Raw genomic sequence first — 140,028 nt, 5'->3', positions numbered from 1 at the left:
TTTTGCTGCTGTTTCGTTTTTAATGGTATTGCCACATGTATAAAAAATTTTTTCTTTAAATGAAATCTCTCCGAACATTGACATAATTGTCAGTTTCCCACACACAGTGGTCACCAGCCCTCCTTGTGATACTGCAGGGAGGAGCGGGGATGTGGGTCCCTTTTTGAGGTTTAGTCTCATTAATAAAAAAGAATTTAAGAAGGGACTGAATGAACACACTAGGATAATGTTATTAGAGTTTAAAAGAAGAGCCCCAGGGCAGACAAACTGTAACGCCTCAGCCGCTGCCCAGCGGAGGAGAGAAGGGAAAAGCCATGCTGGCGGAGAGGGGAACTTTAAAGAAAGACCAAAGAAGCCTAAAGTGTTGGGGGACAAGACAGCCCAGAGCGTTAAGGAAAACACTCAGAGGAAAAGATACAAAAAAAAAAAAAAAAAAAAAGGGCAAAGCAGACAGGGGCACGGATTCTGGGAAGGAAAATCGCAGTGTCTCATTAAAAGACTGTTCTGCCCACCTCTTCAGCATGGCTTAAGGTGAGCCTGCCTCTCTAAGATAGTCTTGACAGCAAAATGACTGAACCAGCCCACCCAGGAGGCTTGGCTACCCCTGCCCCACCCCACCCCCACCCCTGCTCCGGGGGCCAGAGGTTCTGGTCTCATGACCAGGAGCTGTCTGCTCCAACACTGGCTTCCCTTCCCGACCCTGGCAGCTATGAGTACCCTAAAGCTCTACAGCTGAGGATGGGTCTTCTCTTTGTGCCCACCTCCCACCCTCTGTGCTGGAATTTTGTCTGGCTTGAGCTTGCCCAGGTGTTGTGCGCGCTGCCACAACCCCTGTGGGTTCATATGTAAGGCTGCTCTGTTTGCTTGTTTGAGACAGGGTTTCTCCGTGTAGCCCTGGCTATCCTAGAGCTCACTCCATAGACCAGGTTGGCCTCTAACTCAAAGATCCACCTGCCTCTGACTCCCGAGTGCTGGGATTAAAGGCGTGTGCCACCACTGCCCAGAGAAAAAAGTCTTATAACAAACAAACTCTTTTAAACCCAGTGCTCTCTGCCTACAGAGTGAGCCTTCTGGGGCATCCCCAATCAGATCTCCTGGGATGGGGCAGTGGAACTCCCAGCCTATGGTCACCAGGAACTCAGCGTAGGAGACCTCAAGGATGAAGGATCTGCTCTCAGCTCAATGACATACCAAAGCACTGGAAGAAAATCGCCCATAGCCCATGAGGAAAAGCTGTCCTGCGTTCCTTCACTTCCAGGCTGAGCCCTGAGGACCAGTACATAGAGACTGTCTGGAAACATACACACCACTACTTTTTTTTTTTTTCTTTTTTGGTTTTTTGAGACAGGGTTTCTCTGTGTGACAGCTCTACCTGTCCTGGAACCCCGCTCTGTAGACCAGGCTGGCCTCGAACTCACAGAGATCCACCTGCCTCTGCCTCCCAAGTGCTGAGATTAAAGGCATATGCCGGCCGCCACCACCTGCCTACACACCACTACTTTTAAGAGCAGTATAGCAGGCGGGGCAGTGGTGGCGCATGCCTTTAAAATCAGCACTCGGGAGGCTAGGGCAGGTGGATCTCTATGAGTTCAAGGCCAGCCTGGTCTATAAAGTGATTCCAGGACAGCCAGGGCTACACAGAGAATCTGTGTCTCCAAAAACAAAAATAAAAGCAACAACAAAAGAGCAATATAGCAGAAGCGCAATGACATTTTAAGGATAAAGTGTGCAGTTTTCAGTATTAAAATCATCTTTTCATCCAGAGGCGGCTGAAATCACTGGAATCTGAAAATAGCGCATGAGACCCACGCTGCATTCACATGGAAATGTGCTGGCCTGTGGCTCCCACTCAGGTCTGCAAACAGTCCCTGTGTGGCAGGACTGCAGGCAAACACAGGGCAGCCAGGGAGCTGAGGCCAGCAGGGAAGAGCGTTTGACCAAGATCCCTGGCCAGCCCCCAGCCATGAACCAAAGGTACTGGTGGGCTGCGCACTTCAGATTGTGCACAGCAGGGGCCAGAGCCAGCCCTGCAGGCACTGGCCTGGAAAATCTAGTCACTATAGGCCTGGGGATGTAGCTCGTTTGGTAGAGTGATTGCCTGGCATTCACGAAGCCCTGGGTTCCCTCCCTAACACGCATTAAATAAGATGTAGTGGTACATGCCTATAATCTCAGCGCTCTGGAGCTAGACAGGGGATCAGACAAAGTCAAGGTCAGGCTGGGCCACAAAATGAATTCAAGGACAGCCTGGACTACATGACAAAAAGCTAATTCTACTCAAAATAAGTTGTTCCTATTGTGGCCTGTTGTCATATGTATGTGTATGTCCATGTGTCGGTGTGTATACATCTCTCTCTCTCTCTCTCTCTCTCTCTCTCTCTCTCTCTCTCTGTGTGTGTGTGTGTGTGTGTGTGTGTGTGTGTGTGTGTGTGTGTGTGTGTTAAGGGATTGCAAGTAAAAGAGTATCTTCTACTTCCGACCACATACATCTTTCTGTGGGACTCCTGCCCTCTAGCCCTGGGTGATGGTCATGTAGTCAGCTCTTCTGGTCTTCTGAGATAGGTCGCCCACAGCCATTCTGCAAAAGCAAGGCTGGTTCAGGATCCATCGCATCGTGCTGATGAAGGCGTGGAGGCAGGGTCAGGAGGATGGTCATACTGTGTCTGCGTTTAGGGAGCAGGGAGGGGCAAAGCTGGTGTCCCAGCCTGTGGAATGGTGGCCCCCAAAGTAGGTGAGTCTTCCCTCTGCTCCTAAATCTTTTAGGAAATCCTTTTTTTTTTTTTTTTGGTTTTTCAAGACAGGGTTTCTCTGTGTAGCCTTGGCTGTCCTGGACTCGCTTTGTAGACCAGGCTGGCCTCGAACTACAGCGATCCACCTGCCTCTGCCTCCCGAGTGCTGGGGGGAAATCCTCTCATAGACACTCACAGAGGTGTTTTTCTGTGGTGATTCAAAATCCAGCCAAGTTGAGAGTCAAGATGAACTAACACAGGACAAGTGACAGGAGTCCTCTGACGTATGGGCAGGGCTACTACCTGTCTCCTTCTATCATGGTGACTGGTGACATTGGAGAAGACTGCTCATTTTTCTGGCCCAGAATACAGGATATGAGGCAAGAACCCCTGGGACCGTCGAGGCAGGAGAGCCATGAGGAAAGGCAGCTCGTTAAGCCCAATTGTCAGTCTGTGGGGGATTGTGGTGATACCTTCTTACTGCAGCGTCATGATAGGAGTGAGAGATCCTTCCTGAGCCTCTTTTATTGGGGTCCTAATCTCATTCATGAGGGATCCTGACAGGCACCCCCCAACAATGCACATGACAGGCACCCCTGACTAGGACCCACGGCTCCTGCCCCAGTCTCACCCCACCGCCTTCACAGGCAGGATCGAGTATTGACAGCTGAATGCGTTTCTCTGATTGGATTCTATTTTTCGGACCAACCGCAGGACAACACCAATCTCTTCCTCTGAGAAGGTAGCCAGCACTGTCTCTCAGCCTCCAGGGAAGCTACCCTTGACAGCCTCCCACACACAGGAAATCACCATGGGTGTCTCCGCTCAGCTCAGCTCTGATGACGCCCTCACAGGACATAACTTCCCAGCACATCTTGTGATACAATTGTGAACATTTTCTGAAAATGTCACCTCCTGAAAAACTTTTACAAAGAATACTGAAGGACTTTTAGTGGCTCTTTGAAGTGTGTTTTCAGCCAAGATTCTATTTGGAAAACAAAACAAAACAAAACAAAATTAAAAAAAAGAAAAACTAGTTAGAATTCCATTTCATCCAGGGCATGGGCATTTACATATACAGTGATTTGCTGCATGTAAAATGCCATCTTCACCCATGCTTCTAAAATGGAAAATCTGTTCAGGAGCCCTAGGAAGATGGAGCTCTCACACTGTGTCTGTGACCTAAGGAAGCGCACAGTTGTTCTCTCAATGATCAGGGTAGACCTGTTGTCACAGTCAGGTGAGCTGTGAGGAGATGGCTGTGAGGCATCTTTTTTGTTTCTTTGTTTTGTCTGGAGACTGGATCTCTCCCTATGACCCTGGGTTGGCTCTTCTAGATTAAAGAAGTATGCTCCGTGCCAGCCACCTTAACTCTTTAACTCAGTTACCTGGAGTGGGTGGTTTAAGTCGCCGTTCACTGGTTCACTGAGTGTGGCAGCCACCTGAGCTGAGGTAAGGATCATGGACGGCCATGTACCAGTGAGATGATTGAGTCAAGTAACCTCTGGCGTAGTTTTACATTCCTCGCGATGCAAATGAAGAACCTGCTGTTCAACCCAGCCCCGGAAAGATTGTAAGGCAGACTCTGGCAAAGGAAGCCGGCTAGAAAGGACAGACTTCCGGGATAAGTGTAAACACCTGCTGCACGGCGGCTGCCTCCATCTGGGCGAGCAGGAGCACGTCCCACACTTAAACCGTCTTCCTCTGTATTAATAGTCTAATGACCGTAACTGAAGGCTAAAAATAAGAACAGCATCTACCATTAAACTACAGACGTTCACAAGCAGCATCTGTGCCCATCACGGGGCACAGCATGTGTGTGCTGGGGATGAGCTTCTGGCCAGAGCCAGTGCTTTACTGAGAATCACCATAAAAAGCTGAGTTAGACGTGGTGACTAACTGGTACTGAACATCGGATCTCGACTAGCTCTTACTACAGGTGACCAGTGGGTACCAAGACAGGTCCTCCTCCTCTTGTCACAGAACACTTGGAGTTAGTGACATCTGCGTGCTGCTGTGGAGGCCACATGTTTAAGCCTACCATGCCATGAGCCAAGACCGTAGATTCGTCAACAGTCCTGTTCCGTCCTCCACTCTTTCCAGCCGGGATTTCTCCCTCCTCTCTGAAGTCAAGACCACTTGGCCAGTAAAGTGATCCCAGTGTCAGAAAGCAGAAGGCTACCTTTGCTGCTGCCCTGACTCCTCAGGACTGAGATGGCCCAGTGTGGCTGCACCCTTCCTTGGACAGGGTCTGTGCCCCTCTTCAAAGTCCCAGAGCTTCTCATGGCACCATCTTTTTTTTTTTTTAAGATTTATTTCTTTATTATTATTATGTATACAATGTTCTGCCTGCATGTACGCCTCCACACCTGGAGAGGAACCCACATCTCATTATAGGTGGTTGTGAGCCACCATGTGGTTGCTGGGATTTGAACTCAGGACCTTTGGAAGAACAATCAGTATTCTTAACCTCTGAGCCATCTCTCCAGCCCCTCATGCACCATCTTAACCTCACACACAGAGCTGGAATGTTTCACCCGGAGTAGACAGTAACGCAGATTGTTACATAGTTTTCAACTATGTTACAAGGGTACTTAGTTCTCAACACACTGCCGGATACTGTGACAGTCCAAACATACTGCTGATATCAGAGGGGCCTTGATGAGTCTGCTTTCTTCCTTCAAAGGGGCTTGGCATGAAAATCTTACTTTCAAGGCAGTCGTTACCATGCGTTTCCTCCAGCTGAACTTAAAGACACGCCTCCCTTCCTTGTCCTAGTTCCTGACTGCCAGAGATTGAACTCAGAAGAGGACAGTTTTCTCTTCACTTCTCACCCGAGTCTCCCAGAGCAACAGGAGGAGCCTCTCAGTAGCTAATGGCCCATGCCTCTCGTTAGCCTCAAGTTGTAGCTTCTAATACCCAGCGTGGCTGCTTCCTTCATCTTTCCTGAAAAGCTGACCAGGTGAATTCTATGTCTTGCATCCTGCTGGGTGCGTGGCAACCTCAGGGATGTATGGAACTGTCACTGCAGCACTCCAGGACCTCACAGTCCAGTGTGGGGTCAGTGGTGAGCCTAGACTGTTGTACCAGCAGTGAAATGCCTAGCTCCTCAGCTCTGCTGAGCCATCCCACTGCAGCCCCCCTGGCTCAAGGCCACTCGGCTTCTTCTCTTGCCCAAACTGGGCTTCTCTCGTGAGGTTAAAGAAAAAAAAAATCCCTGTGCTATTTTACAGGCAGCTTCTGTCATCTGCATTTCCATTTTGGGACAAGCTGTCAGTCACTGCTTCCCTGACATGCATATGGCTATGCACAGGCTAATTTAGGGATGGCTGTACAAGTGACTAATATGGAGGAGGAGCCTGTGAGAATTTGTCTGCTTTGAGATGCTATCGAAATGGGATCCACCCAGTCAGTGCTCCTTGACCTTAGGACTCACTCTATGGAAATCTGTATTGGGGTCATCAGGAGGTCATATTCTCCTAATCAGAAGCAAAAATGAACATGTCACTCCTCAGCTGAGGGGCCTGGGGACCCATTCCTAGTGGGCTCCACTCCTTAGCTGAAGCCTCACCACAACCCAGCCACAAAAATCTTGGCACCAATTGGATTCTGGGTTCTGGAGTCGTGACCTTGGTGCCACACCAGTGCTCTTAACAGTTCAGGTCCCTCCCCGCTCAGAGTCTGACTCTTTTGGTGCAGGTTAGGCCCAGGCATCAGTCTTTTTTTTTTTTTTTTTAGACAAAGGTCTCACTGTGCAGCCCTGGCTAACCTAGGAACTCACTATATAGGCTCGATGTTACTACTACTATAGCCAACAATAATACCTGGGTGTTGTAGTGCACGCCTTTAACCCCAGCGCTGGGGAAGATATTCATAGACAAGTGAATCTTTTGAGTTTAAGGCCAGCTTAATCTACAAAGAGTTCTAGGACAGCTAGCCAGGGCTACACAGAGAGACCCCTGTCTCAAACAAAATAATAATAATAATAATAATAATAATAATAATAGTAGTAGTAGTAGTAGTAATAGTAATAATAATACTTTTTAAAGAAACAATGGGACAGAGCCCTCTTTCTGTCTCTTGCTTGAAAGGCCATGGTCAGAAAGAGACACTTGAGGCCAAGGACAGAGACTCTCACCAGGAACTGATGAGGCGGCACTGTCACCTTCACTTCCAGAACCGAGCGCAGTGAGCAGTAAGTGCCTGTGGGCAGTGGCTGTATTCTGACCCTGACACGGTCCTTGCCCCACCCCCTTAGATCTCCTATTACTTTGCAATGAAGAACACTACAGGTCTTCCAGCTGTGACCTTCCAGTATTGGCATAAACCTCAGCTTTAGAACCCTGAGCTCTGAACATGCTGCCAGGTAGCAGATCACTGAAGCAATGTCAGGCAGCTCTGAGTACCTACTTACAAGATGCCAGGAGAACCTGGCTCAAAAAATAGGTGGAGGCAAAGCCAGTTAGCTGCTACCACTGTGTCTGTGGCTGCTGCCGCCGCTGCCAGCTTTTTTTTTTTTTTTTTTTTTTTTTTTTTTTTTTTTGGTGTTGTTGAGACAGGGTTTCTCTGTGTAGTCTTAGACGGCTGTCCTAGACTCACTTTGTAGACCAGGCTGGCCTCGAAGTCACAGCAATCCACCTGCCTCTGCCTCCCAAGTGCTGGACTACTAAGCCCACCACTGCCCTGAGGCCCTCCTGATGGGTCTCTGCCCCTGTTATCTCCATTGAAGGAGTATCTTGCTCATCAACAGGGCATAAATGGAAGGCCCTGCTGAGCCAACATCCATACAGACTAGGCTCTTTGGAATGTGAGCTAAGATGAATGGCTCGCCCCTTAAATTCTTTCAGTTTGGGCACAGTGTCAGGGCCAGACTAGCCATTCAGGATAAGCTGGATTTCTTATAAGCCCCCTTGAAGTACCCTGTGTTTCCAGTGGCTTCCATACCAAAGCATCACGTGCCAGGTACTGTTAAACAACACAATAGGTTCTTTCACCTTTCTGAAGACCAGACACCCAGCACAGTGGCGGCAAGGCCGGTCTTTCGGAGAGCTCTGAGGAGAGTCTCCGTGACTCCCGAGGGTCACCTACAGTTCTAAGTGTCTCTGGGCTTGTAGACGCATGGCTCCAGGTTCTCCATCTGATGAACAGAACCATGCTTCAAACCAAACAGCCGCCATCTTCGCTTCTCCTGGGACTGCTCACAAAAGCGCCTCACAGCCCAGCCTGTTGACTTCACTCACAGGAGGGGAGGGGCGGGGAAGACCGGTAGACCCTCCCCTGAGTATCCAGCCGCCTCTCTCAACCAGTTGTATGCAATTCTGCCCTGATCAGGAAGGAGGTTCCAAGCCAAGAGATTCAGCCACAGGAAGAGGTAGGTGCAAGAGAGATGAAAAATATTCAGCTGGAGCAATGAAGGAACTAAAAAGCAAGTAACTTGGGGATCATGACAAAGATGGTGTCGGGATAACATGGAGGGTTAAGAACTTAAACTGCTCAAGGTTGTGTTATGAAGCTTTCCTTTTTTTTGTTTTTTTTTTTGTTTTTTTTTTTGTTTTTCGAGACAGGGTCTCTCTGTGTTAACCTTGGCTGTCCTGGACTCGCTTTGTAGACCAGGCTGGCCTCGAACTCACCACGATCCACTTGCCTCTGCCTCCCGAGTGCTGGGATTAAAGGTGTGCACCACCACCGCCCAGCTGTGTGAAGCTTATTTTTTTTTTAAAGATTTATTTATTATGTACGTATACAGTGTTCTGTATACATGTACACCTGCACGCCAGAAGAGGGCATCAGATCACATTATAGATGGCTGAGAGCCGCCATGTGGTTGCTGGGAATTGAACTCAGGACCTTTGGAAGAGCAGCCAGTGCTCTTAACCGCTGAGCCATCTCTCCAGCCCCGTGAAGCTTATTTTTAAAGTAAATAGGAATCCTAAGTATTTGTGTGATGGCTGCGTTAAGAAAGAAGCTATGAAATACAGTTTCATACAAATGACTTCTACTGTGGCTGCTTGAAGATCACCCATGTTCCTGCTCTGACCCCTAACCCATTGTTCTGTGAGGAAGCCTGCTGAGCTCATTGGCTCCCCAGGGTGACCGCTAGGACCTCAGGAGGAGGGATAGATACTGTTTACATCTTCCCAGGGAATGAATTTTAACAACAGTGCCCATTGTCCTCACATCCCTCCCTCTTGGACTTTGGAGTCCTCTCCTTTCTTTAGGGACATCTGTCAGTTGCATTTAGGTCTTATTTAAGGCTGGGGTAAGCTCGGTTCAACAGCCCTTAGTTTTGTTTTGTTTTTTCTTTTTGGTTTTTTGAGACAGGGTTTCTCTGTGTAGACTTGGCTGTCCTGGACTCGCTTTGTAGACCAGGCTGGCCTCGAACTCACAGCAACCCGCCTACCTCTGCCTCCCGAGTGCTGGGATTAAAGGCGGGCGCCACCACACCCCGCTCAGCATCCCCTAGTTTTAAATTGTCAACTTGACATGCAGCCTTAGCTCACCTGGGAAGAGCGCATCAATGAGAGGTTGTCTAGGCCTGTGGGCGTGTCTGTGGGGGTTGTCTTAATTCCTGTGGGGAAACGAGGCAAAGTGGGAGGCTCAGCTGCTGAGTTTGGGACCTGTGCGCTGAGCACAGGTGCGCATGCGTGCCCATCCATTCACTCCGGAGTGTGGATTTCGCATGACCAGCTGCTCGAAGTTTCTGCCTCTTTGACTCCCCATAATAATGAACTGGAACCCAAAACTGTTACCCGAAACAAACCCTTTCTCCCCAAGTGGCTTTCTTCTACGTGTTTTATCACAGGGACAGATATGAAGCTAGGGCATTAATGTACCCAATCTGCCAAGACCCTTTCTCTAAAAATCATCCCAGTCCTGGGCCAGATGGACACAGGAGGCTACGGTTCCTCCTACTGTACATGTGGCACATTATCCTTGGCACCAGCTCTTCTCGCTGTGTGGCAGTGGCCCCTGGGAGAGCTGGGTCCACAAGGGAGTTTGACTTTCCCTGTGTGGTCAGCAGGTTGCCACAGACTCCCAGGGGCAGGACCTGTCTCATCCACAATATGTCCCTGGCCCGGCCTTTTCATCCTGCCATCTGGGACCAATTTATAAAATCAGAAAGGAGAATTTTTTTTTTATGCCTCCTTTAGGAACTTAGCCGAGAATCGGCTTAAAGGTGAAAGCTATTCAGATTACAGCACTGCCCACGCTCTTATTTAAAACCTTCTGTCTCCCTCCCTCATGGCCCTGGCTATCACGGATGGCTGTGTGGCCCACCAAGCACCATGTGGAATCTGATGGGCAGCCGCATCTGTCTTCACAAGCCCCCAAAGCCTCGGCCACCGTAACATTCCAATGCTGTTCCAAGATACCAAAGCGAGAAGCCTTTTCCAGAAGTTGCTGTGCCAGGGAAGACGGGAGAGGCTGCCAGAGCCCTAGGACTTATAAAAACTGAATTCCTCTCCAACCCAAACTCCAACTGTGGGCAGTCACCATGGTGGAGGGTCTTGAGAGACCCTTCCCTGTATCCCTCAGGACCACTATCTGGATGTCCTGTCGCCTGTACCTACAAACCTACGAGTTGACACCTGGGCAAGAGGGAAAAAAAGAGGTCAGTAATTTACTCTCTACGTGTATCTTGAGTTTTGTTAATTTTCCCAGTTCTAGGGCTAGAACCCATGCACTGCTATGGAGGCCCAGCCTTGCCCTGCATATTTTAACAGTGGTTTTTTTGTTTTGTTTTGTTTGTTTGTTTGTTGTTTTTTGAAACAAGGTTTTTCCAGTAACAGCCTTGGCTGTCCTAGAGCTCACTTTGCAGACCAGGCTGGCCTCAAACTCACAGAGATCCACCTGCCTCTGCCTCCTGAGTGCTGGGATTAAAGGTGCGCGCCACCACACCTGGCTAACAGTGTTTTGTTTTGTTTTGTTTTGTTTACCAGATTATTCAAACAGAGAAAAGGGAAATTCTGGTTATTTATCAAAACATTTGAAAAGGTTTTTCATGTATTTGTCAGTGTCTTAGGTCTGACACAGAGGAGACAAGGACTGGCTATTTAGCGGACTAAAGACAGCCCACAATAGACTATACTTAGGATCTGGACCCATGACGTTCTAAACTCTCTGGAGCCACTGAAATTTCTATCAGTCAATCAATTTGCTTCTGAAGACACAGCTTCTTTCCAAGAATTCTTCATAACAGACCATGGTCAAAAGAAAGCATCTTTCTCAGAGGAAGTCATCTTCCTCAGAGGAGGTTTCCCCTTCTTAGGACTGGGCTGCAGCGTGCCCAGCTCCCCTTCACTATCTTCCTGTGAGACTGAGGTACAGCTCTGAGTGTGTGAGAGCTTTTCCAGAGAAGATTTCCTAAGACCCACCCCCAGTGTGGCTTGAGATGCCACATAAAAGAGTGGGGGGGGGGAAGCCAATTACCACAGACTTCTCTCTCACTCTCTCTCTTCTCCTCTGCCACCATGATCTGAGGTCCTCTTTCCATCACTCTCCCTGGACAATAAGTAAGCTTTTCTTTCCCATAAGTTGTTTCTGTCAGGTTTGGGGCCAGTGATACAAAAAGCAATATCCACCTTAACTGCTTGGTGGGCAGAGCCCTGGCATCCTGCCTGGCACAGGGACAAGGAGCTCAAAGGTCTCCATGCCATATGCTCGGGTCCCACTCTTCATTGTCACTGCCCTGACCTAGGCACTGCTGACATGTAAGCCAGGCTATATCCCCTCTCTCTCTCTCTCTCTCTCTTTTTCTCCTCTCTCTCTCTCTCTCTCTCTCCCCCTGTGTGTGTGTGTGTGTGTGTGCCCTGTGCACTGAGTGCAATTAGCAGCAGCACTCCACCCAGGAGTGTCCCTCCCAGCTGTGACAACTGATGTAATCCCAGCAATCCACCCGCCCATCCCCCACCCCCCATTCCTCACCCCCCATCCCCCAACTCCCAACCCCCAACCCCCCATCCCCCACCCCCACCTTGGCTTAGCCACCCCTTCAAAGCTGCCCCTTCGTGTCTTAAATGTGTGACCATTGGGTTTCATTTTTCCTTTTCCTGTGTGTATAAACTCACCTCAATCACAAACATTGCCATAGCAACACCAGCATCTCCCCGGGCCTTCACCCTCCCCTCTCCTCCTTCCACGCTGACACTGGTAACGATCTCAGTCATTGAGATGCCACCGCACCCGTGTTTACCCACATGCCATTGCTCCAGCGAAGAGATCCTCCTGCCTGCGCCTATAAACGACACCCCACCCCAGTCCACATCGAGGACCTGTTTCCTGGTCAAGGTCTTGATAGACCATCACTCAGTGTCCTCACAGGACACAAAGCTCAAACTAAAACAATTGAGGTGCGCGATGTGGGAAAGGGCTGTGATAAATGATAAAGGCATAGGCAGCCCAGAGGACGGTGTGGTCACCGAGGGTCAAGCATAGTAGATGTAGGACCACCCTCAGTCATACGGGCCAGAGCTTGAGTGTACAACAAGCCCCAGAGGCCTCCAGTCATAAGCAGGAGGCTTCTTTGAACCGTGGATGACCCTCGCTCACCAGCCAGAAGCCAAGGACCTGATCCCACCCCCATCTCCTAACTCCTGGTGGGGCTCCCCACTGTCTGACCCAGCCATGGTTTGCTGTACCTGTGTGGATCAGTCTCAGAGTACATGAAGAAGACAGAAAGCAAACCTGGAGGCATCTTATTGTGTCCTGTGTTCCTGGGGCATGTTGTAGACTACCGTGTCGAGGAATGTTAATTTAGGACCATGGCTGTTCTGGCAAGAGATCACATCCAAAGACCTTCTAAGGTTGTGTGATCCTGTTGGAATACAAGGAGACCGAGGCAAGCAGATTTGAGTTCAAGGCCAGCCTGGTATAGAGCAAGCATCAGGGAAAGAAGGTCCAGGTGTGGTGGTACATCCCTTCAATCCCAAACAATGGAGGTAAAGTTAGTTTGTAGAAGGAAACACCCATGTTTGAAAGTGATGTCTAATTGACTGGCAGAAAAGGTGATGAATCAGGGGGGATTTGACAGAATAGATACGCCCAACTCTCAAGAGAAGAGAGAGGAGAGGGAAGCTACTTAAGAGGCAGTTTTACCAGGACAGTAATAGAGAGATGAGTTGCAGAGAGAGAGAACTTAGGTGAAGATAGAACAAGCCAGAATATGAGAAGGAGCCAGAAGATTAGAGCAGACTGCTGAGCTAGTTTGAAGCCAAGCAAAACAATTCCAGGCCAAGAGAAGAGAGAAGCCAGACTGAATAAGTCAGCTGGGAGAAGAGTTTGAGCCAGAACAGCTGAGATGAACCAGCCAACCCAGAGCTCAGAAAGAACAAGTAAGGGTGAGCTCATTAAGCAGTAAGTCTCAGAGACTGAAAACATTCTAGGCCTGGGTTAGATGGTACAGAGGCTAGAAGCTTCCAGGACTAGGCCTCGGTTAGCAGAAGGAGGCATAAGCTTCTCAGATAAGAATTGAACCAGGAGTTACTTTTACACTACCGCATGGTAATTGCCACTCAGTGGCAGGGTCTGTCATTATCTCTCTGGCAACACACTCTGCCTTGTACAAAGCTGGCCCCTTCCTCAGAGGGATCTTTTACCAGAGGTAGTGGTCCTTCCCTCTTAAAAGGGATGTCTTAAGTAGACAGAAATCTTTTTTTTTTTTTTTTGGTTTTTTTTTTTGGTTTTTTGAGACAGGGTCTCTCTGTGTAACCTTGGCTGTCCTGGACTCACTTTGTAGACCAGGCTGGCCTTGAACTCACAGCGATCTGCCTGCCTCTGCCTCCTGAGTGCTGGGATTAAAGGTCTGCGCCACCACTGCCCGGCGCAGACACTACACACCAAAACCTGCTTCATAGTAAGTACTCAGACCACACATGTCTGCCTATGCTTGGGCTTCTGTGAATGAAGGTTTTGACATTTACCTGACATAGACCAGACATCTTTACTTTCTCGTTCATCCACACATACATGTACACGTCTAGGAATCCATCCAAGCCTCTATCCATCCACCCATAGACACACAGATCGAAGCATCTGTGCATGCATCCATTCAACACCCACATGTCACCCACCCACTTGTATATTCATGACTCTATTTACCTATCGACTCTGTCTACCCACCCATCTCTATCCACCAACCCATCTATCTAGCCACCCAGCTGTCCGCCATCCATACATCCACCTTTGTCCATCATCCGTACACCCAACCATTTATCCACCATGTATCCATCCATCCACCCACCTACTTGTCCATGATCATCCATCCCCAAAACCTAGCTCCCCTTTCCTTTCAGCACAGCATCATTCCAAACAAGCCTATAACACAAACATCAGTCTTACCTTTCTCCCCTCCTCTGGCTTCTTTGTATTTCAGTTGCACACAGAAGCACACCAATGCTATGAAAAAAAAAAAAAAAAGAAGAAGAAGGGGGAGGGTAGCCTTGCCTTTTTAAAATCTTTTATTTTATTACTTTATTCATATTACATCTCAATTGTTAGCCCATCCCTTGAATCCTCCTATTCCTCTCTTCCTCCTGCTTCCTCCCACTCCCCTCCCCTATGACTGTGACTGAGGAGGACCTCCTCCCCCTGTATATGCTCTTAGGGTATGGAGTCTGTTCTTGGTAACTTGCTATCCTTCCTCTGAGTGCCACCAGGCCTCCTCATCAAGGGGACATGGTCAAATGCGGGGCACCAGAGTTCATGTGAAAGTCAGATCTTGTTCTCCACTCAGCAGTGGAGAATGTCCTGTCCATCGGCTAGGTCTGGGTAGGGGTTCGAAGTTTACTGCCTATATTTTCCTTGGCTGGTGCCATAGTTTGAGGAGGACCCCAAGCCTTGCCTTTTTAAAAGTCAGCACAGGCTGTCTCTGCTGCTTGGGTTTTGTAAACCTGACACAAGCCAGGGTCACCTTGAGAAGAGGAAGATTGAGAAAGTGCCTCCATCAGATTGGCCTGTGAGAGGGCACAGCCCACTGCGGGCAGCCACTCCTAGGTAAGTGGTCAGGCTGAGCAAACCGTGCAGAGCAAGCCTGTAGGCAGCACTCCCCACAGTCTGTGTTTTAGTCCCTGCTCTGACTTCTCTGCATCACGGACTGTGACATAGACGTGGAAGCTAAATGAACCCTTCTCTCCCCGAGTCATGGTGCTTACCACAGCAACAGAAAGCAAACTGGGACAGTGCCTCACCTCCACGACAACATAATAGGCATGGTGCAGTGGATATTTCTCACTCAGAAGGCAGAAGTAGCCTTGCTTCTCGTTTGCACATGAGTTAGAAGCCAGGGCGCCTTGGTGTGTGCACCCTGATATTCGAAAGCAGAAATGCCTCGGAGTATGCACACCCTGATGGCATTCATCTTATTTCCAAACAGCACAGCTTTTCCTCCCTAAGTAGCTTTACCAACCATGCAGTAAAACTGCAGAACCTCAGCTGGGCGTGGTGGTGCAAGCCTTCAATCCCAGCACTTGGGAGGCAGAGGCAGGCGGATCGCTGTGAGTTCGAGGCCAGCCTGGTCTACAAAGTGAGTCCAGGACAGCCAAGGCTAACACAGAGAAACCCTGTCTGGAAAAAACAAAAACAAAAGAAAACAAAACAAAAAAACAAAAACTGCAGAACCTCAAGTCAGCCATGTACAGGTTTAAACGCACTCAGCTACCCAGACTGGTACTCCAGAGTGACAGGTCCTCAATCCGTCAGAAGCGAGGCTGTTCTCTGCCAGGTGTACTGCTGTGTGACATGTTAATCTCACCGCTTGCACACCTCAACTCTAAAGCCGAGGAGCTTTTTCCAAACAAGCCTGGCCTGTTTCCCAAAGAAGTTTGCGCTTCCAATTTGATGTCACTTCTTGTGTCATTGTCTTTCCTCTTTAAGTGAACAGGAGGCCAGCGCTCAGGCCAGCCTAAGAAGCAAGGCAGGCTGCTGCGTTCGATGAGGGAATGGGCTGTGTGAATTTTTTTCCCCGGCTGCATAGCTGCACCACCAACTCATGCCAGTGACTACAGAATCTCTTCAAAGAGGCCCAAGGCGCTGTGGGGCGGAAGCAGCTGCGAGAAGGTTGCAAGTGTTCTTACACAAAGAAATGGGAAGAGTCTGAGATGGTGGGGAAACGGCTGATCAATGCACAGTGTCGCCGCGTACCCACACTCACATCATGCCCTAGAAAGGTGTCATGCTGGGAGCACAAAGGTCTTTAGGCCCACAGAGCACTAGGGAAAGCAAGAATGTTAATCACACAGGGGCATCTTCTCAAAGGAGGAGTTAAAATATCTCTTTTCCTGTCCAGAAGGCTGGGGGTGGATTTTGTGAATAGCCAGGTGTCTTGGTTAGGGTTTTATTGCTGTGGAGAGATACCGTGACCAAGGCAGCTCTTTTTTATTTTTTATTCTTTATTTTTTTATTTTTGGTTTTTCGAGACAGGGTCTCTCCGTGTAGCTTTGGCTGTCCTGGACTCATTTTGCAGACCAGGCTGGCCTCAAACTTACAGGGATCCACCTGCCTCTGCTTCCCAGGTGCTGGGATTAAAGGCGTGCACTACCATGCCTGGATAACCAAGGCAGCTTTTATAAAAGAAAATATTTAAATTGGGGCCTGGCTTACAGTTTCAGAGATTCAGTCCTTTGCCAACGTAGTGGGAAGCATAGCAGCATCCAGGCTGATCTGTGCTGGAGAAGAAGCGAGAGTTTTACATCTTGATTCACAGGCCGCAAGGAGGAGACTGGATGTATTCCATGCAGGGTGTAGCTTGAACATTTAAGACCTCAAGCCTCACCTCCACACTGACACACTTCCTTCAATAAGGCCACACCTCCTCCAACAAGGCCACACCTCCTAATAATACCATTCCTTATGGCCAAGTATTCAAACACATGAATGTATGGGGGCCGCACCTATGCAAGCCACCACACCTGTGGGTGGCTCTCTGTGGAGGCAGACCTCACCCCAATGCCCCAGAATGATAGTCCTAGACTCTTCCCACCCTAGACCATTACCCATCCTTAGGGAAGATGTCACATATAGGACCTGTTGATGTGTATGTTATCTCAGGCAGGGACCATATTAGATTCTAGGACTGCTAGCTATAGAACCCACCCTTGTGGTCACGTGCACTTAAGCTTTATTGTATACCTGGAATTGGAATGATTGACATCTAGAGACCTTTTCCCAAATTGTACTGTGTTTTAGATGTGCTGACAACAAACCTCAAATTAGATACCCCAGAAGTCTGATCCAGATTGATGAAGTCAGTCTGAACTGGGTTTCCATTTTCCTGTCTTTAAAGGTTCACTTCCCTGCCTGGATGCTTGCAGGGTTCCCTTCACTGTGAGGTTATCAACTATCAGTCAGTCCGAGGCCCTGGAGAGGATTGCTCAGTGGTTAAGAGCACTTACTGCTCTTGCAGGGGACCTGGATTCAGTTCCTAGCACCCACACACATGGCAGCTCACAATCATCTGTAACATAGCTCCAGGGACCCACTGCCCTCATTTGGCTCCCAAGAGCTCTTACACACATGTTGTACACACAAACCCAGCAAACTACACACAGTAGTATCCAGCACTCTGTCATAGCAACGGGACAAGCAGCGAATGCAGTGGTAGTCTACCAATCGGCCTTCACCAAAAGTCACCCTGCCCTGCTCTCGCTAGTGCCAAGCAGACTCACAGATGGGATTTTAGCGCTGCCTCTGGGGCAATGCCGCCTTCCCAGAACAGCTCTGAGCTCTGCTCTCCCTGGGAATTCTAATGAGAAACAGCATTTCTGAGAGAGAGATGGAAGGACCATAAAACCATCATGTAGAGCAGTATTCCTGTTGCATCCAGAGTGCACTTGGCTACAAAGGATGGGCAGACTGCTTTTCTCTCCTAACATGCCTTGTGTAACCATAGGCCTGGCACTCCAAGGCAAGTGACACAGATGGTCCCTTGATGGCCACCAGTGTTGCCTATAAGCCCCACTGTAGGCTAGCTCTTTGCATCAAGATGACAGTTTCATGCAGAGAAGCTCTGAGGCACTGCTGCACAAAGGAAGTGGACACCCGAAGAAGCCTGGGGCTCTTGGCCAGCCTAACTTAATTGGAGAGTCCCAGGTCTCAGTGGGAAACTTTCAAAAAACAAGGTGGATGCCTCCTAAGGAGCAACACCCAATATTGACCTCTGACTCCAGACACACACACACACACACACACACACACACACACACCCCTACACTCCTGATATGTTGCAAATTTTTCGTCTGCATCGAAAACTACCTATACCTGGGAGAAACTTGTTAAGACTCAGGAAGTAGCCGGGTGTGTAATCCCAGCACTCTGGGAAGTTTGAGGCTAGCCTGGTCTACAAAGTGAGTCCAGAACAGCCAAGGTCACACAGAGAAACGCCATCTTGAGAAACCAAAATGAAAAGAAAAAAAAATTAAGAAAGTAAACAACCCAGAAGTACCAGGAAGTCTCCAAAACTCACCAGATTCCGAAGGTTCCTCCTTCCTCCAGTGCTATCTAAGCTGTAAGAACTGCCGAGGGGAGGAGACTCAGCGCAGAGCTGCCTGCGAGCTGTGTGGAGAGCTCTAATGATGCATGACGTCATCTACGCTGGAATGAGATTTGATGATACAACTGCATTTGGGTTATCAATGCTCCTGTTAGTAATCCCCCAAAGACTTATTTGTTGTTACAAAGAAAGAAAATCCCAAGTCATTCAACTTTGCCAATGAAGACGCAAAAGCCAGATGCTGGGGTGAAAACCTGCCAGCGCAGGGAGGCAGAGAAAGCACATCCTGAAGGAAAAAGCCAAAAAACAAAAGCTCAAAGCTAAAAGCCCCAAAAGCCAAAAGGCCAAAAGCTTGCTAATTCAGCTGACAGCCCAGGAGGAAAAAGCCAAAAGCTAAAAGCCAAAAAGCTCTTTCTTCTTCTCCACGCTGTCTTAAATACCCCTCTCTCAAAGACCCCCCTTTCTACTTAATCCCTGTCAGCTGGTTTCTTGCTCCACCTCTTGACCTGGTTAACTTTATTAAATCCTATATACCGAAGGCTCTTGGATTAAAGGTGTGTGTGAGGGCTGAACCACACCAAACAGGAAACAGGTTTTCACAGTTCACAATCTCGGGGTTTCACAATGGGATCAAGTAATCTGCAATGCTTTACCGACTCACCTGGTTGGACTTTGGTGGCATCTTTACTTTGGCCCATCATCAGATTCCTATCTGGCATGAGTAGCTATTTGTTCACAGGAAGGAAAAGGAAGGAGAAAGGAAGGTGATGCCCAATGTTGTAGACCCATCAAAGAGGCTTGCAGCCAACTGAAGAGCCACCCAACAGCAGAGAATGTAAGAACAAGTAGAGTCAGACTTTGAGCTCAAAGTGTGAGACCAGTTCCCATGAGGTCACGATGATATTTATCAGAGGCTGAAGAGACGGACAGAAGGGGTCTGGTTTATGTAGGCATAGTGTGCTTAGCCAGGAGGTGAGCCGTGGTCGGCATGTAGTTGTTTCCTTCCAGGAAGGAAAAAGAAAAAGAAAAAGAAGAAAAATCTACAGGGAGAAACTTGACACACACTCCCCTAGCAAAGCTGATCAAGGTCAGGGCCAAGAGAGATGAGCCCTACACATGGCCTCGACTTTTATATAGCACGAGGGACCCGCACTTCATCTCATCCTTAGCCCTGCAACCCCTGGGCCACTCAGGAGAAAAGTATCAGACGCGTCCCAATTAAGGGATAGTCGGCAAAAAGGCTGACTGGGCCTCCTCAGAGACGTCAAGGTCATCAAACACGGCGAAAGACTGAGAAGCTGCCATAGCCGAGAGGAGACATGAAAAGTGTCACCTGGATCTGGGGACACAAAAAAGGACAAGGCAAAGCCCAAGGAGCCTGAATAAAACATGGGCTCTTGTTAGGGCTAATGTATCAGTGTCAGCTCATTAGTTTAACAAATGTACCCGACTATTCTGAGGCATTAGCAGTCAGGAGAACAGCTCTGGGACATCTGGGGACTCTGTGTTCTAGCTTAGCGATTTTCCTATAAGTCTAAAATAGCTCTGTAATAAAAAATTCTATTTAAAAATATAATTAACAAAGGAACCTGTGACTCATGGTTATGACATTAAAATGTGGCCTGGTATAGCCAGTTACTTCCCAGGACACTTCTAGATTCTCGGAAAGTTCCTCTCTTCTCTCTTGCATGATCCAAGTGGCCAGATGTAAGGCTGGATAGCCAACCAGTAGACTGTAACACTGGCCACATGGGAAAGCCCACAGGGAGGAGAGGGAGGCACAGATGGACAGATAGACATAGTATGTCCTCGGACCCCGTTGCATCTAAAGCCAGATTACTCCTGGGCCTTTTTATTTTTATTTTTATTTTTTTTAGGATTTACTCATTTATTATGTATATAGTGTTCTGCCTGCGTATGTTTCTGGACACCAGAATAAGGCACCAGGTCTCATTACAGTTGGTTGTGAGCCACCATGTGGTTGCTGGGAATTGAACTCAGGACCTTTGGAAGAACAGCCACTGCTCTCAACCTCTGAGCCATCTCTCCAGCACTCCTGGACCTTTTTAAAAGTAAGACTATCTGTGCGCATGTTCATAGAGTTGGGGTGTTCCCTTGCTGCTGGGCATTGGACTACACCTCAGATGGAGCAGTGTTCCGCTTCCAAGAGGAACGATTCCAATTTATTTTCTTTTAAAGCAAAAAACTTCCCTTCCACACATGCTAGGTCTGTGCCCTTGCTTCACGCATGGCGAAAGAGCAATGGGCTGTCAGGTGTCCATTTGAATGGTTACCATCTGGCCTTTACAGTCACTCTTGCCATAGGTTTTGATGAGGACTGGAGATTTCTATCTCAATGGCAATAGGTCCTACACATCCCTGAGCATCCCAGGGCAACTCATGAACAGGCATCGTGGGTCTCCCAGGGAGACAGCCTTGGGAAAGTGACTGCCCCACATATGGCTTCTCAACCTCCACTGGCTGCTGGTCATCGACCTGCTTCCTGCCTAGTTGGCAGCAGACATGGTTGAGGTGGTGCCCCGTGCCCATGGAGACACCCAGGAATGGTCACAGACATCCTGCAGCCCCTCAGGATGTTGCTGGAACCAGCCTTTGGAAAAGCCTCTGAGTGGCAATGTCAGCAATCTGTAAGCCTGTGCTCCAAGGGGAAGCTGCATGTACCGTAGCAACAGTGATTGGGTGCACTTGTAGGGAAACCATATCCCAGGGCTGGGCAGAACAGGAAGGGAAGGGGCTTAATGGGCCCATCACTGTGTGGCAAACCTGAGCCTTTCAAGTCCTTCATAGACTTGATGGTCTGTCCCGTGATACTGATGAGAATACTGAGGCTCTGGCTTGTGGAGCTATTTGTTTAGTGACACTCAGCACACTGGACTCAGACTATGCCCCAACCTTGCCCCCCTAAGTATGCTGGCCTGGCACCCATGGTTCTGTGGGTGTGTCCTCTGTGGCATATCGGCTCAGGTCTCTCTCTCTCTCTCTCTCTCTCTCTCTCTCTCTCTCTCTCTCTCTCTCTCACACACACACACACACACACACACACACACACACAAACACACACACACACACACCCCAGATTCCCATCCCCCTGTGTCTCTTGTCACATCAAGAGCAGAATCCCATGTGCTGTGACACTAGCCTGCCTGCTCTTTGGCTATTTTCTGCTTCTGCCCTCCATCACCTTGCCCAGCTCTGGCTGCCTCTGGCGTTTTCTGCCATGGTTCTTTGCCTCCACAGGCTGGTTGCTCTTTCAGAGTCTCCTCCCAAGTGCCAGTGTCCCATTGTCTAAAACGTTTATGCCAGAAAGGACATACTGTGTTGTTTAGTTGGTTGGTTTGGTTTTTCAAGACAGGGTCTCTCTGTGTAGCGTTGGCTGTCTTGGACTCTCTTTGTAGACCAGGCTGACCTCGAACACACAGTGATCCTTCTGCTGGGATTAAGGCCATGTGCCACAACGCCTGGCTTTTTTTGTTTGTTTGTTTTGTTTGTTTTTAGAAAGGACGTTGAACAAAATGCCAATACCACAGACAGTAAGACCAACCATTAACAAATGGGATCTCATGCAGACCAAGAGCTTCTGTGTGGCAAAGGACACCATCGTCATAAAGTGGCAACTTAGAATGGGAAAAGATCTTTGCCAATTATAGATCTGATGAAGGGTTGACATCCATAATATATAACGAACTTTTAACAACTAGACATCAAGAAAACAAATAACCCAATTAAAAACGGCAGGCAGAACCGTAAGATGAAACACAAAGGGCTAAGAAACACTTAAGGAAATGTTCAACATCCTTAGTCACCGCGGAAATGAAAATTAAAGCTACTTGAAGATTTCTTACCCCAGTCAGAATGGCCAAGATGAATAAAACAAGTGACAGCTCATGCTGGCAAGGATGTGGAGTAAGGGGAACATTTATTCATTGCTGGTGGGAGTGAAAACTTGTACAGCCACTATGGAAATTAGTATGGCAGTTCCTCGGGGAAGCTGGGAATAGATCTACCTCAAGATCCAGCTATACCGCTCTTGGGCAGGTACCCAAAAACTCTACATCCTTCCACAAGCCACGTTCGTGGATGCTCTATTCACAATAGCCAGAAACTGGAAACAGCCTAGATGTCCATCAGCTGATCGATGGCAAGTGAAAATGTGGTACGTTTGCACAGTGAAATATTATCCATCTGTTAAAAAATGAAATTATGAAAATTGTTGGTAAATGGATGGATCTAGGGAGAAAAAAAGCATCCTGAGTGAAGTGACACAGTTCCCAAAAGACAAATGTATGTTTTCTCTTATATGTAGATGCTAATTTAAGAGCTATTTAAGCTCTCAATATGTGTGCTATCATCCAAATAACTGCAGAGGTTTCATGCTCAGTAAAGGACCAGTGAGGAGGAGAGGCTCTCTCAAAGAAGAGGAAATAGGACGTAATGTTAGGAAGAGATAAAGGGGAAACAGAAGAGGGAAATTAAGTAGGGAGGAGGATGGGAAAGAAGGATAGAGAGACTAAAAGGGTGGTGGTGGAAACTAACACTAAAGACCACTCAATAGAATAATAAGTTGGGTAAAAAATTTTTTTTCTTTCTGGCAAATTAAAAAACAAAACTAAAGAGTCAGGCAGGTGGTGATGGCACACACCTGTAATCCAAGCACCCGGGAAGGCAGAGGCAGGGGGAAATCTCTGTGAGCTCAAGATCATCCCGCTCTACAATTCAAGTCCAGGACAGCCAAGGCTATACGCAGTGAAACCCTGTCTCAAAAAACCACAAAAACAGACAAATAAACAACAAAAATCAAAACAAAAAAGCAGCTTTGGAGTCTGAAAATTTAGAGTGTGAAAATTGAGTTTCAGCACACAGTAGTAATAAGTTCCTTAAGTACAGACAGCAGAGCTGGGGCTGTAGCTGAGCCAAAGGAAGTAAAACACAGGAATCTGACAGACACAAAGCCCCGCTCCCATCCCCAGCATGGCATGACTGAGTGTGATGCCACATAAAATCCACTTAACAATCATATGGACAGCTAGAGAGATGGCTCAGAGGTTAAGAGCACTGGCTGTTTTTCCAGAGGTCCTGAGTTCAATTCCCAGAAACCACATGGTGCCTCATAACCATCTATAATGAGATCTGGTGCCCTCTTCTGGTGTGCAGGCAGAATACCGTATAAATAATCAATACATCTTTTTTTTTTAATCATATGGAAACTTACTACTCAGAAGCTTCCTAAAATATTTACACATATGAAAAGAATCTAAATTGACTCACCATGTAATAGGGGAGACAATGCCCCCAGCAAGACATCTTATACCACCAAGTAAGGGCAGGAATGGGCTACAGCTTGGTGAGTCATTGGCTGAGAGGGTCCCCAGGAACACTCCACACACACCTTGAAAGATCACAGACTATTGCCAAGGCTGTTGGTTGCTCTCAGCAACCTGTTTGTCAGGCCCTACTGCTGAAGACAACACTTACTGAAGTCAAGCTGAACTAGAAGCTTCAGCCCTCCTGACAGGTGTTCATGGTACTGGAAGGTATAGCCTCTGCATGCTACTGGAAAGGAAAGGCTGGCCTTAATCTCACCCAGCTGCAAACCTAACAGTACAAAGATGTACTGGTGCAATAGTGGCACAGATGTTATGCGTGTAACCAGCCACTTTTTAAGGCTCACTCCGTGAGATGGAATCTATGCCTAACAGTGGCTAAATGACCAAGAACATCAGACTAGATTGGTGATGGGCGAGAGGAGACAGCCTAATACTATGATTATTATTCTGCTAAAGGGACACAGCAATAAAATGGCTTCTGATAACATATTGCTATACCCGTAAATGAGTGCCTTGCTCAACCCACAGCAGTATATGAGTGTTAACGTAGAGACAGTGTGCAGAGAGCAAGAGACTTCGTAGCACTTAATCCTAAATGTGATGTCTTCACTCAACCCCCACCTTCACGGTTTAGAGATCTATGCAGAAGAGGAAGTGAAAAGATGGTAAGAGGCAGGGAGAATGGATGACTCCAAGGAAGCAGCAACTTCCAGACAACAGAGAACCGGTACACATAAGAACTCACAGAGACTCTGGCAGCACACACCGGACCTCACAGACTCAGGCCAGATGGAGTCTCCACCTTGAGACAGAGAAGTGGACATGGCTCCGCCACCTCTAACTAAGAAGCTATCTGCAATGAACAGCACTGGGAACAGGAAAATCAGTTTTCTCCAATGGAGCCTTGCTGGGTCCCATTGGCGCCATGCCCAGGAGTAGCTGGCCAACACACAATAAACTCAGTAGTTCTCCTCTGCCTACTGTATTTAGTAGTTGAGTTCCTTGCATCAGCTGTTAAAGCCAGTGTCTGTCACATTGTGTATATAAGACTGGGGTAAGTGAACACGCCTCAGGCCTGGAGGATATTGCCTAAACTTCACACGCCAGGGACCACAAAACAATACCAAACTTGAATGTACCATGTTTTCCCCAGGAAGGAATTCACACCAAGTAACAATAACAATCAAATAATTATAAAAGTTGTTCTAAACTTCATGGATTTGTGAATTGTATGTTTCTGGAAATCTCCGTTTAATATTTTTAAACTGTGGCTCACCAGGGGTCTCTGGAACCACAAAAGGCGACAATGTAGCAAAGGTGGCCCTGCTTGTTGCCGGCTCACCTCTCTTGACCGCTGACAGCTCTGTGTCTTTGCCTGCCTGGCTCTTACCCCTGGTTCTGGCCTGGCTTCTGTGTCTATCCAACGTTTGCTATTCTGGATGGGGGCAGGTCCAGGCCTTGCAGGGCCCATCTTCCACCTCCTTCAAGTTGGCCCTATTATTTTATAGCAAAATTCAGAATTCCACCAGAGGAATGGCGGGACTCAGATGAGAGGTCTGTAGGTGATAGGGCTTCTGGGCGGAGGGGCAACAGGGGAGGAAGGCAGCAGGGGGGATCCACGGGCTGTACCTAGGGTCTGTGGCTCCAGTCACAGCTTTATGATGGAAGACAGCCAATGGGGGATAACGCACAGGGATTCTCTCTGCCTAGGAGACGTGCCATGTAGGCCTGGTGACCCCTGCTCCATGTGGCTCTCACTCCCTAATGAGCAAATAGCAGCAACTCCCATGAAAGGTGGGGGGAGGGGAGAGGAGGGGGAGGGGAGGAGAGAGAGAGAGAGAGAGAGAGAGACAGAGAGAGAGAGAGAGAGAGAGAGAGAGAGAGAGAGAGAGAGAGAGAGAACATGTGACCAGGGAACTGTGATTATAATCAGTGTCTTCAATCATCCTGTAGCTTGCAAAGTACAGTCCTTCCTCTCATCCCTGGCAGGTGAGCATTTGGCTTTTTTGCTTGTCTTGTGGGAAGTAAGGGATGAATTCCAGCAGGCAGCTCCTGCTGGGAGGGGCCAGAGGCTCTGCTTTATGATTGACACAGACTACTGGGGACCCTGGGAGGGCCAGGGACCCCCATTGGGATGCTTTCAGAACTAATGGGAAGGGTTAGAGATGAAACACCTGTGTCCAAGATACATGGCTAGCACTTCTCACGCTAAAACACATAGAACTAGTGGCCCCTAAATCTAGTACTGGCGGTATCTTGGCACATTTTTGTAGTGTCAGAGTAGATGTCATCCAGACAGAGGAGACATACCTTCCTCTCGGAGAAGTCCTGGATACGTTGGATAGGCAGGAGACACTGGCAACACAGGTCAGTGCTGCTGGGGAGAATGAGGATTCCAGCCTCCTTTTGCCTGCTGGTCCCACTGTGATGGCTGAGTCAGCATCAGGACCAGCCAGCGGCTTCATCTGGATCCTGGGTTGGCCTTGACACATACTTGGATTTAGGCTGCGTAGGATGCTGTAGGATCAGAAGTAGGATGCCCAGGATGCTAAGAATGGAGTAGTACCCAATGCTGCACTTGCCAGAACCCACGCTAGGTGCTATCCTGATGGCGGTCACGATTGCCCCACCAGCCCATCATAGGCTACTCCGAAGAGAGTCAGGGTTACCTGCTGCTAAAGGCCTGAGGTGTCTCCAGGCTAGCTGTCCATCATATTTTCCTGTAGACCTGGGCAGAGGGATCTGCACCATACATCCTGTTCTCCATCACTCAAGACGCTCGGGACTACTTGCCATTCCCACTGACAAATGTGGCCTGAGGCCCAGGAGGGGGCAGGATCCTGGGGACCTGGGAGGGATGCCTTACCCCACCTCAGAGATCTGGGAAGACCTGACTATGTAGGGGGTGCCCTTTTAAAAAATGTATTTTTTTTAGTTACTTGAATTATAATTATATAATTTCTACCCTTTACTTCCACCAACCCCTCCTGTGAACCCCCTTGCTCTCTCTCAAAAGCATGGCCTCTTTTTCTTTACTTGTTATACACACACACAAATACAGACACACACATACACACACACACACACACACACACACACACACTCCTAAATACAGCCTGCTTGGTCCATATAATGTTATCTGTATGTTTATTGTCTCAGTTGGGGATGACTGATTGGTATTGGATAACTAACTGGAGGAAAGGCAAGTTCTCCTATGTTTAGCCTTATCTGGCCGCCCTTGGTACTTTGCCTATGGTTGGAGCTCTGAGAACATTCCCCCTTCTTAGGTGGTACTTTAGTGGGTAGCAGAGAATGAAGCAACAGAGGAGAAAAGGGTGTTCTGCTGAAATAAATGATGCCTGAAGTCAAGATGTGACAGTGGAGCATAGCAGACAGGGATGAGGCCAACAGGACAGAGGCCAAGTGAGTTACCACTGGAAGTGATGGGATGGCCAGGTGTGCTACCCTGATCACCCTAGGGAGTCACAGGGTTGCAGGGCAGAGCCCTGGGGCTGTGTTGCGTGGGGGACCCATGAGCAAGGGAAGTGAAAGGCCAGAAGAAGGAGTGTCTGACCTGGTGATCCCCACACGGAATACAAAGCTAGTGTCTGGCTGAGGCAGCTTAGGAGCATCACAGCTCCACAAAGCCATGAGAGGATGGAATGTTCACCTTGACCCCCAGGGGGCACTAAGCTTCTCTGCATCGACCTGGATCTGCTCTCTCTCCCATCAGCCACTTCTAAGGTGGAAGCCACTGCTCTGTGAAACCTTTTTTTTTCCCTTGATTTTTGTGACCAAAAAAAAAAAAAAAAAAAAAAAGCCTCCCTGCACTAAACAATTCTGAAGTATTTTTAAAAGAAATTTTTATCTCTCTAAACTCAAACATTTTGTATTTCCACCGCAAGCCAGTTGACCTCTGCTGGGTCTTTTTTAAAAAGCCTGCTGGACTTCCTTGGACAAAGGTCTCATCCAGCTAGGCTGGTCTGAGTAGTTGCTGGCCTGATGTAGCCTGCTGTGTCCCACAGGCATCTCTGCCTGTCCCAGGCTCTCAGCATAATTACTGTCCTTGACACTGCTAAAGCAGAGCTGCCAGATCCATTAGCCAAGTTCACTGAAAATGTGGGTCATTTCTTTCTTTTCTTTTACAATTTCCTACTCTGAAGGGCACTGCCTTCTAAAGCTGATGAGAAATCCAGAGCAGCTTCAGGAGGTACTGGTTCGCTGGCTTAAATATGCATGCCTGTTATGAGTAGATCGTAACGTTAGCGGGCAAACGATGCCGACAAAGAAGTATTTGTAAAATAACTAACATTCCAAGGGCTGCCATCTCACTTATGATGAGTGAGTAAAAAAAAAAAAATTGATGCAGAATTAACAGCAAAATTCACTAGAAAAACACAAGCGGCCCAGAAGCCTCCATCTTTCCCTGGCAGCGTGGGAAAAGGGACACTGAGTGCATTTAATTTTGCTGAAAGTGTGTCAAAATGTACTTGACATTTTGTGCTCATAGGATGATGGCAGATTTACTCATCTCAGAGGGTGATTTGGCAAAAATTTTTTTTAAAAAATTAAGTATGTCTTCATCCAACACATAGACGTATAAAAAGCAGGAGCTGTGGGGGAAAGCGCAGTTGGTAAAGCGCCTACCATCAGGCATGAAGACCTGAGGTTGATACCCAGTACCCATATGGTACTCTACCACTAGGGAGGGAGAGCCAGGAGGATCCCTGGGCTCTCTGGCTGTTGAGCACAACTGAATCAGTGAGTTCCAGGTTCAATACGAGACCTGTCTTAAACAGTAAGGTGGAGAGACACTAAAGAAGGCGTGATGTGGGTCTCTGGTCACCACATTCACATGCACCTCTATATACATGAATACATACATATACCACGTACACACTCACATATGAATTTGCATGCTCATAAAGTATAAAAAGTGCACATTCACCTGCAAATTTGTTTTTGCTTTGTTTTTCAAGACAGGGTTCCACTGTGTAGCCTAGGCTGCCCTGGATCTCACCCCGCATGCCTCTGCCTGTCATGTGCTGGGATTAAAAAAAATGTGTGCCACCACATGTTGGTTTACAAATCTCATTTTCAAGATGAGCCAGGCATGATAGCGTGACCCTATAATCGCATCTGACAGGAGACGACTGATATTTTGAGGGCAGCTTGGGCAACACGGAGGCCAGGATGGAGAAGGAGAGAGAGAAAGGGGAGGGGAAGGAGAAATCAGAGGAGGAGACAGAGGAAGGAGAGAAGAGAGAAAGATAACACAAATAGCATGAGGTCTGCGCATTCACACAAGCACATCACCATAGCAAAGACATCCAAGTGCCCAGCACCAGGGGACAAGTTGCATAGACAAGAGCCCAAGGCATCAGAGACCCGCAGAGAGTGACTGAGGCAGGTCCATCTTCTGGCCTGGGAGGGACTTTGTCTTGTCTGAAATGTTTATAGGCTGGCCATGGTTTGTAGTGACAGAGGCCATAAAGAGTAGTGACTGAGTGTGTAAATCAAGCCCAAGGTTGACACGGGTCTTTCTGCATAGCGTCGCTGTTGAGAGCAGATCAGGTCAGAGAGCACACCCTATTCTAGTGCCCTCTGTGTGCAGGTGGATGAGTGCCTGGGTGTATGCACAGGTATATACAGAGAGTACATGACAATCTTGACTCTCTTTCTTTGGGCACTGTCCAAAGAATGGCTTGTTTGGTTGGTTGGTTTGGGGGTTTGTTTGTTTGTTTCTTTGTTATCTCTGGCTCCCCTGCTTCAGGATTAATTTCTCATCAACACACCAAGCTTTTTTTTTCTTTTCTTTTCTTTTCCACATTGACTCTTGGGATTGAACTCCAGTCCTCCTGCTTGCAAGGTGAGCACTTTACTGATTGAGCCATCGCACCAGCCTCTCGTGCTTTGTGTACTTTAGGGCTGGTGTTCAAATCCATGCTTCTATGTCAGCAGATTCCCCTGAAAGGGTGAGGCATCTGCACATCTGCACATCCTACCCTCAGCCAGTGTGTCCTGTGTGTGTGTCTGTAGGCTCCTGTCCCTCCCCAGGGACACATCCCTAGCAAACAAGAACTGGGCACATATTTTGATTGAGAAATTTCTCTGGTCTCTTCTGCAGCTCCTTGTTCAAAGATGTAGAATAGAAAGCAGCTAGATTCTTTTTAGGGTAGTCATGAGAAACACTGGCTAGACTTCAGGATGGACAGACAGAAGGACACTACTGCAGCTCCAAAGTTCAGCTGGCCATTGGGAGCCACTGGCTTTGAGTGAATGCAGCTGGCTCGTCCACACTGGGGAAGCCCTGTAGGCTTTTCCAAAGTGCTCAAGTCTTCCTTCCCAGTCTCCCAACTTCAAGGAAGGGTGATGTCACTGCAAAGCTTGCTGCCTTGCCTCACTGTGGCTTTGCTCCTTCTTTCCTTCTTCTTCTTCTCCTTTTTTTTTTTTTTTTTTTTTTTTTTTTTGGTTTTTCGAGACAAGGTTTCTCTGTGTAGCTTTGGCTGTCCTAGACTCACTTTGTAGACCAGGCTGGCCTCGAACTCACAGCGATCCACCTGCCTCTGCCTCCCAAGTACTAGGATTAAAGGCGTGCGCCACCACGCCCGGCCCTTCTTCTTCTTTTTCTTCTTCTTCTTCTTCTTCCCCTTCTCCTCCTCCTCCTCCTTCTAAAGGTTTGTTTATTTATTAAGTATACAGTGTTTTGCCTGAATATACAGCTGCTTGCCAGAAGAGGGCACCAGAGCTCATAATAGATGGTCATGGGCCACCATGTGCTTGCTGGGAAGTGCTCTTAACCTCTGAGTACCTCTCCAGCCCAGCTTCTTGGTGAAGACAGGGAGCTGGTGTTGGCAAGGAAACCAGAGGCCGGGTAACTCCTTCCCTTCCCCAGTCTTGGTTCCTTCCCCTTCATCTGCTATTTGAAGCCTTCATATGAAGAAAAAAAAACAAAACAAACAAAAATAACTCTAATGGATCATTTTGACAACGATGGAGTAAGCTCTGCTAAAATGACATCAGAAGGTACCAGAATAAACTACAACTTCTGCAGGGGCTGGGGAGGGAGGCCAGCCCTACCCTGGCTCCCAGGCTCCTCTTCCCTACACCCTTCTTTGCAGATGAGATACAATCAGGATCCTGCGCACACCTGAGAAGGTCCCTCTATTTAACACCCCTTTAACTGAGTTCACTCACTGCCCCACCCCCCCAGAGTTTTCCCTTTAAGTTGATACAAGCTAGAGTAATCTGCAAGGAGGGAACCGCAAATGAGAAGAAGCCTCAGTAAGATGGGGTTGTAGGCAAGCCTGTGGGGGCATTTTCTTAATTAATGATTGACAGGAAAGGGCCAAGCCCACTGTGAGGTATGCCACCTTGGGCTGGTGGTCCTGGGTCCTACAAGAAAGCAAACTGAGCAAGCCATAGAGAGCAAGCCAGTAAGCTGTTCTCCGCGGCCTCTGCATCAGCTCCTGCCTCCAGCTTCCTGCCCTGTTCCTGACTTCCTTTGATGATGGCATGTGATATGGACGGGTAAACAAAATAAGCCTTTTCCTCCCAACGCTGCTTTCGCTTGTGACATTTCCTGTCAGCACTAGCAACCCGACCTAAGATGGTTACCAACGTCCAAAAAGATGCAAAGGCAACCCAAGGGACAGGTGCGCAGGTCCTGGCCTCCACCTGATTCAGGATCCCCAGGCCATCCAGCAGAAGCAGATAGTTTCTTCTGGTTTTGCTTTGGTTCTGAGGCACTCACATGGGCTGCATGCACAGGGCCAAGTCAGGTCACTAGGAGCCTCCGGGCTGCTGTGGAAGGTGCGGAGAGGCCAGCCTTTACCCGATCCAGGGGATGCCTGAGCTCTGGTGTGGGCAAAGCAAAGAGAAGGATGGCAGAAAGGAGAAACAATGGCCACCATAAAGCCAGTTGTCATGGAGACGTTGGACACGGACACCAATCGTTTCCCACCCAAGGGGGGCTAGTTCTATGGGTCAGTCTGATAGGGCACAACGCCTTATCCTTTTATTGGCTGTGTTTCTCTGTAGAATCCTGCACCCTTGCCATGTTCCAAATAGCCATCATGTGTTATGAAGATGATGTCACCACCTCCTGGCTGGCCTCCCACTATGTGCCAGGGTAGACCAGCTAAACCATTAGTCAGACGTAAACATCCTCTGTACGTCTCCCATGAGACCACATCAGACAGATAGACACGCAGCATCCTGGAGTGACCTGTGTGAGGCACAGGGCTTTGCCTCTTGAGCTTGTCTGACACTCAGCCCGCTGCTGTGCTCTCTATTCTAGCCCCTCCTGGCCTCCTGAGCAGGGTCGTGGAGTGAGGCCACTGTTGGCCAGAAGGGTCTTCACTCAGATCACCAGTTCACCAAGGGACCCTTTAAAGCCAGCTCCCATGTGGCTTTACCTTTTGCTTAATAAAAAACCATCCCACCTGGGCAGGGCAAGAGAGAGGTGGGGCTAGGAGAGAGAGAGAGAGAGAGAGAGGAATCCTGGGAAGAAGAAGGACCGCCACCAGAAAAAAGGAGAAGAGAGACCTGAAGTGAAGAGAGGAAGGCCGCCATGGGTTAGCTGGAGGAGAAGCACATGGCCCGTGGTGTGGGTGGAGAATCCAGCCCAGATGAAGAACATTAGCAAGTATATGGGATTATAGATGGGAGGTAGCTTGATAAATGTTATTAGAAGCAGATGGCACGGGATTGAGACAGGGATCCCATGCCTGCCCCACTGTGGGAGATAGTTTAGAAGACTGATATCTGCCCTGCCCCAGGTTAACTAAGGCTATCTTAAAATATAACAAGTGTCTGTGTCTTGATTGATTACTAGCCAGGCCTACAGATAATACATGTGATTGTAAAAACAATAAGATACTCAACACTCTGTTTATATTTCCCCATCTGCCTCATCTACTCTCACCCTCTAGAATGCCAGCCCTTCCCACCCAGGGAGTTTAGTAATTTTCCTCACTACCTTGTATCCCTAGTGCCCAGAACAGTTCTGAACACAGCAGAAGTCGTTGGCAAAGGACGAATCATAGCTCCAAAGGGAGGTGGGGGGACAGGGGGAGAAGCTAGCGGGGCAAGTGTTTCCCTTTGGGTAGCAGTCACTACCTTGGTAACTAAGTGTCTGCCTAGAGGTCTGGTGTGTCTCCGAGAGGGAGAGGAAAGCTGCACAATGCAAAATAAGATTAGATGCAATTGTTATTCTGACTCCAGAGGCAGCCAGGCTTGGAAGGGCTAGTCTGCCTGAGACCCAACACCCACAGTAGCAGACAGGCAGAACCACACTCTCCAAGCTGCGGGTCAGCTGCAGTGGGGACAAACATCTGGTCTCCGAAGGAGCCAGCTCTAGGGGACTAGGCCAGATAGCAGCAAGGTTTGGGGAAACAAGAAAGCCATGCCAGGCTGCACAGAAGCTCAAGGTGGCCCTAAATGGCAGGCCATCATCAGTTCAAATTGTGCTGGCTCATTTGACAACAAATGCTGGTTTGGTTTTCTGAGGACACAAGATCACAAGTGCTAGTTAGGTGGCCAGCTGTAATCACCCGGTAGTGTCAGACCCCGCCTTAAAGCCCTGCAGGTCATCACTGTCATACTCCAGGCACTTTTAAGGCTTTGTCTAGGGGATTGGGCAGGGGCCACCAGACAGCCTGGGTGGATTAGAACCTTCAAGGCCATATGGAAGCTGGACTGTCTGTATGTGGAAGGTGGCCACTTCTTTCACCTCATGACAGTCACCAGAGTACGCATAGCAGGCATTCTGAGGCTCCTCCTCCCTCAGGGCCGTGGGTCACTGCTTTTAGGGGTCTCCCAGTGGTAACAACTAAGGGAGAATAAGAGTAACTGGTTCTTTTTGTTTGTTTGTTTTGTTTTGTTTTGTTTTGTTTTGTTTTGTTTTGTGTAACTGTGGTTCTAATGCATGCTGCTTTTGGAAGTCCCTGGCTTCATCCCTGGTCTGGACTCCAATAGCTCTAGAGGACTTGGCAAGGCCAGTGGCCATCCACCAGGTAAAGACCAACTAGAAAGATGAAGTGAGGGAAAGAAAAAACGCCATCAATCTGGCTGGTTGATTAGGCTGGCTCCTCTCAGGCCCGCAGGATAGGGAGCCCCAGGCATTCTCAGCAAGCACAACCCAGACACCAGCAGATGGACAGCGCGGCTGGAAATCCACTTAAGACAAACAATAAGCGCCTTCTCCAGTGGTTTGACAGTGGCTTCCAAGAGCAACAAACTCAAAGCCACTCCTCCAGCTGTTCCCTCAGGGAAAGGCCCAGAGAATTGTGTCCAGAGGCTAAGGAGACCTGAAATTTTTTCCCCTCGGCTTACCACGCGTGGCCCCAACCCCCATGGAAAATAGCAAGTGTGTGTGTGTGTGTGTGTGTGTGTGTGTGTGTGTGTGTGTTGTGGGGGCAGTGGTAAGGGAAGTGCTGCGTCCAACAGATAATGGGCTGGCCAACCTTCCCTCCGCAGAAACGAGGCTGCCTGTTCCTCCAGGTGGAGGGAGGCAGCCTTCCTGGCCCTTCCAGGAATGTGCGGCCAACTAGAGGAAGGAACTTTCCCCACTTCCGATTCAAATTAAGTGAGGGTGGCCTTTAGCTCAGGGCTCCAGGAGGTGGGGGTGGGGGGTGGGGGAGTGACTTCCCAGCACTGTGAGCCACAGTCACAGCTTTCAGCCCAGAGACTGGTGACAACTGATGGTGTGGTGTGCGTAGGGGTGATCTCTGATCAAGCTAAAGGGCACAATGGCCATGCCTGAAGAGGGCACTTAAAAACAGGCTGTCACAGTGATAGGAATCCAAGGGAAAGGGGGACTTGGAGGAGAGGAGGAACAGGAGGGGGGGGGAGGGGAAAGGGAGCCGGGCTGGAGAAGGACGGAAAGTGGGAGACTGAAGTGGGAGGGTAAAGAAAGTGGCAGGAGAAAAGGGGAGGGGCAGAAAAGAAAGGAGGGGGGGAGGAGTGGGAAGAGATGAGTGAGTGAGGAGGAGGGAAGCTAGGTGAGGAAGGGCGAGCCTGAGATGAGGAAGAGGGAGAGGAAAAAAGGGAGAGGAAGGAGGAAAAGGAGGGAGAGGGGGGAGACAGGGTAGGGGAAGAAAGGGAGGGGGTGAGAGGAAGGGATAGAGGAAGGTGGACAGAGAAAGCAGGAGAAGGTGGGAGGGAGAGGGAAGAGAGCCTGGGAGACGGGAATAAAGGGGGGGAAAGGCTGGGAGGGAGGAGAAGAAAGGGATTGGGAGAGACAGGGAAGGAGACGAGGGTGAGTGAGGAGGGGGAGAGGCTGTCGGGAGGAGCCCTGGTGAGAAAGGAGGAGGATGGAGAAGGGGAGGGGTTGAAGGAGAGCGGAGAGGAGGGAGGAGGGGAATGGAAGGGCGGGGCGGGCCAGCGCCGTGGGAGGAGGGGCGTGCGGAGGCCGCGAGCTGCTGGCTCTGGTTGGCTGGCCGCCCCCGCCCCTCCCCCGCCCCTCCCCCCGCCCCCGCCCTCCCGGCGCGGCGGCCGCGGCGAGAAAGTAAGGTGAAAAAGTCCAAGTGCAGCTGCCGGCGCAATGGGGGCCGGTTCCTCAAGCTACCGGCCCAAGGCCATCTACCTGGACATCGATGGACGCATCCAGAAGGTAACCCCTCGCGCGCGGCCTCCGTACGCCCTAATAGGCGCAGGTGTCCCCACTGAGGGCTCCGAGCCCATGGACGGAGCACAGGGCCCTGGGAGGAGCGGCAGCCTGCGGTGCAGACCCGTGGGGGGCAGTTCCCAGGTGGACAGCGACATTCTCGGGGATCCTGCCACTGCGCCCTGTGGCCTCGTGGGGACTGAGGACCCGCTTCTGGCTCTGCTGTACACTGCCTTCCTAGCCAACTGGAGCCAAGTAGGAGAGGGGTTCGCCATGGACCCCTTTTGTTCGTGGCCCCTCCTCTTCTGAAGACCCTTCTCTGGACACAAGATGCTCTTGACTGCTGTTGAAATTGACAAAGCAACGGGCAAGGTGGCTTGGAGGAGGGCGGAGGGGGGATATCTCATTAGCTCTCCCTTAAGTGCCTATGAAAAAGCCGTTGCGGGGAAATTGCACCCGGACCTCAGCTGGACATCTCAGGGAAGCCAGCACCTTGCCATGGATCCAGCAAAGGAAGCCAAGGAGGGATGCCCACTGGGTATGGGCCGCCACCGCTCTCAGGTGTGCGTTCCCTTGGCTGGCTGGCTTTACCAGTAGGAGAAACCTTTCTTCCCACCTCAGCCTGATCCTGGGAAAATGGGAAGTACCATCGTCCTCCGAGGTGGCCCCTTTGACAGGCTCAGTGACTTGGGATGGATGGGAGGCACCTTCAAGCATCAGTGGTCAGCCTTTTACTTGAGCAGGATGGGCAGGCGCAAGACCAGATCCAAGCCCCTGAGCACAGCTAGTGAGATTAACAGCCTCCTCTTCCTCCCAGAGGAAGGAAGGGCTCTTCTTGTACTTCTTCCTGCTTTAGCCCATTTGAGCACACAAACACGTGCACAGCACATACATTTTCCCCCTTACCCACCAAGTGACAATTTATTAAAGATCTCCTTTTTGGTGGGGGCGGGCATTGATTTTGGTGCAAGGTGTGGAACCCTGGGCTTCATGCGTGCAAGGCTGACACTGTGTTATGAAGCTACATTGCTGGCCTTCTTTTATCTCTTTAAAGTGGTAAGGTGAGGTGTCACCTGGCCAGCAGTGGCAGGTCCTTCTAGAAATCTCCTCAAAGGGTAGCTTGGCAATATGTAGAAAGTAGAAGGGAGATTTGGGCGGGCCTTGAGCAGACTGGTCTGTCACCATAGGCAAGGTGGACTTCTCCAGTGGACATACTTGAACTTGGGTAACCCCCAGAAAGGTCACCTACAAGCCAACCCTGGGGTGGGTGGGGACAGGCCCCTGCACTAAGCTAGAAGGCCATGCATGCATGGTCTTGGGTGGAGACAGACCTGGTGTTGAGTGCTGGCTCTGCTCCTCTGGGCTCCTCTGGGCTGGCGTCCTTGTCTGTGAAGGGATCGTCATATCTGCTTTATAGGCTGTAATGAGAAGTAAATGAGAGATATAAACAGCGCCCGGAACATTGCAGAACACAAGAGGCATTCTTCTCCTCCCTGCCTCTGCCTGTCCATAAACATCCTTTTCACTCACAACACGGAGGAGCAGAGGCTGGTTGGAGCAAGGGGGTCTCCACCCTGCCACTGTGGCCAGCCCATCACTGCTCCTGGGCACTTTGCCATTAGCACTGGGTGCTGAGGTGGACCTTTAGCCTGGTGAGAACCAGGTCCTCTGGTTTCCTGGTGTCTCTGTTCACTTCGCACGCTCCACGCCCTGTAGCTCTGCACCCATGCACGCTGCTGAGACCTTGTACAGAGTAGTTCTTCCCAGGCAGTGGGTATATCTGAAAGTTCCCAGCATGCAACCAGTCCTGGCTTGCATTTACCCACTCCATTGGGAGGTCAAGGAACAAACCGCTATTGCTTCCGAGGAAAAGGCCTGGGCCCTGGGCATGAGATAAGGGCATATGCTGCTTTCTGTCACGGCAGTCATCATCTCGGTGAGGAGCTTGCCCGTGGCTCCTGTGTTATCTCTGCTCTTTGTCCCTCTTGCTACCAACTCCTGGTCATCTCAGCTCCAGGCAGACACAGGGGGGAGACCATATTCCTGACATTGGCTTTTGCTAGTCTAACCTGCCCAGCAAAACTCAGGGAGAAGACCTCAGGCCCTCTTGGTCTTACTAGAGTGGGACTCAAAGGGACCAGTGTAGCAGTTTGGCTGCTTCTTGGTGCTGCTTTTTCTGTTTGGAGACAGTTCCAGATGCGCGCAATACCCAGCCGTCTTTAACAGGGATGGCAGCAAGAATAGAGTGTGTGTGTTGGGGGCGGATTCTGGCTTCTGTCTCTGGGGCATTTCGTGTAGATGATAGGAGGGTCCAAGGGGCTTGTCCTCCCGAATGCTATGCAAAATCTGTAGTGCCCTTAGGTGGGACACTATGTGTCAGGAGCTCTACTTCCCATCTCTGGGTAGTTGCTGTGTCTGTTACATGGAGGTAAGAGTGGGCCACCCTAAGGGCCACCCACCCTTAGATGGGTGAGGCAGATCAGGTAGCTGCTTAGCCATGTACCCTAAAGTTGGATGTTGAGGCTAAGACACAGCATGACAGAGATAGGCAGGGTACTACTGTGTTAGCCCGCATGAGCCATCACTGACTCTCTGCCTTGGTACCACAAGTTATTTCCAGCTGGCTGAGGCGTTACAGAAGGAGATGATGGGGTCTGTGCTATTGGTGGACCTTTGGAGATCGGCTCCCTTCCTCTGTGGAGGTAGAGAAAGCTCCCATCCTGCAGATCCCAAAGCCTTTAGGACATACTGGGTTAAAACCCTCCCAATGGTCAAGGAGCACTGTTGCCTGCCCAACCACGTCTCTACATTCCAGTCCCACTGTCCCCCGGCCTGCCAGGATACACACATGAGGACCAGGAGGTCTTTAAGTCGGCCGCTAAAGAAGCGGGGAGTTGGGAGTTAGTTAGATCTGCTCTCTAGACGCTAGGCCCCATCTGTCTTTGCTCTGAGGATTCCCCTATGTCTCTTCTTAGCTGTCCTCACTGGGGCCGGGGTGGTGGTGGTGGTGGTGGTGGTGGTGGCGTGTCTGTGGTGGTTGGGGCAGGTCATGCTCCCAGACCTCAGTCCTTGGTCCTTTTATCTACAGAGGAGGAGAGTACTACACTCACCCACAGGGATGCAAACGTGAGGCAGCTCACATCGGGGAGCCAGAGGTCCCTGGCTTGGTAGCTCAGCCAGGCCTGGGTTTGCAGACTTGCGAGGAAAGCATAAGAGACCTTTGGGGCTTCGGGGTTAGTTGAAAAGCCAGTAGCTGGGCAAGGGGGCCGCTTGGGAGCCTTTGTTGGAGTCTGGCCCTGGTCTGGTAAGTGCCTCCGCTCAGCCAGTCTAAGCTGCCTGTGGCTTTGTTCCAGCCCTGTCTCTACAGCTGGAACCCAGGTCTTCCTATGGAAACAATCACTTGAGTTTTGCTGAGCTGTTTCTGTGGGGAAAGCCACAGGTCACACCAGCATGAGGAAACTGGCCCGTATGCCCATTTGAAATGATTTGTCTCTGTGCATGTGGGTGCCTGGCCTTGGTCTTGCTGGAGCCTAGAGTTCAAGGTGCCAAGGCCTGCTTAGGGCTTCCTACTATACTCCTGGGCTTCATCCAGGCTGGTCCTGTTGTGCCTCTGTGGACCTGCCAGCCTCTGACCTGAAGGCTCTGACATCCACACTGAAGATGTCCTCCTTGGTGTGGCCCCTCTGCACTGAGAGTCCTCTGTCCTACATGCCCTGCTGGGTTGCTCACTGGGACTGGGGTACCCTGCTCTCTGTTTCTCTGGCATCCTCTGCCTATGCCCAAGGGCCCTTTCACTTTGGATCAGGTAAGCTAGAAGAAGAGGGGCGTCTTCATTCCCCAGGGACCTAGTGTGGAGCTGGGGAGGGAAGAGTGGGGGGCAGGGCCATTTGGATGGCCAACTATCTCTGCCCTGACCACTGGCCTGAGATAGCCCGAGATAGCCCGAGATAGCCCGTGGGTGTCGGCCAGGATCAGAGCTGGCTGTAAAGATAAGCAAGATCACCATCAACTTTCAGTTTCTTTTGCAAAAAGCAAGCTGCTGTTAAAGGCCCGAGGGGACACTACAGTAGGACTATCCTAGGAGGAACTTGGGAGGTCACTGAGAAATCAGAGAACAGGCCCTGACCCCTCCTTCCGTGCCCAGCTTTGATCTGAGGTTCCCAGCAACCTTTGGCCCGAAGGGGAGGCTATAGGCTTGAACCTAGCGTGACACTGTCAGAGGTGACTGCTGATGGGCTGCATGCCTCTGGGAACACGGCTGCTGCCCTGTGGCACAAAGAAATTGCCCTGCTCTTGATGGTTTCAGAGCGGTGTCCCTGGTCCCTTACAATGTTTCTTTGATTCTGCCTTGGCTGACTGGGAGATGGTGTCTGAGTTTGGTTTCTGTCTCTGTGATAAACACCATGACCAAAAGCGACTTGGGGAGGAAAAGATTCACTTGGCTTATACTTGAGGTCACAGTCCATCCCAGAAGGAAGTCATGGCAAGGACGGTGAAGCAGAAAAGTAACAAGAAATATGGCTTACTGGCTCATGCTCTGCCTTCCGAGTGCTAGGCTTAAAGGCATACCCCACCACACCCAGCTCTGCCTGCTTCCTTATAGAGTCTAGGCCCCATCTGCCCAGGGTGGCACTGCCCATGGCAGCCTGGGCCTTCCTACATCCAATCAATAATCAAAATAAGTCTCCACAGATTTGGCCTCAGGCCAATGTGATCTGGGCAGTCCCTTGGCACTCCCTCTTCCCAGCTGCCTCTTGGTTGCTTGGTTGACAGTAAAAACTAACTAGGACAAAGCAGAGGGAGGGGGAGTTGGCTCATGCTTTTAATCTCAGTACTTGGTAGGCAGAGGCTGGTGGATCTCTGAGTTCAAGGCCAGCCTGGTCTGTGAGTTCCAGGATAGCCAGGGCTACAAAGAGAAACCCTGCCTTAAAAAGTCACAACCAAGCAACCAACCAAGCAACCAACCAACCACTAACCAGGACAGATGTGAAAGGCATTTCTCCCTCTGGAGAAGTAGGAAGGTGGCAACATTCTCACAGAGGGGCAGTGCTGAGGCTGGTGACTCATGGGGCCTGTGGGCACCTGAGAACCTCAGGGATGGCCTCAGTGGCCTCGTTTCTCAACACCGTTCACACCTCCAGACATGACAATTTTGAGATCCCAGAAGAGGCCACCTAATCACTCATATTATTGTTCTCCCAAACCCACTGACTCTAACCAAAAGTGGCCAGGAACAGAAAGGCAGAACCCCAAACCCTACACACCAGACACTTCCATCTCTGACTTACAGATGCCACACTTGTTGGGACTGATTCATGCCCAGAGACAAGGGAGGTCACCAGAGTGCATTGTGACCGAGGGCTCATCTGACCCCAGAAGTGTGTAAAACACAGCTCTGGTCACAGGTGGAGTCCACCAAGAGAATAAGAAGGGCACCAGGTCCCAGCAGCTCAGTGGAACTGACATGCAAATGAGAGGTGATGCTGGCACAGGTCTCAGTGCCAGCCAGCAATGAGTGCACCTCGGGGCATCTCAGTTGGACTCTGCTCATATGACTTACCGTCCGAGTGGCAGGCATGACCCACGGGTCTCTCACTGCACCAAAAAAAAAAAAGCCCCCTCCCATCCAGTCATCAGGTTGCTGGTATCCCAGCAAGCCACACCCCTGAGAGATGGAGGGGGGTGGGGGGGAAAATAGGGGATGTCTTTGATAAGGAGGGCTGACTGAATCACCAGGGAAACACCTCCTTGCAGGAATCCCTGCCCAGACTGCTTCATTTCAAGACCTGTCCCCCAGTACAAGGCTTCATCCTCACAGAGTGCAGAGTGCGTCTGCAGCCTGGCGATTCCCCACCACAGAAAGTGCAGTCTGTGAGACCTGACTGACCACTAGGGCCTGAGATGTGACTGTAACCTCTTACAGCCCACAGCATCGTGCCTCCTGCCCTGTAGGCATCCATCTGCATAGCCTGAGCCTAGGCAGCTGGTGCTCACGTTGGAGGCACGGGGAGTGTGCAGTCGCATGTAACCCCTATGTCTCTTCTCCAGTCACACACTGGAGACATTCATCCCAACCAGAAACTCCCTGTAGCTTTTATTCTTTTCCCTTTAGACCCGCTGTCTAATTTTTCTAAGTTGCGATGAACTGTGTAATGCTGTTAAGTGCCCGGCTCACAGTGCCCTGTAGCCAGCACCTCTGTTTTCCTTTTACACATTCTCCAGGCAAAAGGAAGCTTGGTTAAACATGGACTTCTCACCCTCCTTCGCCCCGTGCACCCTCTTCCTGCATCTAGTCTCTGCGAGTTTGCCTACTGTAGGGATCTCCCCCAAGTGGATCTTACAGTGTTTATCCTTGTGTTTGGCTTCTTTCACTTGTCACAGGGTCCTGCCGTGCTAAGGTGAGTGTCAAGACTGTCTTCCTCTTTAGGGCTAAGTAACATCTACTGCATAAGTAGTAGGCCAGAGCGTGTCATTGTCCCCACTGGATCAGACAGCCAGGGACCCTGCCTGGCACTCTTCAGCCTCTAGTCAGTTCCACGTTTGCTTCCTGGTATATACAGGGTCAGCCTGGGAGCTAAGTATATTTCTGAGAAGAGCCCCCCAGTGCATCTGCGGTTCTGATGATGCACAGCCCCGTCATCCCTGGCACTCTGACGTCACAGTTGTGAGCACACAAAAAAGGGAGATGCTTCTTTACATCTTTTGTTGTGTCTTAGCAAGGGGGAGAAGGGAATGCCTGTCCATGCTTTGGGGGGAGATTAAATGGGCGCATTTGTGTTGAGTGTCCCCATGGCTGGCTCTCGGACTGTCCCTATTAAAACTTTAACTTAATTTAACTTAATTTTAACTTGTCCATTGTTTGCTTTATCTGTGCCTGGTTGACATTATGTCACTCTGGGCTGTTAACTGACCTCCATCATCCCTTCCACTTCCACAACAGGCCATGTGCCTAGGCTCACTGTGTGGAGGGTAGACGGGTCAGTGCTGTCCTGCCAGATGCTGTTGTCTCAGTAACACCTGTCCTAGCTTAGCCAGCAATCCACCCCCCTCCACTCAGTTGGTGGCAGAGTCACCATAAGTGGCTTTTATTCTGTCTGGAGAGATGACACTGAGGAGGCTCAGGGAGAAGACAGCTTAGCCATAGGTGTGAGTGGAGCAAGACACACTGACCTTGTGTTGTGGGTTTCAGGCTTATTGTGAGCGTGTGCGTGAGTGTGTGAGTGCATGCTTGAATGTGTGTGTGTGTGTGTGTGTGTGCTTGTGTGAGTGTGTGTGAGTGTGTGTGTGTGTGTGTGTGTGTGTGTGTGTGTGTGTGTGTGTGTGAAAGCATTGCCCAGGGGCTGTGTGATGGTTTTATAGTCTAAGCCAGCCTGACAGTCAAAGGGAGCTGTGCCCTTGACATGCCTCCTGTTGAGTTTTTCTGCCCCTCTCTTGCAGCCTTGTGGCTTGGCCAGTCTTTCACCGGGCTCTGGGAAAACAGAGCCCATCCATGGAGTAGTAAAGACTGGGAGGTCCATTTAGCCTGGGACTTTGGCAGGAGGGCAGGCTGCTCCTCCAAAGTGGTTTGAGGTAACAGTCTGGAAGTCACTAGAACACATGTCAAAGTATAGCCATGCAGGCCTGCTTATAGTCAGGCAGCCAGTTGCATATGGCTGATTTATTTGTTTGTTTGTTTGTTTTTGTTTATATTTTGATGAGATCATTGGTTCCTCAAGCTGTCTCCCATGATGTCTTTCTCTGCAGAGGCTTTTCAAATGTCCCTCGCCTCACACACAGCCAGAAAACTGGCACATTTGGCTTTACCGCCTAGTGAGCTTCTGGGTCTTTCCTCCTGGAACTCACATCCCTGACAAGCCCATGGCCAGGAAGGCTGGGTTTCAGGACGCAGCCCCAGCCTGCTGCTCGGGGGCAGTGCCATGCAGGTCCTGTAGGGCTGAGTTAAGCTTAAGCTGTGATTAAAGGCTCAAAAAAAAAAAAAAATATCAGTGATTGTGTGTGCTTGGAACTGAGACTCTCTGTGAGAGCTGAGGGTGTCACTGTCGCTAAATGACAGAAAAGCCACAGCTCAGAGTCTGTGGCTGTAGAGATAGCCGCTGACCACACCGCCTTTGGGAGTCTGCACGAATTAACTCTTCTGTCGCTGTGATAGAACACCACTGCTAAGGCAACTTATAGAAAGAGGGTTTGTTTGCCTTACAGTTCCAGAGGGCCAAGGGTCCATTACGGAGATGTGTGGCAGCAAGCAGCAGGCATGGTGGCAGAAGCTAGATGCCGAGAGCTCACACCTTGAACCGCAAGCACAAAGCAGAGAGAACACGCCGGTAGTAGGTGCATGGACCATAAACTCTAAAAGCAACCCTATTGCCGTCCTTCCTACTGCCATTCCTCCTAAGCCTCCCCACCCAGCTCCACCAACTAGATGGCATGGCATCTTCTTCACAGAGTCTACGGGACAAGTTCTAACCTGGACCCCAGTGTCGAGGCTGAGCCAGCCCCTCAAAGCCGGAGTGGGAGGTGATGACGTCTGTGTCATTGTGGCGAGGGCACGTGGAGTTAGATCAGGGACCTCTGGTGCTGAGCGGAGCCCCTAGAGGCAGCAGAGATGGGTCGGTTACTTCTCAGCTGCTGTGACCAAAAACAGCTTAGAGGAGAAAAGGTATTAGCTCACAGGGCCTTTAGCCTAGTAGAAATTGAGTCCTAAAGGAGATGTCAGTGGGCATCGTGTCTCAAATCTAGGTTCCTCCTGAGGCCTCTTTCCTTGGCTTGTAGGCAACATCTTCCTAGGTCCTTACATGGACATCTTTCTGTACATGTGACTATGTCCTCCTTGCCTCATATAAATATGGTATCCATCATGTTGGATCTCTTTACCATTCTCACCGTGACAGCTTTAACTCAATCACCTCCGTGGAGCTCTTGTCTCTAATAGCCAATCTAAAGTGCTGCGAGTGCAGGGGTCTGAGGTGGGAGCCTCCCCGCTCAGCCATCACCAGCCCCTCCCTGGAAGGACGGCTCTGCTTTCTTTTCAGACATGTCTTGGGACCTCTGACTGTGGGAGTTTCTGGCTTGGGTCTTAGGCCCTCAGCAGGTGCCCCATACTAGCCACACTGCAGCCCTCTTCAGAGCCTCGATGGCACCACCTCCCAGAATCCTCCTGGTTTCTCCTCTTTGACCATCTATCTTCCTCACAGCTTGGCTAACCCCAAGGGAATCACAGCCACTGTGGCTCCGGTGGAACCGCTGTCCTTATCATTATCACTGGAACTAATAAAGACAGAAGCCATGACTTCCTGTCATCCGCAGCCTTCTATTGAGGTTTCTAAGGGGGGCAGTGTTCATCACTTTGGCCCACGGGGAGGTAGGGCATCATGGTGGGGAGCATGTGGCAAGGCAGAGCCGCTCACCTCCTAAAGGGCAAGCAGCAGAGAAAGGGCCACAGTCCCAGTGTCCCCATCAAAGGCATCCCCCCAGTGACCTTCCACCAATGAGGCCACATCTGCTGCCGGTTCTGCCACCTCCCAACATCTTCATCAGCTGGGGACAAGCTGGGGCAACACCATGCAAAGCTATAGCGCAGCCCGAGGGAGGTCTCAGAGCTGTCTGAGTCTCTGCGGGAGGAGGGCAGCAATGGAGCGTCTCCACCCTTGCCTGCCTTTCCTTTCCTCATCTTCACCTTCATCTTTTCTCATCTTCATATTGCTCCATCCTTGGCTGCTGTCTTGAAGCCAGGATGATAGGGGCGACCTGGTGGAAGAAAGCCACCAGATCGTTAACTAGAAAAGCCCCAGAGATGTCCCCCCGCAAGCCGGGCCTCTGCCCTGAGCTCTGGCACAACACGGTTCTTAGTCTTTTTGATCTCTGTTTCTCTCTTTCCACTTAACTTCTGTGATTCATTATTTAACAGCGGTGACATTGGCTTCAGACACTAAAAGTGTTAAAAGGAAAAAAAAAAAAAAGGAGGCAAAGCAACTCAGAGCTTTGACAAGAGAGATGAGTGTATCAAACATGACAGACATATCCAAGCAGAAGATCCTGAGACCAGAAGGGACACAGGTGCTGGAGTCTGCCAGCAGCCAGACAACCTGGGGAGATGGAGGAGGTTCAGGGGGTCAGAGTGGCCTTGCCCTGCTCCTCAAGGAGGGATGCTCATAAATGCAAAGCTCTCCTATCTCCTCCTCCTCCTCACCCTGTCCCCACCAGGCTCATGGCAGCCATCACAGGGGAGTGGCCAGCTCTAGCTCCTGAGCCTCCGGAGGCTCCCTCTGGGTCCTCCTCATTGACTTGTCCTCAGTCCACTTCCGTCTCTGCCTCAGAACTTTGTCGCCTGCAGGAAGGAGCATAGCCTCTTTAGAATCAGGACTTGGAAGTTAATCCGTTCGGCCATGATCATGAGCCCCATGGCCTTAACACAACAGGAATTCTCAATCTCCCTGGGCCTGAGCCAAGGTGTCACCAGGACTGTGCTCTCTGAGAAGAAGGCTCTGCCAAAGCCTTTCCTACCTCAGCAGCTCACAGAAGCTACCAATATCCCCTCTGCATGTGGCATCGATCCCCCCAACTCCTGTTTTCACGTCACCTTCTTCTCCTGTGTCAGTTTCCTACCTCACTGTCTGACGGCTCTTAGGATGGTTACATTTGGGGATAACCCCCAAATAATCCAGGACCACCTCATTTCAGAAATACATCTGGAGCTGGGCATGGTGGCGCACGCCTTTAATTCCAGCACTCGGGAGGCAAAGGCAGGAGGATCGCTGTGAGTTTGGGGCCAGCCTGGTCTACAAAGCAAGTCCAGGACAGCCAAGACTAACACAGAGAGACCCTGTCTTGAAAAACCAAAACCAAAAAAACCCCAAACAAACAAACAAAAAAAGGAATGCATCTGAAGATAAGTGGCCACAGAGGGAATACTCTGGGATGCTGGGATTAGGACGAGGACAGGGCTTGGGCTTGGGCATGTGGTTGTAAACGTTGACCTATATGTTTGGCTCCCACTACTTCCAGCGACTCCAGGGGCTGCCTGTTGGAGCCACAGACTCAAGCCCCCAAGCCTGAGGGAGCCCCAGCTGCACCGAGCAGAGCCGTGTAAGGCACTAGCCTGGCTCTGCTTGCAGCCTGGACCTCTCCTCCCTTGATCTGGTCTTCTCTGACAGGCTGCCTTCGGTTCTGTGTTTCCCGTTGCCCATCTGCTCCCATGATGCCAGGTCTTCCGGTATCTTCCCTGCCCAGGTTTACTCTACATCGTGGTAGAGCTTCTGCGGGTCCGGTGAGGCAGATGTACCTCCCAATTCTTTCCCCTGGGCATTTGTCAAAGACCCCTCAAATGCTGGACCTGAGAGAAAGTGTGTAAAGAAGACCCTTGTCAGGGAGGCTGTGGTGGGCTTTGGGACCAGTCTCAAAGCAGCAAGCTGTATATCTCCTGTTCGCCTGGGGCCTTGTGTCAGCAGTAGGACTGGAGTGCGGCTGTGCTAATTGCTGGTGAGAATTTGGGGGGGTTCTGTATCCCACCAGAGAGGCAGGTATAGACAGCATCTGCCTGTTGGCATTGCCTGATGTTTCCAACATATATGTTTTCCTGGGTGTTTGAGAGCCTTCCGCACCCATGGTACACACTCTGTGTGAGGAAAGAATCCATTCATTGTCCCAAGCTTTGTTTCTTTCCCTCGCCGTCGCTGTGTGGCTTTGGGAAAGTTACTTTCTCGGAGCCTTAGAGTCTGCAAAATGTGAGTATCCAGCCTGGAGGGGTGCTTTAGGGATCAGAAGAGGGCACCTCTGCCACCCCGACCCACGATACATCTGTTTCCACACTGGGACCTGACATTGGGGGGGCTGTCACTAGTTCTCCTCGTCCAAGTGTGTTTGTCTTAAGAAGCGGCCCTTAAATCTAGAGATATTCCATGAAACACAGGTGAAACAGTAATGCCGGCCTGCTGCCCTGAGCTTGGAAGTCAGGCCAGTGGGGAGCAGGCTGGGTAGTGGTGGGGTCCGGGGGAAGGTGTTGGGGACCCTTGGAGCTGGGAGTGGGGAGCCAAGCCTGTAGCTCGCCTTCCTTTCACATCAGCACATGGGTGATTACGCCCCTAGAACCAGCCTCCAGCCCCCCACTGTCCTACCTCATCCCTCCCCAACCCCCGCCGCAAAGATAATTTCAGTAATAGGTCTGGAACACAGTAATAAATGGAAATTTCTGTTATTATTTCATACTCTTCTTTTTCAAATGCAATGACCGGAAAAACATCTCCTACATTAGAAAGGGAAATGAGGACTAATACAGTCTTTATTTTAGCAAACAAAAAACAGCATGATTGCCTGCTGGTTCAGCCGTAACCATCTTGAATGTGACGTCATTGCTGAGCACTCCAAAGCAAGAGACAGCGCAGAGAGAACAGCGTGCTCAAATTTACATGTCTAAATTGTGTAATTGGGGGTTGAGATTCAAATATGGGTGGGTGATGGGTAGGTAGGTGGATGGACAGGTGGACAGACGGATGGGTAGAGGGACAGATGTAAGGTGGCTGATGGATGCGTGAGTAGATAGGTAACGTCAGGCTAACTGGTGGATGGATGCTTGGGTAGATGATAGAGTGGATGGGTGGAGGCTGGCTAGAGAGGCAATAAGATTAGTGGATGGAGGTAAAGGCATTAGTATAGATAGATAGAGGGTGGGTAGACAGGTGGACGATAGACTGAATGGTGGATGGATGGATGAGTAAATGGATGGAAAGACAGATAAGATGGGTAATGGACAGATATGGAGGTCTTAGTGGCTAGATAGCTGATGCATGGGGGAGCGGACAGACCGATAATGGATGAGTGCATTATGGAAAGACAGGTGTTAAGGCAGTTAGAGGGTGGGCAGATGGGTGGACAGACAATGCATAGATAAGCATGCAATGTTCTCTTTGGTGGATATGTTTTTATCTGGGGACAGAATATGCAGTTTTGGTACTGGTCTCCTTTTCATATTAAATATCTTCATGTGAAGCGCTTGTTTCTCAGGCACTAGAAAGGCAGTAGACAAACTCCCCGCCCCCCCCTCCACGCCCCACATATACACTTTTAATCCCTCCGAAAATGTGAAGGCGATGCCCCTTGTACTGGAGGAGTTGACTGTTGTAGACAGCTGGTTTTCACTCACCCAGCAGCCAGCCTGAGAGGCTGTGGCAGCTTTGGGGATGGGCAGGGCCTGACCAGCCCACAGAGGCTTATGTAAAGGCTTAATAGCTGGCAAAAAGCTTTAGAAAAAAAATGAATCAGTCTATGATGGGCAAAGCAAGAGGGTCGTGAGTTGGTTTGTTCTCCTCAGAGGAAGGAGCTAAATCAGTACGCATCCCAAGGCTGATGTAGCATTAGACATCAGTGGTTGAGAGCCTGAACTGCGCTTCCATCACGGGTGGGACAACCCAGCATAGAGCTGGAGACCTGCTCTTCCCCATGGGGAGCAGCAGCTAACCCAGCTTCAGACACAGCCCGCGATCTGGCGCCCTGGCCTCTGAGCCATTCCATTGGAGTTTGCATCAGGACCAGTACCTGCCACATGCTTCCATGCCTATATCTATGGGGCTGATGATGACATCAGAGCTCTGTCTCTGTCCTGAGAATTGTCTCTGCCCCTGAGAGTGGTTGATAATGATAATGATAATGATGGCGGTGTCTATGTTGATAGAGCTATTACTATACAGCATAAAGCCATGGCACACAAACTGCACCCTCGTGGCCATCACTGAGAGCTGAGGGTTGGAGGTTCCCAGGAACTGTTTCCTGTGCATATGCCTATGGGCTGGCTGCTCAGAGGAGCTGATCCAGGCCTGTGGGAAGAACCTCCTTATTTAAAGACTGCTTGCTGAACTAGGGGAGGCCTTAATCTTCCTGGAGGGAGCTCAGACTGGTTGCTCACCTGCCATGTTTGGTCTTACTAAGACCTCCTATCCTCTGGTATCTGCCACCAAGAGAGGCCAGCGGGCCAACTTAGAGCAAGTACAGCCTTGTTGACAGAAGTCTGGAGCTGGCCTCCTTTTGTCCCACACTGATGGAAACTCCCAGAAATGCTGCCTGGCTGGCATCCTGGGGCCACAAGTCCTCAGTGTCTCTTGCTTGTGAAATGGCCTTGGAAGTGATAGAAGGAAGGTTTAAATGGCCTGTCCAGTTATCACAGCTGCCACCCTTGCTGAGCAGTTGGTATGTTAAGCTTTTACCTGCCAGGTTGTGTCCTCACAGCGTGCCTGGAGCCAAGGCAGGACTGTCTTCACTTTCCACCTGGAGAATCAGAGCTGCAGAAAGGCTAAGTCACCCACACCGGAACATGAATTCATGTTCCCGATTTCCCAGTACTTGCTTCTCTGCCATACATGGAATTTAAATTCCAACTTCCGTCCTCTAGCTGTTTGGTTTGTCTCTTGTTCTTGGCTTTATGCCAGAGAGTTTTCTTTCTGAATAGAAGCGGAGAAGACCCTTTCTCCTCTCTTGAGATTTTTATAATTTGCAGAGCCTCTTGCTCACACCTGGTTCTTTATCAGACTTAGCTTCGGGGATGACATAACTTTTTCCTTGGTTATAAAAGCCCCACGTATTCATTGCAGAAGACTGGGAAAATGCAGTGTGGCATCAGGAAGAAAATAAAAAAGAATCCATTCTCCTGCCACCCAGGGAGCCACTGTTGACACCTCAGGGCTTCTATTGCCAGGGTTCTCAGGGAAGTGTGCATGTGTGTGCAAACACATGCATGCATGCATATGTGCACTTGCATTTGTGTGCATGTGTGTCATTCTCGCCCGTAGCTGTGCCTGATCTTTTCTTTTCTTTTTTTTTCCTCACACAGCCCCCCATCGGCAGCGTTCTCACTGTTGCATTAAACCGGTCTTCAGAGGCACAGCTTTACCGCGTTTGTAGCGCCCTGTCTGCAGATGCAGTCAACTGTAACTGTCTCATTGTTTATGAGACCCAGGGTTTTCATTCTATGTCTCTGTGGCAAACTATACCAGGGGAGCTTCCCCAACTGTGAAACTGCTGGTGGGGCGCTGTGCTGAGCGGTGGGGTGGGCCTGAACTCAGGAGGCGACCAGGTTTGCCTTGACAATTGCGTGAGCTAACCCACAGGCTGCACCCAAATGGTGCCTGGCTGACACATGGTCCAAGCTCTCACCATTTGTCTGTCATCTTTACCTCTCAAGAGCGAGGCCTGGAAGTGGGTCTCTGAGTCAAAGGGCATGTGCCTTCCCAAACAGCTCTCCTCTAGGGCTGTGTGGAGAACCATTCCCTAGCTAGCATCTTCTACCTCACCTCAGAACCCATACCTCATGTTGTCCCCGTTCTTGAGGACAATGGTGGCCTTATAGGAAACTGTAGAGAGCACAGTGAGACCCCAGAAAGCACCCGCTTCCCAGCAAGGTGTGTTATAAGCACCTCCCCTGCCCCCATAATAATGCACCCTGGGCACCAAGAGTGGCATGGCTCACCTAATGGGTGCAGGCCCTTATCATTCCTGGACCCATTTTATTCTGTATTTATTATCTCCCATGCAGTTTCTTTTCATGGTCACAGTAGGTAGCATCCCATTAACCTTCAGGGACCCCTAACCTAGCCACACCCACCCCTGGCCGCCCTCAACCACCCCGTTCCCATCCAAGTCCTGAACAAAGAAACATCTGCTCCCGCCCAGATGGGCACCGACAGCGGCACAAAGGAATGATTCCATCCAAGTCCAGCCTGTGAACTGGGCTTACTCACATAGCATGGGTGGGTATGACTTTAGGAGTGTGGGTGACTCCAAAGCGGTCACATGACTGACCCAGAATGGACAACAACTTCCCCCTAGCTGCCCTGACAGAGCCCCTGTCTCTGTCAACCTTTCACCTTCCGGTGGACTCTAGCACCTATAGGCAGCTGGCCTGGGGCAGGAGGGCATCTGATCTCTCAGGGTCTAACGATCTAGCCTCTGCTGCCCTTCTATGGGAGAGGCCTAATAGGCCAGATCTAGACACTTCCTTGTGATTACCACTGCCCTGATTTCAAGGAGCTAACACCATGACATTCTTGGAGACCAGTGTTCTACAGTACCGGGTATGGAGGTGACAACTGACAGTCGCCGTCCCAGAAAGCACTGGGTTCTTCCCACCTAGAGGACTGCCTTTTACTTTTTGATGTTACCAGTTTGATTATCGTTAGGATTCGCTTTGATTCCTTGCAGTCGGTAATGGCTGGACTTCTGACCTCGTCTCTTGGATGGGAGGATTCTGATGCTGCCTTGACATAGACGCTTAGTGAATGCCGCCACCATCAAGTTGAGAGAGCAAGCAAAGGCTCTTCAGATGGTTAAATCTGAGATTGGAGAGACTGGGGTGGGGGGGGGCAGGGCTGAGGTAGAGGAATGCGGGGATCCAGCAGCAGAGGGAAGAGGAAACACTCCAGGTTCCCAGCACCCTGGGCTTTCACCATCAACAGCAGCTGTGAAATTGCTGGGGGGTGGCGGAGGAGGACAGGGCAAAGACTATAGAATTTCTGTGAGGAGGATTTTGCTGGAGATTTGTTGCTGTGAGTTCAAAGAGACTTGGTGAAAATTGTTGCCAAGGCAATTGACTAAAAAATTGTGCCATCAGAGTCACGGTAACTGGGAGACATGAAGAGCTGTATGTTTTACAGCAGCTAACTCCTCAGTGGGGCCTTCCCAACATGGGTTTTATTTTGTTTTTTTAAATATATAGTTTTCAGAGAGATGTGGAGAGGGAATTCATGCCATCCTGGTTCCCACCCAGCCTTGGAGGACGGTGTGTCTTGATGGAGTGTGGCTGGACCACAGAGGAAGTTCCCAGGCACTGTAGCTCCCCGGGGGCGCTTGCTGTGATGCTGCTAAGACTAAGTTTGGTTTGAGTTTTTTGTGTGTGTGTGTGTGTTTTTCCCCCAGCCTGTCAACTCAACCCAAACCTCAACTGCTGTTTGATTATCGTATTTACCCAGGTCTGGGAGAATTTCATAGCTACAGAACCACACAGGCCTGTGTTAGAAACCCACAGGTTCTGGTGGTCACTGGCTTAAGACCAATCTGTATGAACTCACTATATGACTGTTCCCTGGTAAGAGGAAGGTTTTTATTGGGGGGGTGGGGGGGAGTGAGGTGGGCAGGCGCCTGGAAGTGTCCAAAGCAGAGAGACAAAGAAGTAGACTCTGGGGGGGGGGAGGGCTGGAGAGATGGCTCAGAGGTTAAGAGCACTGGCTGCTCTTCCAAAGGTCCTGAGTTCAATTCCCAGCAACCACATGGTGGCTCACAACCATCTATAATGCGATCTGATGCCCTCTTCTGGCCTGCAGATGTACGTGCAGGCAGAACACTGTATACATAATAAATAAATCTTTAAAAAAAAAAAAGAAGAAGAAGAAGTAGTAGACTGGACATGGCCAGAAGACTGGACATAGCCAAGGCTATCTTGGAGATTAGCAGGGGATAGAGAATAGAAAAAGTATAGCGAGACTAACAGGAGTAGGAGCTGAGGACAGTGACACTGGCAGAAGCCTCGAATGGCGAGCATAGCTGGATTATCAGAAGGGTGAGTAGATGGGGTGAGAGAAGGGCCAGGAGACTGGTGTGGGGCCATTAACTCGTCTAGCAGGTACCCGTGAGTAGGGACTGAAGGAACCTGGAGGCTCGGATGGACCTTGGGATGCTGAGAGGTACACAGGTGTATGTTCATTGTATTGCGTGTCCCTTTTGCTGGAGGTAACGGGACATGACTCCTTTAGGTAGATGAGAGCCAGTTTCCCACGCTCCTGAGGAATGCTGGCTTTCATCTAACCACTAGAAACCCTCCTGTGTGGAGCTGAGCTCCTTGCTGGATACTCGCACGGCCCTTTGGAGTTTGGGGAATTGGCGTTTCCTTTGGATCTGACACAATTCCAAGCCACTGTCTCATAAACCCAGCAAGAAATGTGCATGGGAGCTGCAGGGAAGTGCTTCAGACAGACGTGCTGAGATGAGGGGCTCTGTGTTCCCTCGGTGTGGGGGAGTTCACAGGGGAACCACCAGCAGAAGTGAGCAGGGCAAGAGGTTGGCTGCCATGCCCCCGGTCTCCTCTCTATGGGATTCTGGCTTCCCTGTATAGTCAGTCTCCTAATTGCTGGGAAGAGGGAAATAGTCACGCCTGCCACTGCAGCCATTTTTGGACTGAATAAAATCTGAATATCAAGGATAAATGAGACAGAGACCTCAGAAGACACTTTGTGTCTGGAACCCAAATCCAAGTTTCCATAGCAAGCTTCCTTGTGCACCCGTGTAGCCCTGTGCCCATCAGTGGCCTCAACAGCTACAGAGAACTGCCCTTCCTGGAAGCCAGGCTGGGTTCCAGACGTCTCACAGGGCAGATCTCTGTGTAGCATTTCTTGGTCAAAGGCAGGTTAAAAAGGCAACCAGGGCCAGGCATGGTGGCGCACACCTTTAATCCCAGCACTTGGGAGGCAGAGGCAGGCGGATCGTTGTGAGTTCAAGGCCAGCCTGGTCTACAAAAGTGAGTCCAGGATAGGCAGGACTATTACACAGAGAAACCTTGTCTTAAAAAACCTAAAACAAACAAACAAACAAAACCAGGTGTGCCTTAAATCCCAGCACTGAGGAGGTTGAGGCAGGAGGATTCTTCTGAGTTTAAGGCCAGAGTCAGTTCCAGGCCAACCAGAGCTTACATAGCAAGACCCTGTCTTCATAAAAACTCTTCAACCAAAAAAAAAAAAAAAAAAAAAAAAAAAAACCCACAACCAACAACAACAACAACAACAAAAAACAAAAACCAGAAGCCGGGTAGTGGTGGCACACACCTTAGTCCCAGCACTCAGGAGGCAGAGGCAGGTGGATCTCTGTGAGTTCAAGGCCAGCCTGGTCTACAAAGCGAGTCCAGAACAGCCAAGGCTACACAAAGAAACCCTGTCCAAAAAAACAAAAACTAACCAAACAAACAAACAAAACAATCAAAAAAATCTCAAAACATTGCACCTCCAGATCCCTTCAGTCCCACAGAGGTTAAGCTTCAGGGACAGAATCATTCATGACATTAGAGGCCAAGTTAGAAGGCAGTCCAGCCTTGAGTGGGGCACAGGCACCAGCAGAATGCCCACCTCTTCCCATAGTCCTCTTTGCCACTGAAAGAACACTTCAGCCCAAGTCCCCACTGTGTTGAGAGAGGGCAGCCACTGCTGAGCACCCACACCAGGGTGCAGCAGGTGGGTTCATCAGGCCTGTTTCCCACCCAGGGGACAACTCATCAAAAGTTGCTTCCACGCCAGAACTCCACAGCACTCCCCACTCACTCACCTCCTCCTCGGTGACCCTCCAAGTCCTGCTGCATTTTTGTATTGAAATTCGCAGCTGCAATGCTGGCGCGTACAGCCTGGTAAGGCACCCTTCCTAGGAACTTGGAAGCGCTTTCATTGTGTGCTTTGGTTTTTTAGACGATACGAAGGTACTACCACCACCCTCAGCCAGGACCACATGGGGCAGCTGGTTGCCTGGGGATGGGGCTTGGAGCTTGAAAATGCTCCCCTGCCTTGTGGGGTTTGAACCAGGAACCTGAGAGGCCCTTCTTTTGTGTGTGTGTTTTGTTTTGTTTTGTTTTTCAAGACAGGGTTTCTCTGTGTAGCCTTGGCTGTCCTGGACTTGCTTTGTAGACCAGGCTGGCCTCGAACTCATAGCGATCCACCAGCCTCTGCCTCCTGGGTGCTGGGATTAAAGGCGCATGCCACCACCATCTGGCAAGAGGCCCCAACTTAACCCTCTTCCTTCTTTTCATAGTAGGACACAAAGAGAAAAGCGACACCCTGATTAGCTTGCCACTTTAGAGACAGAGCCACATCCGTAGAAGGATGCCTCCAGACTCAGAATCCAAACTGGCTCCTTGCCCTTTCTGTGGCCCAGAAGCTACTTGGGTCCACCGCGGTCCCTTTCACCTCTGCTTCTCAGTCTCCTGACTTGTTCCTTCCCAGTGTCCCAGCTAAAACGATTGTCCTCTTAGGGAGGCTTGAGCTGGGTGGAGACCTTGGGTGGGTGTGTAGCTGTTGTGAGGACAATTGAGTCCCCCTCAGAAGCTGACTCTTGTGTCTCCAGTCCCTTGCTTGCTCCCACAGCACCCGCAGCCCTCTGTGTACTGAGCATCCCTGACACATCCCTCTGGTGGCTCCCGCTGAACTCGCCATCCATTCTTACAAGTCCCAGGTCTCTTAGGGAAACTTTCATGAAGAACTGTGGTTGGCCCAGGTTCAGTTCCATCAGCATAATGGTGCGACAGGTCACCAGGAGCCAGGGCCACCTGCCATAGCCTCGAGGTGCCCTGTGCCTGGTAGCTTCAGGCTGGTCACTGTGACACTTGAAAGCTTACTCCTGAGTTTTGGGAAGAAAGTGTATAGAGAGATGTTTAATTAGCCATTCACCACCAGTGGTTCTCAACCTGTGGGTCACGACCCCTTTGGCAAACCTCTAGCTCAAAATCTATTTACATGATGATTTTTTTTCCCCCTGAGACAGGACTTCTCTGTGTCGCCTTGGCTGTCCTGAACTCACTTTATAGACCAGGCTGGCCTTGAACTTACAGAGATCTGCCTGTCTCTGCCTCCTGGGTGCTGGGATTAAAGGTGTGTGCCACTACTGCCCAACTTGACATGACAATTTATAACAGCAAAATTATAGTTATGAAGTAGCAATGGAAATAGTTTTATGGTTTGGAGTCACCACAACATGAGGAACTGTTAAGGGGTCATAGCATTAGGAAGGTTGAGAACCACTAGTCTGTACCCAACTGAGCTGACAGGACCAGTGATTGCTAAATAGCCTGACCCCCACTTGCCATCCTATGCTTGTGATGAGAGGCCAAGAGTCACCAAACTGGGCCAGAACATCTTTTCAAAACCACGGGTGCTCCACCATACACAGCTCTGGACCGATAGTTTACCAGGTCAAGGGCAGCTCCTCCCTCAGGAAACTATGGGCACAGAGGAGCTGCATCCCACTTTTATTCTCCACCTTAACACCCCGAAATCCTTCAGTGTGTGTGTGTGTGTGTGTGTGTGTGTGTGTGCACACGTGCTGCACAAGTTGTGGCTGGAAGATATTCTGCTTGCATCTGGTACCTCAGAGACCCTTGAAGACTTAAGTCGATAACCCAAGATGGTCATGAGGCTCATGGGTAACCACCATGATGGTGTGACACTCGACATGGTGTGTGTCCAGCTGTGCTTCTGTGGTTCCTTCCAGGGTTTTCCTCCGCTTGCTGCTCACAACTCCCAGGGGAGGCCAGTGACACTCTGGTTCTGTTGGCCCATTTACAGAATGGTAAACTGAGGCTCCTGTGGCTACAGTCTTGCTTACAGGGGACAAGAGAATCTAGTGCAGAGAAAGGGTGAAGGTTGAAGGATCCAGCTTCGGTCCCCAGATTGAGCTCTGTGCCTGTAGCAAGGTCCGCAGCAGGGGCCTGACTTGAATATAGACTAAGTAACCAGGGTCTAGTGGCCTGACCCTGGCTGCACCCATGAAAGCACACACATGCCAGGGTGCCTCTCTTTCTTTGTGCCAGCCTTTGAATTGTGCTCTGCTTCTGCCAACTCCCCTAAGTGTCGGTATTCTTTTCTGTGGGTGGCAGACTCAGGTGGGGAGGGGCTCCCAGACGAAGCCGCGCTGTGACATTCACAGGTCTTGCCTGAGAGAGAGAGAAGGACCAATACTCGGTGAGGAGAAGGGAGAAGCCCTCTGCTCCCCATTTGTTTCTCCTGTCAGCCTTTTAATATCACGGTGCTGCTGGGCGTGGTGGCGCACGCCTTTAATCCCAGCACTCGGGAGGCAGAGGCAGGTGAATCGCTGTGAGTTCGAGGCCAGCCTGGTCTACAAAGTGAGTCCAGGACAGCCAAGGCTACACAGAGAAACCCTGTCTCGGGAAAAAAAAAATCACAGTGCTGCCAATCAAGGCATATGAAAGACTTTGGAGGTGATTTTCCCTGCTTGTTTATGAGCCCCAGCCCCGATCTGCCTCCAAGCTGGACGGCGGTATGAAATCCTGTGAATCTGGCTGCCTTGGCATCTTGTTTAAATCTCAACTTCTATTTTCCTGTGCTGTCTATTTCTTGAGTAATGAACAAAGAATCTACAAAATTAGTCAAAATGTAGACAGGCGGCCCCGTGCCATTTCCCATGAGGCTTCCTGAGGGTCTCATGAGCACACACTACAGCCAGCTGGTTTTTGCAGTCAGTGACAGTTGGCCCAGGCTGGATGTTTCCTGACTCCAGGCGTCCCAGCATCCTGTCCTCTGGCTTTTTGCTTCTTCCCACCCACTCAGACTCTCCTGGCACTGGCCCGGTTGGAGACTAATTAACAACAAAGGATCGTGACTCTTCTTCTCATGAGATGACTATGGTGTGTCAAAAGATTTTTGCTCAACCCGTGCTGCAGCCAGTTCAAAAGAGACCTCAAGAAAGCAATCACGCTGCAGAGCGGAGGAATACGGGTTCGCGTGTGCTTTCTGCTAGAAGCACCCCTCGGAGCCTTTTCTGCTCATTTTAAGTTTCTATGCAGCCTCTCTAGGCCATTTACCAGAAATGATGTCCTGGTCCCAGAACAAAGCCAGTCTCCTCAGACCCAGCTCAGCTGTTTGCATGGGAACAGCAAGAGTGTCAGGAGCCTCCCATTTGATCGGTTGGAAGACTTACCTTCCTTTTATTTCTTCTTTCTTTTGAGACCCAGGTCTCACATAGCCCAAGCAAGTCTCAGACTCACCATGTAGCCCAGGCTAGCTCCGTATTCATGATCCTCAGGCCCCAGCTGGGTTTACAGGCATGGATCACTACCGTTGGCTGAGAACTTTACCTTTCAACTTCTAAAAGCCTCACTTCTCTTTGATTCACATTTCATCAGCTGCCCTTATAAATCTGGGGGGACAGATTTCTCAGGACTGCGCGAGGCTCTTAGCCTGCCAGAAGCTAAGGTGTTTCTTTTCCCCGGGAAGACTGTGGCCCCAAGAAGCACGTTGTACCCCCCCATCCCCCCACAGGAAGTTCAAAGCTTCGGCACCATATGGTGGCCCCAGCTCTTTGAGAGTCGCCTACTGCTCTGGCGGAACCTCTGCAGATAACCCCGTTGCCATGGAAAAGAAAGACTATTTAATAAAACTTTCTGAATCTGGGGAGGAGGCGGAGATGGCAGTAAAAAAAAAAAAAAAAAAAAACAACAGATATTATTTTAAAATGTTTCATTTTGGTTTTTTTTAAAAAAAGCCTACAGTTTGTTAAAATGCTTAAGAAAAGAAAGGGATTCTTTGTGGAGCGAGAAGCGAACAAGTAAAACCTGGGGATCACTCTGTGCTCCGCGGTGAATTCTGCTGGGCGTGGTCGGCAGGCGGATCTCTGTGAATTCGAGGCCAGCCTGGTGTACAAAGTGAGTCCAGGACAGCCGAGGCTACACAGAAACCCTAGCTCAAAATACAAAATAAATAAATAAATAAAAAATAAAAATATAAAAAGACAATAGCCATCACTAGACGACAGCTAGGGCCTATTCCTATTCCACAGAACTTAAAATTGAGGCACAAAGAAATGCGTGAAGCTCAGGTAAAGGGGCCTGACTTGCAACCACGGCGTGCATGTGTACACACAGCTAAGTAAGGCTGAAATAGGAACAGAAGAAGTCAGGGAGTTTTCTCTGACTTGTAGAAACTAGGAAGGCAGGAACTAGGAGGACAGAGAGTCCCACTGGACACTACATGGGCCCTAAGAGGCCCTGGTACCAGTGGCTCTCGGCTATAGAAAGGATGCAACTGTAGGATTAGCTCTGTGGGTTCTGAGCATGCTGGAGAAGCCCCTCTGAGCCACTTGGTACCCTTAGTGTCTGGGCATGGGAGGTGAGGAACAAGGCCCTTTGTAGAGGGATAGGTGGCATACAGCACCACATCCCTGACGCCTCAGAGGTCCCTCTCTGAGCCTAGTAAAAAAACAAAGTATGGTTTCCTCCTGCCTCACCCAGATTCTGTGCATGGCATCCCAGAGCTGGCCCAGGGACCGTTCCTTCTCTGACTGCAGGTGCACTTTGAAGAGCCTCTTACCCCTGCCCTCTTTTTTTTTTTTTTTTTTTTACATCTTCCAGAAAGATCAATCATAGAAAGGGCCTTCTGCCTCCGTCCTTTGCTATACCCACCTCCAGCACATAGGCGTGTGAGACCTCAAAAGCCAAACAGCACAGGCAGAATGAGCTACAAGAAAGGCCCCATCTGCCTTGATGGGTGAATGGATAGCCAGAACCCAGGCTAACTCAGAACTCCAGGTTGGCTGCGCCAGCAAATCTGCAGCATAAACCATGGCTCAGAGGCCCCTGCCAGGGATGCTCGTGGCAGAAGCCAGGGTGGCACTTGGGGGGGCGGTGTACCCTGCTGACAGCAGGGACCAACGATGCTGCCACTATATGTGGATAATGAGATAAAGAGAGGGCAGGGGGGCTAGGAGAGGAACACCCACAAGGCTAGAGTTAGAGGCCAGAGTGGGGACATTTAGCTAGGACACAGGCTGGGAGGGGACTTGACCTTACATGCTCAGCAAAGAGCTGGGTCTTCACCGTGGGGTGACAGGAGCTAGCAGCGGCTCTGTAAAGAAAAGTGACACCCAGTAGGGCTATGACAGGGAGAGGATGAGTTGGGAATTGAGGCAGGGGGGAGTCTGGGCAACACCAGAGACTAGCTGGAATAGCATCCTTAGGAGGGAGCCGAGGACAGTGCAGATGGATGACTCGGGTCACAGCGAACAGCTGTCACCCACGGTGTAGATCCAAAGGGTGAAATCATTGAGGCATGAACAGATACACTGTTTTCTGTGTCACTGGGCAGCATGCAGGAAGTGACCTCAGTCACAGAAAGGCCAGGTTCACGGGAGAGAGTCCTCTATTTGCTGTATTTCACTATTTCTAAGTAGAACAAGAAGCAACTCAGCTAAAAAAGACTTGTGTCGGGCATCAAAAAATATCATCAGTCACCTTGTCCTGGTCCTCCCCCGCACGCAGGGACTGAAAGGCGTTTACGCAGAGATCCGGGAAGAAGCATCCAAGGGAAATGTCTTTTGAATGAAAGTAGGCCTTAGAGGTGCCTGTGATCCCTGCAGTCCAGAGCCTGAGATTGGGGGGGGGGGAGGGATTTCAATTCTGGGTTCCACAGTGAGAAGCTGTCTCAAAAAGGGGGGCTGGACTGTAGCTCAGTCGTTCTCCTGGGGGTTCAACTCCCCAGGACAAGAGAAGAAGGGAGGGAGGGGTGGAGGGAAGGAAGGGAAAAAGAAAGCTATGATAAAGTTTGATAGATTCATTATGTACAAGAGCGATTACCAGTGAAAAAGCCGGGACAGGGCTCTTGCATAGACCAGGCTGATGCAAGACAAGTTTTCGCTGTCCTGCAGGGCCAGGGCTGGATGCCCGTGGCATGCAGAGTCACAACACAAACCCTTTATATTCTGCTGTGTCACTAGCTATTCACAGCTCTTTTCTTGTCACTTTGATTCCCCCTTTGATCTGCTCATTCAGCTCCAAATCCTCATTCCCCAAAGACTAAAAGGCAATCTTTAAAAAAAAAAAAATCAATAACCTTAAATTTGCTTTTCCCATAACAACACTGTGAGGTGACTGAAGACTAGCTGTGCCACAGTACCTTGGAACTTCATCCTTGGTTTTGTGTCACACGCAACCCCAGTCACCACAGGCATGGAGAAGCAGGCGAGCGGTTTGCTTTCACCTAACAAAGGTAGTCAGTTTTTCTGTAATCCACACACACTGACCACATGAGAAGATGCCCATGTGACTTCCTAGAGCCCACAGTTTTGAAAAGTAAACATCAGTCCAAGCAGCAAGGAAGTGCCTGGAACCCGGCATTTCAATGGAAACGAGTTGCCGTTCTGCCACCTTGCTGCCTGTGAAGTGTGCTTTCTTGTGTGTGTGCATATGCACATGTGTGCACATGCATGCAGGAATCCAGAGGTCAGCCTTAGGTGATGATCCTCAAAAGCCACACATCCTGTGTTTTTGAGGCAGCGTCTCTCCCTGGCCTGATGCTCCCCACATAGGCTGGATGACTGGCAAGTTCTAGGAACCCTCCTGTATCTGCATCCCCCGTGTTGGTGTTAGAGGCATGTGACAACCCTTGGCTGTGTACATGAGCTCTAGGGGATTGAACTCGGGTCTTCATACTTACTCGCATGCACATTACTCACGGAGCCAACTCCCCAGCACCGCTTCTGTGTTTTGCAGGTGGTTTTCAGCAAGTACTGCAACTCCAGTGACATCATGGACCTGTTCTGTATCGCCACCGGCTTGCCTAGGTGAGTGTCCCCTGTGTGCTTGCTTCATGGTGAAGGCTGCCTTACCCCCACAGTGGGCCAGAGAAGGGTGAAGCTGCAAGTGGGGGGTTAGCAGGCAGAGGAATCCACCACACCCCATGGGAAGCTCAGTCCTGGCTCTGCTGACACCCCCCCACCCCCCCACCCCCCCACCCCCAGCAGCAGTGTCCAGCCACTGGGTTGAGCTCAGCAGAGCTCTGTCTACAGAGCTGGGTTTTCCCTTCCACTTGGTCACTCACTGTTGGGGGAGGAGGGTGGCTGTGTTTGGAGTTGCCCTGGCTTCAAATAACTAACTGTAAGCGCCTTTGCCCTCAGGGATGTTGTCCCCATCAGCATTTGACACGAGGCTTGCTTCAGAGTTGAGTTAAAAGCAGTAGCCTGGCCTACAGAATCCTCAAAATCCTCCTAGTTTCTTCCCTAAAGCCTCTGCTAGCATGGAGATGTTCTAATTTCGGGCTGATCCTTGCTAGTCTTCAAACCCCAAATCCTAAATTCTCTAAAGTCTGAAACCGTTTTAGCGCTGACCTGACACCAAAAGAGGAGAATGCTATACTTGACACTGTGAGATATGTCAACCAAAATGCAGAGTGAAATACACAGTTTGTGTGTTTAGACATAGGTCGGCTCCCCACAATATTGTATACCATATATTCAGGTAGCCTAAAGTCTTTAAAAAGAAAATCCCTGATCCTAAGCATTTTAGATAAGAGACAGTTGACCCATTTTAGCATCTATTTTCCATTAGAGAAGGTGTATGCCTGAAATGCTGGTATTTGAGAGGCTGAGGCAGGAGGATTGTGAATTAAAGACCAACCAGGACTATATATACAGTGAGACCCTGTCTCAGAACAACTGAAGAAATGAATAAGAGAAAAGAGAGGGTGAGGAGGAATGGCTTACTGGATAAAGATAAGATTGGGGTGAGTGGAGGTGAATGGGATGGAAGGATGATAAAAGCCTTTCATGGCCGGGTGGTAGTGGCGCACGCCTTTAATCCCAGCACTCGGGAGGCAGAGGCAGGCGGATCTCTGTGAGTTCGAGACCAGCCTGGTCTATAAAGTGAGTCTAGGACAGCCAAGCCTACACAGAGAGACCCTGCCTCGAAAAAAAACAAAACAAACAAGCAAACAAAAGACTTTCACAAACCAGCGAGGAAAGGCACTGAGGAGATGAAACCGAGTTCTGGAGGCTGCAGCAAATGACCGAGTGCAGCAAAAGCAGCTTTAGGCAGCATAGATTACGATCTGCAAAACATCTGCTGTGCGCACACTGTGAGATTAGGAGCTCATTTCTATTGTACCGATTTGAAAAAAAAAAAATTCACAGGCCTCTGGGGAACTGAATTGCAAGTCCCAGTCCCAGTAAGAAACCCTATCTCAAAATCCAAGGTGGCTGGTGCCTGAGGAAATGCCACAGGAGGCTGAGCTACCTCTGGCCTCAGGCTCGCACACAAGCATGCACTCGTCCCGGTGCACACAAATCAAAACACAATGATAAAAAAAATCACAGTTGAGGATCAGAGGGCTTCGTTTCCGTGGCAGAAGCCCCTTAGAGGAGAGGCTGGGAGAACTTTGACCACTGAAGTCGGCTTTGTGGGGGACAGGCTTAGGGCTTCTCCAAGGGCCCAGAAGCTTCGAGGTAGGTGGTAGTTCCTGTCTCTGGTCTACATTCGTTTTTGTGCTCCACAGCTTCCTTAATCTCCCAACTCAATAAATTAGCCATGCTCCAATTCCCACGTTAAAATACTTCAGAACTGACAGGCTCTTAGGATACGCTTGCCCTTTTCACTTGATTTGCTAAGGCGGGTATGGGGGGTGTCTACACCCTTGGCTAAGGTGGGTATGGGGGGTGTCTACACCATTGGCTAAGGCAGGTTGGGGGGTGTCTACACCCTTGGCTAAGGATACCTCTGGTCCCCAGTTCTCAGGCCCTTTGGGCTCTGTCACGTGAGCCCCATGCAAGTGTGTAGGGGGACCAGTGCTGACGTGAGTGTTTTGCAGGAACACCACCATCTCCCTTTTGACCACAGATGACGCCATGGTCTCCATCGATCCCACCATGCCTGCAAACTCAGAGCGGTAAGCGTCTCTTCCTGGGGTGTCTTACGGCTTCCATGTGCCATGTGCCAGGGAGTTTGCAATTTGGTTTTGTTTACTACTGCTGAAAAGTGTGAAGTTTCAGCAGGGATGGGAAGAGGCAGATGGGAGGCAGGAGGAGGCTCAGTTCACTCCTTCCTTCTTGTAAAACCATGTTCCATCCTCAGTGGGGCCCTGTGAGGAGGCCGTGTGCAGACAGGGAAACTGAAGAATGGTGTGTGTGTGTGTGTGTGTGTGTGTGTGTGTGTGTGTGTGTGTGTGTGTGTGTGTGTATGGACTGGGCTAGGAGCATAGCTCCATCCTGAAGGATCTTTGTGAGAGAACTAGGGTCTCCTGGGACTTTGTCTCCCCACTTCAGCCCTTACTGGAACATTCTGTGCATAGGAGGAAGGAAGGTGAGGCACAGAAGGCCAAGCGTAGCCGGTGGCTGTGTGTGCACTTGTAAGAATGAACAGGATAGCTGGAGCCAGTTGTCTGTACCCTCAGGGAGGACATGGAACGGGGCCCTGAGTGATGCCACCTTTCCAGGTGGCCTGGAAAGTCCCTAGGAGTCTCCAAGTCATATGTGCAAGATGTGCAGAACTTGAAATGTAGCCTCTGGGGTTGGCAGGGATGATTCAGCTGGTAAAGCGCTTGCACACAAGCCTAAGGACATGAGTTCAAGGCCAGAACCCATGTAAAGATGGGAGGAGAGAACAAATTCCACAAAGTTGTCTCTGACCCCTATCTTTTCATACACACACACACACACGCACACACACACAATCACACACACACACAAACACACACACAGGGGCCACCCTCCTCCATGCCGCTCTGCCTTGCCCCACCACTAGCCCAAATGTGCAGACTGAACACCACATTCGTGGGATGCTGGAAACCATCTCTCACATGCAGAGAGGGATGGAGCTTCATGAGGCTAGGCAGGTGTCTGATGTTACAGAGGTGCGGACACGGAGGCTGCGTGAAGCAGGACATGGGCAACACAACTGTGGGTTAAGACCTAAATGACCCAGGTCTGGTGATGACCACATGCCCTGAGTTACGGATAGGTGTGGTGCTGGTGCAGCTGCATGGAGATGGGAAAGTCACAGACTGTAGGCACGGTGGACCGTGCTTGCTGTCCCCAGGGTCTCCACGTCCTCCTGCACTTCCATCTCCCCCATCCCCTTCTTCCCAGCTTCTCCACCTGTCCAGAATGGACTCAGTATCTCATTCTGAGCTTGTGTGCTGTGACAGGGTTGTCAGCTCCATACTTGAAGGCTCCATGTGTGCCAGGACATATGTGGCCTAGAAAGTCCCCATCTGCTCTTCATGGGGGTTCCTGACCTAGAGGCGTGCATGTATGTGCTTTAGCATGCCTGTCTGTCAGGAAGATGTGCATCCACTCGCCCACACTGGTGGCTCAGTATAAACCAGGTCAGCTGAACAGTGGCTTTCATCTCCTGCTGGGCACTAAAACTGGCAAGATCTTTTAAAGGGACCTAGTTAACCCAGAAGCCCCTTGAAGAGTCATTCATCCAGATCTTTGTAAAAGTCTGCAAAGGGTTCTAGGGTGCAGAGTCTGGGGTGAGAACCACACGCCGCTGAGGGGAACCTCTAAAACTACCCTGCGCTTAGTTGTGGACCTGTGACCTGGAAGTTCTGCCCTCTGAGCCCAGGTAGTACCATTCTCAGGAGATACAGGACAGATCCTCTGGTCTATGTGACACACACCACACACCCCCGACTTTCCCACCCACAAACACAGGCCCATTCCTACCCCCACCCCACCCCCACCGTTCCATGTGGCCACATCACGCCTGATCGCTTGTGTCTATGTTTTTAACTTTCCCCACCTCGGAAGACCACACTGATCTTCTTCAGCTTGGACACATGGTCACCTCCCCATGTCCCAGCCTCCCTACTGGTGGCAGGGATTTGGCTGTAGGTGGCTGGTCTCATTCATACACTTGGAGCCCATTTCCTGTTCACAGGATGGGTTTTCCAAGACTCCCTAAATCTCAGAGGTTTCTGGCCAGCCACCTCCATCCTGGTCAGCGGGTAGCGGTCTCCATCTCTCATAGCTTCATGCCTTTGGGCTGTTTCTCTGCACCTGTCTCAAACCCCACGTCACAGCAGTGAGAGGAAAGGCCAGTAGGCTTCTGTTCTCATTTGGAGCTGGCAAGGCGCGGTGAATGGCCTGTTCCCCAGGACTGGTGAGAACAGACATATCGGAGCCTGGCCAAATGGAGCTACAGGTTTCCCCTCAGAGGGCTTTTTCTCATCCGGCTCCTTTTTCTGACCAAAGAATGTTCTAGGTTTGGCAGTGTCCAGCTCTCGGCGCTGCCTCTCGCGGGCCCTGCCCTTACTCTCTTGCTGGAGAAGGGGAACAGATGCTTGCATGGTGTGAGGAGAGTGGGGCATATGGTGCCGCATATGGAGAGTGGAGAGGGCCAGAACTGACACCGTGCATTTCTGACATAACACAAACACATCTTTGGTTTCCTATTTTAGCCAAGTTGTGAGACGTGCATCTTCCTGCTGGGTAAAGCAACCGGGCGCCAGCAAGGATGGATATACAAGCCATCCCTCGCTCAGCTCAGTGCACAGGCCTCCTAGATAGATGCCCAGCTGGCGCCAGGCTGCTGCCTCCCGAGACATCATCAAGGAAGACTATTGCCCAAGCAGTCAGATTGCAGACCAGACACGCAATGAAAGGCCAGGGTCATTTATCACCTCCGGAGCAGGAAGGGGGCTGTCACGTACATCATATTAACAGTGTTGAGGAAGAGAGCAAGAAAGGCTGTAACTCAGTTCAGAAGGATCCAAGAGTGTATTCAGTCCCAGAAGACACATCACTAGCTGTCCAGAACTGAGCCGAGAGGATTTGGGAACCAGGAGCCAAGACTAAACAAGAAGCCATGAGATGTAGCCAGGGAGCTCTGCCTGTGGCCTCAGGGTCTTTTTGTCTCCCTCCTTATCTCTTGCCAGTGGCATCAGACCAAAGCAACATGGGATGATGAACGGGTCGCCCATGCCAAAGATAGACACTGTAACAGTATTTCTGGGGGCTGGAGAGATGGCTCAGTGGTTAAGAGCACTGCCTGCTCTTCCAAAGGACCCGGGTTCAATTCCCAGCACCCACTTGGCAGCTCACAACTGTCTGTAACTCCAAGATCTGATACCCCCACACCAACGCACATAAATTAAAAAATTAAATAAAAAAGAAAGATAAAGTTTGTAAAAAAACAAAACAAAACAGTATTTCTGTCCCTTCAGCCAAAGGTTTTGTTTTGTTTTGTTTTATTATTTATACAGTATTCTGCCCACACGTGTGCCTGCCCAGCACAAGAAGACACCAGATCTCATTACAGGTGGGTTGTGAGCCACCATGTGATTGCTGGGAATTGAACTCGGGACCTTTGGAAGAGCGGACGGTGCTCTTAACCTCTGAGTCATCTATCCAGCCTCCTTTCTGTCCCTTCGGAAACCCACACTTGAACATGGGGCATCACTTCCCATTAACAGGAACATTTTGGCCTCGGTCACAGCCAGCTCCTACCACAGCAGGCTCTCAGAACAGCATGAGTGAATAAATCTGTGTTAAGCCTGAAGGTCCCTGGACTCGGATGGCTCATCTTGACACACTCCCTAACGTCATTGGCAAGACTGAGGGCCAGGTGTTCAGACTCTCACCCACGCCTGCATTGCAAGTGCACATCCTGCCCATGGCACCTCTTGGGGGGGGGGGGCGTCTCTAGCCTTGTAGCCATCTTGCTATCAAGTTGCAACTTCTGCTTAACTGCTGAGTGAAAACAAACAAACAAACAAACAAACAAACCCAACCCAAACGATAACCGACCAATCTCTCCTGAGGTTAGCACTGGGGGTTGCCCACGGTCGCCTGGTTTCCACTTGGTCTCGGATGCCTATTCCTGCCCTAGCCAGAGATCCTTAGATCAAATACAGAGCCTTTCCCTGCCGTCCAAATAGCCTGGGGTTTCTTCTGCCCGGCTTCAAACAGGCTGGTGACAGGGTCAGTGGCTCCAGTACAGACCTGTGAGCTCCAACAGTAATGAGAGGGAGCCAGTTTGCACTGGTTTGGGATAGAAGGCAAGGCTGTCAGAGTCCTCCGGTCCTACCGGATGCTGTCTCTCTGGGCCTCAGTTATATCGATGACAGAAATCTGCCTCATTATAATCAAGTGTGAACCTTCCGCTTCAGTTAGATGATACAGTTTTTAGAGTGAGAGTTTTGGTTAGGGGGAAAGGAGTGTTGGGGCAGAACATGAGCTCGGAATGCGCATGCGCGCAGGGCCTGGGGTTTCATCTCCAGCACCTCAAGAGAATAAGAAAGCAAATCACCAAGCTTAGTGGGCTTAATTGTAAAGGCGCCCTGGGGAGCGCTTATCACTGGCTGCAGCCAGTGCCTGTGGCAGCCACTCACTGCGACACTCTCTTCTCTTGCAGAACTCCTTACAAGGTGAGACCTGTGGCCGTCAAGCAGCTGTCTGGTAAGGCCCTGCTATCATCTCTTAAATAATGAGGGGGGGGGGGAGAGGATTCTAGTCTTTGCCGAGTGATGGAATGCATGCTGGTTAAATGTTTGGTTCAGCAGCCTGCTACCACTGCAGAATCCGAAACCTCGTGTTCCTGTCTAGGTGGCTCTTCTGAGTCCCCACCCTCACCCAGAGAACGTGATAGATACTGGGTGTCATTCCACCTCTTTCCACTTGGGTTCCCAGGCCCACAGCCATCTCCTTTCCTGTGGGCTGCAAAGGTCAGGCTGCCAGCCCACCAGGTTTCCCAGTCAGGCATAGGATTGAGTAAAACTCCTGTTTCTTTTTTTTCTTTCTTTCTTTCTTTCTTCTTCTTCTTCTTCTTCTTCTTCTTCTTCCTCCTCCTCCTCCTCCTCCTCCTCCTCCTCCTCTTCTTCCTCCTCTTCCTCCTCCTCTTCCTCCTCCTCTTCTTCTTCTTCCTCTTTTTTAATCACTTCTATTTGTTTGTGATTCGTACCTAATAAAATCTCTTATTTCAATGTGAGCACCTGGATGTGTTTTTGAGGAATCTGCACACTGGTGTCACCATTGATGAAATTGAGGTGTCCGTGAACCTCTCATGTGGCCTCTTGGCCGCCCCAGTCAGCAGCTGGCTTACTTTCGGAGACCATCCAACAGATGTGTTTCCCAGAGCTTGTGTGAGGTGTTAGGGGGAGGGGTGTAAATGTTTCTTTTCTTTTTTTCTTTCTTTCTTTCTTTTTTTTTTTTAAGACAGGGTTTCTCTGTGTAGCCTTGGCTGTCCTGGACTCGCTTTGTAGACCAGGCTGGCCTCGAACTCACAGCGATCTGCCTGCCTTATGCTTGGTTGTGTCCATACATATGGAGCCCGGACATCAACCTCCCGTCAGTGTCCTTCCCTGGTCCTCAGGAGTGTACACCTTGCTTCTTGAGACTTAATCTCTCATTATCCTGGGTCTGGCCGACTAGGGTAGGATGGCTGGTCAGTGAGCCCCAGGGAATCTTCCTTTCTCTGCCTACCCAGCATACCAAGTGTCGTCGTGTGCCACCACGCCCCGCTCTCTGTGTGGGTTCTGGAAATCAGTCTTAGGTTCTCATGCTTTTACCAACAGAGACACCTTTCTAGCAAAGTTTCATGGCGTGGGGCATGGGGTGTAGGGGGCGGGAATGCATGACCCAGGAAGTGACTCAGCATGATGCTTCTGAGACCCATTGGTGTGGTGAGCACCAACCACTGCACCTGGTACTTGTAACAGTCATCCTACACCCTATGTTTTCCATTCCTTTCTAGATGGACATTTGGGTCATTTTTTTTATGAGTCTAGCAGCTGTGGATTAAAGACTTGGCAGGGGTGGGGCTTGAGTGGGACTGTGGTGTCATGGGGTTAAGTATAAGTTTAACTCCATCAAAACCTGCTGCTTCCCTGGGCCATGGTAGTGCAAGCCTTTAACCCCAGCACTGGGGCGGCAGAGGCTGACAGATCTCTGTGAGTTCAAGGCCAGCCTGGTCTACATTGCAAATTCCAGGACAGCCAAGGCTACACAGAGAGACCCTGTTTCAAACAAACAAACAAAACCCAAAACCCTGCTGCCTCTCATCTCTTGACACCCTGCTCCAGCTGGTTCCTTTCTCATCCCTCTGGACTGGCAGCGTTTTGCATTCCAGTCACCCTGATGGCTACAGAAGTGGAGTGCACAATGGTTTTAATTTGTGGTTTTTAATTTAATTGGTGATTCCCTAATGATTACTGACCGCGGAGTGTCTCTGAGGTACCTGTTTCCTATTTGGTTTATGATATTTCCTGCTCAGCTCTTTTGGTAACTCATAGCTGCCGTTCTCCCACTTACGCAGTTGTGGATCTTCGTGGTGGGTTAAAGAGTCACACTTAGTGTTTATTCCTGTGGCTTTGATTAAATAACTCTGATAAAAGCAACTGAAGGAGAAAGGGTTTATTTCAGCCCACAGTTCAAGGTTACACAGTCCATTTTGGTGGGGTAGGGGCGGAGCGGTCAAGGCATCAGGAACTTGAAGTTGGTCACATAGCGTGCATAAGGTCCTGGGTTAAATTCCTACCACTATAAAAGATTTATTTTAAATCTCAGTTTTTAGTGCCTTTTAGTTTGTAAAAGATATAAATGGCTTTTATGCTGGAAAAGACAATCCTGATACTTACTCCAGAAAATAAAAAATTTTAAAACGAGGCTTTGTGTAACTTCAGAGCCAAGTCAGCCTGGTGGGAGCTGGGTTTTGACTCATTAACAAAAGTGAGAGCTGAGTGTGAACAGGGCCCCTGGGATATAAGAGCTGAGCTCCCTGGAGGGTTTGTGTAGGGCCAGTACGGAGGACACACGTGAGCAGCTGGGCCAATGCTGCTGAAGCTCCTCCCACAGCTGGGGTCTTGGGAGTTGCAAAGGACTTTGGGAAATAAATAGGTGCTGCAGAGGACCAAGGCCTGTGTGCACATTGTAGCTTCATGGTATCAGAGTGAGTGCACAGCGCATCCTAGCTTCATGGTGTCAGTGAATGGCGCAGCGAAGGGCAGCGAAGGATGCATCTTCTCAGTGGGCCAGAGTAAGACAGAACCAGAAAGCAGCTACTGCACGCCATGAGTGTGGGAGCAACCTGGGAGCAATGGCTTCTCTGAGAATGCCAGCAGTGTAGGGGTGGCAAGCAGCAAGGATGCAACTACAGGGCCATGAGTAGTAAACTTCTGCTTAACAGAAGAGGACAAGACTGTTGAGTGGTGGTGATACTCGCCTTTAATCCCAGCACTTGGGAGGCAGAGGCAGGCAGATCTCTGTGAGTTCCAGGCCAGTCTTTTCTACAGAGTGAGTTCTAGGACAGCCAAGGCTACATAGAGAAATCCTGTCTTCAAACAAGTAAATAAACAAACAGGGCAAGACTTTGCTCTTGGAGACAGAAGCAACCAGTGGAAATCTGGACCAGGCCTGGGTCTGCTCTGGCCTCCAGATCAACCTGGGAGCGCCAGTGCGAACTATACAGTAAGAAAGTACTCCTTTAATCCCAGCGCTCAGGAAGTAGAGGCAGGAGGATTGCTGTGAGTTCGAGGCCAGCCTGGTCTACAACGCAAGTCCAGGACAGCCAATGCTAACACGGAGAAACCCTGTCTTGAAAATAGTACTGGCTCCAAAGGTACTGTCTGTCTCCTCCCCCTAGAGATGTCAGCATCTCCCTCATGGATCAGCATCCTCTCCTCAGTCACATCCTGGTCAGTCTAACAGACTCTGGGTGCTAGGCAACCATTATCTTCTGAGGTACCAGTTTGAGGGCAAAGTCAGTATCCCAGACACAGCTGAAAACTAAAGGGCAGAAAAGGGGCTCAGCGGACCCGTGGAGCTGGTTTTTTTAGGCACTCTTGATTCTTCTACTGGCCCAACCCAACCTTCCCCTCCCCAACTCCCACTTCCATCCCACACCCAGCCTTTGCCCCAAGGCCAGTAATTAATCCAACTAGACAACCTTGGGGTTCTGGCCTGTCAGCAGCTCCAGTTGCCCCTCAACAGACAGGCCACACTCACTACAGCATAAGAGTTCAGAAGAGGAAGTAGAATTCTACTTCCAGCATAGGCTAACAGCAGCCTGGCCCCTACCTGCCCTTGCTAGGGGGCCACCTCCTGCTGAATGTCGGAGAATGCCCCACAAACAGACCTGAGGGACTGTGCCTTGCAAAAAGACACCAAGTTGGGCTGTTTGATACTTAAATATCCAGGAACCCCCTCAGAGAAGAGCATCTTTTTTGGTTTGTTTTTTGTTTTTTGAGACAGGGTTTCTCTGTGTTAGCTAGACTCACTTTGTAGACCAGGCTGGCCTTGAACTCACAGCGATCCACCAGCTTCTGCCTCCCGAGTGCTGCCATTAAAGGCGCACGCCACCACCGTCCGCCTGGCGAGAAGAGCATCTTTGAGAGCTAGCGTGACTTCAGAAGAAGGGGCAGGCCAATCTTGACCACAGAAGCACAGAGACTTCTCTAGAGCCCTAAACAGCCCCTGCTGGGTTGAGCCAGTCAGCCAGACTGACTTCTCTCTGCAAATGTGGCAGCCTATGTGAATATGGAAGTCTGTGTTTACCCCGCTGCTCAGGAGGCTGGGAAGGAGACGGCCTGAGCCTGAGATTTTTAAGATGAAGTTGGGCCACATAGACCTTCAAAAAAATAAATATAAATATAAATATATATATAAAAGAAAGGAAGACAGGAAGGAAGAGGGGGAGGAAATCCTTTTACCTAGCCCCCAGAGGACAGTCTTGCTTCTAGATCATTTCTTCTCTTATGAGGGAAATAAAGTTACTAGCCAAGACAGAAGCTGTAGGACAGGCTTTTATATATCCTTCTTTATGTCACTGGAGCTCATTCTTTTGGAAAAACCTCCTGTTGTCAGCTACTTTTATCCCATTTAAGTAGCTCAAGTTCAAGTGTTTCTCTATGACAATATATACTGTTGTGGTTGACAGACCATTGCAGCATGCCTGTCTGAGAGAGACATGTACGTCGGAACAGTAGGCTCATGTCAGTCCTGAGACCTCAGACTCACAGAGAAAGGACCACTGTGTGGCCCTATGAGCGAAGCAAGGTTCTGAGCTGCCCTCAGGTGAACGCCAAGGCTCTGGCTGCCACACCCCACAGTGGGCACAAGGAACCAAAGTCCTCCTTCACTTCTTGCCCGAGACAAGATGCAAAGCAAAACATGTCAGACTTTCTCAAGATGATGGCACCTGTTGTGCCCCTGTGTCCCCTAGAAGAGCTAGCTGTGGGCCCATGGTTTTCTCACGACCCAGCAGCTGTTGACACTGAACCTGGGGACAGTACCTTTAATTTCTTTCTTTCTTTCTTTTTTTTTTTTTAAGATTTATTTGTTATTATGTATACATTCTCTGCCTGCATGTACACCTGCAGGCCAGAAGAGGGCATCAGGTCACATTACAGATGGTTGTGAGCCACCATGTGTGTGCTGGGAATTGAACTCAGGACTCTGGAAGAGCAGTCAGTGCTCTTAACCTCTGAGCCATCTTTCCAGCCCAGTGCCTTTAGTTTCTGAACTAGAAATGGCCCTGCGGAGGGCTTGTAGGTTCTGTGTGCCCCCCTCCATTTCCAGTCTTCCCCAAGAGTCCAGACAGGCCTGGGCAGCCACACTCTGCCAGCCTGGTGTCCAGCTGCTTACGACAGGTCCCATGGAGGCCTTTGCATGCCATGGACTCCACTGAATATGGCTTGGATGCTCTTGCCTCCAGGCTAGAGTATAGGGGAGGTCCAGAGCTTTGTTTACAGCAGCTTTATTGTTACTGTTTTTTCAAAAGGACAGAGGGCAGGGTACAGATGACAGGTGGCCAGTGGTAGATAGTGTTCAGAACTGCTGCTGGGGACAGGTGATCTGTCCATAGGCACATCTCGTCCCCCTTTCTTGTGGAGAGTGAAGGGTAGAGGTGGGTCTTTGCTGGAAATCTAGGAAGGACCAGGTCAAAGGGTCCACATGTGCCTTGCCATCTGTATGTGCTACCTATGTCCTCGAGTGTAAAATTTCACCCTGGGCCTGCTCCCACACACTGCGTGCATAGAGTGTCCCAGTGGCAACCCTCGGAGCCCCGGAAGGTGTCTCTGAGAAAGTTTCGGAATGTCTGTGGAGCATCCATGGAACTCCAGGCACTGCCAGACCAAGCATTCTGCCAGATCCACATGGACTAGAAAAAAAGCAGCCCTGTCAGTTTAGTGTGCACGCCTATCTTAGAAGACAGAGGATGAAGGAGATCCCTCAGGAATTTGCATTCGGCTTTCCTGTTTGCTCAAGACACAATTTGCATGCTATTACACCGATGGTTCAGCATTCAGTGGAGACGTTTTTTTTGTCTGCATGTATTTTGTTGTGCATCCATTACTGCTGTTTATTCCCAAATGTTTCCATCACCCCAGAGAGAGGCCCCGCCCACCTGTGGGCCAGAAGTCTTCATTTTCACACCCCTCCCCTCCCAGGCTCCGGCAGCCTCTAGCCTGCATTGCTTGATCCCCAGTGTTTCAGATATGCTACGGTAGCATCTGGGTACATGTCTTGCAGTTAGCTTGGGGTCCACGCATGCTGTGTGGCATGAAGCTACTTCCATTCAATTTAGAGCTGGGCGATGCTGCCTCATGTGGATGGGCCACATTTTGACCCCTTTCATCAGGGGACACACCTGGGGGTTGTAGCTATTGTTAGCAGGACTGCTCTGAGTTTTCCTGCCTTTTTGCACCACGTGCTGCGTTGAACTGTTTTGAGACATACAGGGGGTTGAGTAAATGGGTCAGTCTTCTTAGAAGTCTAATCGCCATTGAAGGAAGGTCTTGAGAACGGTAGAGCAAAGCATAGGAGATACTACTGGTGCTCCAGGCCCACTGATCCTTAAAGACCCCTTATCTCAATGGACAGTTCTCAAACCCACCAGATGCATCCTTCCTTCTCCAGCCCTGTGTCCTCCGTCTGAGGGCTTCCTCTGCTCAGGGAAGACCAGGAGTGCTAAGTAGCCACCAGTCCAGACAGCTTCTCCCAGAGGACAGCCAGTGTAGTAGCCCAAAGGGACCTGATCTTCGTATCTCCCTAGTGGTTGCTTCCTCATGGATGTGCCTTTGTGCCCCCTCCCTTGGAGGACTTTCTGGATGACCTCCCTAAGTGATCTGCAGATCGGATCACTTTTGTGCAGCCCAGACTTAGAGCTTTGGACTGGGGGGGTGGGGGTGGGGGAGGGGGAGGGAGGAAATAGGAATCTAAGAATAAAGGGCCCATCTGATGCTGCATTCATCTGCCAGCTGGATGAAGTGGCCTTAGGAAAACTACCTCCCCTCGCCCCTGAGCTCTCATTTCCTGTGCAGAACAGGAATTAAAATAGACACCTCAGCAGGGTTCTTCAGAGAGTAAATGATGTAATTTATGCAAAATGCCTACCGAGGGCCTGCCACTTAGCAGTGCTCAATAAATGGTAGCTATTGTTTAAAGTAACCTCGAGGGCATTGTCCAATGGGCAAAACCTTGTCTCAGTGAAACTGCAGGAGCAGGGACGATCCCCCAGGGCTAAACTGACACAAGTAATGTGGGATCTGCTTTCTCTCAGAAGCCAAGTTTCTGCTCCAAATTTGAGCGCAGATGTGTGGCTTGTGAGCAATAATAATGCTTCTTAATAATATTTTCTATATTTAGTACAGTTTCAGCCCAAAGCATTAAGGCTTTTAGGCTTCATAAGCACACCCTGAGTCATCCTTGCCTGCATTATTTTTTAAAACAACAAATAGGGCGCATCGTATAAAATGCAAAATAACTTCCTGAAATTGCATGCTCGAGCTTGGGGTGGTCTAGCTGGCTAGGGCAGCAGCGTGCCACTGCCAGAGATGTGGGTGGCAAGCAGTGGAGCAGAGGCCTCCAGAATGTGTGTCCTGACTGCAGGATTTCTTTTGGGTAGGAAGGGCGCTGGCATCTGAACACTGCTAGCACTTCCGGCCCATGCGTGGTCCCACTGTCCCACGTCCTGAGGCATTCCTGAGATGCAACAGAACACAGATCGAACCTGAATGCGGAGTTCCAAAGAGTGCCGTGTGAGGAATTTTATAAAGGCTAGGTAGCCATCACCCAAGTCAAAACGGAATTTCTATCAACCTTGAATGCTTTCCTAGCCCCCCTCCCCCACCCCACACACATTGTAAGAATACACCATCTGTGCTTGTATTGCCAGCTCCCTAGGGCCACTAGGATAGAGTCCTACTATGTGCCACCCACTGTGATGTCAGGACTCTCTTGTTCAGTGTCACAGTCTCCAGATTCACAGGCTTTTGACCATGTCCCTGTTGGTGAGTGGGCTTGCTCTCTAAGCCCCTGTGGGTAGACATGGGGGGGGGGCGAGCGTAATTTCTAATGTGGGTCCCAGCTGCTATGGTCACTGTGAAGGTCTAACTGTGGACACGCTTGCAGACATTGTATCCTGGGTGCAGCCTGGGAGCAAGAGTGTGCCTTGGATGTGGGTTAACCGCCCACGTGCCTGGAGATGGAACTAGGCCCTCCTAGTGTTGTTTGAGGTGATCTCAGGAAATCCTTGGGGAAAGGGGAAACCGAGGCAAAGAAGGGAGGTGAGCTCCTGAGGAGGTGGCCTTTGTAGGCAGATGCAGCTCAGTTGCTCATTGTCACGATGCCTGCTTCTTTCATAGCCACGCAGCAAGCTTGTGAATCTCAAACTTTGAAACATTCAAGTAGGTGTGAGAGCCATTGCATCTCTGTGTAGCCTTGGCTGTCCTGGACTCACTTTGTAGACCAGGCTGGCCTCGAACTCACAGCGATCCGCCTGCCTCTGCCTCCCTAGTGCTGGGATTAAAGACGTGCGCCACCACGGCTTGCAGCTGCTTGTGTTGTTTTTATTATGGCTTGCTGTAGGAAACTATAATCTGGGTGGTGTAGGCAGAAGGTTATTGTGTAATTCAAATGCTGGTTTCTGTCCCCATCAATGTCCTGCGACAATCCTTGTTCTGAGAGTCAACTGTATCAATGTTGTGTAAACACTGCTCCCCAATTGTTCCCTGACATGCCAATAAAGCAGTTTACAGCCAATCGCTGAGCAGGGGAGAGAGTAGGGCTGGGCTTCCTGCCAGCCAGGGGAGGAGGAGTTAGAGGAGGAAATAGGGGATTAAGTGACAGGAGAGGTCCCAGAGACATGAGAAGGAGCTGGAGCAGAAAGTCACAAAGTGCAAGTATCTCTAGGATGTACCCTGGGAGGAAGCCAGTTTAGCTTAGAGGGTTAAGAATAGAGTGAATAATGCTCAGGATTGTACTGTGAAGCTTGTTAAAATAATACAATGGAGTCTCAATTACTTAGGTGATAGCTGGGTTAAGAGAGAAACTGAGAAACAAAAACAGTTTTATAAAAATAACTGTAACAGGGTAGCTTTCATTTGTCACACATAGTGTGGCATGTTTTTGTCAGGTCCTGGTGTGTAGTTTCCATCCTCCCACCACCACTGTCTTTTTCATGCTCTTAATAAGGTTATCAGAGGAGCAGAGGTAGTTAATTTGATGAGATTGGATGTTAAAACATTTTCCTTTACATTTAGTACTCCCTTCACCTCTCAAGGATGCTTTTGTTTTAAGCTGTGATCCATTTCAAATCAATTAATGGAGGGGTCACCACCACACTTCTCTCTAAATACACCTGGGCTGTGGCAGCCAGGCTTGCCAGAGAGCCTGCCCCTGCTCCCATTGGTACCTTTATGGAAACAGATTGCCACTCAGCAGTGGTGAGAAAGAACTGTCAGGCCCCTGCTGGGCATGGTTAGAGCCTAGCCCCTCTTCCCTTATAACCATAAGGTAAGTTTACAGTCTTGCCCAGTGCGTACGGCCTTGCCCCTTAGCATGGCGACTAGATCACATTAAGTCAGGAGTTGGGGGCTTCCTTCCATCACCTGAAAACCTGCAAAAGTTAAAAACTGTCTTTGTCTCTGGGGAACTGAAGATTGTGTTGCTTCTTTCAGGCCCCTCCCCCATGCTATGTTTGACAGCTGTCTCTCTTAAGGCAGCCCCTCCCGGGGTTTTGGAAGGAAGCCTCTTTCTTCTCCCTCTGGGCCCCATTGTGCTGCCTCTGCTGTGTTTTCCCATTGCTTTCCACCCTAAGACTACCAGATCTTGCCCCTCCCCTATGGTCATGAGTTCTGTCTGTCTGTCTGTCTGTCTGTCTGTCTGTCTGTCTGTCTGTCTCTGTCTCTGTCTCTCTCTGTTGCTCTCTGTCTCTGTCTCTCCCTGTCGCTCTCTCTATGTCTCTGTCTCTTTGTCTCTCTATTACTCTGTCTCTGTCTCTCTGTCTCTGTCTCCTTTTGCCTCTCTGTCTCTCTGTCCCTGTCTGTCTGTCTGTCTGTCTCTCTCTCCCTCTCTCTCTTAATAAAGCTCACTCTGAAACAACTTCATATGTGCTCCTTTCCCAAGTTTTCCTTTCCCATCTGCCACCCTGATTTCTAGCACTGGCATCTGTACCAAGCTAGCTACATGGTTTGGGCAGGGTGAGCCTCAAACATTTGTCTTCCTTTTGGGTTGATTTTATTATTTTCTCCATTGTCAATTTTTTAAAAAACAGTGTAAGAAAAGGATCTACAACAGTCATTGATTATGAGTACTTTCAACGTATTGGTAGATTTGGGGTACATTGACATGTCTTACCATATTGAGGCTCCCCACCTATGAACATGAGACACACACACCCCCCCCCCGGGGAGTCTCACCTAATGTCTCAACCAAGGCTTCAGGACAGGAATTTTGCGCATGCACACACACACTCACACGTGCGCACGCACACACACACACGCACACACAGCTATGCTCTCTCTCTCTCCGTCATCTCTTTCAGCCTCATTTCGCCCTCCCCGCCCCCTCCCCCTGCCCCCAGCTTCTGCTGGCCATGTTCAGTCTACTGCTTTCTCTCCCTGCTCTGGACTCTCCAGACGCCTCTGGTAATTCTCTCCCTCCTGTCTATGACAAAAACTTTCCCCTTACCTGTACCACGGAGCAGTCTAACCATCAGGTTATGCAGGCTTGGCCTTGCGGGGTGCTCTTTTTTTTGTTTTGTTTTGTTATTTTCCCTTTTCTCCTGCTGCTGGTGCTGGCTGGGCAGATGTTCCACATCCCTCACACCCCATCTCACACCTGCTCCCCGCTCTTCACCTGCCCTCCAGCATCGCTTGTAGCTGCTACCATAAGCAGTGCAGTTTCCACCTTATTTTAAACTAAGACTTGATATTTTCATATTGATAACAAAGTTGAGTGATATGTTCCTACGCGCCACCCCCCCCACACACACACACACAGAGCGATGGACACGTCATCCTCACTAGAGTCCACAGTTCACTGCAGGCCACTCTTGGCTTTGCACAGCCTCCAGTCCTTATGAGTCCATGACACCGTGTGTTCCCCCAGTGCAGCTGTGTAGTGAATATCTTTAACCTCGGATGCTTCCAGAAGTGTGGTGGCACCTATAACCCCATCAGCTCAGGAAGCTGAGTGTGGAGGATCATTGAGCCTGGCATTTGAGAGTCAAGCCCACCCGGGGTCAGGGTGGGATGGGGGTGGGGAATCTATTTCCACCGCTCCTTGTTCCCTCCCACAATCCTCTTCCCTGGCTCCGCGGTTTTTTCCTGTTCTAGAGCGTTGTGTAGTTGGAACCATGCAGACCCCAGCCTTTCAGACCAGTTGCTTTTCCTTGTTGCTGGGCAGTTGGGGCCCTTTCTCTGCCTTTTCCTGACTCTCCAGCGCCATCGAATCTCTCATCCGTATGTATCGATGTTTGTTCCTCAGTTTCTGCCGCGGGCAGGTTGGTGGCTTCTAGCATGGGCAGTTACAGATGCTGCCTCTGTGTACACCCCTGCACAGGTTCTTGGGGGAGAGGCAGGCAAAGTGTCCTGTGCACCTGAAATGAGGCAGACCATATAGAACGTGACAGGCCTCCATCCCCCACCCCCACCCCAAGAACTATGCTATATACACACCCCCATGCCATGGGCAGATCCAAACCACCAAAGCAGTTGCCAAAACTCTGCAGATTAGCTCCAGAGCCCTTGGCACCTTTCCTTGCTTTATTACTGAAATGCCCTCTTGCCAGTCCTTTAGCTGAGGAGAGAGTGTGTGGTTTCCCAGCAGGGCAACCTGCGACTTTAAGAAGCACCAGGCAAAGTCACTGTTAATCATATAACTTTATTGTCCTCCTGGGTCATAAAGGAAGTGTGTCCTCCGTTGTCCCCCCCCCCACTTCCAACTTCTCCCCCTCCTTCTGAATGTCAGTTTTATGGTGCCCAATAAACAATGAGCAGCCAGTGACCCTGCCAGCCTTAAAACATCCCCACAAGCTGTTTTGAAGGCAGGCTGGTCGGAGGGCAGCTGCAGGGGCTGAGAGAGACCCCTCCTCACAGGAGGTGAGTCTGTCCCTCTTAGTTCCCAGGGCAAGGGCGGGAGTGGCGGTCCATGTTCTGGCTCTCTCTGTTGCGGGGGTGACGCTGAGAGGGAAAATAGCTGCCCGTTCTTGTCGTCAGGGCCTCTGGGAGGGTTGTCTCTTTGAGTCTAAGGATTAAGGCTTATTTTCTCTAATGTGGTGGTGGTGGCGATGATGATGACACCCCAGTGGGGTAGATGGTTCGTTATTGTTGTTGTTGGGGGCTTGCTTTGTTTTGCTTTCGGTTTGCCTGCGCTTTGGGACGTGTCTGTTGAGTGCATGCAGCTGAGAGAATGCTCAGAGCCCCATCTGCTGCCTCAGGCTGGCCCATGGCTCACTGTCACCTCACCATCTGAATAGAGGAGTGGCGGGCACAGTGGAGTCGGGGGCCATTGCTGCCTGCCAGGTGAGGCATGGCGGCGTGCCCTTTGTTCTCTGTTTGGGGAATGATCTCATCATGTAACCCATTCTGGCCTCGCATTCAGCATCCTCCTGCCTCAGCCTCCCCTGGTGTATGCATGTCAGCACTTTTAGCACCCCTGTAGTTCTTAATGCTGTTTCTACAGGGTCAGAGAGCTGGGGTGTAGGAGCCTATGCTGGCACCCCAGGCCTTCCACCTCCATGCAGAAGACTGGGACAGGAAAGAGGCGATATGTGCAAACCAGGTCAGGTGTTAGGAGATGAAAAAAAAAAAACCTGACAGAGCTGTTGTCCTGGTCATCTCAGTACACAAAGAACTTTGAGTCATCAGACCTCTGGCCCCACACTATCTGCATGTGGTGTACGATGGCTCCCTGCGACAGAATCACAGACTTTGCCAGCCATCCCTTTAACCAAATCCTTATGTTCTGCCGCCGCCGAAGGACAGAAGTCCAGGGCAGGGCCGGGAATTGTCTGAAAACACAGAACACAATTCCTGGAAGAAGTGGGCGAGGCAGGGCCAGGTTCCTTGAGTGTCCCCTATAATCCAAGTTGGAGTCAGACTTCAGACTCTGCCATGGTCCGCTGCTTGGGGAAACCCCACAGAGCAGGGCACACATCCCGCTTGTACCTATCCTGAAGTCAGCTCTAAGTCAGTGATCTGACGCTGCTGGGTTGTCAGAACATCCTCGAAGCTGGACCCCTGCTGGGCCCTCTTAGAGTGTCCTAAAGTAAAACTCAGTATTCCTGTGCTGTATATGAGATCCCCAGCTCCCAGCAACATTGGCTCAGGAAGTCTGTAGACACAGCAGCCAGTAGGAGCTTAAGGCATCGACAGGCAAGAAGCTGCCTGGCCTGCTGCGGCTGCACACATGCCTCCTCAGCCTGAAGGAAGCTACCGTTTGGAATATTCAAGGCCTTTGCTGCTCTCATTACCTGGGAGTGCCACCAGCTCCCCTGCACTCGCAGGAGCCTGGGGCAGCGGGTGGGTGATCTGTGTAGCGTGCTGCTCGGCTTCTGGGATTTCTCTAGGAAACAAATTGCCTGTGAACATCAGCTTGTTCTCCCGTGGGTCTATCTGTCAGGCTCAGCACCAGTTAAACTGACTCCTCCCCTCGGACTCTCTCCTTCTCTCCTTTGCTTAAAACACTGAAGTCCAGAGGGACCCCAAAGAGATGACAGTTGCCTGCAGCTATGACTTAGGAGCATTTTTGGCTACGGCTGACTTTTCTCGGAGCTACTGAGAGATGTCCTCAGAATGAAATGCTTTGCACGTGCGTAAACTTCCTCAAGTTGGTTTGTGCCTCGAAGCCTAGGAAATTGTGATTGGTGTTATCCACAGTAGTGAATCCGCTGGCAGGGTATGGCTTTGCCACCAGGTTGGGAATGACAAACACTTGGCAATCGAAAACTGTTTGCCCCCCCCCAAATCTAGGGGGGTTTAGGCTCCCTAAGGGAATAAAGACAAATAATGCATGCAATTTTTTTTCTCACGAGGAAACCAAAAATCTTTTCAAAAGATGACTGGAAGGTAAAAAGAAATGATTATTAAGGAAGCAAACGTGGTGAGGTGGAGGGGACGAGAGGATGGGAGAATGTGGTCAAAGCACGAATGTGTGCAAGTGTGGAAACGTGACAGCGAACACCCTCAATCGCTGCAGAGGTGCACTTGTAATTACAACGGAAAAGAGCACCTGATAGACTTTGCAGGCAGACCCAGGCTGCCCTGGCTGGCAGGGGTTTCCTAAGCATCCCATTGTCCCAAAGATGCTGACACGCCTCAGAAGGGCAAGCCACGAGAGATGTTAGAGCAAACCTCGGCTGTCAGCAGAGACAAGAGCAAAGGTCCTGGCATTTGCCACGGGCCACACATGCCCTGAGGGCTCTGCCCATTGTTCCTCTCTTGCTTTCAAGTTCTGAGTCCGCTGGGAGGAAACAGTGCCAGTGCAGGACTCCCTGTGATGGTGGACACCACTTCCGGATCAGGCCTGTGTTTATGGACATGTCGGTGGCTGGCTGTGCTATGTGGGATTTTTTTTTTTTCCTCTTGGAGAGGAATCCATTCTTTGCACTCTGCATAAACGACCCGGTAAGCTCTTTGTGCTGAGTTGTACGTACCGTGCGGAGTGAATGCTACAGCCCAGCGGGTGTGTCACTCATTTTGTTTCTGAACAAAGAGACCATAAGAGAACCCGAGAGACGCTGGCATGGGTTATAACTGGGCTAAGGTTTAGCCTTAACCTAGCCGGGAATACCACATGCCCAAGCACTGATTTCTGCTTATCCTAAGAATCAAATTCAAGTATAAAAATACTGTGAGACCCAAGGGAGTACATACCCCCAAATCCAACCAACAGCTCTCCATTAACTCTTTTTTTAAGAAGTTATTTATTTTTATTTTATGTGTATGACTGTTGCCTGCATGAACGCTTGTGTGCCACTTGTGTGTCTTATACCCAAGGAGGCCAGAAGAAAGGTATCAGATTCCCCTGGCACTGGTGATATTGAAGTGGTGAGCTACCATCATGGGTGCTGGGAACCAAGTCCCGGACCACCTCTAGGCACACGGAGCGCCCTTTATCTCTGAGGCGTCTCTCCAGGCTTCCTTATTTTTTCATCCCGTTCTGAAGTGCTCTTGGAGAGCACTTCAAATGCACACGCTCATGAGAACACAAATGGGGAGGCAGCCGAGCCACCTTTCCCAGCTCACCTTGCACAACCCGCAGCACAGTGACCCAGCCAGCTATGCGCACCGGCACACGCAGATGCGCAGCTCCCCTTCCCCACCCCTCCTGCCGCCCTTCGGTAATCACCTCCTTTCTGAACTCACTTCCTCCCTGACCCCTGGTTGCTCGTAAGTCTGAGATCATCAGCTTTCTAACTTTGTCACCTAGAACATTGAGTGAATACAGTCACCCAAGTAATTTGGGAGATTAGCTGCTTCGCTGGGCGCTAGTACTCTCATCCGCCCAAAGTGTTCCTATAGAAATAAGTTCTTTTTATGGCTGTATAGCGCTCCCTGTCATTGGAGGAGCACAGTTAGTTGTGCTCCTTGAGGATGTATGGCTTGCTTCCAGGTTGGGACCATTCCCAGTCAAGTTGCTGGCACACAGGTGATTATGGGAGTGTAGGCTTTGCTCCCTCTGCCTGGAAGGTCAGCTACACTTTTCCATAGGATCTCCATGGCTACCAGCAGAGTATGAGTGACCCAGGCTTAGTCCTCCCCAGCCCTGGGTGTGGTCGGTTTTTTTTTTTTATCTTAGTCTAAGCATTTTGATTTTTGTTTCTTAGTGACTCCAGGTGCCCCATCCTCACACCCGTCTGCACACAGTCAGTCACGTGTCACCTCTTACCCATTCTCAGCAGTTGTCCCCTGCTGTGGAGTCATGACAGCTTTTCACACACACTTTATTTGAACCGTTGTCAAATACACCATTTGCAAATATTCCTCCTGAGCTGCAGATTATCTTTTCTCTTTTGTGGGGTAGCATGACTTATTTTTACTTATTTTACTTAATTTTTATTTTTAAATACATCTTGGTCATCCTCTGACAGCTCTTTCCAGATCCACAGCCACCTACCCAACACACACACACACACACACACAAACACACCACACACAAACACCCCCCCCCACCCCCCACACAAGCACACCACACACACACATACACACACACCACCACCACCCCCCCCCAAACATGGAATCTGTTTTGTCTTGGCCAACTACTCCTGAGCATGTGATTGCCTGGAGTGTGGCTTCAGCTGTCTTTTCATCCCCTTAACACTGTTCTTCTTATAGCAATGATTAATTCTGATGAAACAGCTAAGATGTATTTGGGCATCACATCTAAGAACTCCCTGACTTCCCCAGCACTCTGCAAGGTTTGCCCTTGTGTGTTATGGTTTATAGCTGTGAGCTACAGACCATTTTGCATTAGATTTTTGCCTTTGAAATAATCTTGTCTATTTCTATAAGAAAGATTGCAATGGTTTTTGACAGGAATTTTCTTGAGCCTTTAATACCAGTTTAGAGAGAATTGACATCTTTGCTGTGTCAAATTCACTAAGTCGTTAACACGAGTTACTTACTATTTATTTACATTTTTTCAGTAACATTAGGCATTTTAAGCATGCAAATTCTGCATGTTTTGTTAGATTTATACCTGAGTTGTGGGGCTTTTCTGAGTGACTATCAATAGTATTGTGCTTTTAATATGATTGTTATATATTATTAATATTATATGTGTATCTTATGACCTTGTTAAATTTACTTGTTGGCTCTCAGAGAGGTGTTTGTTGTGTTTTTGAGATCTCTTGAAATGTTCTGTGTGGACAGTCTTGGCATCACAGTCAAGGACTGCTGATTCAGCCCTTCTTTTCTGACCTGTGTCCCTTGATTTCTTATTCTTGTTTCCTTGCGCTAGCCTGAACTTTTAGTATTGCATCAAGTAACAATAATGAGACATCTATCTTGCCTTGTCATACTTTTAGCTGGAGAGTTTTGTTGATGCTTTTATAATTTAAGTTTTTCATCACTTTCTGTATATGGTTGTTGTAGCTGTATGCACATATTTGCACCAAGTGTATACAGTGCCCACAGTGGCCAGAATAAGGCATCTGATCCTTTGGAACTAAACTTACAGATGGTTGTGAGCCACCGTGTGGGTGCTGGGAATCAAACCCACGTTCTTTGGAAGAACAGCCAGTGCTTTTTAACTGCTGAGCCATCTCTCTAGCCCCTGTTAATGCTTTTTTTCAAATCACTTTAAAGCAGTCCTCCCTATTTCTGCTTTCTGAGAATTTCATCTTGAACATGTGTTGATTTTACCAGATGCCTTTCCATGGCTTGATTGAGAGGATCATGGGATTTTCCTTCTAAGTGCTGCCAATATAAATTGCATTGATTGGTTTTTAAAGATTGGATCAAACTTGCATCCCTAGAACAAATCCCATTTGACCCTGATGTGTGGTTTTCTTTTTTTATATTGCTGAATCCGTTTTAATTTTTTTTTTCTTACTGGGCTTGGGTCCATGTTCATGAAGGGTGTTGGTTACGGCTGTCTATCTGTTGCTGTTGCCTTTGTGGATTTGGTATCAGACTCTGCTGGTAACTCCATAAAATGAATAGAGAAGTGTTCTCACTTCTGTTTTTGGGAGGAGGTATTTAGAGCTGTGTAAATTCTACAACTATTTGACTGAACTCTACAGGGCATCCGCAGGGACTGGAGATTCCTTTGGTGGTAGTGGGCGGACTTTTACATTTTAAATCCACATCCCTTTATGGTTATAAGCTGTTCAAACTGCTTCCTCTTGGATGAGTTGTGGTTTCCTTTCTGTAGGAATTGTTCTGCTTTACCAAGGTTGTCAAAGCTGTAGACAAGAGTAGCTGGCAGGCCTCTCGTAGCCCCAGGGACTGTAGTCGTAGCTCCTCTTTTGTCCCTGATATTGGTAGCCTCTGTCTGTCTGTCTGTCTTCCTTCCTTCCTTTTTTTTCCTTTCCTTACACAGAACACTTCTTTATTTTTCATTAAGACCTTGTAAGTAACCTTGTCACCACTGCACCCCCTAGAAGGGTTAGTGCACTCACTGCACTTCAAGGACCTGAACCAACCATAAATGACAAAATCACTTTCGATTTGAATTATCATAAAAGTGTTTAAGTAAAAAGAAAGAAAGAAAGAAAGGAAGGAAGGAAGAAAGAAAAAGGGCAATGGTGGTTCTAGAATAAAAAGATCATTCACGCCGGGCGTGGTGGCGCACGCCTTTAATCCCAGCACTGGAGAGGCAGAGGCGGGCGGATCACTGTGAGTTCGAGGCCAGCCTGGTCTACAAAGCAAGTCCAGGACAGCCAAGGCTACACAGAGAAACCCTGTCTCGAAAAACAAGACAAAACAAAAAGATCATTCATGTTTCATGTCACACTTTCGATCTTGGCTCTATGTAACAAAATGGAAACGGGATCACTGTCATACAAAATGTCACTACAGTACACTGTATGCACCTGTCCCAAGGCCAACCCAGCCCCTAATGCTTTCCACTAAGTTACTTCCCAGCCTGCTGGGCCTGTTGACAGGAGCACATAGATTTTCTCTTCAACCCAGTCATAAGGCTGGCACATCTGTGTATCAGCTCTGTAAACACGACTGATGTGATGCAGGGGCTGTTGGGATTCTTTCTCTTCAAATGTTCTTCATACATTTTACAAACACCTTCCATGCACTCATCCACAGAAGTCCTGCCTTCTGGCCTCTCAGTAGGCTGTACCAGCAAAATAGTGTGAGACATCGCTGCAAACACTTTGCTACAGCCACCATCGTCACCTGTGTTTATTTCTTTGTTGGTCTTGCTGGGAGTTTGCAGGTTTGTTGGCCCTTAGTAAAGAGCTAGATCTTTTATTATTGTTGTTTGGTTGGTTGGTTTTGATTTTTCAAGTCAGGGTTTCTCTGTGTAGCCTTGGCTGTCCTGAACTAGCTTTGTAGACCAGGCTGGCCTCGAACTCACAACAATCTGCCTGCCTCTGCCTCCTGAGTGCTGGGATTGCAGGCGTGCACCACCACGCCTGGCTTCTTTCATTAATTTTTATGTGTGGTTTGCTGTTTATTTTACGGCTTTCCTCTCTTTGTTTCTGTTTCCTACTCTTTACTGTTCCTTCCTTTCTTCTGCTGTGGTTTTGTTCTGTCTGTGATTCGTACAGTGGGCTCCTGGGTTACTGCGCTAACTTTTTTTACTCTTACAGCATACAGGGCTCTGTTTCCTTCCAGCCTTCCTTTAGCTGACCGTTGATGTGTGTGTGTGTGTGTGTGTGTGTGTGTGTGTGTGTGTGTGTGTTTATTTTCATGAAATTAAATGTCTTTTTAAATTTTTTTTCTCAAAACTTCCTCTTTTACCCATGAGTTGTTTCAAAATGTGAATAGTGGGTCAGAAAGGTGGCTCAGCAGGTAAGGACACTTGCTACATAAGCAGATCATCTGCATTGGAATCCTAGGGCCCACATAATAGAAGGCAAGAGTATACCCCTGCAAGCTGTCCTCCAGTCTACACAGATATAGTGTAGCATTCATGTATGTATTCACACACTCACTTGCACACACATTCACATATACACACATAATCATATACACACTCACATATACACATATTCATATAGACACACACTCACATATACACACTCACACACATACACACTCACAAACACACACTCACATGCACACTCAAACACAGCCTCACACACACACACATAGACACTCACACTCTCACATACATGTATTCGCATATGCACATTCGCTCACACACGTACGTATACTCACATACACTCACGTACATATACTCACATACACAATACACACAAACACACACTCACACACACACACACTCACATGCACACTCAAACACAGCCTCACACACACACACACACACACACACACAGACACTCACACTCTCACATACATGTGTTCACATATACACATTCGCTCACACATGTACGTATACTCACATACACTCAACATACATATACTCACATATATACACACACATACATATAATACTGATTGTGTCATGACTTCTGGATTTATACAAATACTCGGAGATCAGTAACTTGCATTAATCCAAACAAACTATCACTTTTCCTAAAGATTTTGTGATAAGTAACCTAAGACCACAGTGTACCAAGGCTGTGAGAGCTCACTGGAGCCCGGCCAGTGGAGGCCTCTTGTCTTCCCTGGTAGGTGCAGACCTCTTAGAAGGCCAGTCTGTAGACTCACGAGCAGCTCAACTGTGGCTCTGTGGCTGGCACTTTGATTGGGTGCCTAAGAGATACTATGAAGACTTCTCTTCTTTTTGGACATGAAGCCAGGTGGCCATGTGTCCTTGACACATGCTCACTCAAAAGTGTTGTAATTCAGGGTCTTAGGTAGAAAGCACCCTTTGGGCAAATAGGAGACACAAATTTGAAGTAAAGATACTATTAACTTATAGGTTCAGGGTAGACAGGTGCTTGTAGGCCACACAGGGAGGCCAGGAGCACAAGAAAAAAGATGAACGGTGACCGTAGGTTAATGCCTTTATTGTCTCTTGAGAATTACCCTACGAGGTTCCTCGAAGGGAATTTTAATTGGTGATTTAAAGCAAGCAGACATGAGTTCTGAAAGGTCACGGTGATGGTGAAATGGTTACTGTGGCATAGGGCTGCACAGCGTGTGCAGGGTGTGGGGACAGTAGGGTGAGTCAGGTTGGCTGTCACTGGCTGTCCGTAGGGAGGAGGAAATGGCTTACGCTAGACTTCTGGATGGGCATGTGAGTAGATGGGAGACAGACAACCGGAAGCTGTTTTGGGGTGACTGAACTTGCTCTGGAGTGAACGTCTGTAGTCAGAGTGAACTCAAGAGTGCGAGGTCACATGACACCAAAAGGATTTCCTACAGTCAGTGAATTGGCAGAGGCCTGCGAGGTTGATCTAGGCCAGTGGTTCGGCCTTCCTAACGCTGCGACCCTTCAATATAGTTCCTCGTGTTGTGGTGACACCCAACCATAAAATTCTTTCTTTGCTACTTCCTACCTGTAATTTAGCTACTGATAGGAATTGTAGTGTAAATACTGATATTTCTGATGGTCTTAGGTGACTCCTGTGAAAGGGTCGCCCCTTTGGGGGTCATGATCCCACAGGTTGAGAACCACTGATCTAAACTGGTTCATTTGTTTTTGTTTTCTTTTTACTGTGTTCAGTGAGTGAACACTAGCAAATATGTCTTAGGAAGGAGGGAGGAAAGGAAAAGAAAGCGAGAAAAGAATGGAAGGAGTAAGGAAAAGGCTAGACGTGGTACCAGGCACTGTGTTCCTGTCACGCTGGGCCGCATAGCAGGGAGTGTTAAAGCAGCTTGCTGTTGAAGATACACAGAGATGGACTACGGGCATCCACACATCTTTCTGGGCTCACATAGTGGGCTACACCATCCAGTGCCAACTTTGGAACTTCCTTAAGTGACCTCAGCGCCACCTGCCTGTGCCAGCACACTGTCACCTAGCCGCATGCTACTTGAAATGGTACTCTCACCACTGAGACTGCTAGTTTTGGAGTTTTACCCTGGTGACGGTGTACTGGCATCGCAGGTCCATGCTACCGGGCACCGGTGCACCCCAGTCTCATCAATGGACTATGACAGGAGTTAGGCACAGGAGATACGCCCAGAACACCTACTTAGAGCTCAGGACACAGGTGGCCTGTGGAGGGAAGGGGGGCTATGGGAGGACAAGGACACTTCTGGTGCCATCGATGTTCTGAGTGTTAAGTGACCAAGATGTAAGGGGAAACCACTTTCTTTCTCATTATAAAATTAACATGAGATGCTCATGGTAGAAAATGGAGTGGCCCTGAGGAAGCAAAAATAGGAAAATGGAATCTTACAAACAAAAGGTAGCTACCGTTGGTGTTCTGGAAGGTATTGCCAACATGTTTAAGAAATGAAATCAGGCCGGATGGTGGTGGTGGCGGCGGCGGCAGCGGCGCACTCCTTTCCCCTGGGACTGGAGTTATATACAGAGGGTTGGCTGTGAGCCTCCTGTGGGTGCTGGGAATCAAACCTGAGTTCTTCTGCAGGAGCAGCCGGTCTTCTTCATCTCTGAGAGATCTCTTCATCCCTCAAAACCCACTTTTTAAGTCTGACAACAGATGTTAACTTTTCTGTTGGTTTTTGTTTTTGTTTTGTTTTGAGAGTCAAGGTCTTACTATGTAACCCTGGCTGGCTCAGCATGTACTTACCGGACATCCGCCTGCCTCTGCCTCCCAGACATGAACATATTTAAGTGATTATTTTTTTTTCCTCTTCTTTCCATTTTTGACAAGATCTTGTTGCGCAGCTAAAGCTAACCTTCAACTAGTTCTTACCCACCTGGCACTCTAACCGCACCCTCACCGCACCCTCCCGTATACTGGGATTTAAGGGTGGCTGAGCTGAAACTATTATCAACAGTAGATCGTATGCGTACAATACAGACTCACCATATTTAATTTAGCAAACCCTGAGGCCCACAGATGGCTCAGTGACTAAGCCTGGTCACCTGAGTCCCCCAAATCCACACGGCGTAAAGAGAGACCTGACTTCTGAAAATCCTCTGTACTGCATACCTGTGCCATAACACGCGTGTGCTGCTGCCGCCACCAGCACACACAGACGATCTGTGCTGGTTCTCACTGTATCAAATGACGCTAGGGTGCATATCTTTTAAGTGTATTGGTGACCATTTATTGAGAAGCAGGCAGTGGATAGAAACATAGAGTCATTTCTTAGCTTCTGAGTTCCATTGCTGGACTTAATTATTGAAATGCTTTCTTGGCCATGCTGGTTTGGTTTGCTATATTTTGGTTGCTGGCAAGAGTTAAGCACCAGGCCAATATGGAAGAACCTATGAACTCCTTTATAGGGTCTCTGAGTTTGGGGCCATGAATGAATGAGTGGCTAATGGGGACAAGAAAGTCTCCCCTTTCTCAGGAGCACAGACAACATCATTTCAAAGGGTGGCGTCCTGGCCATCTGTGCCTTCCCCCAGACAGCATTGGGCAGGTCAGGAAGCAGGAAAGAGGCAAGTTATGATCAGCCTAAGACCTGGACCTTGTAAACCAACCACCCAGCCCAGTTTTACAGGGCAGCCCAGAAGAGGCCAGGCCTGCTCCACCCAGCCTACTTCCTCTCTGCAGGCCCATCCTGGGAACACCATGTTTTCACTCCAGTGGTGCACTGACCCCACTCTGTCATAGCGATTGTCCCCATAAAATGAGAAAGCTACCCATATTTAGAACCCCCAGGCCGGCCTGCCTTATTTAGCTGTGGCAGTGCCTGCAGCACATCAGCCCCAGGGACCACTGACAAGGGACCAGTAAGAGCAGGCAGCAGAGAAGAGGAGAAGCCTGCACCCAGGAAGGCCCTGCTACCTGTGACTGACAGGCCAAGCACCCTTCTCAGTGGGACCTGCAGCTCACACGGGGATAGCACTCTTAGCGACCTGCCTGTCCCCACGTCCGCCCTGCTGGCTGGTGCTGCATCGCTCTCTCTTCTTTGGTTTGTAGAAAGAGAAGAACTCGTCCAGGGTGTGCTGGCCCAGGTGGCAGAGCAGTTCTCCAGGTAAGTCTCCTCTTTGTACAGACTTTTCCAGACTTGGGGGAGCCAGCCTTAGCCATAGTCAGCCCCCTGTAACTTCTGTAGCTAGCCAGAGCCTGGCACATCCTAGCAAACTTTCACCTTGTCCCCAAAACCATTGCAGTGGCCGCTCGTGGAATATGAGTTCTTGGGGGTGGAGAACCTGCCCCCTCTTCATTCTTCTAAGATTTGGATCTGCCTGCAAAACATCCTTTAAAAAAGAGTGTTCCCCACTGAGATGCTGCACGGGGGGGGGGGGGGGGGGGGCCGGGGGGAGGGGCTTCCGTTTTGTTCACCAACACCCTACTAATCCTATGTCAGTATTTGCCAGTTTCTCAAAGTGATTTCTGATGGCATCTTATAGGCACTCTGAACCAAATGACTGAGCTGCCCCAGGATCATGGCAGTGCCCCTAGAGTTGGGCAGGGCGGGGTACAGGCATGGGTCAACCCAGAGAGTGCAGGACAAAGTAGTAAGGACACTTGACATTATGTGTTCTCTGAAAGTGACTCCTGTCGACTTGTCCCCTCCCCAGCCTTCCTGGAGACCTCACCCCAGGGAGGGACCTGTAGACGTTTGCTGGTCTGGGTCACTTTTTATTTATTTATTATTATTATTATTATTTTTAATCTTTTCTCCCCACTGTTACCCCAGGGCGTTTAAGATCAACGAGCTGAAAGCAGAAGTCACAAATCACCTGGCCATGCTGGAGAAGCGGGTGGAACGTGAGTGGAGATGCTTTCCTTTCTGCTTATGGCTTAGCCTCGTCAGCATTAGAACAGGGAGCAGGTAGGTGCGGAAGACAAATGCATCCTTTGTGCACCGCTTTGATAGTGACAGAAGGTAGACACGCACGGATCTAAGGGCGCATTTCTATAAAAAGTGACGCTTGTATGCTTGTCTGTGCACAGACCGCCCCCCCCAAAGGTGGGGGAAAAAACCCAAATGGCCTATGTCTGGCCCAACAGAACCTATGTCAGGGCCCCTAGCTCTTGTGCCTCTCCGCATGGGGTGGGGAATCTTCCACACCGCTGCGCAGCTTGCTCCTGCAGAGTTTGGAATATGTTATATATATTGCTCTCGGTTTGTAACCACTGCTAAAGGAAAGGAGAAAGTCTGCCTGTGAGCAAGAGAGAGGAGTCCTGTTTCCATTCAGTTTCCATAGCGAAGGAATCGATGAAAGGATCGATGCTTCCGCTCCACAGGCCTGCCGTCCCTGCCATCCTACGGTCCACTCGCGCCCCCCCCCCGCCCCCCCAGTTCCAGAGCCAGGCTCTCTGTCACTGTCAGGCTCAGCCTGGTGATACATGAACACCTAATTTATTAACTTGAGCTGAGTAAACAAAATTCAAACAGGAAGCCATTAAGAGACAACCGTCACCAAAGAATGTGTGGCTGATTTCTGTTCACAAGATTGAGGGGATGTCTCCCCCCCCCCCGCCCCCCCCCCCCGGTAGTCTTGCTTTTTTGCTGCTTTCTCATTTTTCAAGAAAAAAAAAATTTCTTTCATACAAGACCTGGCTCACCAGAATAAGCCGAACCACATTCCTGTCGCCTGATGTGTATACGTCCCAAAATGCACTGGCTTTTCCATGTCAGCTGGTCTTTGAGTCCTCAAGATTACGTTGTCATGCCTGTGGACGATGAGGAGACACAGAAAAATTAGTGACCGCTCCGGTTCACTTAGCAAGTGAGATAAGAAAAACCAGTGCCTGGAGTCCTTGCCAGCTCTCCTCAGGGAGAGGCGTCCTCCTGCACTCCTGCCTGGGGGTGGGGGTGGAGGTAGGGGTGGGGCAGCTCCCTGGAGCTTCTTCTCATCCCAGGTTCCAAAAATGGACCATAGTTGTTCTGAACAAGAGAGGGGTCTTTGTTTTTTTTTTCCCTAGAGGGCTTAGGGGAGCCAGCCACTCTCCTAAAGGGTGTGGTGCCACACGACACTGCTCCCTCCATCCTCGTGACTGCTAGGCTCGGTGTCACCCCTCTATCATCAGTCTCATTGGATCCCCCACTGTCAGTGCTGCCACTGACACCAGATTCAAAACCTGCATGGAGCTAGCTGGGCCAACGGCAGCCTGCAGGAGAAGCCAAAGTGGGAGAGCGTGTCCTCACGTGACCACCTCAGCTGGAGGTGGCACAGCGGTGACCTCTCCGTGGTGCTAGAAGTTAGAAGCTCTGGGTTGGAAAGTGTCATCAGGGCAGGCTCCTCTGAGATCTGAGGGACAGTCAGCTCTAGCTTGCTGCCGGGGCACCATCCACACCACCAGATACAAATAGCCACGGCCACCCTTTGGCTTGTGACTGCCACACACAACAGATAGATGCCTCCTCATCCTCCAGTCCTCTAGCACCATCCTCTTCTGATGCCTCTTCTGTCCCAGGTCCCCGACTGTAGGTCTCACTTCCTGGCATCCCCCACATGTTGTACCCCTAGGATGGGTGTACATTTTGTGTACACAGGTTCTCTGTCATCGAAACCCAGCTGGCTCTGGGCTCGTCCATTCCTGGCCCTTCTCACTGTGACCGTTCCCTCATCTCCAGAGACCTCTCCTTTAGCATTTAATATGGCCAGAAATGTCACCCATGTCGATCCTCAGGGACTTCCAACCACAGCCACCTGCCTCATTCTGAAGGGGCTGTCAGGTGCGTGGGAGGGGAGAGAGGGTGGAATGGTGGAAGGTCGGAGTGGGGGAGGGGGGCCACAGCCAGACCTTCCCCCTGAACAGGACACAGATGGTCCTGACCCTGAGTGGCTGGGAAGGCTGCTAGGAACACAACTTGGGTCGTTGCTCTGTATAGACATACAACTGTGGCACAAGCACATACAGAAAGGCATGGGCAGACACATGTGGGCATACGTGTACATGCAGCGCCATCTTGCCATTAACTGTTATCTGTGTCTCACGGTAAGGGGCATCCTAGTTCGGCCATCTGTAAGCCCCCACACTGCACTGACCTTGACGTGAATGGAATTTCCTGCTTGCTCTTTGACCTTAAACCAAATACATGTTTCCCCTCCATGGCCCCCAGCGCTTTTCTTTCTTTCTGTGTAAATGTTTAGCTTTGAAGGAGTCTGGAATTACTAGCGGGGTCAAAGGTGATTTCATCAATGTGGAACAGCCTGGCCTTTGCCTCCTGTCCTGCCCGAAGCTGTTCACTTCCTTCCTGGTGTGTTGTGGTAGCGGCACAGGGCAGCCTTGATCCGTCCACCCTTTGTACCCATGCCTTGGACCCAAACCAAGACCTAAACACAAGTGTGGGCTACGGCCAGAGCTGACACTCAGGGGCAGAGGTGGACATGGGACATGCAAAGAATCCAGTATACATACTAAACTGAACCAAACCAGCTTTTCCATGTCACTCAGGAAGTGTGTTGAGGCCTTCAGGCCTTCAGAGCAGCACCAGGAGAAAGCATTTTAAAAGTGCCTCTCTATTCCTTGTCTTTGAATGGGAACCCTTAGCTTTGCAGCCAGGAGAGAGCATGCCCTTCCCCCACCCCCAGATCCTATAAGTCCTTAAGGTGGAAGAAGGTGAAAACTACCTTAGCTACTGCTGAGCCCCTTTTCCACTGTCTGCCTTAGAAAGTCACCCTTAAATCTTTTCACGGAAGCCCACAGATGCCCCTTCTGAAGCTGAAGCTGGAGAGATGGCTCAGTGATTAAAAACACTGGCCTCACTTCCAGAGGACCGGGGTTCAGTTTCTAGCACCCACTCACATGGCAGCTCACAACTCTCTGTACCACCAGTTCCAGGGGGATCCAGCCCCCTTTTCTGGCCTCCTCAGGCACTGCACTTAGGTGGTGCACGTAACATCCATGTACGTAAAACATACATAAACATTTTTTTTTTTAAAGATCTCTTCTGGCCAGGCATGGTGGCGCACGCCTTTAATCCCAGCACTCGGGAGGCAGAGGCAGGCAGATCGCTGTGAGTTCCAGGCCAGCCTGGTCTACAAAGGGAGTCCAGGACATCCAAGGCTTCACACAGAAACCCTGTCTCGAAAAAAAAAAAATTCTCCTCTGAAGTCCACGTGCAGTTTCCAAGGTTTAAAAGAAAGATAACCCGGGCTGGAGAGATGGCTCAGCAGTTAAGAGCACTGGCTGTTCTTCCAAAGGTCCTGAGTTCAATTCCCAGCAACCACATGGTGGCTCACAACCATCTATAATGAGATCTGGTGCCCTCTTCTGGCCTGTAGGGGTACACGCAGGCAGAAACTGTGTACATAATAATAAATAAATAAATCTTAAAGAAAGAAAGAAAGAAAGAAAGAAAGAGAGAAAGAAAGAACGCTACAAGTTTATCTGTGAAGGCCTCTCAGTACAGAGCACCCTCTCCTCCCCGCCGGAATTCTGCAGGATGTGATGCTGGAAGGACTAGACTGGGGCCTGTGATGAACTGCAGAATACCAGGTGTAGCAGGTCATGCCTACAATCCCAACTATTTACAAACCAAGACAAGAACATGGCGCGTTAGAGCCAGTCCATGTTACACGGGACAGTGTCGTCTCTAACACATATGGCAAGCGGAGCTATGGTGATGCACCTCCTCCTTGGATCTACTTACATCCCACAATGTTCTGCCTTTCATGCGTCCATTGGTTGAGCTCCAGCTTGCTGTGGTTTACCACGTGTTTCATCTGTGTTCTAAAGGCACGCCTTCAGCCTGCAAAATGCAACCAGGGCTAAACAAGGCTGCAGCGGCCACATTGAACTCATCGCTAGGGAATCCCAGGGGTACCTGAGTAATGTCCCCAGAAGAGTGCTCCATGGCCTTCAACAACTTCTTTGGGTGCCAGTGATACAAGAAAGCATTAAGAACCCCACTCAAGGGGCTGGAGAGATGACTAGAGGTTAAGAGCACTGACTGCTCCTCCAGAGGTTTTGAGTTCAATTCCCAGCAACCACATGGTAGCTCACAACCATCTATAACAAGATCTGGTGCCCTCTTCTGGCCTGCAGGTGTACATAATAATTTTTAAAAATTATTAAAAAAAAAAAAAAAAAAAAAGAACCCCACTCAAAAGGAGAGGTGACCAAATGGGTGAACATGCCTAACCTCTATGTACCCCACAGCTGCTACCTAGACTTGTCCCTAGGCTGCCACCACCCTGTCCCCAGCCACTGACACCTGACACCCTCATTTTGGTCTGCAAGGCCTCCTACCCGCCTTGTATGGGAGGGGCAGAAGTTTCTCTGGCCCAGAAGCAAGTCACAAGGACCAGAGCTGACTGTGTCCCTTTGTGCAGAAGAGGCCGTGTCCCTACAGAGCCCTATCCCAGCTTGGCCACTACCTTGGAAAATTCTAGAAAGCCCAGAAGAATGCCAAGTCCCACCAGGCTGTCTTCATACATACATCTAAGCCGCAACTCCTCTTCTGGGTGGAGGCATTGTCAGGAACCTGCCACACCCGGGATGACTGTTTTCTTTTAGTAGGCCATGCTGTGCTTTTATCAGTTATGGGAGCCAAGCTCAGTGAGAAAAGGGATAGGCTGACACCATGGCCAGTGTCCTTTGGCAGGGAACTGAGGTGTGGTCATAAAGTAACAGACATAATTTCTGTTCTTCCTCAAGATCCCAGCTTTCGGCAGCATTTCCGGGCAGCATCTTGGCTACCGGCTTGTTGGTGGGCACACTCTGCGGTTAGCTGGGACCCCAGAAATGTGACTATGTCTGACCTTGATTTGACTTTGCCTTTTTACTTTCTGGCTGGTGGGAAGTAGTCAGTAGTGTGAGAAAGTGTGGAAGCCTTTAACGAGAGCCAGCATCCCTCTGGGACCCCAGCTACCAGCCTGCCTACATCCCTGGGATTACTTCTGGTGACTCTACCTGTGTCTTCTTGTCCCCAGTGGAAGGACTTAAGGTGGTGGAGATAGAAAAATGCAAGAGTGACATTAAGAAGATGCGGGAGGAGTTGGCAGCCAGAAACAGCAGGTAAGAAACACCTGTGTCGGGAGCCCGCAGCAGCTGGGCCTGGAGAGGACTCTGGCTGGAAACCATGGGATGGGCTATGGCTTCGCTTCCTCAAAAGGAAAGGCTAATGTGACTTGGTCTGGTTCCAACATGGATGACACAAGCAGAGATTCTGCTCAGTCCCGTTTCCTTAGAGGTTCGTCTTTGCTCTATGTCTCCGTGTGTTTTTGCCTGCGTGCATGTCTGCACACCACTTGCATGCCTAGTTGTCCATGGTAGCCAAAAGAGTCTGTCCCCTTCTCTGGGACTAGAGTTATAGGCAGTCGTGAGCTCACATGTGGGTGCCGGGAATAGAACCCTGGTCCTTTGCAAGAACAATAAGTGCTCATAACTGCTGAGTTATCTCTCCAGACCCCCACATTGTCTTTGTTTGGTTGGTTGGTTGGTTTGGTTGGTTTTTCCAAGACAAGGTTTCTCTGTGTATCCTTGGCTGTCCTGGACTCACTTTGTAGACCAGGCTGGCCTCGAACTCAGAGCGATCCGCCTGCCTCTGCCTCCTTAGTGCTGGGACCAAAGGCGTGCGCCACCACTGCCCGCCCCCACCCCCATCCACATTGTTTTATAAAGGGGTTTTGTGGTGTTGGAAAGTGTCTGCACAGGAGGGAAATAACGCTCCTCCAGGCCTGTGTCAAAGTAAATTCCACACGTGAAGGAAATAGTTCATTTTTTGCTATTTTGGGTTTTTTTTTGGGGGGGGGCAGGCTGTTTGTTTCCTTCTGGCGGTCCTGGAACTCACTAGGTAGGCCAGGCTAGCCTCCAACTAACAGAGATCCACCTGCCTCCATCTCCTGAGTGCTGGGATTAAAGGTGTGCGCCACCACATCCAGCCAACGCCTGTTTTTAAAGATACCAGTAAGAAGACAAAGGGGTTTGGTTTGTAGCAAACAAGTACCCAGTTTTCATCCTCAGGTCTCCTCGTTCCCAAGGGGAGCCCCTTCTGTCAGGGAGCACAGTGAGTGTTCCTGTTCTCTTGGATTTAGATCACACGGTCCTCAGAGATGCTTGGTCAGCATCCAGGAACGGCCACTAAAGCCAGAGTCTACCGCTATAGGGCAACATCCTGAGTATGGACCAGCCCTGAATAAATGATATCCGTTGTCTCAGGACCCCAGCTTAAAGCACTCCCTGAGTGCAGCAAAGCCAGGCTGCCCGCTGAGGCTGAGGACATGGCTCTTGCCTGCAGGGAGGGCATACAGGGAAAGCAGCTATGACACTTAATGTGGCACTGTCCCCATAGGACACCATGATGATTCACCTCTCTTCCCTGTGCTGTGCCCTTGTTGAGAAAACCACGCTGGCCATCATGGTGGGAACTCCATGGGGATTGTATAGAGTGGCCAGCTGGTGTAGCTGAGGAGCTCTTTTTCTATTTGATTTAGATGAAGGCAGGGCAAAGCATTTTGTAGCCATAGGAAACTGAGAGAACAGTTCACCCCCACTGTCCCTATGAAAGTAGTTCTTCAGGGGTCAAGAGAGTCCCATCTGTGTGGCCTCTAAGAAGAACCCAGAGTCACACATAGGGACAGACGCTTATCTGGAAAACAGCACAATAGCCTCTGACCCAAGGCCTCACTCAGCCTCTTATCACCCCAGGACGTTTGGTCCCCAGAACCAGGTGGGGGCAAGTGGCCTCTGTGCCAGTCGCCATCAGCAGTGCTGGCAGTCTGCCTCTAGTGGGTTTTTGGCTTGTCTCAGTGACAAGTGTGTCTCTGTACCCCCACAAGTACAGTTTTGAGCTCATGGAGACATAAACCAGAGCCCTCCAGGGGCCAGGCAGGCTTACAGAGGTGGTATTGTCTGTAGACAGTGCTGGAGGCATCCTTTGTAAGGGAGAGAGGCATCCGTGGGATGCTAAACCTCCCGAAGAGGATAAAAACGCTCAGGTCTCACCTCCAAATCATCAAACAGATCTGGAGCTCTGGGATGTGGCCTAGTCCATGCCTAGTCCTGGCTCAGGCACCTGTAGCCATTTTTCTACTCACGCCAGTGCTTTAATGTTCGGGACACAGGGCGGAGAGTGTGGCGTTTGGGCTCTTGTTGATGGAAGGAGCCCATTTAAGCATGCAAACACACTCAGCAAATGAGCCCCGCCCTGACCCCAACACCACCAACAGGATGAGGCTGTGTAGCCTCACTCAGGTTGTGGAGAAAGGTTACATCCTTGAAGGGTACAGGTGCCACCTTCTTGCCTTCCTCAGGGAACAGAGAGAACAGGAAAGCAAGTGAGCTGGAGCCCAGACCTGCCCTTATAGGCTCAGGAGCGGGAAGAGCAGACTGACATTTGCCCCCTTTGGGACACACCCTGACAGGGGTCTGGATTCACCGGAACCTACCTGGGGACAGCAGAGGGAACATACACCGCCTGCCAGCACCCTGGGCAGGCTGTCTTCTCCTTACACTCACCCAAGTCCCTCTGTGTCCCTGAAGGAAATGAATTCCAATGGGCCAAGGTCACACTGAGAGCTGAAGCCAGTCCTGCCGGCGAATATGGCTACCGTGTTTTCCCAGCACCATGCAAGAAAGGAATGGGTAGGAAACAAGGCCAGAGTAGGCTAAAGCAGAAACATAGAGGGGTGACTGAGGGTGGAGATGTGCAATCTCTGCCTTTCTCCCAGACAAATGGCCTTGGCCATGAGCTGAGCCCCAGGGGAGGGAGGATGGCAAGCCCAGGAAATGAGGCAAAAAAATAAGCTCCAAACAGAACAAAGAGAAGAGGCGCTATGCCAGCTGCTCTACCAGCTGTAGGATGCTGCTGGTTCCTGTGGCAACGGGGCCCCAGGGTGGGCAGTGGCTGGTCCAGGCAGGGTCAGCAGGCCCCCTGCATCCCAGTCTGCCCCAAGGCTTCCATTACTAGGAAGGAGCTGGATTCCAGCATCAGCACTCTGTCTGGTGACAGCTTCCATATTCCTATCTGCACTCCCAGGGGATGCAGAAGGCACGCAGAGCAGAGTGCATGCGCGGGTGTGTACGTGAGTGAGGCTGAAGGAGATACCATGTACCCTACACAGCCAAGTGTGTGTGGCTGACCTGAAATGAGAGGGGGTGGGTGGACTTGTGGATGGGGGTGGGGTAGAAATGGCTTCACAGGGATGTTTGATTGGTTCTTTCTATTATTTGTGGGGTTTGTTGTTGTTGTTGTTGTTGTTGTTGTTGTATCTTATTTTTTCGAGACAAGGTCTCTCTGTATAGCCTTGGCTGTCCTAGACTCTCTTTGTCTACAAAGGTTGGCCTCGAACTCACAGAGATCTACCTGCCTCTTCCTCCTGAGTACTGGGATTAAAGCATGCACCACCACGCCCAGCAGGAGGCTCTTTCTGTTATAAACTTGCTAGATCTTATGTTAGAATCCCCTTGGTGCAGCGACTGTCACCAGTAGCTTTTGCAAGGGTGCAGTTTGGAGGGAGGCAACCAAAGGCTGTGTTTCTGAATGAAAAGGTGTGTGGTTCTGGGCTTGGAACCACAGCACAGGCTCACAGGAGACTCCAGACAACCCAGAAAGAGGCAAGGGGATCACTGCTAGTGACAACAGCCAAGCACGCCTTCAGTTTAAATCCGTCACAAAGTCCCAGGTGTTTTCCTGGGTGTGTTCAACTAGAGGGAAAAAAAAGAAAAACCTTTAAAATACTGTTTTGTGATCTTTTTCACTTTCTTTCTTTTTTTCTTTTTCTTTTTCTTTTTTTTTTTTTTTTTTTTTTTTTTTTTTTTTTTTTTTTTTTGAGACAGGGTTTCTCTGTGTAGCCTTGGCTGTCCTGGAATTCTCTTTGTAGACCAGGCTGGCCTCAAACTCACAAAGATCTGCCTGCTTCCACCTCCCAAATGCTGGGATTAAAGGCGTGCGCCACCGCCCGGCTTCCCACCCCTTTTCTTTTCTTTCTTTTTTTTTTTTTTATAACTTTTTTTTTATTTAATTTTAAATTTATGTGCATTGTGTGAGGGTGTCAGATCTTACAGTTACAGACAGTTGTGAGCTGCCAGGTGGGTGCTGGGAATTGAACCCGGGTCCTTTGGAAGAACAGGCGGTGCTCTTAACCACTGAGCCATCTCTCCAGCCCCCCACCCCTTTTCTTAACCGGATACCAGATATGTTTGGAAGGCTCAGGTGTCTAGCCCCGTGTGTCAGCCGTGCCTCAGAATATTGGGAAAGGACACTTCTCATAGTGACTTCCATGGTGTGGAGCTTAGGGAGAAAATGGATAAGTGAGGACTTCGTTGGTTTCTTTTCTCCTGTGTTTGTTGCTTTTTGTTCTTTTTGAGTCAGGGTCCCCCATCTCTAGCCCAGGCTTGCTGCAAACTCTAGGTCCTTCCGCTTCATTTCCTGAGTGCTGACATCACAGGCACATGCCATCGCTCCCAGCCGCATCTTTGAGAATAAGAATGTTTTCACTGTAAGAAGGATGGTGGTGGCTCGCGCCTTTAATCCCAGCACTCCGGAGGCAGAGGCAGGAGGATCTCTGTGAGTTTGAGACCAGCCTGGTCTATAGAGCAAGTCCCAGGACAGCCAGGGCTACCAAGAGAAAACCTGTCTCAAACAAAACAAAACAAACAAATAAAAAAAAAAAACAAACAAATAGACGTTTTACTGCTTGCCTGATATGCATGAGTCCCCCTCTTTCTTTCCAGCACCTCATAAACTGGGGGTGGGAAGCCACCTCTATTATTCTACCACGCAGGAGGACCAGAAATTCAAAGTCTTGGCTACATAACAAGTTTGAGGCTAGCCTGGGCTATATTTGATCCTGTCTCTGAAAGAAACAAAAAAAGCAAAGGAAAAGAAAAGGGACTATTTTACTTGTGCCATTTTAAAAGATTTTGTAGACACTAAAGTAAAGGTGAATGCCGGCTGCATCATCACCTGGCTTTCTGGGTGTTTCCTGTTTGCAAGCTGAGAGCCAACCATCTCACAGTCGCCATGACTGATGCTCCCATGACAAATCCAATGGGGCGGGTCTCTGTGTTCCAGGGCTGAGGCTACAGATCAGGGGCTGAGGCTATGGGTCCTGGGGCTGGAGCTGTGCTGTGCGTTCCATTTGCTCCGAGCAAATGGTGCCCCGAGCAGCACACAGAACACCTCCCGAGCAGGAACACACTGCTGTAACTAAGTTCTCCCTCTGCCCTCTAGGACCAACTGTCCCTGTAAATACAGTTTTTTGGATAATAAGAAGTTGACACTGAGACGCGATGTCCCCACTTACCCCAAGGTAAGGTGGATATCTGGCCCGGGGACAATTCTAGCTCTGTGTCCCTCCAGCACCAGGACATGTGAACCGTGTCTGGTCCCCTCACTCTGCACAGTGATAACAGCTCCCACCCCTACCCCTCACCCCCCCATTCCACACACCCCCCCCATTTATCCCTGTCTCAGGCTAAGGAAGGGTGAGAGGTTGTCAGGCAGGATATTTTTCTCTTGGACGTTTGTTTAGAGAAGCGATTCCAGAGCGGGGAGGTAATAGCCCTTCTGACTCCCTCCCAGGCCCACAGCTGACTGTAAAAGACATCTGCACACAAACATTCCACCAAGGAACTTTAACAAGGCTCTTAAAAATTTGCATCGCTGGCTCCCTGAACGGTGTTTTTATGAAAAGCTTTTGCATACAAAAGTTCTGAGTTTTGAAAGCAGCCAAGCCTTTAGTCAACTAGCTGTTGTTAAGTTGTTTTAGTCGCATACGTCACCTCCTCAGTGGTGGCCTCTGCTTAAACCCTGGCTCACACTGTTACTCTGAGGTTAGGCAGGCCACCCACAGGTCCTTCTGGAAGCCCCCATAGGCCCGAGTGCCCACTAGTCAGTGATTTGCTCCACGTGGGTCCAAGCCATACACTCAGCTTTTATCACCCAGGAGATCAATATGGCCCACATCCTTTGCAATCCTGTCCAGAGATTACACAGCCCAGACCTGGAACAAACTGAGCTGGCCTCCACACCAGTCCCTTCTTAAGAAAATGAACAAGGCCAACCCGAATGGCAGCCCTAACTGCTTGCTGCCTCATGCCTTGATTCTGACACATCACCTTAAACCTTAGAGCTCAGTGGAGCCAACCCTGGGCCAAGGCCTTCATCAGCCAGTGTGTGGCTTAGCTCATGGCTGGTTCCGGGCGTGGGTCCCAGCAAGGGAGCTTCTCAGCAGGGGTTGAACATACACCCAGTGGCTTATCTTCCCTTCTCTTCACTCTAGATAGCTTTTTACTGTTGAAATCAGATTGAGCTCCTCTTCTTAGAATCTGAGCACAGTGAGTTTTGACAAATGTAGTCATGAAATTACCGTCATGATAAATATAGGGAGTATTTCTTATCGCTCGAACGTCCCTAAGAAGCCCCTTGTGCTCTAGCTCAGGCCACCACAGATGGGAGTCCATTGACAGTTTCCAGAGAAAGGCAGGCTTGGGTCTGTATACAGTGTCTGTAATGGGGACCGGAAGATGGAGAAATATGTTCACAAGGACGCTGAGCCACGGTCTCTGTCACTCACAGAAGCCTCGCTGTCTGGCTAACACAGCACTCCCGTTCTTTCTAGTACCTGCTCTCCCCCGAGACCATTGAAGCCCTACGGAAACCCACTTTTGATGTCTGGCTTTGGGAGCCCAACGAGGTAGGTGAGGGGATATCCAGGTTCCCTGGTCTCTGGGGACACCTGCTCAGGACTGCAAATCCTGAATGGGAGCTTGTGCCCAAGCTTTTCCTCCTGTGAGTTTTCTCCTGTCATTTGTTTGTTTGTTTTAAACTTAAAACTCCTCTGAATGAAAATCTCTAGATTTTAATTCAAAGGGATACAGGAGACAAAGTCCAAGCGCAAAGGGGCTGCCCCAAAGAAAAGAAATATCAGCTCTTGGCCTGCTGATGATACCCAGCGCCCCTGGGCAACCAGCTGACCCCAGGCTGACCCACATCTGCAGGAGATGCAGGAAGATGGAGCCATGCAGAGACATATAGTCACTGCTTGAAACAGCCATTTCCCACAGAACCAGGCCTCCCGATGAGACATGGGAAGAGTCACCAGCAGAAGCCCCCAGGCAGCTGGACACAAAATAGTGAATATGTGAGGTTCATGGAGATAGGAGTTGCTTTTGACAGGAGAATATTCCTTCAGAATTTCTCATTCCCTAAGAAATACCAACATGGAAACTGAAAGAGTAAGTCACCAAAACCTAAGGGCCCCTCTGGCTTTTCCAAAGCACAGATGCATGGAAATAGGCAAAAATGCCCCGTGCTTCCTGCACCATGCTCCCTGCTGCCTTTGACAAGGTCAGTCATAGCAAATGGGATTTTGTGCCTTTAGACTAGAGGGTCCCCAAATTTCCCAAATAAACTTCTTCTGGCATGTGCTTGCCCAGCATAAGAAGAAGGTCTTTAATGCTGTCTTGAAAAACAGAAGAAGAAGAAGAGGAGGAGGAGGAGGAGGAGGAGGAGGAGGAGGAGGAGGAAGAAGAAGAAGAAGAAGAAGAAGAAGAAGAAGAAGAAGAAGAAGAAGAAGAAGAAGAAGAAGGTTTTTGCCGGGCATAGTGGCATACACCTTTAATTCCAGCACTCTGGAGGCAGAGGCTAGTGGATCACTGTGAGTTGGAGGCCAGCCTGGTCTACAAAGTGAGTTCAGGACAGCCAGGGCTACACATAGAAACCCTGTCTCAAAAAAACAAAAGAAGAGGAGGAGGAGGAGGAGGAGGAGGAAGAAGATGTTAGCCAGAAAAACAGAGACCAGGCTGGGGAGATGCTCAGGGACTAAAGAGCATGCTGTACATGGTGAGGACAAGATTCGAATCTGCAGCCCTTCTGCCCTCACTTTGCAAACTGTATTCATAGCTGCCCTCTAACTGGCAAGTAGGTATGGTGAGTCACTCTTACAGCTGGACCTAGTGATGTAACATCCTCCACTACCCATAGCTTTGGCCAAGGAGACAAACAGGATGCTTCTGGAAGTTTTTTGCTGCCCTTAGGTGGTAAGCCAGAAATGCCCTATGTCAAGAGCCTTGGCCTCTGCCTGATTCAAATATGGACAAAAAATATGCATAACTGAAGATTCACTGAGGACCAGCCCTGAATTGGCAAGGCATCGGGGCCCTGTTGGGGCTCACCTCTTTTCCAATGGATGCAATGACATCAACCCACAGCTCTACCCAGTGTCCTGCCCTTCTCAGACCTGCCCCTGGATGTGATTTCATGGTGTTCTGGTCCCTCTGACCCATTGGCTCCGTTCTGAGGGTGCAGAGGTTAAAGTGGCTGCTCTGCCACACCGAAGGACCACCCACTGTCACTCTGAAAGTCCTGACCCCTCTTGATCAGTGCTCATCGTCATATCCAGGAACCTCCCGGTCACTCACTCACTCAGCTGGAGTTGAGGACAGTCACAGGAACAGACCATCACTACTGTTTCAAAGCCACCAGGTCTATCAGTCACAGAAGTGGCAGCAGATGGTTCCGTCTGGCAGCCCTCTGCGTCTTTCAGCTCTGATTTCACAGCAAATATTTCATCTCTCCAGGGTTGCTTTGAACACTGTTTGGGCCTCTGGGGCAGAAAACAATGATTTGGGGCTGTAGCTCCAGGGTGCTGAGGGCTGGCATCCAGGATGATGTCGGGGGTAGGGGGTGGGGGGTTGCTGATAGCTCTGGACAAAACATCACCTTAACTGTAACATTCCCAGCCCATACATATTACATAGCAACAACAACAACAAAAGAATAGAGCTCAGTGGCAGGCCCACACTCCTTTCGGCAGTCAGCCGTGTCAAACCGCCAGAGACTGGATGGCTTCAACAACAGCAGTGTGTTACTGTCTCAGTGTCCTAGAGCCAGAGGTCAAAGTTCAAGGTGTCTTGGGCTGGTCATTCCTGACCTCGCCCCTTAGCATCTTCTCTCAGTCATCTCTATGTGTTCCGTGTTCTGATCTGTCCCTACAGAGTCTGGTCGGATTGATTTGGACCCCTCCCAATGACCACATGTATCTTAGTTAACCTCTGTAAAAACCTATCCCCAATATGGTCACATTAGGGGGAGGGCCACAGTGGATCCTCAACGTACTATGTTCATGGGACACAATCCGGTCTCTTACATGATTTAGCCCATCAGTGCACAGACGCAGGGGAAACAGGTCAGGCTATAGCACTAACAGCTGCTGCCCTGTGCAGGTGCTGGGACACTGGTGCCCAGGACTGGATGTGTGGCTAGCGGGAAATGCTCTCTGCTGGGGTCATGCCATGTGCCCACTGGGCTGGCTCACTCAGCTCTGTATTACAGATCTCCTGTCTCCCTGAGACCTGCTTCCTCCACCCCACCCCACCCCCCACCCCCCAGAAGCAAAGCCACTCTATCCAGCCTCTTAGTTACAGACGCCTTTCCTGTTCCTCGCTGGCTTAGTGTCAAAACTCTCGGAGATGTCTGAAGAGACCTGCAAAGTGACAGCAGAATTAAACATCACGTCTGTCTCGCCCTCCACCAAGTGTCCACAGACGGACAGAATTCCTGGGAATAAGATTTGCTCAGATAGGCGCTCCACCCTCCAGACCAAGATTGAGACATTAGGAGGCAAATCAGGTCCCAGTAAGAGGATCAGACTTCAGCTCCTCAAAGCCCTTCCCAACTCCAGCCTTGAGCAAGCAAGGAGTGGCCCTCAGCGACACCCCTTCCTGGGTGTATGGTAGATGAATTCTCTCCTAACTGTTAGCCCTCTGCTGGCTTGTGGTCATCTTGGTGTCACGCTCTGAAGTCGTGTCACCCAGCCCAGGGTTGCTGTCTTACCTAGGATGCGTTCATGGGCTTCTGAGCTTGACACTTCACTCCCAGGAGACCTGCAGGCTGTCACAGGCCCACAGCCCATCTGGGTGATCCCACAATTGGCCCCTCCCATCCAGAGGCAAAACTCACCTTCCCAAGTCAACCCCAGTGGCACTGTCCTGGATGGTACATGAGAAAGAGGGGCAGCTGGTCTACCTGCTGCCTCTGACCCCTGACCTCTGACCCCTGGCCCCTTACCCCTGGCCCTATTCCCACAGATGCTGAGCTGCTTAGAACATATGTACCATGACCTCGGTCTGGTCAGGGAATTCAACATCAACCCCATCACACTCCGCAGGTGGCTGGTAAGTGGTGAGCTCACGCTCGGGTCTGTCACTTCCTCCCCGTCACACTGGAGTGAACTGTCCTGCATATCCTGGTAACAGTGGGCTCTTATAGAGTGGGTGTCAGTACCAAGAAGGTTCTGTGAGGTCATTTGTCCCATCTGTCCTCCCATGCCCACAGAGGAGCAAGGAAATAGTACAGCAATCAGGGAGACATCCACAAGGCACCCCACTAAAGCAGGGGTGTGTGGGGTGTCATGTGGTGTCTGGGTGTGTGTGGGTGAGGAGATCGTATGCGTATGTGGGATTATGTCTATGAGTATATAAATGTATGCGTGTGCATGTGTGTCTCTGGGAGCATGAATGTGAGAGTGTGTGTGATTGTCTGTGGGAGTGCATGTCTCTGAGACTGTGTGGGTGGGAGAGTGTCTCTGGGATTTTACGAAGAGTCCATGCATCTGGGGTATGCATGGTGTGGACGGCTATATGGTGATGGGTGTAGGCATAGTGGGGTGCTTAGGAGCAGACCTTTTTCTAAGGCATAGAATGTTGCTGCAAATCAAAAAACTGAAATCCTGTTAATTGTCCCATAAGCCCTAGAACCTAGATCCCTGAGCTCAGGGAGTGCTCCCTGCCCCGCCCCCAACTCCAGTGTGGCTCAGCAGATACCTTAGACCTTGCTCCCAGACGATAGAGTAGTGGGGCATTGCAGGACCACATCGTCCTGTTTTAGTCAACTTGGGAGCACCTGATGCCTTGAGCCTGAGGCTGCAAAGCCCTGGGAGCCTTCTAGGAGCAGGGGCCACTGAGCGCAAGCGACTCACCTTTTCCTCCCCACAGCTCTGTGTGCATGACAATTACCGGAACAACCCTTTCCACAACTTCCGGCATTGCTTCTGTGTGACGCAGATGATGTACAGCATGGTCTGGCTCTGTGGCCTCCAGGTGGGTCCTGCCAGCCCCCTTACCCTCTGTCCCTAACCCTGCCAAGTGGCTGTGCCCTCCTCTACCCCAGCCCAGGGGGACTGTGTCCCTCCCCTGTCACTGCAGCCCAGTCTGTCCCCACCCCCTCCTGCCCTCCCATGAGGACAGACCACCTGACTCTCACCTAATCCAGGAGAAGTTTTCCCAGATGGACATCTTGGTCCTGATGACCGCAGCCATCTGCCATGACCTGGACCACCCAGGGTACAACAACACGTACGTTTGGGATTTCTTTCTTGTTTCTCCTTTGAAAAGTACTCCTCTCGGGGGGAACCCTTCAGCAGCTCCCAGGTGGGGCTGCCAACCTAGATACCCTCCTCCACCCCACCCTAGCCCTGAAGGATGCAGTTTCCAGCTTTTGGACTTTGTCTAGGACCCTGGGCCTCCCCTGGGATGGAAACTCCAAGGCCACCAAACTCTATGGGCAGCCATGATCATCCCGTTGTGTCAGCCCCAGGCTCTGGAAGTGTATGGCAGTAACAGCCTGTCCCCTCCCCACGGTGAGGCCAACAGGCCTCCACAGTATTCTCTGCCAGGAAGCGTCCTCCTCAGACTTACTTCCAAAGACACAGGCAGAGGATGACAAGGGGGGCCAGAGTGAGTGAGGGCAAGGCTGAAGGAGTGCATGTCATGGGGCCAAGAGGGTGGGCCCAGATCTCGGGACATTAAGCCCTTCTTGTCTCCATTGGGCAGAAATGCTACACTGTGGAACTGACAGTCCACACTCATGGTGTGAGCTTGTATTCAGTGACACATGGGGCTTTCTAATGCACCTTTGTGGCTGTGCGGTGACATCAAATGCACTTGGGGTCATGCTACCACTTGTGAGGACAGAGTGGGTCCCAGGTCTAGCAGTGTATATTCCTCAGAGGCTGGTCGAGACAGAAGAGATGCCAGATGTGGCCGTGAGCACTCCTCAGGGGCTGACCCAAGAACTCATCCATTGCCTTTCTGTACATCCAGTGGTCACCAGAGCTACCAACGAGAGACTGGCAAAGAGTTCTTCATTTTATCATTGACCACAAAAGTCGGCCCTTAGAATAGCCCAGAGGAGCTCTTCTGTAACCCCAGCTCTTGGAGGCTGAGGGAGGCAAGAAGACCACAAATTCCAGACCAACCTGGGCTATAGGATGAGATCCTGTTATATATATATATAACATATATATTATATGTAAAATATATTTTACATATAATATATACCACATATTTTATATATTTTTTATATATATATGAGAGAGAGAATGAGAAAACAAACCTGTTTCCTCTTTCCCAAACCCTGTCTTTGCATATACGGAAAACCTGAAAGTTTTTAGAACCCTGATGCCTTTAAGGCCTCACCCAGGGAGAGAGCTGAGGTCACAGGTTGGACCTAAAGGCACAGGATATCAACTTCTAGGAGCACGAGAGTCAGGGACTCAGCTGAAGCACGTTTCTGGTGTGAGCACACAGCATCCGGTCACTAGCCCTCAGCGCTTCCCTCCAACCTCCACAGGCACCATGTCCACCGTGGCACACAGATGCCGGTGGCAGGTCGCCTGAGCCCCCTGCTCTCTCCACACACCCTAGATACCAGATCAACGCCCGCACAGAACTGGCTGTGCGCTACAATGACATCTCACCGCTGGAGAACCACCACTGCGCCATCGCCTTCCAGATCCTGGCGAGACCCGAGTGCAACATCTTCGCCAGCGTGCCGCCCGAGAGCTTCAGGCAGATCAGGCAGGTGTGTGGGGTCAGAGCTTTGTAGGGTCAAAGCGGAGCCCCACTCTCCAGAGGCTCTTTGTGACAGCAGTACTGATCAAGGACCCTGAAGCCAGCCCTCTTTACCCACCTCCTCCAGGGCCCAGAAGTCCACCAGAAGATGGGCTTTTGCCATGTATGCCTAATGTTACCTGTATGTCACAGCCACTAATACAACCCTAACTGCTCCCATTGAGATGATTCCTATGTCTGAGCAGTCAGAAAAGAAAGGGAAGCAACTGGCCCGAGGCTATGGTACAGCGCCCCCCCCCACTCATCCCCCCCCTCACTGCTGCCGCCATAGGCGCCTAGGTTGCATGCAACCTGGTAGAGCTGATGTCTGCCATGTACCTTCAGTTACTGTCGCCCACCGCCTAGGGCTTGGCCATTCATCTCCACCATGACCTGTCCTAGCTGATTATCCTGCTAGACACTGCTGCCCCGAGACAAACACATCTAGTTCCCTAAAACACCGCCCTCCCGCGCAAATGGCCTTGTCTGAACTGTAACCGAATGAGACCACTGGTGCTATTTACAGGGAATGGAAGGACCCAGAGTGACTCCTGTCCAAAATGCAGGGGCTCGATAGTAGCTGACCCTCAAGAACCTGTGAACGAGACCTTATTTGGAAAAGAAAAAAAAAAGGAGGTGGGGGTCTTAGCATACCTGTTTAACTAGGATCTCCAGGTGCCACTATGGATTGGGCTCTAAACCAATGACAAGTGTCCTTATGAAGGGCAGAGGACAAAGAGACATGAACACAGCAAAAGGCCATGGGACAATAGAGGCCGATATTGGTATGGACAAAGCCAGGTCATGGGCTACCAGAAGGTACAATGGGCAGGAAAGCACCTTCTCTCGAACGTTGCGGGGGGTGGGGAGGGGGGGGAGGGCATGAACATGCTGGCACCTTCCTCTTGGCCTTCTAGCCCCCAGAACTCTAAGGGACGATATCCCCAAAGGTGGCAGCCCTGGGTGAGGCCACCCCGGCCATGTACATAAGGAGCATCTCCAGTTCTCTGAGAGTCACCCGCTGCCATCCCTTGAGGGATCCTGCCCTTTGAGTCTCAGCTGGCCTCCTTCCCCACACAGTTGAGGTGAGGCAGGGGAAGGTTCATCTGCCTTCTGGGGAACCTATAAGCTTGGCTTTGTCAAAGAGCAGCCGCCTCATAAACCACTATCTCCTCGTTCATCTGTTCCCCGAGAAGTTCAATGTCAAGTGTACTTCGCGACAGTCAATACCGGATCACTGACCGCCGGTAGAGCCCTCTCCTGCCCTTTCTTTCCTGTTTGCAGCTCTGCCCTATCTGTGTGTGCCATAGGTTGTTATGACAACCACACCCAGCCTTCTCTGAAGTGGCTAGAGGCCGTGGGAGGTGGCCACACAGGCCAGTGCCACCCAGTGACTGCCCAGACAGCCTGATGGAGCTTCCCTTAGTGTGTGGCTTCCCCCAGCAAGGAACATCAGGCAGCACCCCAGAAGAGAAAGGCAGTCATCTAAATGGATGAGGGGACAATGCATCCCTCCAAACAAAATCTTCTTCATGCTGGCCACCATGGGGACAGCAGGGGACAGCCAGCCCTGCCCTACCCCCAGAACTTTATGAGTTTTAAAATAAGACCTTTTCTTTTTATTTATCATGGATTCAGGTTTTTTTTTTTTAAATATTTTATTACAGGATAGGGAGATGGTTCGGTAAGTAAAGTACTTGCCACACAAGCCAGGCAACCTGAGCTCAGATCCCCAGAACCCACATCACAGCTAGGCGCAGTATTGCTAGCATCTAGAACCACAGTGCACAGCTACCAGGGAGATGAGAGGTGGAGACAGGATGGATGATGGATGGATGGATGGATGATGGATGGAACAGATACACGATGGACGGGTAGGTGGCAGATGGATGGTTAGATGGGAGGGATGACTGGAGTGATTGATGGTGGATGGGTGGGTGGATGGACAGATAGAAGGATGGATGGGCTGAGTGCAGATGGATTAATGGAGGGATGTGTAGCAACTAGGACGACATATAGATAAGTAGAATACAGTAGATGCCAGGAAGGCTAGATGGACAGAAGGAGAAATGAAGGAATGGGTCCATGGTTACAGTTTCCAATTGTGCTGCTTTTCCTGCACCACTTTTTTAGTTAACAAAGTAACTGCCTTAGTCTAGTTTCAGCTGCTATAGTAAAATACTGCAGACCGGGTAATTTAGGAAGAGGTTTGTGTTCACTCATAGTCCCGGAGCCTGGGAGGTCTAAGAGTGTGGCATCTGCATCTGCTCTGCATCTAGTGAGGGATGTGGGCCAAAGGTTAAAGGGCAAGAGTGAGAGTTCACTCCCTGTGGACTTAACCCAGGACCAGGTGGGTTGGGGGAGGATTTGAATTATGTCATGAGGGCAGAACCCATATACTCCTTAAGGACGCCATTTCTTTCTCTCTTTTTTTAAGGTTTATTTATTTATTTATTTATTTATTTATTTATTTATTATGTATACAGTGTTCTGCCTGGGTGTATGCCTGTAGGCCAGAAGAGGGCATCAGATCACATTATAGATGGTTGTGAACCACCATGTGGTTGCTGGGACTTGAACTCAGGACCTTTGGAAGAGCAGGCAGCGCTCTTAACCGCTGGGCCATCTCTCCAGCCCAAGGACCCCCTCTTCTTAACATAGTCACTGGAGGGACCAGATTTCAGCCCAAGTTTAGGAGGGCATCAACCATGGTCAGAGCACAGCATAGCTATAGATTAGAAGCCCATTGATTCTTCATTTACAGACTTAATAGTGGGAATGTCATCAAGTGCGTTCTGACTTAGATAATCAATCTATATGCGTCACACAGATGAGACAGTAGGAAACTTGGCTTAGAAACTCCATTATTGTTTCCAGGCAACAAGCTCTGAGCAGGGCTGATGGCAAACTTGGTGATTAAATCTAGGTGGCTTGGCTAAAACCTGCTGTTTCACAAGTCAGCATGACGACTCATGTGTCAGCCTGTGATCTGTAGCCCAGGGACATGGCACGGGGACAGACAGAGCACACCAGTGGGCGATGGTCACACAGGAGCTCGGAGCACAGTGTGAGGAGCTGTCACTGTGGTTCTGCTATGCGCTGACACCAAGTCCTCTTTCCATTCAGGGGATGATCACGCTGATCTTGGCCACCGACATGGCGAGGCATGCTGAGATTATGGATTCCTTCAAAGAGAAAATGGAGAATTTTGATTACAGCAACGAGGAGCACCTGACCCTGGTAGGTTGTGTCTTTGGAAACTAAGCCGTAGCCCGGTGGGAAACCAAGGAGCCCGGGGTGTCTCACCTGGCCATGGAGAGCTGGTGTGACTATATTGCGGTGTCACAGCTCCTCTGTCCCTTCCAAAAAGCAAAATGCAAAGCCAGCACACTGGTTCATCCCTGCAATCCCCAGTACTGGAGAGGCTGAGGCAGGAGGATTACAAAAGCTTTAGACTCATCACCTGGGCTACTTATAGTGAGTTCCTAGCCATCCTGGATTATAGGGTAAGACCCTGTCTCAAAAATAATTAAGTCCACAGTGTGCAAAATGTACTAACAAAATAATTAACAATTAATAACCCGTCATTCAGAGATTAATTGTTCTGTGCCTTGCTCTAGAGACATGCACCATAGTCTTTCTTAAAGCTGTTTATCTCTTTTAAACTAATACCATGGGGATGGAGAGGTGGCTTGGCGGTTAAGAGCTCTTGAGCTCTTGCACAGGACCTGGGTTCAGTTCCCAGCACCCCCACGGCAACTCACAACCACATGTAATTCCAGATCCGGGGGAATCTGATGCCCTCTTCTGGCCTCTGTGGGCACTGCACACACATAGTACACATACATACATACATGCAGACAAAACACTCATGCACATAAAATAAATATAAATGCCTTTCAAGCCAGTAACACCACTTTGCCCTTCCTGAAGTATTGATTGACAGCAAATGAGGATGCCTTTCTTAAGTCAGGATGAACTTGTAGCTTCCATCCCATGATCCTGAGCTTTTGGGGGCCATTACTCCAAAAGGCTGAATCCCAGGGAGCAGACAGGATGCTAAGAAGGAAGGGCCCTTGTGACTAACACCTGAACTATGAGAGGACGCGTCTTCCCCCCAAGTCAGGGCCTCCAAGAGCACCCCCTTTCCAACGAAAAAAGAGAAGCACAGTTGTTTTCTTGTCCTTAGCGGATACTTTTTTTTTTTCTAGACAGGGTTTCTCTGTGTAGCCTTGGCCGTCCTGGACTCACTTTGTAGACCAGGCTGGCCTCGAACTCACAGGGATCCACCTGCCTCTGCCTCCGGAGTGCTGGGATTACAGGTGTGCGCCACCACGCCCAGCTAGGGGATACTTCTTAAAACCCCAATGAGTGCCTGACGCCATGGGGAGGCCAAACTCTGTGTATAATGTGCTTCTTCCTATTCACACACCGCTGCAATAAAGTCTAACTTACAAATTAGGCACAGGGGCTGGAGAGATGGCTCAGCAGTTAAGAGCACCGCCTGCTCTTCCAAAGGACCCGGGTTCAATTCCCAGCACCCACATGGCAGCTCACAACTGTCTGTAACTCCAAGATCTGACACCCTCATACCAACATACATAAATTAAAATTAAATAAAAATATTTTTTTTTTAAAAATTAGGCACAGAAGAGCCTTACGCCAATATAAGACAGAATAACAGGAGGACCACACAGTAAATAATGGGCAGGCAACGTGACCAAGAACACAGGGAAGACTCCTATCCTGGGTAGGGTAAAGATGGTGTGAGATCTTTCTATGTTGCTCAGGACAGGCTTGGATGTTAAAACTGGTGGGCTATTTATTTCTGGAACTGTCTATTGAATATTTTCTTGGGTAACTAAAAGCGTAGAAAGCAAAAGCAGGAACAGAAAGATTGAATCCACGGCAAGATCTGCTAAGGTCGGGGGGTGGGGGGGGAAGACAAGAGAATAAAGCAAAGGACGATGGGAAATGGCTGAAGGAAGCAAGCAGGCTGTACCCTGCATGCCTGATTTTCATCTGTGACATGAAGACAGCTAGCTTCAGGGCTGGGTGACAAGCAGAAGGCCAAGGGGTGTGCAGGTGGCTTAACAGGACGAGAAGCCAGACCAAAAACATACCTGCTCTCTCACCTCCGCCTACCCACCCACTGATGAGGAGGCGCGGGAGAAGATGCCGCCAAGGGCTCACTCTGCTTCTCACCTGGGACAGGATCAGACTGACTGCCCTTTAGTCACCGCAGGGCCCCCAAAGGCTGGGGGAGGGACTGAGATAGGACTGGGAGAAAAAGGTCAAAGTCCGAGCCTCTGCCTGGATGCTCCTGGGCCAAGGAAGTGGAAGTGGCCGGGGCGCAGCCTGAAGACAGATCAACAGACCTGACCCAGCCACTGCTGAGGCCACAGTGTCTAGTCTGGGACAATTCCCTGCCGTGAAGCCAAACAGACCGAGCTTGTCACTGCCTCTGGGCTGGAGCCAGTTCCCATACAGAGCAACAAAGAAGTTTAGCTGCCCAGGAACCAGAAGTGGGGCTGCACAGCAAATATCCATTGTCCCTCCAAGGAGCAGCAAGAGTGGAAGCATTGATTCACCCCGCTATGCAGACACAAGGCCTGTACCCAGCCAGGCCAGCTTCCCTCTCCTACGTGGAAAAGTCAGGAAGGCAGGTGGATCTGGGCCCGTGCCTCAGATAGGCATTCCTGTCTGTTCACCCTCAGACCCTGGACCCCACTTTCATGCAAAAAGGCCATACTATGAAGTGATGTCCATGCCCAGTACAAGGCCACCAGCCCCCACAGTCAGGCGTGGGTGATGTTCTAGCTAGCTCAGGAAAAACACTTGTGCAGACTCCTTTAACCGTCCTGATCTGGATTCCAGGGGAGTGGCTAGCCTCCTGCCTGGGAGGAGGTACATCCTTACAGGAGACTGCAGCCAAGAGGGCGCAGTGGGCACAAGACAATGCTACAAGAGACATCTGCTCTGGGGTGGCATGAGGCTGGAGGGAGTGGATGGACCTACACAGGCCCTTGCAGTCACAGGGATGTCTGCAGGGCATGAAGCCCCAGGCACAGGAACAGACTGATAGAGGAAAGCTGTGTTTAGGAAGGGAGAGCAGAGCTGAGGGCCTTTTTGCATGATTTTGTGCAATTTTCTAATTCCATCATCCGGGTTCTTCCTGAGGGACACACCCCTAGGTAAGCAATGCACCGCTGACCTCCCCCACCCCCACTGTCCTCAAACAGGGGATTGCAAAGCCTTTGCCACTGAGCTCTGACACCATTTCTTCACCTCTTGGGAGTCCCCCTCCCCAAGCTCTTTTCAATACCCCCTTTTAAACCATTGCTTCTTAAACCATTGCATCCTCTCTATATATTTTTCTTATATTTCCCACAGTCACTTGTAAAGGTGCTGGACTTGGTGTAAGCTAGGCAGACACTGTACTCCTCAGTTATGTCCCCAGCTCAGTTTTTACTTGGCACTTTGAGACAAGAGTCTCATTATGTTGTCCAGGCTGGCCTTGTAGGCAGACCGTGAATTTGCATCTTCTTGACTTGGCCATTGCTTTGAGAACCAGGCATGTTGACACATAACCTGTAATCCTCACAGCTGGGAGGCAGGAAGATGAGTTCAAGGCCAGCTTTGAGATCTAAAGGCCAGCCTGAGGTTCTGATTTCAACATGAGAGAGTGCTCACTCACTTTTTAACTTGACACTTTACAGTTAGTATGCTTTTTTCTGATTGATTGATTGATTTTCGAGACATAGTTTCTCTGAGTAGCCCTGGCTGTCCTGCAACTTACTCTGTAGACCAGGCTGGCCTCAAACTCACGGAGATCTGCCTGTCTCTGCCTCCTAAGTGCTGGGATTAAAGGTGTGCACCACCACTGCCTGGCCAATTTATTTATTTTTATTTTATGTGTGTTGGTGTTTTGCCTGCATGCATGTCTGTGTGAGGGTGTCAAATCTTGGAGTTAGAGACAGTTGTGAGCTGCCATGTAGGTGCTGGGAATTGAACCCAGGACCTCTGAAAGAGCAGTCCGTGCTCTTAACCACTGAGCCATCTCTTCAACCCCTGCAATTGGTATCATAAACGCTTGTGTTTCTGATGGGTCCCCATCCTTCCCTGGGGGAGTGAGGAAATTCACACTGCACAGATCTCAATGTAGAGTGCAGCCACACTGTGTGAGAGGGAGCAAGGAAGGAAGAGCATCCTTCAAGGAAGAAAACTTCTGTCCCTGATGGCCAGCATCCCCCCCACCCCTCTCCTCACTGCCCATTCCGTCCCTTTTTCCCACTTATGACGGCGAGCCCAGTCAACCCACACAGCAGCAATGCACATGCCACACCTGCTATAGCCCTGAATGCCATGTGTCTTTCAGCTGAAGATGATTCTCATAAAATGCTGTGACATCTCCAATGAGGTCCGTCCCATGGAGGTGGCCGAACCGTGGGTGGACTGTTTACTGGAAGAATATTTTATGCAGGTAAGAAATACTGAGCCACCAAATCACGAGCGCTGTTTCCGGCTCCGCGGATGGTGCTGCATTGGAAAGAGCAGACCAGGGCGACGGACATATCCATCCCACACCCCAGCAACCTCCATAAGACTGTCTGCCTCGACATACAGAGCAAGTGGCATTCTGCATTTGGCATTGTTTTGAGAACCAGGAGTGCTTGTAATCCTAGCAGCTAGGAGGCAGGAAGATCAGGAGACCAGGGCCGGCCTTGATTAGGCTGTGTTATACATGTGAGACAGCGGCCACCAGAGAAAACAAACAAACAGACAGACAAACAAAAAACAGTGTGATGAAACTACCACCCATTGGCACTCATAGAGCCATTTTTAGAAGCAGGCTCAAGAAAAATGGCTAAGAGTCAAAAAGCCAGACCCAAGGGGAAGGGCTGCTTGTGAAAAGGTGAGGCCAAGCAATGCAGTTTGTAGGATAGATGCAGGCAAGTAGCTGTGAAGTTTAGCCTTGTAAGCTGCCCTGTCATGCCCTCGAGATGGATGCTCAGCCCTAGACTTGGTCCCTATGGCTGCTGCTTTACCTCGCCTCGGCTCATATGTAGCCCTTACCCTGCAGGCTCTGTGTCCTTACCGGTGTACAGCTTTTGTGTGGCCGGGAGGATCACAGCTGGGCAGCATGTCCTGTTCTTCCTCTAAGGACAGGGCTGCTCTGTGCACGGGTGTCCACGGGCCTTTGTGCCTTTAATGTCACTGTCACTGTGTTCCCTGCAGAGTGACCGTGAAAAGTCAGAAGGCCTTCCTGTGGCCCCATTCATGGACCGAGACAAAGTCACCAAAGCGACAGCCCAAATTGGGTTCATCAAGTTTGTCCTGATCCCAATGTTTGAAACAGTGACTAAGGTGAGTGGAACAGCAATAAACACACATGTGCACGCATGCATTCACGCATGCTTCAGGAATATGCATGTACACACAAATGCACATGCACGAATCCTCTATAGCTTCATTATCGGCTGTCATGGTGATGGTTGCCTGGCAGCCATTCCTTTCTGCTATGTCCAGTGCACCCCCGCCCACACACACACACACCCCGGTGCTCTTCAAAGACCTCCATCTGTGCGTCTCAGGCCCTTGGTACCCACTTTGCCACTGCCTCTCTCTGCCAGCATTAAGACCCAGCCAGTTATAGCAGCTGTTAGCTCACCTGTCCTTCCAGGCCTCGCCTTAAAGGAGCAGCTGGAATTGGTGACCTCGGGCTGGGGCACTCTCGCCACCACATCCTAGCCTTCTACCACCCAGCCTCTGCAGCCTCCACCTTCCGGGTCCCAGAGCTGCCTACGCATCTCACCCAAGGCCACCACTTCCAGCCCCCTGGCTCCCAAACACACACTCATCCCTTGCCACCCATTTGTCCCACCCTCACTTCCTGCCCATCATTCTTTGGGTTTCTCAGAGACACCTATACATCCTTCCCATCCCCAGGCTCACCACCAGGAATTTTGTCAGATCTGTCCCCTGTACCATCAGACCCTCTGTGGCCATACCTCTCCTTGTCTTACCGGAAGGAGTAGGGACAGGAGAAGGTAGTAGGCTTTCTGAGGCCCTGTGAGGAACAGTAGGAGGCGAAACTCTGAGCAAGGGACAGAGATGGCAGGATGGGGATGTACTAAGGTCTCTAGGACTCGGAACTGGCCAAGAGAGTCACACCCCCATCACCTTGGATTTCCCTAAAGGTCTGGTTTGGAGGCCACTGGAAAGTGAACCCCTTGAGGCTCACAGGTAACCCCTCAAGAGCCCGTCAGCCCTCTTCCAGTGTTCTCTGCAACTTAACAAGGGTAGGTTGACCTTGGGCTCTCTTGCTCCCTAGCTCTTCCCTGTCGTCGAGGAGACCATGCTGCGGCCACTCTGGGAGTCCCGAGAGCACTATGAGGAGCTGAAACAGCTGGACGATGCCATGAAGGAGGTAAAGGCAGCTCAGAGGGTGCAGGCAGATGAGCCAAGGACCTGCGGGCAGGCAGTACAAAGGATGAGCCAGGGACCTGCGGGCAGGCAGTACAAAGGACGAGCCAGGGACCTGCGGGCAGGCAGTACAAAGGACGGGAGAGCTGAGCTCACTGAGACAAGAGGCCTAGACAAGATGCTCACTAAAAGTCTCTTCCTAGGGACTATGGCTGGCGGGCAGCGCTTTCCCCAGAGCCTGCTGTCTGTGTGACCCTGGAGGACCACAGTGCATCACAGCCTCTGCAGTGTCTCTTAGCACCTCCCTGGCCCATGTCCTCTTCCTGGCCAGGATGCCTGTTCAGTGAGGGCTGCACTGAAAAGGACACAAGAGCAAAGCAAGAGCCCACATCCCTGCTTTCAGACACAGCACACACAGGGCAACTCGGCTACCCCTTTTTTAAAAAAATATTTTTTATTAATTTATTCATATAATTCAGCTACTCTTGTGGTCCAGGAAATGAGCAGGTTTTAGGGTACTGCGGATGCTGGATCTCAGGAGAGGGTGGGAGCCACTATAGTCTTAACACAGATTCCTGTAAGGGGTTCACCTCTCTTGGAGCCCCTGTGTGAACATCTTTTCTTCCAGAGACGCTGGCACTAGGATCACAATCCATGCCTCCTGCCTGATGTGGCAGCTGGGTGCAGTCTTGCCTTACCTACCTCACCCCCCTGCTCCTCCTACCAGAACATCCATGCACCCAGAAAACTTTCTCCTTGGCAACCATGACCCCACCACCCAACCTGAGATGCTCCTCCGAGCTACATTTCCTACTCTGCACCCGTCCATCCACGCTCCCCGCTAACAGGACTCTAGCCATCTTTTCTGTCTTCTTTTCCAGGTGTGGCCTAGTATTGGTCACATCTCCTTCAGCCACATCTGCCACGCACCCCAGCCCCACCCGCGTCTGCAATGCCAGACGTGTCACAGACATATGGTAGATGCATAGGGGTTGACTGAAAGTGCAGACCAGCAATCCCAATCTCCCCGGTTGGTCTCTCCTGCCAAGAAGTCACAAGACAGCTCTGAAAATCCAAAAAGCTAAGAGCAAAACTGTACACACCAAAGGGCCACAGCAAGAGGGCATTCCCAGTCTAGATTCCCATAGGAAGGCTGCAGGGGCCTCTGCCACCACGGCCATCCCATCAGCCATTGCTCTGGGGGACCTGAGTCTGCAATCCTATATTCTGCTACCCAGTGGGAACGAATGTCAGGCCTCTCCAGGCTTCCATCCTGGCCTTAGAGAGGGAGGCACGAAAATGAAGTGATAGCTGGGCAGTGGTGGCGCGCGCCTTTAATCGCAGCACTCGGGAGGCAGAGGCAGGTGGACTGCTGTAAGTTCGAGGCCAGCCTGGTCTACAAAGCAAGTCCAGGACAGCCAAGGCTAACATAGAAAAACCCTGCCTGGGAAAGAGAGAGAGAGAGAGAGAGAGAGAGAGGGAGGGAGGGAGAGAGAGAGAGAGAGAGAGAGAGAGAGAGAGAGAGAGAGAGAGAGAAAGGAAAGGAAAGGAAAAGAAAATTAAGTGATAGGGCTGAGCAAGTGACACAGGAACTTGATCCCCAGGCCTGGGGCTATGGGCTGTGCTGGCTTGCTTGATCCAGACGTTGCTGCCCAGGATTATATGTGGGCCGCCATCTTTTGCATCTGAGTGTTTTCAGACAAGAGGCTGCTTGAGCTGGCCCACTGCCTCCAGGGGCTCACTTTAACCTCTGTTCTCTTAGTTACAGAAGAAGACGGAGAACTTGACATCTGGGAGCACCGAAAACACCACAGAAAACAAAGATGTGAAAAACAGTGAAGGCCAGTCTCCAAACTGATGGCTCAGTGTGTACACTAAGTGGGTGAGCACTGGGGTTCTATATGTGGGGAGGACAAAGTGCATGCATGTGTGTGTGTGTGTGTGTGTGTGTGTGTGTGTGTGTGTGTGTGTGTGCATGCCTTTGTGTGCATATGTGCCCCCATCCTCTTCTTCTTCTTCTTTTTTTTTTTTTTTTTTTAGATTTATTTATTTATGTGCACCTGCAGGTCGGAAATGGGCACCAGATCTCATTATAGATGGTTGTGAGCCACCATGTGGTTGCTGAGAACCGAACTCAGGACCTCTGGAAAAGCAACCAGTGCTCTAAACCTCTGAGCCATCTCTCCAGCCCTGCCTCCCCCTTTCTTACAAAGCACCAGAAAATCAGTCGTGGGATGTCCACCCTGCTGCCTTTGTCTATCCTAATTGCCTCCCACAGCTTTCTCCTCAACATCACAGTCAAGTGTTTTCACCTTTAACCTCGCAGCCAGGGTGGAACACTCCAGGGACACTTACAAACCATCATTTGCCTGATTCACTTATAGGGCGAGAGCAGGGTCAAACCACAGCGTGCAGCCTGCTTTCTGATGAGGCAGGCCTTTAATCCTGCACATCCTAGTTAGAGTCCGGGCTCTGATTTGGAGGGGGGGGGTCACACCCTGGGTATAGGATGCTAGCCACTCTTGTAATGGAGTAGTCTGTGGAGTGCGTCTGGAGTATTAGAAGCTTTTAAAAAGCATTTGCCCCTGTCACCACAAGTGTGTCCCCTGACACCTGCTGACATAGCCCTTCACTCAGTGCAGCCACACAGCTAGCGCATGCAAAGCTCCCACTAAGCACATGGCCATCAGGTGTGTGTCAGGTAAGCTGTGGGAGCCGGAGAAGCTGAGTTTGAAGGGGAAACAGCAAAGCCTTCAGCCTAAGGCATGCTTTTAGTAAAACCTTTGCAAGTGACAGCCATATGTCCCCACCTCTGTGAAGCCCAGAGCTCCATCTGTAAGCCCGAGGTCACTGTGTCGTTACTGGGACGTGAGCAGTTGTTCCATACTGAGACACCCAATAAACTTTGAAGGCAGGTCATGTTCTGGGGGAAAAAAAATGGCAGTGGCATTGTCTAATTTTGTCTACGTGTGTCGTGTGACTGACTAATTTTTTTCTTTAGGTTTATCTTATCTGTGTGTAGGTGTGTTTGCCTGAGTGAATATGTGCACCATGTGTGTGTTGGAGCCCACAGAAAAAGCCATCAGATCTCCTGGAACTGGAATTCCAGTTGGTCGTGAGCCACTGTGTGGTTACTGGGAACAGAAATCAATGCCCTCTGCAAGAGCAGCCACTGTTCTTAACCACTGAGCCATCTCTCCAGCCCCAACCTCATTCTTGTATAGTTTATGAATGTTTTAGATTAGTGTGCAAAGTGATGGTTTTCACCCTCGTGTCTTCATGCACATGTGTCACTACCGCTTCTCATCCATTCCTGCCCTTCCCCCACCCACTTGTTCCCTTTGACTCTGTGTGCGCACGCGTGCGTGTGTGTGCGTGCATGTGCGTGCGTGCGTGCGTGCGTGTGTGTGTGTGTGTGCGCGCGCGCGCCCTGGCATGCTTGCCTGCATGTGTGTCTGTGTACCATGTCTGGTGCCTGTGAAGGCCAAAAGAACACACTGGATTACTTGGAACTGGAGTTACAGACAGCGGTGGGCTGCCATGTGGATGCTGGGAATTGAACCTGGGACCTCTGGAAGAGCAGCCAGTGCTTTTAACCACTGAATTACCCCTCCAGTCCTACTTCTGCTTTAAGAAAGAAAGAAACAAACAAACAAACAAAAAGATTTTATTTTTAATTAGGTATATATGTGTGGGTATGTGCACATGAGTGCAGGCGCCCAGAGAGAACACAAGAGGGCGTTGAATACCCTGGAGCTGAAATAACAGGCAATATGGCTGCTGGGACTCAAACTTGGGTCCTCAACAAGAACAGTGCTATCTCCTAGCACTCCCCAGCCCAGATCTTTCTGCTCTTTTTTTTTTTTTTTTTGAGACAGGGTTTCTCTGTGTAGCCTTGGCTGTCCTGGACTCGCTTTGTAGACCAGGCTAGCCTTGAACTCACAGGGATCACCTGCCTCTGCCTCCCGAGTGCTGGGATTAAAGGCGTGCGCCACCACGTCCGGCTTTTCTTTCTGCTTTCTTATCACATATATTCCATTACATCTCGACTTCCCACTCAGTCCTGTGGCTGTGCCATCTCCAGTCCCCACAGAGAAAAACATGCCATCTTCCTCTTTTTTCCAGCAGACTGTACCAGTTAAAGCAACCGAGCTGTGGCCTCCAAGTGGACAGAGCTAGTGGGGCTTCCCAGAACCCTCCACACAAGGATGGCCGCGCCTAGACGACCCCCCTGATGACCTGCCACAGACCACGTTTTCTAAGAATCATTTTGTTCACTGCTATAAAAACAGGAATTGATGATGCTGTACAGAATTTTTATTTTTAAACTGTCTTTTAAATAATATATTCTTATACAGAAATGGGTCTGTACTTTTTTTCTTTGGGTTTTGCACTAGGGTTTCCACGGACTCTGGTTTTCCCTCAGATGTATCTTCCTATGGCTGAACAGTGTGATGCGATGCGAGGGTCCTTGTAAATTGCACATTAAACATCAGAACGGTGCCAGAGTGCAGGGGCGTGCACGTGTCGTGTGTTTATGAACAAAGGGAAGGCACCAGGTGTACAGAAGCTAGAGAAAGGGGCAGGCTGGGGACCATGAATTAGAGTGACGATGTGGAGACAGATGCCTTCCTGACCACCACAACAGTGACAGCTGCTGCGTGCTCACAGGGACCTCAAATCCTGAGGGACTCTGTCCCCCCAAAAAAGATGCCCTGTCTTCATTTCTGGAGGACAGGCAGTGGGGACATTCCGGGTGGCATGGTGGCTGCCCAGGAAGCCCAGCACCGCCCCCCCCACATGTCACGATTGAGATGGTTACATACACCCTGCTTACATGCCCCCCTTGTCCTCTCATGCACCTGGACTCTGGATTCTCAAGTTATAAGAAGGGGAGGGAAGCTGGGCCCTCTCCCAGGCCCCAGGGTCAGCACTGCTCCCCTGGAGGGCCACCCTGTGAAGAGTTGATCCACTGTTGAGCCCTTTGCATCCTGGATTGGATTTCCTTGAGGCATCTATTCCTCTGGATGAATATTACTTCTCATCTTTGAATAATTCATTGGAGACAGTGACTCTGTCTGTCTGCCTATGTGTCTGTCTGTCTGTCTGTCTGTCTGTCTCTCTCTCTCTCTCTCTCTCTCTGCCTCTTAACCGCATACCACAGCAGCTGCTCCCATCTCATTTGACCCACCCTCATGTCTACACCACCACTTCTTGGTTTTGCTTTAGTTGTCACCTTAATCCTATTGTCAGAATATGGGCAAACCAGAGGCACCCTGATGGTGTTGCGCCTCTGCCCTCTGTCACCCTACAGGACAGGACCGTCACCTGCTATGGTGGTTGGAAAAAGTTCCTCCAACTGTGCTTTTTAATCTGTCCTTTCCACTTCACCATCAAGGACTCTCCCCTACTGCCTCCCCCCGCACCCCCCCCCCATGTAGCCCTAGCCCCTCCCCCAACCCCCAGAATCCTAAATTCTGAGTCTTGGGATGACTGCAGTAGGAAACACTTGAGCCCTCACTTCTGGTCATCCTTCGTGTCAACAGCTGGAAATAAATGGAGTAGGGGGAGGGGCCCCCATGTCTGAGTAAGTGGCCAGCTGAGTAGCAGACTGGCTAGGACTCTGCTCTGGTGAGGAGAGTGCAGAAGGCTGGTGGACTTGGGCATTAGCCTGGGGACAGGACCACCTGGCTTCTGTACTGGGAGGGACATTAAGACTTAGGAGTCCCACAGGACCTCCAAGCCACTCACCCAGCCTGAGGAGCCAACCTGTGAACATGAATACTGGCCCATCCACACCAGGAAGACCAGAGACTTCGTTGGGGTCACCCAGGAGGGTGACACCTGCCAGTGTTGCTTCCGCAATTTACATCTTGGCATTAGCAACTCTTAAACCATCCTTGTGAAGGAGAATGCCCTACCCACTTAATTTCCATTCTGTGCCTGGCCCCATGAGGTGAGTGCCTTTTCTAATTTTTTTTTTTTTTTAAGCTGGAAAGCTTTTTATTTGCTCACTAGCCCTATAGCGTTCCTCTTCTGTGGAACCAGACCTTTGTTCATTTTCCTCTTAGGACCATCTTAATCGACCACAGGGCGCTTTTTGCTTTCTGAACTCTGAGCCCTGTGGTTATTATGTATTTTCATAATTGGTGAGCTGGGCTGGGGTGGTGCCCTGAACATGAGGCTAAGAAGCCATGGGTGTGGAACCCAATGACTGAAGTTAGCACCCTAGCAAAAGAGACCCAGAGACCTGCACGTTCCTCACCCTAAGAGAGGACAGAGGCGCCCCTGCCCCTCAAGAGCCTGCTGGCCCAGACCACCCAGACTTCTGGCTTCCATCCTAGGAATCTGGGAGGAACCCTGCCTGCTCTGTGCTACTCCCACGTGCTGTGCAGGGGCAGTGAGCACCTAGCCAGAGGTGCCAGGATTGCTCCCTTCGCCTTTCTACCTCTGCTTGTCTCACTCCTTTCAGCTGCAGCCTCCTCCCTTCTCCCAGAAAATTCACCCCCAGAATTCTAGACTCTGGGTCCAAGATCAGTTTCATCCATGAGGTTCCAGATTAAAAAAAAAAAACAAAAACCTTCATGTAAGCCTTCTCATGGTGGCTCCAAACAGCTGCTCCCCTGCCTGCGCTGCTTCCATCTGCCTCCATCTCCCCATTCTTCCCCACCTCTCTTCCTCATCTCTCTGTCCCCTCTCCCAGGCCTCATCCTCTGCCTTCTGGAACTGGGACTCAATGCCACATGGATAACCCAGGATGCGCCACCCCCCCACCCCCACCCCACACTCCCCCACCCTCGCAGCATAAGGGCCTAGCCTATATCTCCTCACACCATCTCCTTGTCTGGATAAACAAGTGCATCCTAGGGAAGAACAGGACGTGGTCATCACCACCAGGGGATGCTGTGTCCCAACTGTCCTCCAATACCTGTTGCCAAGCCTTTCCCAACCACTCTGCTGGACACTTTGGCCCAGCTTCATGCCACCTCACTGGGCCCCTCTCTCCTTCCTGGTTTTATTGTCCTTCATTACACTCTAAGGTGAACAGCCGACCCCTTGACCCAGGACGGAGGCCAGCGATTTTTAATGGCCAGATTGTAAATCCCAGCCCTTCTGAAGGGCTCATCACCAACATCACTGATTGGTCCACTCACTCACTGTCTTTGCTGCTCCCCTAAGAACTGGCCCCTCCCATGAGTGCTGTGTGTGTGGGAAGCTGTGTTCTGGGGATTGAACTCAGGCCTTTGCGCTTGCGCTTGCGCTTACATGGGAAGCAGCTGCCGGCTGAGTCACTTCCTCTACCTTTGATGTTAGCCGGTTAAAAGGTCTTAGTTCCACTAATCCTCGGCTGGGTGGAGCTTCCAGTAGTAAGTGTGATACGGTGTGAGATCCTGTGTGGATTAGGTTTTTTGTTTGTTTGTTTGTTTGTTTTGACAATTTGACAGAAACTAGAATCATTTGGAGAAATGACCTCTCAATTGGGAGGGGCGGGGGCGCCTCCAGCAGATGAGCCTGTGGGCAAGTCTGTGGAACATTTTCTTTAACGAATGACTGAGGGGGGAGGGCCCAGCTCACTGAGGGCCGTGCCACACCTGGGCAAGTGGGCCTGGGTTGTGTAAGAAAGCCGGCTGAGGAAGCCATGAGGAGCAAGCCAGTAAGCAGCACCCTCCGTGGCCTCTATTTGAGCTCCTGCCTCCAGGTTCCCGCCTTGAGTTCCTGCCCTGGCTCTCCTCAGCGTGTGACCCGGAAGTATAAGCCAGGTAAGGCCTTCCCTCCCCGGGTTGCTTTTGGTCAGTGTTTATCGCACAGTAGGATGCTAACCCAGGGCCTCACATACACAGCTGGGTAAGGCACAGCCTCCCCAGGTAGTGGCTCAGTCCCGGCTGTCCTGAACTCTCTTTTGTAGACCGGGCTGGCCTCAAACTCACAGTGATCTGCCTGCCTCTGCCTCCTGAGTGCTGGGATTAAAGGGGAGCAACCTCTGAGAAAGGAGCATCTGAGCACCCCCAAAGGGGCCAGCTTCTGTTTTGAAATGTCTGTCACTCCAGCACGTTTCTTTGAAAAGCTATATTTCAGGAGCGGGAGAGATGGCTCAGCAGTTGAGAGCACTGACTGCTCTTCCAAAGGACGGAGTTTCAATGCTCAGCACCCACACGGCAGCTCATAACTATCTGCCACTCCAAGATCTAACACCCTCACACAGACATACATGTAGGCAAAACACCAATACAGATTTTTAAAAATAATAATAATAAAAATAAAGTAAAAAAAAAAAGAAAAGAAAATCTATCTTTCAGCTGGCCATGGTGCTGCATGTCTTCAAACCCAGCACTTGTGAGGCAAAAGTTTAGAGAAGAATTTTCAGTCATCAGAGAGAGGAAGGAGCCTCAATTGGGAAAATGCATCTGTAAGATCAGGCTGTCGGCATTTTCCTAATTAGTGATTGATGCGGAAGGACCCAGCCCATCATGGGTGGTGCCGTTCCTTGCCTGGTAGTCTTGGGTTCTGTAAGAAAGCAAGTTAAGAGCCGGGTGCACACGCCTTTAACCCCAGCACTCGAGAGGCAGAGGCAAGCGGATCTCTGTGAGTTTGAGGCCAGCCTGGTCTACAAAGCAAGTCTAGGACAGCCAAGGCTACACAGAGAAACCCTGTCTCGAAAAACAAAAAGAAAGAAAGAAAGCTAAGCAAGCCATGGAGAAAAAGACCCCAAGCAGCACCCCCCTCCATGGCCTCTGCATCAGCTCCTGCCTCCAGGTTCCTGCCCTGCTCGAGTGCCTGTCCTGAACTTCCTTCAGTGATGAGCAATGATGTGGAAGTGTAAGCCAGACAAACCCTTCCCTTCCCAAGCTGCTTTTGGTCATGGCGTTTCATCACAGCAATAGTAACCCTGACTGGGATGGGGTGTTTTGCCTGTACATACGTCTGTGCACCACATGATGCAGTGTCCAAGAAGGCCAGAAGAGGGCAGTAGGTCCACTGGGACTGGCGTTACATACCTTGAAGGCACATGCTTATTGATGGACTTGTGTAGTTTATCCAGTGTCCCGTGGATTTACTGAGCTGATCTGCTTTGGGGAAGGGATGAAGTTTTGCTTTTGTTCATTTTCTTGTTTCATAGATGTTAGGGTCCAGGTGAGCTGCTGAAAAGAGACCCCAAGGCAGTATGCAAAAGCAAAGAGCATTTACTCCAGCATGCTGGGATCGCCTCTCTCCTCTAAGGGGCGACCGCAAAATGAACACATGGGCTCAATTTATAGACAGTCAGGGGGATTTGTGACAAACTTTAAGTGATTGGTCAGAAGTGAGTCACAAGAGCATTCAGGATTGGCCGCTTGTTTGGTTACTGGGGACTTTTTGAGTTATTGAGGAGTTGGCCTTTAATTTGCTTGGACAGGGCCAGCTGTGTTCTCTACCAAGGCCATGACGTAATAAAACATGGTATTTAGTCATTCTGTCCTATGAGCTGATTAGCTGCTCATGAGCTGTTCATGAGCTGTCCACCCACTGTGGTTTTTCCAGGAATTGCTAGAAACTTGGCTTGTTAGTCAGAGTGAAAACCTGAAGCCTGTCATGGAGTTGGTCTAGTCAAGCAAACTGGGTTCCTTGGGGGGCCTGGGGTCGCTGGGGGAGGGTCTTCTCAATAGGCTTTGGGGATTCTTGGGGACTTTGAGTACTGGCGGTCATATCATTGTATTGGTTACTTGTCTCACTGCTGTGACAAGGCAACGTGTCCTAGCCCCTCACTCCCCACTCCCACCCCCAAAACATAACAACTTAGACAGGAAGCCACCCAAGAGAACTCTTATAAAATATGATGAACTGGGCAGTGGTGTTGCACTCAGCACTCATGGAGGCAGAGGCAGGCGGATCTCTGTGAGTTCGAGACCAGCCTGGTCTACAAGGTTAAGTTCCAAACAGCCAGGGCTCCACAGAGAAATCCTGTCTCGGAAAACAAAACAAAGAACGTGACTAAGATGCTGAAGCGTGGCTCCCTACCATTGATGGCTTCCGGGAGGGGTGCAGGAGCTGGAGGGCTCAGTTCTGTTTAAGGAACAGGCCACTGGGAGTTTGGCCATGCTCCGATGAGTATACAGATAACACAAATGGACGTGTTCATTTTTTTTCTTTTTTTCTTTCTTTCTTTTTTTTTTTTAAGATTTCTTTATTTATTTATTATGTATACAATATCCTGCCTGCAAGCCAGAAGAGGACACCAGATCTCATTATTATAGATGGTTGTGAGCCACCATGTGGTTGCTGGGAATTGAACTTATGACCTTTGGAAGAGCAATCGGTGCTCTTAACCTCTGAGCCATCTCTCCAGCCCCTCATTTGTTTTCTTATTTTTACTTTTGACTTCATTAGTGGGGGGGGTCACAAGGGGGAGTCGACATGAAAAGACTGGAAAGAGATTGTGATCCGGGTGCATGGTGTGAAATTCCCAGAGAGTCAATGAACGTGTTCTATGGGGGTGGGCAGGAAGAGGGAGAAGGAAGGGGTTTGTTTGGGCTCACAGTTTGAGGGACAGTGTCATGGCAGGGAGTGCACAGCCATAGAAGCCTGAGGCAGCTGGTCACAGTGCATCCACATTCAGACGGCAGAGAAAGAGGAGTGCTGGTCCCCAGCTTGCTTTCTCCTTTCTATGCAGTCCAGGACTCCCCACCCCTTCTTACCCTGCACCCCCACCCCCGCCAAATGGTGCTGCCATATTCAGGGTAGATCATCCCACCTCAGTCCAACCTCTCTGGGGTCGCCCTCAAATACTCACTCAGGGGTCTGCTTCCTACATGATTCTAAACCCTGTGAGGTTGACAGTCAAGATTCACCTCCCCCCTGACCTGCATGTGCCTTCTGTGTCCTGCTTACACTATGCCGCAGAGGCTGGGATCCCAGCACTGTGGGTAATGGCTAAGAGAGCCTTGTTTCTCCTCTTCAGTGGTGATGTTGCGGATCCCGTCTTTATGCATAAGCGACATCTTTGTAGATGTTCTTTATTGCATCAAAAAAGTTCCTGTCTTCTGCCACTTGTCTGGGCATCTGTGTCTCAACTGGAGATATATTTATATATAGATATATACCTATATATCTATATCTATCTATATCTATAGATATAGATATATAGATTTTTTTTTTTTTTTTTGGTTTTTTGAGTCAGGGTTTCTCTGTGTAGCCTTGGCTGTCCTGGATTCACTTTGTAGACCAGGCTGGCCTCAAACTCACAGTGATCCACCAGCCTCTGCCTCCCAAGTCCTGGGATTAAAAGCGTGCGTTACCACCACCCAGCTCTCAACTCGATTTATTTTGTCTATCATTTTTACTGTGTTGATTGCTATGATTGTGTAATTTTCCTTCTTTAACCAGAACCTACATAAAAAGTAGGCTTGGTGGCACGCCTTTGTAATTCCAGAGGTGTGCTGACAGAGACAGGCAGGGCCCTGGAGCCCACTGGCCAGTCAGTGGCAAAAATCTAGGCCAGTGGGAGACCCTCTCTAAAAAAGAAAGATAGAAACTGGGCATGGTGGCACACTCCTGTAATCCCAGCACTTGGGAGGCAGAGACAGGTAATCTCTATGAGTTCGAGGCCAGCCTGATCTACAGGACAGCCAGGGCTACACAGAGAAACCCTGTCTCAAAAACAAAAACAAAAACAAGGTAAAGGAAACCTAAAAAATAACATCCAAGATTGACCTCTACCTACACACACACACACACACACACACACACACACACACACACACACACACACATATACGTGCACATACACAAAATGAATGAATCTTTGGCTAGGAAAGTTTCTAGCGGTGTCTCTGGGTTCTAACTTGTCAGTTTTTGAATCCTGAACTACTCTTGCATCCCAGAATAAACTCCAGCTGATAATAATTGTCCTTTTTTGTGATACAAGTACTGAATTCAACCAGCTAATGTTCTGTTAAAGGATTTCTACATGGACATTAAAGAGTGATACTAGGGCTGGAGAGATGGCGCAGCAGTTAAGAGCACTGGCTGTTCTTCCAGAGCTCCTGAGTTCAATTCCCGGCAACCACATGGTGGCTCACAACCATCTGGGATCTGGTGTCCTCTTCTGGTGTGCAGGCACACATGCAGGCAGAACAGTATACATGTAATAAATAAATCCTTTTTAGACGTGATATTAATATGCAGTTGCCTCTTTATTGTCTCTCTGACTTGGTCTCAGAGTAATGCTCATTCATATAATAATTGAGAAGTGCTTCTACCCCCTTTGTTTTAAGCAAAAGGGGGGGTGGGGTACAGGTTGGTGCCAGTTCCTCTTCAGATGCCTGGAATAATTTTCCGTGGAACCGCGGAAGCATGGGCATCTGGGAAGGATAGAAGGGTGTGTGAACTGAGGGTCCCAGAAAAAGCCACACCAGTGTAAAGAATCTACAGGGCTGATTCACTCATTGGAACTTCTGTGATTTGAGGCGGGGAGGGGGATGGGGGGGGATGGGGGAGGCGGGGGAGCTGGAATGTTGCAGGTCCAGAACCAAATTATCCTGGGCCATGTTAACCCCTTCAGAGCCATTTATTGGCCACCTCTGTGTGTGACATCATATCCTGTGACTATTGGGGAAATCTTTTTGGAACGTTCAAACAGACCCCTACCTTCCCCCCACCCAAAGGCTGAGAGTGCCCTCAGACAGCGTCTGAGGCTGTGGCCGAGGTTCCCGGCTTCGCTGGACGCGGCCTGCCTACCTGGCCTTCTCAGTAATGTGTTCTAAAGGCCCTTCATTTATGCTTTGCTTTGTTCTGCTGCCATAAAAATGTCATGAAACTAATACAGTGCTGGAACATAGTATTCGGGGTAAACAGAGTCTGTGTTACTGGGCCACGGCCATTTACACGTAGCTGCAGAGTAAACCGCCTCCTCTTCCCTTTGAGGTGAGAGCTGTGTTTCTGTTGCCAATACATTTTAGCCACTAAATCCCATTTTCTCCATAATACATGGAGCTGTTCAAATGAGTATCTTGTGGTAGCTGTGTTTGCTAATTTGTGCCGTTCAAAACAGCCGATCCCTCTCGAATCCAGTGACTGCATTAGTATGTGGATGCTTTGCAGTGTCCCTTGGTCACACCCTTACTGCCCTGGAGTCCAGGGTGCCTCTGCACTAACATTCCCCCTATTAGTCCGTCCTCCCTTCTCAGCCCTGCAAGAAGTTTGCTGATCTTTTTCAAAGAGCCAGCTCTGACCCCTGAATTTCTGCATTGTCTTTCATTTCATCTCCTTTATTTCTTCCTTCTTATTTGTTTACGTTTATTTGGTCCTTTTTAAAGAGGCTGAAGTCTAGTTAGGAGACTAGCGCCTTTTTGCATTGTAAATTTCCTTCCCAGCCAGGCTTTAGCTGTGTGCCCCAGGGCTAAATGTGATACATTGTATTTTCATTTTCCCTCAGTTCCCTGTCTTTTTAATTTCCCTTGAGACTCTTTCATATCCATGGATCATTTAAAACTAGATTACTGGAGCCCCAATTGTTTGAAGACGTCCGGCAGTCTTCCTGTTATCGATAACCTAGTTTGATTTCACTGTGGACAAAGACCACACTGTAACATTTCAGTCGCTTCAAGTGTCTTGAGCTTGGTTTGATGGACAGTGACACTCTATCTTGGCAAATATTTCATGGTGCCGAGTGTCCGCTCGTGTGAGTGGGTGGAGTGCCTGTGTGTGTTCTGTGGATGGGCAGAGAGTCTATATGTGCTGTTGGGTGGATGGAGTGTCTATGTCTATTGTGTGGGTGGAGTGAGTGTGTCTGTTTTGTGAGTGGGTGAATTATCTGTGTGTGTTGTATGGGTGAGTGGAGTGTCTGTGTGTGTTGTGTTGGGCGAGTGGAGTGTCTGTGTGTGTTGTGTAGGTGAACAGAGAGTCTGCGTGTTGTGTATGTCGGCTGTGCTGGCAGTCGCTGAGATCCGCTGAGTCCTTGCTTGGCTATGGCCTTTGTTGAGGACCAACGCTCTCCTGGTCTGTCCTCTTCATAGTTCAGCATCTGCTCTGTACTGAACAGGCGCCTCTTCGGCCCCTCACACCTGAAGCAAGCAGCAGCTGCCCGGGGCCCTTTGCTTTAGAATATGGACTTTTCTAACCTCTTCCTCTTTTGTAGCTAGACTCATAAACCCTCCTGGGTGACCCAGTTTCCTGTGCCATCTCTTCCCTGCTGTGCTCTTATGGAACCATGTGTTGTTCTGTCATTACCCAGGACCCCTAGGGAGGAAATCCCACGGGAGATGAGCTCACAGAGGGAGCTTGTTAGATTCTGGCACAGCGAAATGCGTAAACGTGACTTCTGTCTCTTCTTAGAATTTAGCCAGCCACAGAAAAACACCGTTCCCACACACATAGGGAGAAGGAGCAGATCATCTTTAAAACCAGCGGAGTTGAGTCAGAGGGAACAAAGAAACCTACCGTGCCTACAACTGTACAGATGTTCACTCTCCATATGTGTGAAAGGAAAAGTTACTGGTGGGGTAAGGGGTAGGGGTGGGGTGGGGTCAAAGTTCATCAAGGCAGCCCCACTTCTCAATACCTCAGCAGGTGCAGAGACCAGGCAGGAGACCAGCTTTGAAGGGGGAGAGAGTGGCTCACCTCTCAATGCAGCAAGAGAGAGAGAGACCCTGGATCTATAGCCCCAGGGCAGAGAACCACTGTGAGGTGACATCTGAGCAAGAGGTTGAGCTAGTTGACCTGACAGGCCTCATGCTGAAAGCTGGTCTGGGGCCACCAGGCATCTTTGTCCTGAGGACAAAGAGAGCAAGGAAGTCCTCAGAAATTAATAGTGACCGTGCTAAGTGTGGAGGCGCACACATACCTGTAACCCCTTGGGATATGAATGTAGGAGGGATCAGGAGTTCAAGGCTAAGCTTAGCTACAAAACAAATTAGAGCAGCCTAGGCTACATACAACCTTGTCAGCACTACAAACACAAACACACACACACACACACACACACACACACACACACACACACACACACACACACCACACACACACCACACATGAATCAGATATGAGGGTGGGTGCTCTTGGAAAACTGACTTAGAATTCTTGCTAAGACTGGATTGTATAAGGAAGTTCACCAATGGGGCCCACGAGAATGGTGAAGAGCCAAGTTTGGCCAGGAAGAGACCTTCGCCACAGAGCACAAATGAAGTGGCTACGTTATAGACAGAGGAGAACGATTCAGTTAGATGTTAAACAGTTCTTACAGGTCATTTGCTTGAGCTGGGTCCCCGATGGCACACGCCTGTAATCCCAGTACTCAGGAGACAGAGGCAGGCAGATCGCTGGGAGTTTGTGAGTTCGAAGCCAGCCTGGCCTACAAAGCGAGTTCAGGACTGCCAAGGCTACACCGAGAAACCCTGTCTGGAAAAAACAGAAAACAAAACAAAACAAAAAGAATGTCATTTACTTGATGCTTGAGAACACACACACACACACACACACACACACACACACACACACACACACAAAGAAAGGGAGCTTGACTCATGTGGAAATGCCTCGCTGCTGACAAGGAACAGGAATGGAGACCAGAGAGTCATTTTTTTGTGACATGGGTGCGTCAGAAAAAAACCCTAAACCTGGTTGCTGAGGGGGGATGTCTTAAATTCGCATCCCCACGGCAGGAGCAAGGCCCTGATTTCTCAGAACGAGGGGCAGAGCCCACTGCCAAGGAAAGGGAATAGCTTCTCTCCTCCCGGAAGTAGACCAAAGCCCGTAGCCTAGAGGAGGGCTGACCCACGGGCCGGCTATCCCAGTGCACGTGGGACAGTCAGGCTGGCCGCCATGTGAGCCTGTTCTGCTATTTGTCATGTCCACGTGTTCAAAGACAAAATTATGTCACCTTTAACCAGAAGATCTGGAGATGGGGTGTCTGGGCCTTGCGCATACTAAGCACACCACCACCAAGCACACCCCAGTTCTGAATGACTTTTGTTTGGGAATCAATCGATGCCTCTTTAATATAAAATCAAACGTGTTTCTGTGAGCTGGGTAATGGTGGTTGGCTTTGTAGGCAGCAAAGGGCTGAGTACTGCAGGCAGGGGAGACCAAAACACAGACGGGCCTTTGGGAGGTAACTTTCTTCATGCATGGGCTGGAATCTCCTGGGATTTAGTAGATTTTTTTTTTAATGGCCCATATCAAAGTTGGACTTTAATGCCTTGGCACCTAACCTGTGTGTCTCCATGCTGGGCTGGGCTGGTGTGCAGTGGCCCAGTGCAGACCATTGGTTCAAAACGGTAGCCTCCTAGACCTGCACTTAATTGGACTGTTCCAGTTCATCAGAGAGCCCAGCCTTTAGCTTTAGGTGCTGTCCTTATTACTGAGGTGAAAATCAGCTAAGTCCGAGGCTAATTGCACACTCCAGCTATGTTCTTGTTTGTGTCCGTTCAGCCATTTATTCAGTGAGACGGCATCTCACTGCATTGCCCAGGCAGCCCTGACCTTGAGGTACTTCTGGCTCCGGAGTAGCCAGATTACTCCAGCAGTTCTCACACTGTGTATACCCACAATACATTTTAGCTTATCAGTTCGATTCAACCTGTGTTTTATGGTTAAAGACGGTATGTTTGGGGTGATATACAGATTGAACAAATCCATCCAAGGGCTGGGGACTCAGCTCCGTTGTAGAGTTCTTGTCTGGTGTCTTTCATTTCTCTTTGCCGTTGCTTTGATAAAATACTCCGACAAAAGCAACTTAAGGGAGAATGCATTGCTTTTAGCTCAAGGTGTAGTCACAACAGCAGAACTTGAAGAAGCTGGTCTTATGCAGATAGAAGAGAGCAACAGCTGCTGCTGCTGCTGCTGCTGCTGCGCAGGTCCTCCACTCCATGCAGCCCAGCATCCCCAGCCAAGGGGAAAGTGCTGCCTAGAAGGAAGATGGGTCTTCCACCAGGTGTTGTGGTGTGCGCCTTTAATGCCAGCACTGGGAGGCAGAGACACGCAGATCTCTGAGTTCAAAGAGTCCCAGGACAGTCAAGGCTACACAGACAAACCCTGTCTTGGGAAAAGGGGGGAAGGGAGGAGTCTTTCCACATCAATTAACATCAATTGTCTGTCAAATTGACAATTAACACTTACCATAACACCTATTACTGTGCTAAAGCCCTGGGTTCAAACCTCAGAAACACACATACACACACAGAGATATACACACATGTATACACAGACATACAGACATACATACACAATACATACACACATATACAAAAACATACATACATACAAACACAGACAACATCTTTCTGTTTGTCTGGTTTTGTTTTTTGTTTTGTTTTTGAGACAGGGTTTCTCTGTGTGGCCCTGGTTGTCCTGGAACTCTCTTTGTATACCAGGCTGGCCTTGAACTCACAGAGATCCATTTGCCTCTGCCTTCCAAATGCTGGGATTAAAGGCTTGCACCACCACCACCTGGCACAGGCAGCATCCTTGAGCCATGGAACAAATGATATATTTGGAAAGAAGGTTTTTATTTTTAAAGATTTATATTATTATTATTATTATTATTATTATTATTATTATTATTATTATTATTTATATAGTGTTCTGCTTGCATGTACACCTGCAGACCAGAAGAGGGTACCAGATCCCATTATAGATGGTTGTGAGACACCATGTGGTTGCTGGGAATTGAACTCAGGACCTCTGGAAGAGCAACCAGTGTTCTTAACTGTTGACCATCTCTCCAGCTCCCAGAAAGAGCTTTTTAAATAAATGACATTTTAATGTGAGTCCTGTTTTACTCACATAAGGATTGCACAGTAGATCAGAGAGAGTGAAGAGAGAATTTGCATCTGGCTCAGTTGGTAGTTACAGTGTCTGCCTACAATGCTCAAAGCCCTGGGTTCAGTCCCCACCACTACAGTTTCTAATGCACATAAACAGAGCATGGGAGCACACGCCTGGAACCCCAGCACTCAGGAAGTGGAGAATCAGATGTTCCAGGGGTTTTTTTGTTTTTTGTTTTTGTTTTTGTTTGTTTGTTTGTTTGTTTGAGACAGGGTCTCTCTGTGTAGCCTTGGCCATCCCAGTCTTGCTTTGTAGACCAGGATGGCCTCAAACTCACAGAGATCCGCCTGCCTCTGCCTCCCAAGTGCTGGGATTAAAGGTGTGTGTCACCACCACGCCCGGCTTTCCAGTTCATTCTTGATTGCACAGCAAGTTCAAGGCCGGCCTGGGTTCTGGGAGACCCTGTCTGAAGATAGATGAAGAATAAATAAAATAAACAGAGGCTGTTTCTCCAGCTGACTCCCCTTTACAGAGACCCATTTCTTTCTCTAAGGAACTGTCTACTACTGAAAAGTAAAGCAGGGGAAAGACAGAGGCATGCATCAGTTCTAAGCTACACACAAAAAACACGTGTGTCCTTACTTTCTGAGACCCAGCAAGTTGAAAATACCAGGAAAGAGAAAGCAGCTTCTGCCTGGTCCTTTTTGCCTGAACATTTGGAAACGAGAGTAATTCAGGGGAAGAATAGGATATTATTAAACTAGATATTTTCTGATGGTTTAAAAAAAAAAACACAGGCTGGAGAGATGGCTCAGAGCTTAAGAGCACTGGCTGTTCTTCCAAAGTTCAATTCCCAGCAACCACATGGTGGCTCACAGCCATCTATAATGAGATTTGATGCCCTCCTCTGGTCAGCAGGTGTATATGCAGGCAAAACACTGTATACCAGTCAGGTTAGCATAGCTGGCTAGAAAGCCCCAGGGGGCTTCTTGTCTCTGCCTCGCCCCATTGGGATCACAAGTGGACACTACTTTGCCATTCCTCCTCTTTCCCTGTGTACTGGGGGTCAATGCAGGACCTCGTGCTTGCAAAGCAAACACTTCCCCTACTGAGCCACCTCCCCGCAACCCTCCAGCGATCGATCGTCTCTGAAGGCAGCTGACAGGAAAGGGTTATTTTGTTGTTGTTGTTTGTTTGTTTTTCAAGGCAAGGTTTCCCTGTGTAGCCTTGGCTGTCCTAGACTTGCTTTGTAGACCAGGCTGGCATCAAACTTACAGCGATCCACCTGCCTTTGCCTCCCGAGTGCTGGCGTGCATCATCATGCCTGGCAGGAAAGGGTTTTGATGTGGGAAAGAGATGAAGAAAATTTGGGGCCAGAGCCCAGCTTTCCTTGTATGCCCTTTAGGTGATACTCAGGAATAAGTGACCTCATGGGTGAGGAAGGATGCTTGTAGGAACAATCAGTGACAGCAAAGGCAACTGCAGGTTTCCTGCCATGTTTCCCGGTGCCCCTGGGCCTACTCACGTGGCAGTGGCTCAAACTCTGCCTCGGGTACCAAATATCTGGGTCACGTCTATGTTCCTCACGTCACCTTGAAATGTTTCCAAACACTGACACCATTGGCTATCTGAGTGACAGATCTTCGCTGTGATGTGACTGGGAGGGAAGTGCTTCTCTCCTGAGAAGGGTCACTTCACATCACAGCAGACTCCACGGGGAGCAGCTACTGGCCTCAAGTACTGAACTCAGCACACGTGAGCTAATGTGCTTCATAGACACTCAGAGGTTGTGGGTGGCAGGACCCTCCCCACTGGCCTCAGCTGATCCCAGAAGCTCCCACCCACATCCTGCCCCTCTCCACCATTTAGGGTACCCCTCTTGTCCTCCAGGACAGCCCTATCTAGTCTGACTTGCCTTCCTGAAGAGGCTGTTCCATCCTGCCCTAAGTAGCTGGGCTGTGGGATGGGGGAGCTCACTGGCCATGTCTCTCTCTGTCCTCTGCTCAGGTCCCTGTGAGGTTTGCTCTCTTTAGTCCCTCTCTTCAAAGACTTCTCTTTGTAGCTAGGTGGTGGTGGCACCTAGCCTTAGCAGTTAATAGCACGTGTTATTCTTGCAAGGGACCCGGGTTCAGTTCCCGGCTCCCACATTGGTAGCTTACAACTATCTGCAAGTGCAGTCCCAGAGGATACAACATGCTCCTCAGACCTCAGGACGTACCAGGCATGCACATGGTACACAGACATGCATGCAAAGCAAAACATCCATACACAAATTTTTTTAAAAAAAAATACACACACACAAAGGCTTCTAGCACCATCTATTCCTACCTTTTATCCTTGTAGACTTTGAAATGGGGGTAAGGCTGGTGAGGTGCATGGAGGGTGGTAGTGGGCAAGTACTCTTGTGTCAAACTGCCCCAACCTCACCTTTTTTTGTTTGTTTGTTTGTTTTTGTTTTGTTTTTTGAGACAGGATCGCTCTGTGTTAGCCTTGGCTGTCTAGGACTCACTTTGTAGACCAGGCTAGCCTTGAATTCACTGCAATCCGCCTGCCTC

The 140,028-nt window shown here is 49.9% G+C and overlaps 1 protein-coding gene, 1 long non-coding RNA gene and 1 pseudogene across 6 annotated transcripts; 1 reads left to right on the top strand and 2 right to left on the bottom strand.

Annotated features, from left to right (window-relative positions):
* Positions 1-35,015: 35,015 nt before the first annotated feature.
* Positions 35,016-124,245, top strand: PDE9A (phosphodiesterase 9A). 4 transcript variants are annotated; one of them, XM_084753703.1, is made up of 19 exons: positions 35,016-35,172; positions 61,397-61,467; positions 63,486-63,563; positions 68,033-68,076; positions 91,493-91,547; positions 92,217-92,287; positions 97,405-97,489; positions 102,648-102,726; positions 104,038-104,112; positions 107,507-107,593; positions 108,413-108,517; positions 108,690-108,772; positions 110,123-110,279; positions 113,435-113,548; positions 117,687-117,791; positions 118,547-118,675; positions 119,643-119,738; positions 121,503-121,616; positions 123,863-124,245. In XM_084753703.1, exons 1-18 carry the CDS (start codon positions 35,104-35,106, stop codon positions 121,590-121,592), a joined length of 1,593 nt encoding a protein of 530 aa, XP_084609829.1. In that variant the 5' UTR covers positions 35,016-35,103; the 3' UTR covers positions 121,593-121,616; positions 123,863-124,245. The 4 variants fall into 4 exon arrangements, with proteins under 4 accessions (XP_084609829.1, XP_084609828.1, XP_084609826.1 ...); XM_084753702.1 differs by having other exon boundaries at positions 123,860-124,245; XM_084753700.1 differs by having other exon boundaries at positions 121,497-121,616.
* On the bottom strand, positions 86,409-86,718 carry LOC311581458 (enhancer of rudimentary homolog; annotated as a pseudogene). Its single transcript has one exon. The product of its transcript is annotated as an enhancer of rudimentary homolog (transcript).
* LOC311581460 lies at positions 111,195-117,668 on the bottom strand. The gene is made up of 3 exons (XR_014773777.1): positions 115,432-117,668; positions 113,615-113,733; positions 111,195-113,493 (listed from the first exon to the last, which is right to left on the bottom strand). It is a non-coding gene; the product is annotated as an uncharacterized lncRNA (long non-coding RNA).
* Positions 124,246-140,028: the final 15,783 nt, after the last annotated feature.

Source organism: Acomys minous (assembly GCF_964271855.1).
Source record: "Acomys minous genome assembly, chromosome: 13".
NCBI classification, from domain to species: domain Eukaryota; kingdom Metazoa; phylum Chordata; class Mammalia; order Rodentia; family Muridae; genus Acomys; species Acomys minous.
Note: the sequence above shows the minus strand (reverse complement) of the source record. Positions and strands in the feature narration are given on the sequence as shown.

What these genes read in the sequence shown, in the direction of transcription:
- PDE9A (XM_084753700.1), top strand. Translation starts at nt 35,104, where the DNA reads ATGGGGGCCGGTTCCTCAAGCTACCGGCCCAAGGCCATCTACCTGGAC. An exon ending in GCTTCAGGCAGATCAGGCAG is followed by an intron (nt 110,280 to 113,434) that starts GTGTGTGGGGTC and finishes CTTTCCATTCAG; the next exon opens with GGGATGATCACGCTGATCTT. An exon ending in TGGACGATGCCATGAAGGAG is followed by an intron (nt 119,739 to 121,496) that starts GTAAAGGCAGCT and finishes CTGTTCTCTTAG; the next exon opens with TTACAGAAGAAGACGGAGAA.